Below are 140361 nucleotides of genomic sequence, written 5' to 3'. Positions count from 1 at the left end.
AGTCCCCTGTGCAAGCACCGGGTCATTACTGACCCATGGGGTGATGTCACATCCCAACATTTACTAGGCAGACCATGTTTACGGGGTGGTTTGCCATTGCCTTCCCCCATCATCTACACTTTACCCCCAGCAAGCTGGGTACTCATTTTACCGACCTCGGATGGAAGGCTGAGTCAACCATGAGCCGGCTACCTGAAACCAACTTCCGTCGGGATCAAACTCAGGTCAGGAGCAGAGCTTTTGACTGCAAGTACTGCAGCTTAGCACTCTGCACTCCCTCCCTGGAAAAATCCAAGGCAGTCTTGGGAGGGAAGGAGGGAGTCGTAAAGGACTCAGGGCTCTTCTCTTATTCTAGCCTTGCCATTAGGTGGGGAAAGCACCTGTCATTTTCACCAGACACAGTCCATTGCTCTTTGGTGGCAAGGGATCCCAGTATGTACGTGCTTGTGTGAGGGGGAGACTTGCAATGACAAAGTTGGAGATCTCAAAAGTCAATAAAAAACCTGACACATAACCTCCACTGGCAACCCAGGTTTTCCAAGCATCCATTGGAAGATCAAGAATACAGCAACCGTGCCTGGGGTCTCCCCCTGCACCCATTCCCTAAAAAGCAAGTCCTAACTCACCATCCTCAGGAGGTGCGGGAAAAGGCTTGTTCTTGCAGGGTGGAGTTCGAGCTGCAAAAGGCAAAAAGCCCAGCCTTGGACCTGGTTTCATTTGCAGAAGCCGCGCAAGAGATTAGACCACTCAGCACTGCTACGTTGGCAAGCCTGAGACTGAGTTTCCACTATGATTTATATATTTCTGCAGGGTAGACAGCGTGCCCACCGACAGGAGTGCCACCTCCCACTTGATGACACAAGTGATCCCTATAAAGGCCTTTCCCTACGCTGGAAGACTGCTGCAAGGGGTCGACAACGATTTCTACACTCGTGGAAAATGATCAGGTGCATCACAGCCCTTTCTTAGAATGCTGTAATGTTTACAACGCCTTCGCACACAACGTTCTGAAGCACATACGACCTGCAGGAGCAACTCAACTTCTGAAAAATGCAGCCTGGGATTACTGCAAACTAGAAGGTGGATAGCTGTGCTCATCCGCCGCAGCAAACCAACTGCAGAATCCCTGTGGCGCCTTAAAGGCAAGGAGAAGTTATGCCACTGGCTTTTGTGAGCCAGATGTCACCTCAACAGATGCAATGGTATGTACACCCATGGCAGTTACGGATTACGTGAGCACTGACTTACTAAAGATTATGCTGGAATAACTTCTGTTCGTCTTTAAATTGCCACGAGACTCCTGATCTATTTTATTTTACTCTAGTTCCAACATACTTTAACAGGCTCAAATGGGAATTTGCACGTGGGGATTGCTAGGCGTCTATCCACCAGGCAATAAAGCTCAGTTTGGCTTCCTTCGTTTTAAGATATCAATTACAAGATAGAATTAAAAGATACAATATCTAAAACTATGGGATATATAATTCTTAGATAAATTAAACAAATTACTACTAGCTAAAAACCTCAGATTAATATAACATTTTCCGTTTTAGGCTAGATTGCCAAACCCCCGCTTTGTCTGACGGATCTTGTATATCGCAGCACAGAATTTAGCTACTTGTTTCATTGTCTGGGCTGACCCTTCCCATAGATTTCTCAACCTCCCTTCCTCAGAGCTGTCCTTTGTTAGATTCAGGAGAGGTGAAATTAGCTTAAATCTTGCTTCCACATAGAAAGAGCATCTGAAGAAAACGTGCGCAATAGACTCGACTTCACAGGACACCCCCATTCAGATCTTGGTAACCTCTTGAATCTGGCAACTAGAATCGCCGAAGGTAGGGCAGAACTTCTAGCTAACGAAAAAATCCTTCTTTTTTCGTTGTAAGATATTGCACTATATAATCTCCAACTTTTTCAAATTTAAGGACCACCAATCGTTTCTTCTTGTCTCTGCCTTACTGGGAAGTTGCGTGTCAAGTCTACTGCATACACATTTTACCAACTGCTGCCTTATGCATTCAAAGAAAGAATCTGTTTTTTCTCTCCATCTCAGCAACCGGAAGACCTGTCTTGCACCCAACGCCATCTAAAATAATCCAGTTTAGTCTGCAGTACATCAAGTTTGCTGCCTAAGAACACAACCACAGGCCCTGGGCTTTGCCATCATGCCTTGAAGCAACGTATTTTGCTCTTCCCCCACCACACTTCTCTTTTTGTGCTGAACATCCACCCTGACAAAAAATTCTAAGGAGCTCAACAGCCTGCACACTGTTTTGTGATATTCTGGTGGGTCCTAATAAAAGGCACCATACAATTGTGCTTTTTTTGGCATTTACCCTGGTTCCAGATGAATGACTGCACTGCCATGCAATACTTTGGACAAGCCATACAACGCTAGCTGGCCTCGTGGAGGCTATGGAGTCAATAGCAAATCAAACCAGTGACGGTAAGGGAAAGAGGAAACACCGTAAAACATCTTACCGTCTCAAAGAGAACTCCTTGCACACTCCTACCCTAGCTGCTTATTTATTCATTTATAACCGTCACAAAAAGACTGAACTTTAAAAGGCAGTAGTGGATGGAAAAACCCTCCATGGTGTTTTCACCACGGATAAGACTCAGTTAATCCAGGAAATCCTGAACCCCAGCACCGGCTATTTTAGTGGCACTCACTGATGGCATTCTTTGGCTGGAAGATCTCCTTGTAGTCTTCCGGGTTCTGGATCTCTGCAGTGGATTCTTCCTCCCTGTCGTCTTCACTACTAGGACTGCGCCTCTCACTCTCTGAATTGTGTTTCAATCTGCCATTAATCCACAAAAACATTGGGTTGGATCCAGCAGGTACATAAGCAGAAAGGAAGATATACTTAGCACAGATCTGCTTGCGCAAGCAATAACACATGGGCTGAGCAACACACAACATTTCAAAATAATTTTTAAGTTAAGTAACTGTGCGCATATGGAGCAACGGAGGTTATAACAGACATCTGATGCTCCAGAAGGTTGGACCAGAACCAACGGGTTGAAATTAAATCAAATGAGTTTCTGTCTAGACATCAGGAAGAATTTTCTAACAGAGCAGTTCCTCAGTGGAACAGGCTTCCTCGGGAGGTGGTGAGCTCTCCTTCCCTGGAGGTTTTAAAGAAGAGGCTAGATGGCCATCTGCCAGCAATGCTGATTCTATGACCTTAGGCAGATCATGAGAGGGAGGGCAACTTGGCCATATTCTGGGCATGGAGTAGGGGTCACTGGGGATGTGGGGAGAGGCAGTTGTGAATTTCCTGCATTGTGCAGGGGGCTGGACTAGATGACCCTGGTGGTCCCTTCCAACTCTTTGATTCTATCTTGCATGATTTTATCTGATTTCCTTTTGAAATTGTACCAAAAGAGATTCATTTTGCTACATCTTGCTCACATAGCAAAGGCAGTGGAGATTCAATCACTTTCACCTATGCAAGCAGACACGAAGGAGTAACTTTAGCACTTCTGCAAAGGCTGTGACGCATACAAAAGTCTTTCCTGGGAGCCTACCTGCTGTGGATTAGAGAGATGCCCACATAGTTCTCACTTTAGCTGCCCAGACCTGTGGTGTAATCTCCCTCCCTCCAAGAGAAGCCTTCCTTGCCTTTGGGGCCTGCTGCATGTCGTTGACGGCCTGTCGTAGATGCGCCGCAGGGAGGAGCCCATGGGCACCGGCGGAACGAGAGGCTTGTCATCCTTCACCAGCCCATGGAGGCCAGACCCACACTTTGAGACTCTAGTGAGGTCCACAACAAACGAAGACACGGTGCTTTGTGTGAAAGAAACTCCGATCTGCAGAAGAACCAAGACAGCCTCAGCCGTTTTGGAATTCCAGAGCCCCTTTTCAAAGATCAGCCTGAAGAAACGACCACCTTCTTTGCACATTGGCTTTATATCAAATGCATGGCCAATCCACATATAGCTAATCACCAGGATCCTCCTGGAGTCAACACAAACCCACCATTCAGATTACTAAGAAGAAGAAGAGTTGGTTTTTATAAGCCGATTTTCTCTACCACTTAATGGAGAATCAAACCAGCTTACAATCACCTTCCCTTCCCCTCCCCATAACACCCTGCGAGGTAGGTGCGGCTGAGAGAGTTCTAGGAGAGCTGTGACTAGCCCAAGGTCACCCAGCTGGCTTCATGTGGAGGAGTGGGGAAACAAACCCAGTTCTCCAGATCAGAGTCCGCCGTTCCAAACCACCACTCGTAACCACTACACCATGCTGGGCCACAGCAACTGGGTGGGGGGAGAGGCAGTAATGGCCACGAACACAGATGGCTTTAAAAGGGGGTTCGATAGCTTCCCAGAGAACAGGCCATCACTGGCGACTAGCGACGGTGAATAAAGGGAACCTCCATATTCAGAGGCAGCAAACATCTGAATACCGGAGCTAGCAGACAACACCGGAAGAAAGCCGGCTCTGTGTGTTGTTTGTTGACCCTCTGGGGCAGCTGGTTGGCCACTGTGTGAAAAAGGATGCTGGACTAGATAGAGCACTGGACTGATCCAGCAGGGCTCTTCTGATGCTCTTACGGCAAATGGGAGCCAGTTTTTTCATCAAAGAACACATTTACAGGAACAGACAACAGGGTACAGTGTATAGTTTCCAAAGCGCCCACGTGTACACAACCCCCTGGACCTGTTTCCAACACAGCCCCACACAGGGGTATCAGCAATGCCACTGTCACATTGGTTTTGCTGCCAGAGGGACCCCTTGCAGCCTGTCCCATAAACCAGCACCATCTGGTTCAGAGTCCAGCAACCCACTAAGCTACAGGACTCAAACGACCCGCACCACCTCATTCACTCACCAATTGGTTGTTACAGACGGACAAATCAGCCACCTTGCCCCAATTCACCATGACCACATCGAAGCAGCGCTCCGGCTCCCAGCCATACACACGCAGAGAATCATGGCAGCCGGCGTACAAGCAGCAGCCGTCAGGGTTAAACAGCACACACCTGAAGGGAGGGGGAGGCGACAGATGAGTGTGCAAGCTGAGCAAAACAGGACCGCCAACAAGATGGACGACACAGCTTGGAAAGCAAGTACTAAAGCCAGTCAAACTAGGCCAACCTTTATGATCTCTGCTGGCCTTCAAGGGCAAGCACTGCTCACCCTCCTTAGCCAAAAGCTTTAACAAGGATCACCACAAGAGCTGTGCAGCTTCATTGGTGTGAGATTCCCCGAGCAAGGCAGCACAAACTTATGGATGCCCCTCTCCTTCCCCAAGCCAGACTGTCTGTTGTTTCCTTACATAGCTCAAGTAGCACACACCTGACAGGAATGGCCTCTTCTTCGATGCAGCTCACCACCTGGAACTTTTCCAAGTCCCAGAACCTGATGGTTCTGCAAGACAAATCAAGAAAAGAGTATTGGAATCTGCAACAAATGCAGACTTTCTTTTTTTTGAAGAAGCAAACTACTGAGAAGGAGGATCTGAGAACCGAACTTCCACATTCCAGAAAGTGGTGTGATTCCTCCCTAACCAGCCCCAGATCCTAAGCTATCACACTTTTAGCATCTTCCTCCACCACGATACTTCAAAGCCTAGAAGCTAAAGTATGAACATTTGAAACATGACACAACAAGATCCAGTTGAGGCTCCGGCCACTCTCCCCTCCAGCAGCATAGGCACCACCCCCATTTCCCCAGCAAGCACTTACCTGTCAGAGCTACCTGAGGCCAAAAGGTATTCATTCGGATGGAATTCTACGACATTTACTGGGCCGGTGTGTTCTGTGAACTCGCACATGATCTTCCCGGCTGCCAGGTCCCAGAGCTGGAGAGAAGGAGGAACACTCATGCTTCGAGTGGGACAAGGCTGCCCAGCCTCGTATCTGATCCTTCTGAACAAAAGCACCTTTCTTCACATAAGACATGAACAGCGGGGAGGACAGGCAAACAGGAGTGACCGAAACTGCCACCCAAGGAACAGGGCTGCCAGGGGATGAAAAGGTCCAAACCACTGCACTCCTACCTTCACGGTGTGATCGTCTGCAGAGGATGCCAGCCACTTCCCATCAGGGCTGAATCGGAGACACCTGACTGCTTGCGTGTGACCCTGTAAAAGCAAACGGATTTGGTACGTTCCCCGGAAACAGCATGGCACTTTCAGGGCGGGGGTCACGAGCAGGACCGTTCTTCCCTCCTTATCGTGGCACAACACGATAAGGCCTTGGCCGTATACGGTCTGGGCCCATCATACCTACGGGACCGCCTCTCCTGGCATATCCCCCAGAGAGCTTTGCACTCAGGGAACAACAATTTGCTGGAGGTCCCCGGCCCGCGGAGCATGCAGCTGTCCTCAACAAGGGCCAAGGCTTTTTCAGCCCTGGCCCCGGCCTGGTGGAACAGTCTCCCAAGTAACGTCAGGGCCCTGCGGGACCTAAATGAATTCCACAGGGCCTGCAAAACAGAACTGTTCCACCAGGCCTACACCTGGGGGCAGCCGCAAGCCTTTCCATTATTACAATTTGCTGGCCTCCCCGTCCTCCCCGCAACTGGTTTAGGGCTCACTGCTGGTCAGGACTGCCCAATAGCTGAAATCACGCCAGCTTGTTTTATTACAATATTTGGTATGAATTTTAAAGTATGTTTTAATATAGATTTTACTTGATGTTTTTATAATTGTGTTGTGAGCCGCCCTGAGCCCGGGTTGCCGGGAATGGGGGCGGGATATAAATGTAAATAATAAACAAACAAACACTCTGGTAAATAGTAGCTGCCATGATTCAAGAGGAAGCTGGCCTACACAGTGTGCCTCCTGATTCCTCCATCAGGTTATCTCCACCGAAGAGAATGAGACCCATGCAGACAGCACGTCTGTGCTTCTTCTGTACCAAACGTGAAAGTGAATTTATGCCTGTCGAGGCAACCCAGCTGGTGCACAATAAATCTGCTAATTGATACAGGTACCAGACTGTCTGCTGTTAGTGCTGCAACAGGGAGACATACAGCTACCCCTTCTCTTTGCCAGGTCTACATTCTGCATAAAGCAAGAGCTTGTTAATTGAACTGCTTTCAACAGTAACACCTTGGCATACTGCCCTTTCTCAAAGAGGGTGAGAGCAGTGGACAGAAGTTATCCATTATGTAAAAAAAAAACAAAAAAACTGAAATCAGGAGTCACCCAAAGTCAAATGGGAAATGTTTTGGACACTGAAGACCTTGTTTGAATGCTGTGCAGCAATTATGTATTGTGAACTAACTGTACTTAAACTAATTTATCACACAAGATTTGCCTGTTAAAGGTTACTCAAGAGGAAAGACTAATTCTAACTTCTGTACAATTAACTTTTTTCTTTGCCACTCTATGTTTTAGGAATGGGAGTCATCTTGAAACAAAGTATGTTTGATGTGCACTGTGCTTAATAACACTTTCCCTTGTAAAATATGTTTGTTACTCTTTGATTTTAGTTGTATCTTACTGGCTTTTTTTTTAAAGCTTGTGACTTAATTGGAGAGTCTCTCTGACTCCAATACTGCATTAACAATACCACATTCTTTCCTAGCGTAGCAGGATAGTTCATCTTGTTTCACTGTATTTAGTTACATGCACAAGACACCAGACATTTTGTAAGCTACCTGGAGGCTTTAAGTATCGTGACAAGTAAACACATATGAAAGTGGCAATTTGGCAGAATACTGCTCTGTACATGCTGACAAGAATAGTGCAGCTGTAAACTTTGGTGGCTGAATGGCTAGATACTCATGCAGAGCAATCACAGAGACTGCCAAAGCATGTCTATTTATCCTGGCTTCAAACACTTTTCTAGGTACATGTTTGTAACAACAGCAAATGGCACAGGAGATTTCACGGGTGTCATAGCAGAGCCCTGCATGAGAACGAGGCAGAACAAATTACCTTACCTTGTATCGAAAGACACAGCCTTTTCTCCTAACATCCCAAAGCTACGCAAGAGGGGGGGAAAAACAAAAAGTTACAAAATTGGAAATGCTTTGAAAAATCTCTCAAAAGACTTGATTAAAGCTAAGGCTTTTTTTAAAAAATAGTGTAATTTAATTAGATTTATTATTAGACGAAGTCCAGGGAACAGTGAGTTTCACAGGCTGTGCAATTTCATTTTTAGGTTCAATGATAAGCAGCTTCTGCTACCACCCACCAATAATGGGAAATATCATTTAACTGGGGGGGGGGGAATCTGAGACCTCTTTGTTAAATGCAGACATGGGGTTAAAAAGTGCCCATGGATAAATTGCCAGCTTGCTAAAGACGCTGCATTTAGCAACAGAATTTCAGAAGTGTCAAGCAAGGCCAGGAGCACATATCAATACAAGCCAGCATTCAGGTGTTGCAGAGGCAATACTGCACAGGGGGAACCAGCTGCTCCCAAACATACTCAGTGCAAGCTTACCTTAACATTAGTATCCATAGAGCCTGAAGCTACAAAGCCTCCATAAGGATGGAAATCTAGGCTGCAGATGTTTGCTTTGTGACCCATTAAAGTACGAAGAACTGGGCAGGAAGGAAAATATTGAGATGTGTACAGATAGTCCCCAAAAAACAGTTAGAAAGTTTCAACACAGGTTAGAGCAGGGGTGTCGAACTCATTTGTTACGAGGGCCAGATAAGACATAAATGTCACTTCATCAGGCCATGCGTACCATAAAATTTAATGCCAGGTACCGCAGATACAAACGTTATAAAAGACACAGGCAAAGCCAATTAATTGTATTATTTTTTACTTAAAATACAAGCATGCTTAACACAATAACACTCTTACAGTATTTTCTTTTATTTAACAGTCTTTGACCACTGACACCTTGGGAGTGGGGGAGGGAGCTGCCTTGGCTGGCTCGCGGGCTGGATAAGAGCTCTCAAAGGGCCGGATCCAGCCCACAGGCCGTATTTTTGACACCCCGGATTAGAGTTCAAGCCGAACAACAGCAACCATGGATCCCCCCCACCCAAAAAACCAGTTCTTAAAATTATGATCAGGTGGATATTTTAAAATCTCAGTTCAAAAAATAACCACATTTAAAATGAAATTTGAACGTAATACAAACTGGGTGAAGTCTACACACACACTGTTTCTTAGAACACAATCAGTGCTGTTTACAAAGCCAGGTAGCTGCGATGCAATTTAGAAACTGGAAGTCACAAAACTCTGAACTTACTTTTGGCAGCTTCCAGGTCCCAGATTCGAATGGAACCCGACTGAGACCCGGCAACAATCATCTCTTCATTGGTATTGATCTTCACGCTCTCCACTGGTGTTGTGTGACCAGTCAAACTCTGGGCAAGAGATAAAGAGCAGCAATGAACCAAATGAAGTTGCACCTCGAACAAGAGATCACAGCAGCAGCTTTAAGGATCTTAGACCGATGGCTATAGTTCTTTCTGTGGGACAGATTAGGAAGTGCATGGGGGATCCATGAAAACCATCACGCTTGCTCTCTAGCCTAACCTACCTTGAAGCATTGTTGTGAGGATAAAACTGAGGGAGGGTTAACTGTGTATACAGCTCTGAGCTCCTTTGAGCAAAATGTACTAAACAGACAGGTTCCAAACAATGCCCGTGGCAGTACTGGGGGGGAGAGAGACCCAAGTGATACTCAAGCAAGATTGTCCTCCAATGTACTTGAAACGCGGATTTGGCTACATATCTCTTTACATAACAAGAGAAGACACAAAAGGACAGATGACCTTGCTGCTAAAATTTATCACTAGCCTCCAACAAGGAAACAAATATTTAATTATCTGGAAATTATCAGTTTGTGACCTACAGTGTCAGCAGGCACTTAAAAGGACTGCTCTCTTTAAGTATTTGAAAGGGCAGGGAGCGGTTCCTGTTGGCAGCACAGGACTCGCAATAATGGGCTTAAATTACAGGCGGAAAGATACCTGCTGGATAATAGGATTTTTAAAAAAATATATAGTAAGAGTTGTTCAGCGGTGAAATCAGCTGCCTAGGGAGGTGGTGAGCCCCCCCCCCCCTCATTGGCAGTCTTCAAACAGCAGTTGGATGAACACTTGTCACGGATGCTTCCGGCTGATCCTGCATTGGGGTTGAACTAGATGGCCTGTATGGCCCCTTCCAGAGACAGGATCGGATTTTCCCCTTGTTGAACGCCAGTGCTTTAAAAAGCTTCAGTTTCTTCCCTGGCAAAGCTATTACTTCCTGGTCCATTCTTCTGCAAGCAAAAGGAGATATAGGCAATTCTTACCATAATACAGTTGGGCTTGTTAACTGACCAGATGTTAACCCGACAGTCATCTCCACCAGTTGCCAGCAGCCGGCCCGAATTTTTGCCCAGCACCAAAGCAGAAACATTGCTGCTGTGAGCTGTGATTTCTTCTGCAGGACAAAACAAATGTAAGGCCTGAGGACTTTGCATCAACAATCATATTACTATCACATACCCCACATATAAAAATATATTTGAACATACATTAAATGATAAAGCAACATAGGTTATTTTAGTTGCATGTTTTATGCCCAGGGTGGCATTTTATATAAGAGTTTTTCGGGGTGGGGGGGTTAAGAGAGAGCCAGAAAGCCCTATACCACCTTGCTACAGCTGTGTAAGCTAGAACCAGGTAGGCATTCAGGCCAGAAGCCCAATTGCTCAGCTCAGAATCCACAGGTTTTACCAACCAATCAAACCCGGTTCTCCAGATCAGAGTCCACCACTCCAAACCACCACTCTTAACCACTACACCATGCTGGCTCCCCCCTGGACCATGCTGGACCCCTGGCCTAAACATACTGGTGGCAAACTAGGGGCACCTTGCATGGGATGGCCTGGTTCAGCAGGGCTCATCTTATGTACTTAAATTAAATGACAGCATTTGTCTATCCAGGGTTCTCTCCTCCTCTTCTACTCTTAAAGAGATACTGGATACCTCTAAATGTAGTTGATGGAGAAGCTCAACCACACAGGCTCCCCGCTCAACATTTCCTGGTATGGGGCTGCACTGAGGCATCCATATGTATAGCACTGGCTCATTTCTTCTTCTCTAATGGCAATAACTTATTTTATTTGCAGGGTTTCTCCCCAAGGAATGGCAAATTTTGAACAAACTTCCTTTAATTGTCACCTATTGTATGTCTCCTCCCCTCGCCCCCCCCCCCATCCCCTGTGTAAAGAGGCATATTTTTGGAATTTCCCTTGATGATCAAGGATTGCACAGGGAGTAAAAATTCGCTTTAATACCCAAAGATAAACAATAATGAAAGCAAGTGCAAAAAATATAGCACCAATTGTAAAAATTATACACCAGAACTAGACAAATAAAGGACTTTCTTTAAGCAGCCTTAGCTAAACAGGAATTTGTTCACCACTTGTTAAGACAGCTGTTCACTTTAAGTCCGGAAACCTCTGGCTGACACTCCTCAAGATAGCTAGGAAATTTTCTGTATAAGCAGTGGCTCATCACGCCTCCCCCAAAAGCACATCAATACACTGAACTCATACTGGGCTCCAGCAAATTTGCCCTTGGCACTCCTCTCCACAAGCCTGAAAGCAAGAGCTGGTGTTGCCAGCAGCATTAAGTCCTATGCTCCACGAACAAGCCTCCTCAGAAAAAATGGCAGGCTGAGGGAAGGAAAGAAGGGAGAGAAAATACAGTTGCAGTTGCAAGGTACAGAGGAGGAACCAAGATGGAGTTCATATGCTCCAAAGTGGAGCTGCTGACATTGCAAAGGTCTAGCTAGTAAAGGCAGGAGAGAGCATTTCACTCACGCAGCTTCCAAGCTGTCTTGGTGGCAACTGCAGCTGCCATCACAGAGGGTCTCACCAGGCTACAGAGAACCAGTTTTTTCTGCCCAAAGGCTGAGTTTTCATCTGTGTGTGCGGGGTAAAACCCCACAGGTATCAAGCTCCAGTTTCTGAACTGTTCTGCAGCAATCGAGTCAACAAAACATTCCTTAGAACAATTTTTATTATTGCTATGCCATCTCCTCCTAGATCCAGCAGCCTATTTCTTCCATTAAGTGAGCCAGATCCTGGGAAGCAATTAACCTGAAAGACAGAAGATAGGATCACATCAATCACTCCAGCAAAGAGACAACAACAGCACGGTAAAAGCAAACAAACAACTTTAAATAGCTTAATGACATTACTCATATGTCTGCCATCTCTGAACAGCCATTTCCTGGAGCACAACACACACTGCCACCTACTTACAGGGGTGTGTGTGAATCTTCTTGAATACTGAAATATTATTTTTCTGAGAGCACTCTATTTAACACATTTCTCACTCAGACCAGAGAAATGGTCTTAGGATGATAGATAAGGATATTTGTGAATACATGCCTCATAGTCCAAGAATACTATCACCTACAAGTAGTGATGCACAGCTAGGCAATAGAGCACAGAATGATACTCCTTCCTAAATATCTCAGGACCAAACTAGTTTGCTCTGAAGACATGTATTATTGACTTGAACCTGATTAAAAATAATAGAATAATTGAACTCTGTGCCTGGTTTCTCAGTGTGGTTACCACACGGGCAACATCCTAATGAGAAATTTAAAAACATATTTTAAATAGACTATGTTGAAAAATAAAGTTGCTGCAGTCATTCCTATAGATGTTTTCTTCAGCGCATTTACACTGGCTAAATCAATGAACATTTCATTTTTTAAACATGTCTATTGATCAAATATATTTTTATCCTTTCTCTAAAGAGCTCAGGGAGGTATATAGCTCTCACTTCCCCAGGTTATCCTCATGACAACCCTGTGTAGTAGGTTAGGCTGGAACTAGAGCAGAGTCAACTAGCAAGCTTTATGCCAGAAAATAGATTTGAACCTGCATCTCCTGACACCTGGCATTCAGCCACAGCTGCACATCAATCTAAGCACAACATCACATACCAAAGAATACAGGTGCAACTTCTCAGCAGTGGGAGAAACTCTGTCAGGTAACATTCTCTCTCCTGAAAATCCTAGGATGAAAAAGGCATAGGAAGCCTGTTCTAGGACCACCTCTAGTAGCCCCAACACCATCAGCCAGGAAGTCCAAATCATACCCTGTTACTATGTGGCCTTAGGTAAGCCATCTTCTCAACTTTAGTCCTGGAATAACAATATTCACCAGCATAACAGAGCTGCTATAAAGTCTACCTCAAATTGATGCATGTAAAGCACTTTTAAACCTGAATTAGAACACCCGTATAAATAATATCACCAGTACAAATAATACACACTCAGTGCAATGCTATGCAAGTAAAGCATGAAGGTGCCTTCTACTAAGTCAGGGCCTTGGGTCTATCAAAGTCAGTGTTCTCTACACCGATTGCCAGAACTCTCCAGGGTCTCAGGTCACGATCTTTTCACATCACACACACTACCTGATCTTTTCAAAATGAAGGTGCCAGGGACTGAATATATCTACTTGCAAGCAAAGGAAATGCTCTGCCACTGAGGCATACTTCCTACTATAACACGGCAACAATAATAGATGGTGTTGTAGGCAGGCAACTCTATCTTTCAGCATACATCCTGTACTTCCAAATATTCCATCAGAAACGGCTGTTCTAATCAAGTTCTGTGGGTGACCTCACTAATTGAACAATAAATGAGATGACTCTAACAATATATTGTCGACGACTTTCACGGTCAGAGTTCATCGGTTCTTGTAGGTTATCCGGGCTGTGTGACCGTGGTCTTGGTATTTTCTTTCCTGACGTTTCGCCAGCAGCTGTGGCAGGCATCTTCAGAGGAGTAACACTGAAGAGACTGTCCTTCAGTGTTAATCCTCTGAAGATGCCGGCCACAGCTGCTGGCGAAACGTCAGGAAAGAAAATACCAAGACCACGGTCACACAGCCCGGATAACCTACAAGAACCAATGACTCTAATAATATGACTACGATTGGTATTGTTATGACTGCTATTAATGCTACAGGGGCGACCTAGCAAGCAACTCAACGGCACGCTTTGAAAGGGGTAGAGGCAAGGGGGAGTCGGCCCACAAGATCCCCGTCAGCACCCTTTCCCGGTGACTGAGTGGGCAGCAGAGCAAGGCCTCGCACAGGGACCTCCTGCGCTCCCGCCAGGCTGGGGGCCTCCCCCTCTGGCCTCGGCCGGGGCCCACTCACCCTCCAACGGCAGAACAGCCAACCTCTACCGGGAGGGCTGCCTGCCAGCCCGCCCGGCTCCACGGCCCTCCGCGTTGACTACTGCCGCCGCCAGGCTCCCACTTGATTGGCAGCGCGCGGCCGCTTGCCAACGGAACCCCTGACAACAAACCTCACGATTGGCTCCTGCGCTGCCCGCTCACAGCCGCTCGCCTCGGCTTCCGGTTCGCCTCCCTCCCAAGAAACGCTCCTTCCGGAGGCTGCCTCCCGCCGATCTAGCCCCGCCTCTTCTAGTCAGGAGGACCAATCGGCGGAAATGGCGGTGTCGCCTTAGTAACCGCGCCTCTCTGCGCGCCGTAGAGGCGTTTACGGTGCTATCTGATGCAGAGGTCAGGCTAAACCAGTGGTTCCCAACCTTTTTTTTGGCCATGCCCCCACCTGAGCATCTGATGCACCCCCCCCCTGTGACATTGTCCCCAGCTGACTGCCATGTACATTCTGATTTTATTGATTCTTGTAGGTTATCCGGGCTGTGTAACCGTGGTTTTGGTTACACAGCCCGGATAACCTACAAGAACCAATGAACTGTGACCGTGAAAGCCTTCGACAATATTCTGATTTTAATTTTAAAAATGTATATGTCACAATACGTATTTATATACTATATATGAGGCCCCTAGAACCATATGAAATGCAAAAAAAATCAGTTAATAACTCATTCTCAAATTGCCCCCCTTAAAAATCAAATTGCCCCCCACGTTGGGAACCACTTAGACTATCTTGGGAAGGGGGGGATTATATTCTGAACAATGGTAAAAGTGGGGAAATGGAGCAAAAAAGCTTGAGAACCACTGGGCTAAACCAATGGGTTTAGACCGGTGTTACATTGCATTGCTATGAACATGGGCAGCCGTGCCCTAATCTAAGCCCTAATCTCCAATTGTCAGCCCTTGCTTTCCGCAGTACGGTGATAGTAATTGTGTACTGTATTTATATCTCTAAAATTTCTTAACCTTTATATGTGCGACAGCCCTGTAAAGCAGGACAGTATTATCATCACCCCCATATTTCAGATGGGAGGCCTGAGGTCTGTGAACCAACCACAGTTTCACCTAGCCACCAGGCTGTAGGAACTCCATCGTAAATACTCTCCCCACCACATTTTCATAATAAATGTTGGGTTCTAGCTGAAGAGCTGCATAATCACAGCTACAGAAACATTCTCACCTTTTCTGTTCTTTGTTATAAGCACCTGTCACTTAACACAAGGGAAGGAGCTGTGGCTCAGTGGTAGAGCCTCTGCTTTGCATGCAGAAAGTCAAACCCCAACATCTCCAGTTGAAAGGACCAGGAGCAAAAGACTTCTGCCTAAGGCCCTGGAGAGCTGCTGCCAGTCTGAATGGATGATGCTGACCTTGATAGACCCATGGTCTGATTCAGGATAAAGCAGCTTCACGTGTGATACAAAAAGCATCAAACAGTGCCATCCTAAACAGAGTTTATAAAACCCTAGAATTGGAAGGGACCATGTGTGTGTGTGTGTGTGTTAAGTGCTGTCAAGTCGCTTCCGACTCATGGTGAACCTATGAATGAAAGTCCTCCAGGCCAGGGACATTATGATTTCCTTCTATGACATCAGGATGAAGGATTATATTATGCAAACTTTCTATGACAACCCTTTGTCCGTGAAAGGAAACCCACTTATAATCCTCAAGGACATTCCGCAACATTTGATGATGAAGAGAAACATCTACAAAGATTTTACTGGGACATTGAAGAAGAATGGAATAAGATTTTGTTGGTTCTTTCCACAGGGACTTATTTTTACCTATAAAAAGATCAAATTTACTATCATTTCAAGGAGGATGTAAAAAAGTTTTTGGAAAACCATGAAAAAGATCTAGTTGGCCTTCACCCTGACCAACAACAAGAACAAGAGGAGGGAAAGAAGTTGGCCTTGACACACGCCCTTTCCTCCTGCGTAATGCTATTGTGGTTTTCTTTGTTCCACCCATTTCCACCCACCTCCAGCTCACTTTTTTGATGATTGTACTGTTTTCAACATCAAACCACTCCCTTCCCACCTATACTCTGAAGGCAAGTGGTTTTGGTTTGTTTTTTTAAGGAATATCAATATAGCATTTCATAGAATATCAATATAACATTTTAATGATACGTTTAGCAGGTTGTCTAAATTCCCAGTGTTCATTTAAAAAAAAAAAAAAAACCCAACAGCAAGTCTCTAGCTTTTTCCCTTGCGGAGATATGCATTTTTCCTTATATCTTCATGAGGGTAGGAGGCAATTAATAACTTAAAAAAAAAAATGAAAGCTAGGAATTCAGAGAGCCTGCTAAACCTATCATTAGAACGTTCTATCAATATATGGGGGTTTGCTGTGATGCCACCAATAACAGCACGCTCCCTTGAAAATCCTGATTATTTAAGGCACATGTGGAAAAAATCAACTGACACAACTGTGAAAACGCAGAGGGAGGCAGACATGTGGAAGAACCGTGCCCAAACTGATTCCAGTGCTTTCAGATCAACTGTCAAGAAAATCAGGAGTCAGTCGAGTGTGTGGAAAAGCCCCTAGACAGGAGTTCCTGCATCTATTTGGAACCATACTTTATTGCCAAGAGGCAATAGTTCTATATGATATGGAAAACAATGAGCACACTTTTGTAAAATAAATAGATTTATTTAAGTAGTCTAGAGAAATCTACAGAAGATAAATTATATTTACAGAAGAGTCAGTGCAAGAGATTAATACATGCTTGTGGCATGAAATTTCCTCTCCCCTCTCCCTTGGTTCTTGGTGTAAATGGAATTCTCTGTCAGCCTACTCACCAAAGCTTAGCCCAGAGAAAATGGGGTAAGAAGGGCAGGCCTTTCACTTCCTTAGCACATCATTCTCACACACCACATTGGACATATATTGGTCAAACATGAAGGTTTATTAAGCTTACAGGCAAATATATAGAACACGAAGGAAGAAAAGTAATAATTTGGTAAATGCACAAGTCAGAAGGTAACAGACCCACATAAAACTGACACAATAACAACAGTTATCAGAGCGCTCTGAGGTCATTCCACAGGAAGATAGAGGTGATCTCTCTTTCCTAGGAAGGACAAGAAACTGGGCTTTTGGGTCAGCCTTTTATAGGTTAGACCATGAGAAAGGGTCTCGAAAAGGGCCCCCTCCCTCCAAATTCTTCAGGATATGAGTCTTCACAAATCATGGCTATAAGTTGTTTAGAAGATCTCGTGTTCCATAACAATTCTTTCAGTGTCCGGGTCTGATAACTGATTGTCCTGTCCATCAGTCAATGTACCAAAACAATCTCCTCCCTTAAGTGGACAGATAATTTGTTGTCTGTTTTAATAACCTTGGTGTTATAAACATAAATTTGGGGCATCTGGTGTGCTGTGGGTGATTAACTGTTGGCAATGCAATTTCATATGACCCTATAGGTTAGAGTCCTGGTTGGAGCTGGGGTCAACTAAAAGTCAGGTCTTCATATATGATTTTTATGCTATAGGTTAGTATAAGCTACAGATTAATAAAATTGTTTTTTCTTAACCCAAATTTAATATAAACTGATATATTTAATATAAACTAATATTCAATATAAAAAAATCTCGCAACAATGCTCTCACCTCTTCGGCTGCTATGAATCCCTGAAGTATAGCAGCAGATGGGCCTCACAATCCAAACAGAAACATGCAACAGGAAAAGAGGGCGTATATTTCCTTTTACACAGTATTCCTACTAGGAAGCATCTCCCCCCTCTCCCCAGCAGCCTTGCATGAGACATCTAGTTGTGTGTAGGCAGGCAAAATTGATTCCTGCAGCCAGGCACATCCCACTGCCAAAATAACATGTGGGCCTGAAGGAAAAGCGAGAGCACACCTTGACACAGGATAGCCCTGAGGCCCGTGGCTTCTTCTTGGCTTTAAGGCTATGACAGCAGCTCCCTTGACAGGGTGCTGAACCACAGGATAGCATGTGGTGGTTGCCCCTCCAGATTTGCAAGAATTATGACAAAAGAAGGAAGGGGAGGGCAGGCGCCCCCGCAACTTATTTCTAGGAAAGCCATCCCAGTGAGGTAAATGGCTGTTCAAAGTCACCCAATGGTTCCGCCCCTCTCTGGGCTTAGTCCAAACAGTCAGCAAAATGAAGCCTGCACCAATCCGCCTCACGGAAGCAAAAGCATCCATTCTCCCACTTAATTTTGCTGCCCGTGTACAGGCAGCCACAACTTGGGCCGAGCAAGGAGGAGAACACTGCCTCTCAAAGCAGACGTTGGCTTTTCCATTCAGCTGCAGATGCCCTCTGTGTACTCCTGAAGAGTAGCCTCTCCCCACTTCCCATCCACAAGCAGGCAGGAAGGCCTGTGCTCTAGAGGACTGGAGTCCTTGAAAGATCCTTTCTGGAAGACGACGCTTCCCTCCAGCGTCGTCAAACCCTGCGCTCGGCACAACGCTTCAGCCTCCTCGAGGCTGTCCACAGCCAGCAAGCGGGCCAGGCGATCCAAAGGGTAGCGGCAGTTCTTGCTGCTGAAGCCGTGGCTGAAGGTGAGCAGGGCTAGGCGGCGGGCCCCTGCCACGTACGGATGGAGGGCGCAGCTCTGCAGGTAGGGCAGCTCCCGGGCTAGGCTGAAGAAGCGGGCAAAGTTACGCTCCAAGTAAGCCAAGTTGATCGCCCGCGCTGTGGAAAGTTCAGGGGAGGCTCGGATGTGACTGGGGAGCTGTAAGATCTGCCAGAGGGCATCCGGTGAGCCTGCAAACAGGAGAGAAAAGCGGCACTAGATCACAGTGGCCTTATTTCCAGTCTCTACAGCCAGCATTACAGGGGAACATCCCTGGAGATTACCTGGAGGACTGGACTGGTTCCTAATGCCCAATTTTTTTAAGTTATTTATTTTATTATTTAGTTATTTAAAATATTTATTGGCTGCCTTTCTACTTTGTGGAACTCAAGGTGGCTTACAGTTTAAACAAAACAACTATAAAAATACCTAAAATAACACAATCTCTTCACGCATGTATCCACTGCTGCCAGGAAAGGATGCTCACACATAGCTCCACTGGCATGGTTCAGTGGTAGAGCATCTGTTTTGCATGCAGAAGGTCCCATGTCCAATCCCCAGCATCTCCAATTAAAAGGATCTGGTAGTAGGTGATGTGAAAGATCTCACCTTGAGACCCTGGAGAGCCACTGCCAGTCAATGTTCAAAGACCTTCTCACACATTCTCAAGCAGTCCTTACAACACCCCTGCAAGACAGACCAGTCTAATTTTTCCTGTATCGCAGAAGGGGAGGGAGAAGGAAGGGCCACCCAAAGAGTGTAACAGAGGGGACATGGACCCCCACCTCTCTAAACACAACTCTTTCCCACCATGCGACACAGATGAAGCTGCCTTCTACTGAATCAGACCCTGGGTCCATCAGAGTCAGTATTGTCTACTCAGACCAGCAGTAGGCTCTCCAGGGTCTCAGGCACAGAGGTCTTTCACATCACCTCCTTGCCTCATCCCTTTAACTGGATAACTCACAGTGGGTAGCCGTGTTAGTCTGTCTGCAGTAGTAGAAAAGGGCAAGAGTCCAGTAGCACCTTAAAGACTAACAAAAATATTTTCTGGTAGGGTATGAGCTTTTGTGAGCCACAGCTCACGAAAGCTCATACCCTACCAGAAAATATTTTTGTTAGTCTTTAAGGTGCTACTGGACTCTTGCCCTTTTCTACCCTTTAACTGGAAATGCCAGGGATTGAACCTGGGACCTTCTGCATGCCTTCTGCATGCCCTTCCATCCCAGCCCGGCCTTCCTCTGCCTACCCAGGTTGTACTAACTATAATAAATGGCAGCACGTGGCTTCCAAGATAATATAATGTGAAATATACCAACTGGAAAATAAAACAGTATTACAGAATATAATAATTCTATTTTTTTTGGAAAATCCAAAACACAACATATATTCTATAATATTGTTTTCTTTTCCAGTTGATATATTTCACCTTATATTATCTTTGAAGCCAAGTCCTGCCATTTATTATAGTGGCTACCATTTCCCGCCTAGGTATTTTCTTCTACCCAGGTTTATTTCCCATTATATTATCTTCGAAGCCACGTGCTGCCCTTTAGTATAGCGTCTACTATTTCCAGCACAGGTATTTTCTTCTACCCAAGTTTATTTCCCATTATCTTATCTTCGAAGCCACGTGCTGCCCTTTAGTATAGCGTCTACTATACCCAGGTTGTACAGCAAGAAGAGCGCTTGGAAGAGGGGCTGGGCGGCGGCGCGGCGGCCCTCCCGGTCCCGGTAGGCGCGGCGCAAGGAGGCGAAGCACTCCTGCACCTGGGCCCCATGCAGGTGGGCGTCGAAGCGGGCGGGCGGCTCCCCGCAGAGCCGGTGCCCGGCGCGCAGCAGGTAGACGAGCGAGCGCTCCAGCACGGCGGCGCAGGGCAGGCCGGAGACGCGCTGCACCGCCAGGTCGAGGCGCACGGCGCGCAGGCGGTCGCTCACGAAGGCGCACTGCTGGGCGGCGGGGACGTCGGGGCGCGCGCGGCCCGCTTCGCCCAGCAGGTGGCGCACCGTGGCCAGCAGCACCGCCGGCGGCCGCAGCTCCTCGGGCCGCAGGGGCTCCTTGCCGGCGGCCGGCCGCGTGTACTCCTTCACCGCCCGCTCGGGCGGCCCCAGCTCCAAGGCGTGCAGCCGCCGCTGGCGCCGGCGCCGCTCCAGCTCGCCGGCCGGACACATCCCCGGGCACGTCCCCGCCGGGGCCTGCTCCGAGCCGCCCATGCCGCCGAACGCAGGGCAAGGGGCCGGGAAGGAGGAGCCTGGTCCCAGGCGATGCCCGCACTGGGCGCGGAGGAGGGCTGCCAGCGGAGGGAGGTTTGGGGGGCGGAGCCTGAGGAGGGCGGGGTTTGGGGAGGGACTTCGGTGCCTTAGAGGCCAATGGGCAAAGCGGCCGTGTCCTCCAAGTGAAGTGATCTCTGTCGGCTGGAGATCCGTTGCAACAGCAGATAAGACCTTTTGTTTTGCTCCATCCATCTGCTTCTGAATAACAGGCCGATTCACCAGTTTGGAAACAGCCCCTTCAAGATGTTCTAGTCTGTCTTCCATTTTCCTTGGCTCTATGGCTATAATACTGGTAGGGCTTCCTGAGCCCATAATATGACATGAACTGCTAGATTTATAAAATGGTCTCCCTAACTGCTTACATCTCCTTTGCTTTTTCATTTCCTTTTCTTCTTCATATAATCTCACTTGATATAGTAGTTGTGAATAAGATCTTTTAGAAATGTTGGTAATATCCAAATAATCCCTAAAATGGAGTTGCATAATCAGGTACTCATCCCAGCATCCACGAATGAATTGATTTATTAGCTGCACTTCCTGATTTTCTAGCACATTGGCCTTCTTCTCAAGAACCTTCCTCCAGCAACTATTTAATCTTTTCAAATACTCTGAGGGTTTTTCTTCAGAATTTTGAAGTCTCCAGAAATTGGGCATAGAGTTCATCACTACTTGTAACTGAGATATATATATAGTTTCCAGCTGTGCCAGGCATTCTTCAGCCGTGGAATTCCACCCTGCATTTAAGGCTTCATTCAAGGCTGGAGGAGACAAACTTTCAATTATTTTCCTCTTTTTCCCTTTTGGAGATATCTCTGGATCATCAAGTAGCTGTTGTACCTGCAGCCTCCAAGTATCGAAATCTACTTCACCAGGGGGTCTTAACGAAAGACCAGAAAAGCATTTAAGTTTAAAGGGTGTGTGATAATAAGCAGCAGTACCCTCATTAGACTTTACTACATGCTCCACTACAACTTGATGAACCCCTTCAGGGATAGTGAAGATGGGTGTAGATTGTGCTTGATGAGCTGGAGTGGTAAATGAATTCTCCCTTGAAAACTGAGTAGGTAAAGTACTAGCTATTGGTTCAGTGGCCAGATTCCCTTCAGGTGATACAGTGTCATTAAAAGGTATTTTTCCTAAGCTGATAGGAAACACGTTCCATTTGCCATTTAATTTAAACTGTTTACATTCAGACCTTATCATTTTAGCTGCACACCTTTTACTGTTTTCACACAATGCAATACCTAGTCTTGCACCCTGAATTCTTTTAAATTTGCTTACAGCACCATCTTCATTCAAACCATCCATTAACTCTCCATCAGTAACTTCAGGGTGAATCTCATTCAGCCTAACTGAGTATTCTGGATCAAACAGATCCATTGCCATCATACAAATATATTTATACAATTTTTAAAGTAACTTCACTAATTTTATACTTGCAATATCAATATGCCACAAGATGGCGCTGTCCCTGTTCGGGCGCCATTTCCCCCCCCCCTTTTGTGTAACCCTGTTGATACAAATCCCCACTAGAGGATAAGGGAGGGGTTCTGAATTCAGTAAACTGACAGCGCTACTTGTGGACAAATGTGAAGTTACTTACAATAAAATAAAACATTTAATACAACAGCACAACATATAACTTCAAGTAACCAAACAATTACAAACACAAACACAATACACAAAATCTTCAGCGCCTTTCAGGAAAGACACGCTGTACATTGGTAAATAACACCAAGTGCAATAACAAGGAAAGAAAAGTCCACAACTTAAAGTTTAACTGTAGGGTTGTTGATTCACGAGTGCTGCTGCAGATGCTGAAGGCCTTCTTCTCTCTCCCCAGTCTGACCTGTAAAGGGAAACGATTCATCCCCTCAGTTTAACTCTGGCTTCCCTATTCCTAGCCAGCCCAACTGACTGCGGGTTGTCAATGTCTAAACTATCCCTTAAAACCATTTTATTAACATAACTCTTTCAGGGAATATTATAGTGTGCCCCTTTCTTTCTAACAGGACCCACACATACCTGTAAAGGGAAACGATTAATCCCCTCATTTTAACTCTGGCTTCCCTATTCCTAACCAGCCCAACTGACTGAGGGTTGTGGCAGTTGCAGTCAGTAACCTACCTAACTGCCCATGCTCAGTGAGCCCCCCTGAGTCCTAAAGCCCATAATATTGGCAGGGTTACATATATATAAGCTCATACCCTGCCAGAAAATATGTGTGTTAGTCTTTAAGGTGCTACTGGACTCCTGCCCTTTTCTACTGCTGCAGACAGACTAACACGGCTACCCGCTGTGAATCATACATATGTGTGTGTATGTATATATATATGTGTGTGTGTGTATAAGCTCATACCCTGCCAGAAAATATGTGTGTTAGTCTTTAAGGTGCTACTGGACTCTTGCCCTTTTCTACTACTGCAGACAGACTAACAGGGCTACCCACTGGGAACTTATATAATGGATAGGTAAAATCCCATAGCCATGGCAGAAAAATTAACACGCCAACTTAGAGTTATCAAAGGTAAGGCCAACATGCTGAATTTTCCTGAAACATGGCATGACTTCATCTCATATACAAACCAGAAGGAAATTCAACATATATCCAAACCATTTCAAAGATTATGGGAAATGAATTAAAGTTATAACAACCCTTCCTCTACTTTTATTATTATTATTTATTTTTTCTCTCTCACTCCTAACTATTAACCATCTAATTCGTAATTGTACTCCTCTTATATTTGTATATTTATCTATTTGTTTACAAGAATACTAAGCCACCGACCATAAGTGCGGCAAAGACAGCTTTGTTTTTTAAATTGTTTTTGTCTTGTCTGTTTGACAGTCTTATATTGTTTGTTTACATGTTTGTGAATTGTAATTGTATTTATATATGTTAATATATAGAGATAGATAGACAGACAGATAGATAGAGTTATCTATCTATATAGAGATAGATGGATGGATGGATGGATAGATGGATAGATGGATAATGGATAGATGGATAGATGGATAATGGATAGATGGATGGATAGATAGATGGATAGATGGATGGATGGATATAAAAGAATAGGTAAAATCCCATACAATAAATTGCAAAATATTTTGTAATGCCCGAGATACTGTAAAGTATACAGAAACCATGCTTTCTGTATACTTTACAGCAGGGGTCGGCAAACTCATTAGTCAAAAGAGCCAAATATCAACAGTACAACGATTGAGATTTCTTTTGAGAGCCAAATTTCTTAAACTTAAACTATATAGGTAGGTACACTGTTTATTAACTTAATAAACTTTAATAAAAGTTTTAAGTCTTAACACTTAATAAAACTTGATATCATACTTAATAATGATCTTATTTATTGATAAAAATTAAATTGTAAGTCCCTGCCATTTCCCCCTCCCCGTCCAGTCCTTGTCTGGAGGCCTGGCCTACCACCATAAAAGCCTATTGGTAGACCTGGCCTCCGGCTGAGTCCCATTGGGAGGCCAGGTCTACCCATTGGCTTTCTTGGCAGTAGACCTGGCCTCCGGAGGCCCATAGAAGCCAATTGATAGACCTGGCCTCTGAAAAGGGACTTTTTCCCCTCCTCGGAGTCCAGGTCTACTGCCAAGAAAGCCAGTGGGTAGACATGGCCTCCCAATGGGACTCAGCCGGAGGCCAGGTCTACCAAAGGAAGCCCGCCCCGCCCAACAGCTGATAGGCGGGGGGGCCAGGAACCGCCCGCCCAGCAATTGCGTGGCTAGAGGGGAGGGGAGGCTTTAGCCTCCCAACCATTGAGGGAAAGGGGGACCCGGCCATTTCCCCCGGTGGGTGGGGGGAGACAGCGCGCACGCTCGCCCGCTCTCTCTCTCTCTCTCAGGCGCGCCGGCTCCACAGCCCGGCTGCCGGCGTGAGCGGGTGCAAGAGCAGGGGCTCCGAACCAAGTTCGGAGAGCCGCACTCAACGGGCCAAAGAGCCGCATGCGGCTCTGGAGCCACAGTTTTGAGACCCCTGCTTTACAGTATCTCGGGCATTACAAAATATTTTGCAATTTATTGTATGAGATTTTACCTATTCATTATATAAGTTGTGTGCCATCAGTGCTTGTTGTTATTTATTTAAGTACCTGGAGGTTGGCAACCCGAGCGCCGAGGCGGAGCTCAGCCCATCTCCCGCCGCTCTGGAACTCGGGTCCCCGGGCTGCTGAGATGGGAGAGAGGAGGGGTCCAGGAGGCGAATCGGGGCCTGCAGAGCTTTCCTTGCAAGCCCTTCTAATCCGAGTGCGCGGGGACCGGGCGCTGTGCTGGCCCTGAGAAGCAAAAACAAGAATCAAACCTTGTTCACACGTGCGGGGTAGGGGGTAGGGTTGCCAACCTCCAGGTACTGGCTCCTGCTGTTACAACTGATCTCCAGCCGATTGAGATCAGTTCACTTGGAGAAAATGGCCACTTTGGCAAGTGGACTCTATGCAGTGGCGGACTGCATAGCTTGTGCTAGCTTGCCCGATGGCAAGTGGGCCCCTGATGAAGTGGGGCCCCTTAAACATTAGATAATACGTTAAAATTAAAGATTAATAAAAAGTAAAGTATAGCCTTGTAGTTGTGGTGGGCCTCCTTTGTCTCCTGGCAACCAATATTTTTAGACCCAGTCGGCCACTGACCCTATGGCATTGAAGTCCCTCCCCAAACCTCACCCTCCTCAGGCTCCGACCCAAAAACCTCCCACTGGTTGCAAAGAGGAAGGTTGAGGTGGTAAAAACAGGCGGGAGAATGGACTGGAGGATCACATGGAATGATTCCTTGTACTAAATCTCCCTGCAAATGGAGGGGGGTTTAGTTGGATTTTTTTTTTAAATATGAAGGAATTTTGAAAGCTGAAATCCACCCTTTGCAATCTTAAAACCTTCTGCTCTGGCAGGGTTTTGCCACTATATTTTGCATACTGCAAACAGGCTAGGCCAAAAGGTTTCATGCCTCGGGGTCGTGATTTTTTTATATGGAGTCAACATGCACCTACCATCAACTCATGCTTTACATCTTCATTTGAAAAAAAGGATAAAGTGCTTTTTATTTTGTCGAAGGCTTTCACGGTCAGAGTTCATTGGTTCTTGTAGGTTATCCGGGCTATGTGACCGTGGTCTTGGTATTTTCTTTCCTGACGTTTCGCCAGCAGCTGTGGCAGGCATCTTCAGAGGAGTAACACTGAGAGACACTGTCCTTCAGTGTTACTCCTCTGAAGATGCCTGCCGCAGCTGCTAGCGAAACGTCAGGAAAGAAAATACCAAGACCACGGTCACACAGCCCAGATAACCTACAAGAACCAATGCTTTTTATTTTGATTGATGGGATTTTGATCCTTCGTTTTTCTTCTTCTTTGCTAGGTACCTTTTATATACTGTTACACAAACTGCACCCTTTACTCAGGTACACCCTTTCTTAAGTGCACCTAAAGCAATCTGTGCTTCTTTTGAGACCTTTAAGCCTGCGTAACATGGGTCAGATTTGGCACCATATTCCCAGAAATGGCAGGAGGGGATGAGCGTTTAAATACTACACTTTTATTTAGAATGAAAAGAACGGCATAAAGAAAAACGGATGGAGCCAATTCCAAACTAATCAGATGATCCAGCAGAATATAATATACAGACACCCAGAGGAAATTAGTACACAATCCAGTCCTATGTAGAGATATTCTGGAGGTGGGGCTGCTGACTGAATCATGAATACGTTTTGCCTGTCCTGATGAAAAGGGGGTGTGTGGGTGGGGGTCATGGTGTAGGATTTCTTGAAGATCAGGGGTGGGGGATTGTCCTCGGGTGAGACAGATTCCTTGTGTGGCTCCAAGTTGATCTCTGAGTGCCAAGGGGTGTGAAGTGGCAGGCTTTTAGAAAATCAGTAGGCCTTTTGGGAAATTACTGGACTCCAAAGAAGGGTGCCAGGGAAATCATGAACAAACAAAGAAGGCAAGGAAAAGAAGTTGATATTCAAGTCAGCCCAAGGTTGAAAAACAGAGAAAAGTTACTCAAAGCAGACAAGATGTCTGGGAACTGTTAGGGCAGCTAGATAAAATACCCGGTGCACTAACAATAACTCTAAACAAGTATTATCTAGACCAATGAAAATATTGCTGTATTTCTGTAAACCTATGATTTTTCCTTATGTTGTAACCCAATAAGATTATTCTGATTTGTATTATAAACCAATGAAATCATCCCCTAGAACTCTGAGCCAATGACAAGTTATTATGTAATATGCGTAGTTAGAATATTATAATGAGCTAATTAAAAGGTTATAAAAGTCTAAACACACTTTTGTCCGGTGCTCCAAACTCCATTTTGAAAAGCCTCTGAGACCCAAACAGCTGTTTGAAATAAAAAAACTGTTCTTCCAGAAACTGGCTTTGGGTCTTTGTGTTTGAAATCCAACTCCTAAAATCTTGCTATATCAGGTGGTTGTATCCCAATTGCTGTGCCCTTTTAATACTTTCTGTCTGTTGGCCAACTGGGGTTTGAATTTGGGAGGGGAAATCCAGTTTTTGGTAGCACTGCAAGGGGCTGCTTGGAGGCTGGCAGGGCGTGAGGGGAACTTGATTGAATTAAAAAGGCAAAAGGGCTTGCTTTGGTGGTGGTAGAAATTGGCCTGCTTAATGCCCTGCCTCCCTGGGCAAGGCAGGATACTTGCTTTCATTCTGGGTGCAATTGATTAGTTTATCACTGAGGGGAGTGCATCATTCCCGGTGGAGTTAAAGTAATGACCAGGTAAACAGGCCCCAGAAACCCTGAAAGCTTACTAGGGGGCCCAAAAGCATCTGGGATCTTTGACATTTGAGGCTTACATTAGAACGACCCACTCATTTCCATTCCACATTGGACCTTTCTGGCAGACTTAATCCTTTGGATGCAAAGGAGAGTTATGGTTTGAGCCAGAGCACCAATTTGTTTGGGAGTTCAGAGCCATTACCAGTTGCTTGAGGTGAGTATATTTTAACTGTCTGACTGGTAGCAGTAGCCTCTGACATCAGAGATGGAGATTTGCCTGGGATTTATTAAATTAGGAGGCTAGCTTAGGTCCAATTGCATTAACCATAAATATCTGGACATTTTGGGTTTCCCCTTGTCTCCAGTCTTCAGCAGAAACTGGAGTCCACAAGAGGTTGGGTAGGGGTTAAGGATTCTTCCAACATCTTGTTAGTACAAGAAACTCTGCACATGCTCTAAGGAACCTGCTACAGCCTAGGTAACGTACTTAGCTGTGTTAGTCCAACTTTATTGCTTTTTATTCGAAAATCTGTCCTTTGTGTGCCTCTTCGCCGTATTTTGTTTCTTCCTTTTCCCACTTTTTAAGATCCAACCACCCTTTTCCTATTCTCTCTTTTATAATAAACCTTTTAATAACAACATGGTTTGGCTTTGCTTGGTACAATTTACTTCTCTGGGATATTTATCTTAATCTCTTCCCCAGGTGCTAGATCGCATGGGTGCTACATAGTTTGTTATACGGTATTTTCCAGGGTTCCTACTCACTTGCTTCGTTATTGATCTGGAACTGTATTAGGAGTATACTGTCTCAGCCTGTCAGTATAGATGTTCTCAAGAGGTATGCAAGTGGTGGCAGCCATTTACCAGGATGCTTTCCAGGAAACTCTTGGTATAATGGAGTTTCCCAGAAAGGAAAGACACCTCTCCCCCCCATCCTTCGGTAACAAGGTGCCTCGGAGTTCTCCTAAACTTGGTAGGCATTTTTTTTCCTGTATGCATGGCAAGTTTTAAAGTTCTCTTTAATGGCAGAGAATATGCTTTCCAAAATGGGGGACATTCCCTGGTCTAATAAGTCAGAGGTATAAAATCCCAATCTTAGTTAGTAATCTCATTCTGTGGAAACACAGAATAGATAAAATACAGAGATGCTTTTAGAAGGATATACACTTGTCATTAGAAAACCATTTGTCTCTGAGTATTTTGTCATTCACCTAGGGCAGTCTGTGATTCTGGGTCCCTGGACAAAAGTCCAGGATGGGGTTCCAGAACCCCCTAGCACCACTTACCACCACCTTGCTGGGGTAAGCAAGGAGTAGCCATCACCCTATGCGAAATGGGCAGGAGCCCATGCCTCAAGCCAGCTGCCCAAGGCCCAGATGGGCTGGGCATGAATGGTAGCAGGCGCTTGTCCGCACCCTCCCACCCACACCCACCCCATTTGTTTCAGCTTCTACTCCAAAGCCACCTATTATCAACATCAAAACTGCTTGGGAGCGTGTAAAAACCGAGAGATGTCCTTTGGAATACCCTGCAAGGTGACCCCCTCTTGCCCATATATGGTGTACTAACATAATGCAAGAGGTTACAAGGAGATACCAGGCAAAGGCAGAATCTCCACGTTAACCATGAAACCGGTTGCATTAAGGGGGGAATCACAGGCCCACAGAGACCTTCCCTGGAATTTGTTTTTAACAATAGCAGCTGAACGCTTCTCCATGCAGCCAGAAGCTACATGAGTCAGCTCCGCCTCTTAGAGCTGCCATACGGTCAGCCTGTCATATGATTCTACCCCCAAACAAAGAGCACTTTGATTCCATTCAGCATTGATGGAATGTAATTCAGCTTTTCTGGGGGATCTGCAAGTGGGAGCTAGTCAGGAGTGAGTTTTGGCGCTGGAAGCTCAGGCAAACAGCCGGCACCCGGGCTTTCTCAGCTGAGGCTGCAGTGGTCCTTTCCTGTAACATACATTCCTTTGACTAAATATTTTGTAAAGCTGCTGCAAGATTTCTCCTCTGGCTACAGTCCTGAGCACAATTTGCAGGGGAGTAATCGATGTTAAATTCAGTGGAACTCAGCTCTGAGTCAGCACGCATGAGACTGTGCTATCTGTCCTTATAGTACCCTTCTAGTGATCCCTGACAAAGCAGGGGAAACAAAATGGAGCACATCTGTTGATGAAGTTAGTGTCAGGTGGGTAGCTGTGTTGGTCTGCAGTAGAAGAGCAAGATCTGAGTCCAGTACCACCTTAAAGACCAACAAGATTTCCCAGCTATATATCTGGCAAAGAGAGCTTAGACTCTAAAAAGCTTATACCTTGGAAATCATGCCGGGCTTTAAGGTGCTACTGGACTTGAATCTTACTCTGTTGATGAAACAGCTCACAGGTACAATGCACAATGGTTGTGATGTGTCTTGCTCCTCTCTTGCAGTGGGTGGTTGAATAACAACATGTCCCACAGAAGGTAAGCTCTCTAACCCTGGTGCTTCTACCCCCATCCTGCCCAAGAAGAGGGGAGGGGAGAGGCTGTGGCTCAGTGGAAGAACCTCTGCTTTGCTTGCAGAAGGTCCCAAGTTCAATTTCTGGCACTTCCAGTTAAAGGGATGAGGCAATAGAAGAAGAGTTGGTTTTTACATGCCGACCTTCTCTACCACTTAAGGAAGAATCAAACCAGCTTACAATCACCTTCCCTTCCCCTCCCCACAACAGACACCCTGTGAGGTAGGTGGGGCTGAGAGAGCTCCAGTAGAGCTGTGACTAGCCCAAGGTCACCCAGCAGGCTTCATGTGGAGTGGAGAAACCAACCTGGTTCACCAGATTAGCGTTCACCAGATTGGGGCCTGCTGCTCATGTGGAGGAGTGGGGAATCAAACCTGATTCTCCAGATTAGTCCACCACTCCAAACCACTGCTCTTAACCACTACACCACGCTGGCTGTCACACCACACTGGTGATGTGAAAGACATTTGAGATACTGGAGAGCCACTACCAGTCTGAGTAGACTATACCAACCTTGATGGACCAATGGTCTGATTTAGTATAAGGCAGTTTCATGAGTAGAGGGGGATTCTGATTTGCATTCCCTCCAGATACAAACCTCAATCCAACAGCCCCATTCTTGCCAGAATGCAGCTCAGTTTTGAATTTGAGTTTTCCATTTTAAGCTGAGGGGGAGACTCCTCCTTGCTCTCCCACTATTCAGGATCTGGAAGCTACAGTGCTAGCTAGTATCATCTCCAAACTACATGAGGGACTCGCTCCACTTCCCCACCGCCCCACAGAGTGAACATCCAAAGCAAAAGTAGATGCAATGGCTATAAATTAAAACAGGGCATTGGAAAGGTTTACAAACATGTCTTTGGACAGTGTACATGAAATCCCCCACTGACAGTAGGGCAAGAGAAGGGGAAATCGAGTGGTCAAGTCTGCTCTGGCCAGTCAATGCCAGGATAAGGGCAGTGGCTGCTGAAGGAGCAGTTTGGTCTCTTCTCAAGGTGGCAGCAGGGGATGCCCAGCTGGCATGTGCCCACCGGGAGTGCCTAGGAAGCCACATCAAAGGTGCAGATGCCTCAGGTGTTGCTGACAGATCTCCTCAGCCCTCCGTAAGTATTCCGCCGTCTTCTTCTTCACAGCCTCCCTGCGGGCTGCATCTGGATCGCCTGAAAACAGGAAGGAGGGAGGGAGGAACCTTCAGTTTTTCCAGCTACATTTGATCCCTCTGCCCCTACAGTGTAGGGTTGGGCCCTGCAAGCTCACACAGCCTTTCATAGTAGCAGCCAAGAGATCACAATATCAAAACAGGTATGACCAGAACCTACTCCTGGTCAGGAAGAGGAGAGAGTGATAGGTGGAGTGAAGAGGCATATCCCAAATTAAGCTGGACTACAGATGTGCCTCAAAAGATGTACCTCCCCCCCCCCACTTGAGCCCAATCCCCAAACCCCCCACGTTTTGTTGTGGAAAAAAACAACAGCACAGGTACGTGCCACCAATTTAAGCGTTGCCTGTTCCATCCATGCAAAGAGCTCCCTTCAAAATGACGCAACGTGCACATGTATTAAATTAAAAACGTACGTTCATTCCCTATCCTTTTTAACAAAAACAGGTTTTTTTTTCTTGAAATGTTAAAATGTTCTTAGGGGAGCAGAGACGGTTTAGCAATGTTGCCAGCTGCATACAAACAACACTGAGCCCAGGTCGGTCTGGACTGCAAAAATTCAGAAGTAGTCCCCAACCCCCGCAAGCCAAGCTTCAAAAGAAGACAGTACATTTGAAACCAAATGCAGGGAGGATCCTTTTCCTGAAGGCTCAAAGCTCAAATGATGCAAGTCTGTTCACACCTTCGCTGCTCACCAAACAAGGGCCATTTCATTAAGTCAAGAGGGAGAACCAGGTGTCTGGCAAAGAGATTTACAGTCCAATCCTATGCAGAGTTATTCCAGTCTAAGCCCAATGAAACTAATGGGCTTAGACTGGAGTAACTCTCTTTAGGATTGCACTGTCACCTGCTTAGAAGTTAGTCCTAGAATTCAGCTAGACTTGCTTCCAAATAAGTGCACCGAGGACTGCAGTCTTTTGTGATCTGGACATCATGACTCCTAGGCAGATAGCAGAGGAAGAGTGGGTTTTTATACCCTGCTTTTTCTCTACCTTTAAGGAGTCTCAAAGTGGATTACAATCAGTTTCCCTTCCCCTCACCACAACAGACACCTTGTGAGGGAGGTGGGGCTGGGAGAGAACTCTGACGCCCAGCAGGTTTGTACAATCCTGTACAATCTCAGTAATTTTTAGAAGTTCTTTGTTGTACAAGTATCTGTGGGACCACCTCTCCTGGTACATTCTACAGAGAGCACTACACTCCTCAAATAACAACTTGTAGGCTTGTTGGTGGGCTGGGAGAGAACCCTGACATCCAGCAGGCTTCATGTGGAGGAGTGGGGAACTGGACCCGGTTTGCCAGATTAGAGTCCGCCGCTCATGTGGAGGAGTGGGGGAAACCAATCGGGTTCTCCAGATTAGAGTCGGCTGCTCTTAACCCCTATGCCACGCTGTCACAGCACTGCTGTCCAGGTTCCTCAGCCTCTCACACAGGAAGAAGTACAGGACCAGCTCTCCACAACAGTCAGAGATAAGCAACCCTCCTACCTTGCAGGCCCTGGAGCAGCAAGTCAACACCGCTGCGGTAGCCATGGAAAGCCCCCTCGTAGTCCTCAGCCGCTTCGCTCTCCAAGGCGTGCTTGATACGCTCGGTGGCCAAAGACAGGTACGCACCGGGGTCTGATGCGGCTGCTCCTTCCTGGGCTGGTTGCAGAATCCCTGCGCTCGGGGGAGAATGCGCTGGTGCATCTTCCAAGGAAGCACGAGCAGGGGAGGAGCTGGCTGCACCCAAGGCTGAGCAAGGAAAAGGCTGATAACACAAACTCCCTGTCTTCCCCCTCCTGGCCGGACAATTCTGTTCACACACATCTTGAGGTGAAGGCCATCGTCTAAAGACACACCATGGCCTTGCGAAAGACAAAGTCCAGCAGGGGATTCACGGAGGACAATCCCAATTGTGTGCCAAGGTTCATCCTCCCCTGAAATGGAGACTGACCCACACTCGGCCGAAACTACGCAGGGCCCACCTACCCACCAACAGCATCCATCAACCCACCTACCTTCCTCAGCGAACGGGTCAAACAGGGCCAGCTCCTGGACCGACAGGGGGCAGCGGGAAGGCGAGCTCATTTCCTTCTCTTCTTCTCCCTCCTCCTCCCCAGCATACGCAAAGAGAGCGTCCAGGGCTTCGTCTTCACAGTTTTGGGGTGAAGAGCGGTCCCCTGTGCCAGGAACACTGATTAGGCTAGGCAATGGGGGGGGGGGGGGAAACGAACGGCCCCTGAAGGAGGCGAGGCAGGGATGGAGAAAGCCTCGACTTTCTCCAGCTCAGCAACGTTCCCTCCCAGTCCAGTGAGAGTGGATCCTTCCCCACCAGCCCAACGCTGCATCAATTCTAGTCTTGCTGGATTTAAGGCTGAAGCTCTCCCTCCCCCTTCAGATTCCAGAGCTGCTGATAATATCTGGCCTTTATCAGCCCCACTGCAAATTGCCACAATCCACATCCAAGCCTCTGAAGTGGCAGATTAGGAACCCGAAGGCCTCAGTATCAACACTTGAAGTCCCAAGGAAACCCAAAGTCCTTCCTCCAGGCCTCGCAAGGCCCTGGACTTCCGGGTGTGGAAAAGGGATCGCCCTGGAGCCATCTCCACAGAAGTCTGAGTGGAGGTGGGAGAGGAGAAAGCTTCTATTTGTCCTGCAAAACCTACTTCATCCCAACTCACACCCACACACATGGGTGTTGTTTTTTGGGGGGACTGGGTTTTTTTTGGCAACTTGTGCAAAAAATAAATAAGACTGCATGCAAGGATACACAGTGTGCCTCTCCTCCACTAATATTAAGCAGCTCCCCACAGAAGGGGAGCAGATCAGAAAATTCTGCCCCACAACCTCACATGAAGCTACTGTATACGGAGTCAGATCATTGGTCAGTCAAGGTCAGTACCGCCTACTCTGACTGGCAGCGGCTCTCCAGGGTCTCAGGTGGAGGTCTTTCACATCACTTGCTACCAGATCCTTTTAACTGGAGATGCCTGGGATTGTACTTTGGACTGTCTGCATGCCAAGGAGATGCTCTTATCCCTGACCCACAGCTCCCCTTCTTTAGAAGGCGACGACCAGCAAGCCGTACCTCCCTCCTTCTTCTGAGGCTCCCGATCACAGTCTTTCCTTGCTGCCTCTGCAGCTCTGCTGTGATCCTGCTCAGAGTCCAGGCCCAGGAGTCCGTGGTCCACGTCAGACACCAGAGCATCCTCGCCAGGCTCCACTCCTTCTGACGGCACGGGGATCAGAGGGGGAGGCAGAGAAACCAAGGCACAGTTTTCCAAAGGCCTCTCCCCTTCCCCACCCTGCAAGACAGAAGCAGCAGCATGGGTACAGAGGCACAAGTGGATTCTTCCTCTTGGGGCATGGAGCAGGCCAAGAATCACACCTGGGACCCACAGGAGGACTAGGCGGAGAGGACCCAGCACCCCCCTTCCGCAACCAAGGAGGGGGTCCAGGAGTCACAGTACAACTCACAAAATCCCTAGAACTCCCACCACCCACTCCGCCACTCTAAGGACTCAAAACGGGACCTCCTTAGGAGGATCCAGTGCCCAGGGGACGTCTCCACCCTCCTCCACCTGCCCAGCCAAAATACCCGGAAGAACTCCTTGAGCTGAGGACTGTTGTTCAAAGCAGGGATATGCACTGTGAAATGCAGCATGACCTCCGCGGCCTTCCTCCGCTCCTCTATCACCTTGGGCTCAAATCGGCCTGCAGGAAGAAGAGCCCCACATCACAGTGGGGGGTCAGGGTCACCACGTGCCACTCTGTCCTGTGAGTACATGCATCTGTGGGAGGCCTCCCTATGCTAGCCTGGCAAAATTTTCCACAGAACCTCAGCCCCTAGCCTCAGAGCCTCACTACGTATTATATGGTTTACGCGTCCACTCTGGGAATTGTGGAACCAGACAATCTCTGAGCGTTCCATGCTGAAACTTAACGCTCAGGCAAACGGAGACAAAAATCGGATTGAGACTGCAGCACAGAGGGAGAGGAGGCTTAAGACTCCCCCCCACATACACCATTTCCCCCAATCTGAAAAAGACATCAGGAACCATTTTTCCCATTGGAAAAACATGCATGGAGTATGTGTGTACTCACAGTGTATACACAAGTTTTCCAAATGAGTCAAACAGTGGTTTGCCAGGGCCATTTCAGGTCGGAAAACCGGTGCGGGGAGTGGGGGGGGAGTCTTAAACTTACTCTCTGGTCTTGATCTGAATCAGATTGACATGCATCCGGGAATTAAGCTTCAACACAGAACACACCCACTGCACATCTGGTTTGGGATGTGCCTGTAAACACTGTAAGTAGTCAAGTCCTTAGACTCCCAAAAGCGACTTAATACCCTCTTCTTCCTGAGCAACCTAAAGAAAGTTTTAGTACAGAAGGAAGTCGCCCTGAAAAGAACTATTAAATCTAGCACATCCCCTATGCCCCATCCCAGACGATTGGAGAAGTAAAACTGATGCTCATTCCCATGTCTCAGTCCATCACAAGAACTGCTTTGCTGGATCAAAGCAGTAAGCCATCTTTTTTCTAGTAACACTCTACATTCTATTCCCAGCCTGATATCCCTTGACAATTTCCAGGAAAGTCCCTGGCCATCTCTCTTGTCAACAGCACCAGGTACTCAGAAGACCAAGAGCACAGTCCAAGCTCCTTTCAAAGGGAGAGAGTGTTGATGGACATTAGGGTCCCACCAAATGCAGTCACCAAAGAGTCCCTACTTGAGGACTGAGTGGTGGGCATCTCTCCCACCCAGCCCAGCCTCTCACCAAAGACTTGGGCTTTGGGAAAAGGAGGAAAGTCCTCCAGGCGTCGGAAGAGGTTACGGTGGGTGTACGCCAGGTCTCCGTGCAGCTTCTTAAAGTCGCTGTACCGTTTCCAGACCACAATCTGTAGGAGGAAATATGGGAGACACAGACAAGGCAGAGTGCTTTCCGGTGCCCACCACAACATGGGGCTACTGCCAAGAAATAACACCTCCACATGAAGAACTTAGGATGTACAATGGTATAGTATAGCCCGATCTTATCAGTCCTCGGAAGCCAGGCAGGATCAGTACTTGGATGGGAGACCACCAAGGAAGGTTCTGCAGAGGAAGGCAATGGCAAACCGCCTTTGCTTCTGACTTGCCTTGAAAGACATTTACCGGGGTTGCCATAACTTGGTTGTGACTTAATGACACACATATGTATGTATGAAGAACTCTTCTGGCAACCTCCCTGCCCCACCTATTTATCCAGCTTTGCTCAGCAGAAAAAAATCTGATGCCACACTTAAGAAGAGGATGTGTCCTGAAGGAACTGATTCATTACTCAAGGCACCAAGTTCACATCTGGCTGCCTGGGAACCTACAGATAACACTTTCTTGTCCCCGCAACCACTGGCAAGACCCACAGCCATGGGCAGCACTCTCTGTAAGTGGGCAAATCAAAGCCAAGTCCTTTCCTCCTTGCATCTAGCATAAACGTATAAAGACCGACATACCTCCTTGACATCTTCGGGGTTCACTTTTGAGACAAACTGGAGGAGGGGGGAAACAGAACAAGAAGTTGAGACTCGGCAATACTTATGGTCTAAAATTTTTATCAAATTTTTCTTTAATTGCGTCCCACAATTGCTCCTGATCAACATGACACAAAGTGTCATTAAAACCACCTAAAACCTTGTTTTTGTAAAAAATGCATACAATACAAACACTAAAAGAGCAAAGCCCCATCATGTCTTTCTCCCCCCCCCCACTTTCATTACTTTAGGAAGGGGGCAGCAGTGAAGGTACCTTTACTTAATTTCTTACAGGGTCCCCTGCAATGCTTCTGTCGGAGCTCTGCCTTCAATAGTTAGATTTGAGATGTTTTTAAGTATGCCACAACGGCAGCCAGAATGGTTCTGGCAAGAACTTGGAAGCAAACGCAAATACCCGAAATAGAAGATTGGAAAGAAAAATTGTTGGACTATGCCAGTATGGCCAAAATGACTTTTATGTTAAATCCAAACTTTAACGAACTTACAGAACAATTTGATGAAAAGTGGGAATCATTTTGCACTTACATGACCTCCAGTTAATCAAATGAATGACACATACTGACTAGTACGAAAACGAATAACAGGCAATGCTCTATTTAACATGTCTAATATGTTTCAGCTGCTTGCTAAGTAAATGCTGGGCTTTAATATGCGATATTTTTTATGTCTCAGAGTTAGATAGATTTAATGATTTTTATACTTTTATAATTACTTTTTCAGATATATCGCGCTTGATCAGTATTTAGGCTTGTTGTATGTTACTGTAATTGACCAAGTTTATCTCTCAATTGAAATTGCCATATTGTTTTTGTATATCAAACGGTTTACCCTTCCCTTTTTTCCTTTTTGTATCCCCTTAATGATAAAATAAAAATTAAAAAAAAAAAGTTAGATTTGAGTCCAGTAGCCCCTTAGACACCAACAAGAGTTTCGGGGTACGAGGTTTGACTCTCGAAAGCTCATACCCTGAAACTCTTGATGGTCTCTACGGTGCTACTGGACTCAATAACTGGTCTACGGCAGACCAACAGGGCTACCCTCTAAAATTGCCTTCAATGGCGATTTTAAAAAAACTGTTGTGTGTTGGTGGAAGGGGGGGAAATGCAACTTGCAGCTCCCAGCCCGCCTGGGAACTGCACCCGAGGAAGAAAGCCCTCTGCCCATGCACAGAGGGTCTTGCGCACTGCTGCCCCCGCGCAGGCTCCGCGCGTTGGAAGCAAGCCCTGCGACGGTGGGACGCGGCACAAGCCCCGCTGAACCACTTCGCCCCCTCCCCTCAATAGGGGGTTGGGGGGGGGGAATCCCAGCAACCCCTCCCTCACCTTGGCGGTCACTTTGTACTCAGTGTAGCCTTTGGGGTGGGTCCGAGTGTCGGTGACGGCGTAATGCCGCTGGTACTCATCCTTCGCCCGGCGAGACATCCCAACGCCCTTTGGGGCGTCGCGGCCCCTTTAAATCCAGGACTCCCCGCGGAGGCGGAGGCCTCCAAAAGCGAGAGAGCGCGTCGCGGCTGCGCGGCTGGCCTGCCACTCACGGCGCATGCGTAGCTGACCGCTTCAGGGCCTCGGTGCCAGGGCGAGGGAGAGTCTGCAAAGTGCGACGCTGCGGCTGCCTGGGAAAGCTTAGGGGCTCTGCAAAGGGCTCGATTTAGTATTGCACGGCAGAGATGCAAAAACGATGTAGGAAATCAGGATGTTGCGAGCGTTGCATGATTTGTGCTCTTGTTCATACACAATATCTACCTTCATTCACAGTGAACCCACATGAAGCTGCCTTCTACTGAATCAGACCCTTGGGTCCATCAAAGTCAGTATTGTCTAGTCAGACCAGCAGCGGCTCTCCAGGGTCTCAGGCGGAGGTCTTTCACATCACCTACTTGCCTAGTCCCTTTAAGTGGAGATGCCCAGGATTGAACCTGGGACCTTCTGCATGCCAGGCAGGTGCTCTACCACTGAGCCACGCTCCCTACCACCTACCAGTGGGTAGCCGTGTTAGTCTGTCTGCAGTAGTAGAAAAGAGCAAGAGTCCAGTAGCACCTTAAAGACTAACAAAAATATTTTCTGGCAGGGTATAAGCTTTTGTGAGCCACAGCTCACTTCTTCAGATACCTGAAAAAGTGAGCCGTGGCTCACGAAAGCTCATACCCTGCCAGAAAATATTTTTGTTAAGTCTTTAAGGTGCTACTGGACTCTTGCTCTTTTCTACTGAAGAAGTGAGCTGTGGCTCATGAAAGCTTATACCCTGCCAGAAAATATTTTTGTTAGTCTTTAAGGTGCTACTGGACTCTTGCTCTTTTCTAATATCTACCTTGTTTTTACAGTACCAGAGTCCAATCCTAGCACAGATCGGGACAGAATGCTAACGCCCAGTACCAGCTGGGGTTTCCAACTCCAGAGTTCAAAAATTCCTGGACAGTTGGGGGCGGAGTATGGGGAAAGCAAGGTTTGGAAAGGAGAGGGGCCTCAGCGAGGTATAAATGCTGTAGAGTCTACCCTCCAAAGCAGCCATTTTCTCAACGGGAACAGATCTCTATCGCCTGGAGAACAGTTGTAATTCCGGGAGATCTCCAGGCCCTACCTGGAGGTTGGCAAGCCTATACAGCTGGAGCATGATTACTCAGAAGGCGCATGAGCGCTTGCTCTTTTGTAAGTGTGTTTAGGATTACAACCCAGAAGATGAACATGCGCCGCCCCTGCCTGACATCCATGCTGTCAAGGTCTCTGCTCTTCTTTTTCCTTCTTTGCAGTTTCATACCTTTCCCTGTTCTCTGCTGCCCTGGAGGATAGGCTTGGCTCAGGTAGGGTTGCCAACTCCAGGTTGGTGAATTCCTGGAGTGTGGGGGTGGATCCTGGGGACGGCGGGGCTTGAGTTACCCCAAGTCAGAATTTAGCCTAATGCGCAGCTTAAGAAATTTTGTGCAATGGAAGAAAACAGTGCAGTGGGAATTAAGTTTTTGTGCAGCAGAGCATGTAGAATTTAATCAGGAACCAAGAAGTTCCTTAGAATTAAATAATGAGTGGGGAAAGAATTTTTTTAAAAGATTGAAAATATTGTCTTTCTTCTCTGGTCATTTCCCCCTCTCCCTCAGTTGTGGTTAGAAAAAATTCTGGTGCACACCATCACAGATAGGGAAGGGGCTGCTGTGGTGGGGAGAGCTTAGAGTATACCCTGCCACAGCCTTCCATGGATAGGGTCACATGAAAGCATTCCCAGTGCCCTGAGCAAGCTTAAGCCCCAGCCCTACTCCTATTAGAAATTCAGGCCTTTTGTTTGTCTGTGGCTTGCAAAAGAATGAAAGATTTATGTATACCTTTCTCCTCAATGGTGATCCAAAGCAGCTTACATTGTTCTCCTGTCCTCCATTTTATCCTCACAACAGCCCTGTGAGGTAGAGCAGCCTGAGAAAGATTGACGGGCCCAAAGTCTCTGAGCACACTCAGTCAAGGCGATGAGAAGACCAACCCCAGGAGAGGGGAGGTACTCTCACAATCTGTACCAAAAACTAGAAACCTATCAATGTAATACACCTTTGAATCACAGCAGCAGCTTTATTAGGATATACTCTGGATACAACTCCATACAGGGGACAGGGAGAAGGTAGCCCCTTCCCCCCACCCCAACATCCCGTCTCTGCTCCTTCACAGCCTGAGGACCACATGCAGTAGAAACACTCCCTGCCCCAGACTTTGGTCTGGCAGATTTGTCACCAAGGGCCAAACTTTATCCTGGATCAGAGGGCAAGCCCAGCCATCGAAGTGGCCCAGAAAGGCAGTCCGAGCCCCCAGCCACACAGGCTCATGGGGAGGCGGGGTATGCCTGTCCCCACCGCTGCTTAGTCCGCTGTGAATATCCGGTTCGAGATGTCATCCAGTAGCCAGTCGATGCCTGCCAGCAAATTCTCCCCCGTGAAGGCGCTGCAGCCTTGGATGCACCAGTGGTGGCTGTGGATGCTGTCAAGGTCCAAAGCCTAGAAGAGTTAGAAAGAGAAGGGTGAAGCTGCTGCAGGGTATGGAGAAGGCCCATCGAGCAGGCAGAGCCTTCCCTGAGGGCCCAGAGACCTGAAGCACCTTAACCCCATCAAAGTGCCAATCACCATTTTGGGGTCAAGAAGCCATTTTCCTCCTGGCCAGATTGGCCAGGGATGTTGGAGGTTTTTTGGGGTTTTTTGGCCATCTTCTGGGCATGGAGTAGGGGTAACTGAGGGTGTAGGGGGGAGGTAGTTGTGAATCTCCTGCATTGTGCAGGGGGTTGGACTAGATAACCCTGGAGGTCCCATCGAACTCTAGGTTTCTATGATTCTTTAATCCTGTTCAGGCAGCAGTGTCAGGATGTATCATGTATGTATTAAGCACCATCAAGCCGCTTCTAACGCATGGAGACCCTATGAATCAATGTCCTCCAAAGCGTCCTATCATTAACAGCCTTGCTCAGGTCCTGCAAACTGAGGGCTGTGGCTTCCTTGAGTGAGTAATCCATCTCATGTTGGGTCTTCCTCTTTTCTTGCTGCCTTCAACTTTTCCTAGCATGATTGTCTTTTCCAGTGACTTGTCTTTTCATAATATGACAGTACAGTAGCCTCAGTTTAGTCATTTTAGCTTCTAGAGAGAGTTCAGGCTTGTTTTGATCAAGAACTCGTTAATTTGTGTATTATCAGTATTGTGCAGACAAGCCTTTTTCTGACTTTCTTGTTAAATTGTGTTAATGTTTTTAGTAGATCAGGTTTCTGGTCAGCTGTCATTTGTTCGTTTTGTTGTGTTCACTAACAAGGAAAAGCAGTATAGGAAAGGAAAAGTACAAAAAAGGAAAGAAGAAAGCAGCTACCGATTTTCCTTCCTTCTAGCCTCCATCAAAATCCCTCCTTTACTTGAGCTGCCCAGCCCACCCCACCTGTGTATCGGTCTCTCCCCCTCCCCCGCCCATGACCACTGGCTCTCACCTCCTGGATGGCACTGGCACTCAGTGCCCCTGGCAGGTCCTGCTTGTTGGCAAAGATGAGCAAGGTGGCTCCAGCCAAGCGCTGTTGGGGAAAGATTCAGGGAGTGAAAAAATATTCTCCACCCACACACACCCCTCATTCCTTAGAGCCCCAATACGTTCCCACCCCAGTACAGATTTGCAGCAATGGGGCTGGCGCCACCCTTACTCTGTACCTGCAGGCCGCAGTGAGGGTAACCCACTACCTGCTGCCCCGCACCCCAACTCCTACCTCTTCCACCAGAAGGCTCTGCAGTTCCCGCTTGCAGTCATCCAGACGCTGGCGGTCGGCACTGTCCACCACCCAGATGAGGCCGTCCGTGCTCTCAAAGTAGTTCCTCCAGTAAGAGCGCAGGGACTTCTGGCCCCCCACATCCCAGATGTTCAACTTGAAGCTGCAAAGAGGTGCCATATTGGGCGTGAAGGGGTTAAAAACTGGCCTAGGCTGAATAAGAAGCTTGGATCACTGAAAAGCTAGATTCCAGTCCAGTAGCCCCTTACAGGCCAACAAGATTTTCACGATATAAGCCTTCAACAGTTGAAGTTCAAGAGTGACAAGGATAATCAGGGGCCTGGAGAACAAGCCCTAACAGGAAAGGCTGAGGGAGTTGGGAATGTTCGGTATGGAGAACAAGAGGTTGAGGGGGGACATGATTGCTCTCTTTAAGTATTTGAAGGGCTGTCACTTAGAGGAGGGCAGGGAGTGGTTCCTGTTGGCAGCAGAGGATAGGACTTGCAATAATGGGTTTAAATTGCAGGCAGAGAGGTACTGGATATTAGGGAAAAAAATTTACAGTAAGAGTTGTTCAACAGTGGAATTGGCTACCGGGGGGGGGGGTGAGCCCCCCTCACTGGCAGTATTTAAGCACAGGCTGGACAAGCACTTGTCAGGGATGCTCTAGGCTGATCCTGCATTAAGCAGGGGGTTGGACTAGATGGCCTGTATGGCCCCTTCCAACTCTATGATTCTATGTTCCCTTTATTAGGTATCCAATAAAGGGAGCCCTTATACCATGAAAATCATGTTAGTTTTTAAGGTATTACTGGACTCGAATTTAGCTGTTCTGCTAGAGACCAACACATCTACCCATTGAAACTAGCTAACTGAAAACAGAGAGGGCGGTGCCAGAGTATTGTTAAGAAGGGAAAACAGGAAGAGGAAGACCAAGCTAGACCCTTCTTTCCTGCACAAGGTAGGTTAGGAGAACTGGAGGACTCACCCACGATGCTCCAGCGTCTTGATGTTGAACCCTAACGTGGGCGAGATGGTATCAATCTCGTCCCCATTGAACTTCTTCAGGATGGTTGTTTTGCCAGCATTGTCTAGGCCCCTGCAGAGGAATGGGTTAAGGAGGATACAGCATAGGAAAGGAGTGTACAGAGAGCTTTTGCTTAACTTTTCTCAGAGTTCCCACAGAATGCTGAAAGCCTGTACCGTTAAAAAATAATAATAAACAGGCTGGCTGTGATTAGTCAGTAGGGAACCTCAAGGTCAGGCCTGGAGTTCTCACAAAATTACAAATGATTTCCAGACTACAGAGATCAACCACCCTACACAAAATAACAGTTTCAGTGAACAGACTGTATAATATCCTTGCAGCTTCCCCTTCTTTCCCAATACTGCACCCTCCTCAGTCACCACCCCAACATCTCTAGGAATTTACTGAGGCAGAGTTGGCTACTCTAGTACCCTACCTAAAATCCCCCATCTTATACAGCATCACCTCCAGATATCCACGCACCTCCCCAAACCAGAGTTGGCAGCCCTAACTGTGCGTGTGTGTTAAGTGCCGTCAAGTCGCTTCCGACTCATGGCGACCCTATGAATGAAAGTCCTCCAAAATGTCCTATCTTTGACAGCCCTGTTACTCCTCTTCAGTGTTACTCCTCTGAAGATGCCTGCCACAGCTGCTGGCGAAACGTCAGGAAAGAAAATACCAAGACCACGGTCACACAGCCCGGATAACCCACAAGAACCAATTTGACAGCCTTGTTCAGATCTTGCAAACTGAAGTCTGTGGCTTCCTTTATGGAGTCCATTCCTCTCTTGGATTTATTGAGTCAATCCATCCAGCCCTAACTAGGCACTCTGTATATGTACAGAGGTAGTCTACTCATCACACAATTAATCGGATCAAGCTGAAACGGTGCCTTCCTGGTGCAGCTCAGCAGGCACCATTTGAAAAGGATTACTGTGCTAATGACGCATCAGGTGGCCGCTTCTCCCTTAAATAAAGCAGATCGAGGCGAGTGCTGGAGAAGGTGCGCAGGCCACCGGCCCTCACTCTCCTCCTCGCAGAAGGATACAGCATAAGCAGTCGCAGCTCCCGCTCCTTCTGCCGCATCTTCTTCAGGATGCTGAGCAGCCCCATCGCCCGCCCGAGCTCGCGCCACCTCGCCCGCTGTCACGCCGGGCCTAGGCGCCTTTGGCCCCGCCCCTCAGGCCTCCGCCAATCCGGAACCCCGGCGACGCTCGCTCAAACAGATAATATAAACAAAGCGTTCCATGCAACTCTCACTTCCGGTCGCCGTTCTGGACATCAAACAGATAATATAAACAAAGCGTTCCATGCAACTCTCACTTCCGGTCGCCGTTCTGGACACCCTCCCAAAATGGGACCGGGCGAGTGGAGGAGGGGCCTGTGTTTATATCATCATCGTAAACCTTTAACGGCATAGAAATTATTACAATTGTTACAAAAAGGGATCATAAAACATAAAACCAGTGAAATAAAACAAAGAACAATATAATAATCAAATATCAGAGCTTGCAAGTTTTTGCACTTTCATCACATCCACTAGAAAATTGGCGACACCCTCAGTAATCTCCGGTACTGAATCAATCAATAAAAATTGACATTTTACTTTATTAGACAGGTGATGTTTTGAATATAACCAAGTTTTTAATCATTTCCCACGGGATGTTTTGTATAGAGAACAGTCAAACGGTATGTGTTCAATTGTATCCAGGGAGTTGGAACCACAGGGACAAATCCGTTCCTGTATTGGGGTGTTTATATAATTATGTAAATTTGGGGTAATGTTAGATTCCAGAAAATAATTAGGTCCTCTGTTTCAATTCTGCTGCAGCAGGAAGAAGAAAAAAAGGAGTCTCTCAGCACCTGACCGGGGAACAGATTTATTTTTAAACATTTAAAAAATGTATCATAACGTCTAAGCAACATTATACAAGGAACGCTTGTGTTACTTTTAACTGTGCTTTATTTTAAACAAACAGACTTAAAAAAAAAAGCGATCAGAACAGGCCAATGTTCATAGACAAATAAAATGAACTATTTAGGATATTGTCGAAGGCTTTCACGGTCAGAGTTCATTGGTTCTTGTAGGTTATCCAGGCTGTGTGACCGTGGTCTTGGTTAACATACCACACCCTCATTAGCACATTATCTTGATACTTACAGAACAATGATTAGCACATTACCTTTGATACTTTTTGCAGGACAATGATTCAGCTCAATCCAGCCCCTTTCTGACTATATATTACTCTTCCTACTCACTTGACACTGAGAGACACTGTCCTTCAGTGTTACTCCTCTGAAGATGCCTGACACAACTATGGGCGAAACGTCAGAAAAGAAAATACCAAGACCACGGTCACACAGCCCGGATAACCTACAAGAACCAATAAACTATTTAGAGTTCCATTTCATGGCAATTGTTTCATACAATTACGCCTCCCCCAAGTACTTTTGCATACGGGATAAGGATGCGCAATAGAATCTGGGTTTTTTGTTTTTAAAGGGGGGGGGGAAACACATTGGACTCTTTGTGTGGAAAGAAAGACTTCGAGAGCAGAGAAGTTAAAAACATTAAGTGTGCATTGATTTTTTTGTTTATTAACACGATAATAAAAATTGTGGAAACTCAGTCCTTCACCACTTCGGTCCAAGTAATACTACTTTCTATCTTTGTTGTGCCTTCATCTTAACTGTTTTATATCCCGCTTTTCAGCCAAAATTTAGCCCCCAGAGGGACTTACAGCAATCATAATGAAAACTGAATTTAAAAGGGGAGGGGGCGGTCAGAGTGGTCTGGATCCGACAGGCACGATGTCTCCCGCCTCCTCGATGCCAGCTGGTAAGGGATGTACTAAAACGAATGACAAGTCAGCCCATTGGAAGCAGGGCTGTGCAGCCTCTCCCACTGCTTCCAATGGGCTGACTTGTCATTCGTTTCAGTACATCCCGCTGGTAACTCAGTGGCAAGTCGGAAAAGATTATTTTCCTTATTAAGAGTTTTGTGGGGCTCGAAAACTTGTTCACCCGTTTGTGACATTTCGATTGCGCTACTAACAGCATCCCCGACCAACATGGCTGCTTAAAAGACTCCCTTGAGTTTCTGTATAATTGGTGTTTCCAACCTCTCTTTCAGCCATCAGGAACCCGAAGTTGCATAAAATACCATTAAAACTGTAACCCCTTGTTTTTAGCCGTCTTTCCCTACCAAGACCCGCCCCTTCCGGGAACAGGAAAGGGAGCGGCTAGACCAGTCGGCTAGAGTAACCCTGCTACTCTATGGTAGCATGGAGATGGCTGCCTTCTATCTCCATACGGGCTAAGGTCTCGATGGTGCTTTAACCGGATTTCCGGTTCCCGAATGGAGACCTTTCAGGAACTTCCATATATGGGGCGAGAAGGGCGGAAATAAACAGGAACGGAGCGATTCAAATGAAACCCTCCAAGGCTTAAAGCATCCTTTTCATGATGTGTTTTGAAATAATCGTGTCTTCTGCAAGATACAAAAGAAACTACACAGGGACGCCACTGAATTTCCAACTAAGCTCCTGTGTGTTTTAAAAGCCTCACAGCAAAATAGCATTTAAACAGATGGCGACACAGCATTCAGGCATCACCTGATGAATATCCATCTGTCTAGGTTTAAGAGCTTTGGAAGGGATGAGTACATTTATAACAGCCTTAACTCCTCTCTTAAACAGAAGGGTTCTTTTAAAAAACAATCTCCTTTTAGAAAAGGAAATATACCTCTTGTTACAATCACACCTTTTAATCTCTCGGTCCCAGTGATGTCTTTAAAAATTCATTTTGTATCAACCTGCATGTAATTTATAAATAGAGTTGCCAACCTCCAGATGGGGGCTGGAGATCTCCCGGAATGGAAGATGGACTGTATGGCATTATACCCTACCGAGGTCCCTCCTCTCCCCAACCCCACCCTCCCATGTTGCACCCTTAAATCTCCAGGTATTTCTGAATCCACAGTTGGCAACTTAGTGGCAATTTATAAACTCCAAATAGGATATTTGAACCTATCACAAGTAGAGTTGCCAACAAGCCTGGAGAAAAATATTTTGTTCTCTCTTATATAAAGAGAGGTCATTCCTGACCCATGGGGTGACATCACATCCCAAAGTTTACTAGGCAGACTTTGTTTACATGATGGTTTGCCATTGCCTTCCCCAGTCATCTACACTTTACCCCCAGCAAGCTGGGTACTCATTTTACCCGAACCTGGAAGGATGGAAGGCTGAGTCAACCTTGAGCCAGCTACCGGAAACCAACTTCTGTCAGGATTGAACTCAGGTTGTGAGCAGAGCTTTTGACTATAGTACTGCAGCTTGCCACTCTGCACCACAGGTCTCCTTCCCTCTAATATAGGCATAATTAATTAAATTCATTTGTACCCCGCCTTCCTCTCCAAAGCAGCTTACATCATTCTCTTCCCCTCTGTTTTTATCCTAACAACTTTGTGAGGTAGGTCAGGCTGACAGACTGTGACTGGCCAAAGGTCACCCTGCGAGCTTCCGTGGCATGTGTGTGGGATTCGAATCTGGGTTTCCCAGAAACTAGTCCTACACTCTTAAACCACTACACCAACATGAAAATGGGGCAGCTGAAGCTCTTCCTGGCATAGAGGTAAATCACATCACTTGATAAATAACTTTCCACTGAGCCTCTATTAAAAGTCAGGACATTTTTCTTTAGGCCTGTTGGCAACCCTGAGAGGAGCAGTTAAGCACATAGCCCCTGCAAACCCATTCTCCAATTCCTCCCTGCTATCAGCTGCTTTGATATTTCAGCAAAAGTGAAGGATGAAGATTTTGTCCAAGTATTGTGTATATTCAGACAGCACAGCTGTAACTCTGTCGATGTGCATGCCACCATGGGGTCTCTTTGGTCTAGATCCTGGGATGCCACTTCAGAAAGCAATTTCAGTCCAGGCATGGAAGGAATGGGACGTAGGGCTCCTTCCATACATGTGATTTACTCTTCCATGGCTCTCAAACTGGAACAAGGTGTGTGTGGTTTTTTCCAGAGCATCACAGGTTTCTTTTTCAGAGCATCCATATGACATTGTTCTCCAAACCTTCTCCTTCCATCTGCTATTGTGGTTTCCCCAGGTTTGCTGCAATTCTTCCCAAATCTGCTTTGTTCCAATCTTTCCAGGAAGATCGTTGTCAAAGTGGATTTGACCAGCATGTGGATGGGCAGGTGTGGATTTTCAAACTCCCTGCCCACATTGGTAATCTTCCCCCCCCACTCCATCTCCTCTTGTGTCCACCATCTCCCCTCAGCAGCATCCAAGGGCTTTTTGCGAGCTTTTTAAAAAAAAACTGGTTATTGCAATATCTATATAGCACCCTTACACTGACTATAGCAATACACCCACTACCAGGATTTTTTTAAGCCAGCAAAAAGCCCTTTGTAAAAAATCTGTTCAGTGTGTGTGTGCAGGGATAAGGAAATCACTGAGAATACCCCCCACACGAATGCTCTGTTGCAAATACCTTTGCACTTCCAATGACCATCAGTGCACAATGGGAAATGGTTACCATGTGGAAGCAGCCTAGGTCATCCTGACTGCTAAAAATGAACTCTGAGACAACTTCTGTTAGGCATGGGAATTGCTGGAGATGGAACTCCATCAACACATCCCTCCTAGACTGCTCCCAGTCCTAAAAGGAAACAGCTCTTAAGCCCACAATTTGAGAAGCACTTTATATACCAGGTCTCTTCCTCCCATGGTGCAAAGGCTTTGCAGAGAATCACATTTTCCCCATCAGCAGTCAAAATGGAAAGGAAAACAGCAACCACCCAGGATCACTGTTGCAAAGGTGGTTTAATTTGTTCTGCACTCACATGGCACTCTTGGGAGCTCTATGTGGTCCTTGGTTGGTCTTCTCACACCCTCACCCTCCCCATACTGCAAAGAGCACCAAAGACAACACTGGCCATGCCCCCCCGGGGGGGGATGCTTTTCCCTGGTTGCACCTCCCCCTTTACCTTGCTGGAGAGAAGGCAGACTGTACAAACCACCATACCAGTTCCTTCTGCCGTTATCCCAGTCCTCAACTTGACCACCCAACTTCTCAGAGCTCATACTTGGTCCTGGCACTCATCTGCCATCTCACCTGCCTCCTCTCACACACACCTGCTACCATTGGCTCTCACTAAACCCCACAGTATGCCTACCCGGGTTTCACCCTCTCCACTCTGCAGCCAATGGCCCCTGTTCCTTTCTCTAAGCAACTGGTTCACAGCATCCTGCAGGGATCACAGATGAAGGCTGCCCTGCCCTTCTTGGTCTTAAATGAGGAGTGATGCTGGCTGAGGCTAAAGCACTTTCCTGGGGTGGGGGATGTGCTTTTGTGCCACAGTGCAATTAAACAAGGCTGCTGCGTGTGCCACTTCCTGTGGGTGGCAGCTGAATTCAAACGCAAAGCCCGGCATGTACAAATCCCTGCAGGGAAGTGATTTTGCCTGGCCAGCATAAGGTTTTAAGTCAGAGAGAGAAGCACAAAATCCCTTTTCTCATGCTATTTCACACAGCCACAGAGGCAGCTGTTGTGGCGGCTATTTTGGTTTGAGCACACAATGACGATGACCAGAGAAGAATCTTGCATCTGTTACTCACATCTCCTTGCTTTGTTGCTTTAAGTGGAGGTAGCCCCGTTTCTGTTACACCCCAGAACACGCATTGCTAAAGCCACAGAAGGAAGGCAAAACTGGGCACAGCTGGAGACAATTTTTTTAAAAAAAATTATTTATTTAAAATATTTTTACCCCGCCTTATCTTTGCAAACGCAAGGCAGCTAATAAAACAGCAAAGGCTGCAAAGCCTTTCGCTGCAAGCTGTTGGCCTCGTTCTTCACTAGGGAGTGAACCTGTGCCCCAGAAATGGCATCTTCTCCTCCTGCAGAATCCTGAACAAAGCAACCTTCCCAGTGGAGACAAAAAGGTTCAGGGCTCTAAATCCCAAGAACCCTAGTCAATCAAAGGTGATTGTCAGTCACATGAACACACGAAGCTGCCTTATACTGAATCAGACCATCGGTCCATCCAAGTCAGTATTGTCTACTCAGACCAGCAACAGCTCTCCAGGGTCTCAGGCAGGGGTCTTTCCCATCACCTACTTGCCTAGTCCCTTGAACTGGAGATGCCAGGGATTGAACCTGGGACCTTCTGCATGCCAAGCAGAGGCTCTACCACTGAGCCACAGCATGGGAAGTGCAGAAAGGCCCAGAGAAGGAAGGAGAATAGGGGGCCCAATTGGATCAGCCTAGAGAAAAGTTACAGCTGCACATGCACCTTAAAGAACCTACTGAGCACTTTCCTTTTGCCACACGGGCAACTGCCTTATCCTGAGTCAGATCCTTGGTATATCAAGGTCAGTATTATTTACTCTGACTGGCAGTGGCTCTCCAGGGTCTTAAGACAGAGCTCTTGCATATCGCCTTCCACCTAATCTTTTTGGCTGGGATTGAACCTGGGACCTTCTGCATGCAGAGCAGATGGTCTACCACTGAGCCACAACCCCCGCCTTGCTCAAGTGTGCTGTTCAGCTCAGCTTAGGGTTGCCAGGTCCCTCTTCACCACCAGCAGGAGGTGTTTGGGGTGGAGCCTGAGGAGGGTGGGATTTGTGGAGGGGAGGGACTTCAATGCCATAGAGTCCAATTGCCAAAGTGGCCATTTTCTCCAGGCGAACTGATCTCTATTGGCTGGAGATCAGTTGTAATAGCAGGAGATCTCCAGCTAGTACCTGTAGGTTGGCAACCCTAGCTCAGCTTCCACTTGGTGTGATGAGGGGAGAGGGATTCTGGAATACACACAGCCAGGGACACTTCTGCTACAAGCAAGCTAGAAGAGGAAGTCGGAGCTCATGTGTGCGCCCTGGGGAAGACTGCTTTATACTGAGCCACCCAGCTCCCTCCATGCCGGTGCTACAATACCCAGGCCTGACTGTGCAGGAGGAAAAGGGTACTCACCCGACTGGCCTCACCCTGCTGGCTTCCCCATGCCTTGTGGGCCAGTGTTGAGATTTGACTCTGCTGCAAGGGAATCCATCAGCCAACTGCAACCACTGCTCAGTTCCCCGCAGCTCCTCGAGGTTGAGGCAGAGGGATCTAAAAGAAACCAGGGGGGTTCAGGAGGGGTCCGGCCTGCTTCCGCCTCATAACCTGTGTCCTTCTGCTTTATCCAAGCTCCCTCGGGAGACCACCAAGCTTGTGGGTCGACCAACACATAAGCACAGATGGGCTGTGGCCCCGTCAAGGGTGCAAGGCACATTCCATTCAAAAGTCAGGGGAGTAACAGGACAGCTAAGTAGTCGGCAGCCCAAAAGGCAACCCAGATAACTTACTGACCTACCCAAGTCACCTCCCTCGTCAACATCAACCGTTTCAGACCCAGGGCCCCCATTTGATGCCAGCCTGCAATAGGTGAATGGCTTTTGGAAGGTTATTACACCTGTGTCTCCCCTTCCAGCTCATGTCCCAAGTAACAGGGAGGGTAGGTTTCCTATCCTTTTCAACATTGCCAGAATGAGGCAATTTTGGCCCCGCAGCGTGGGAAAAGCTGGCCCTGATGAAATGCCCTCAACTAGTGCAAATACAGGAAAGCTGTTTTTTTTTAGAATCAAAAACTAGACAAGTAGTAAGTGAAATACGTCTGCTGCCACCCTTCCTCTAGAGCCCGGGAGCATGACTCACCTGTGGAACTTGACCCACTAGTTGAAGACTGGGTACACCTGTTAGCCTGTCTCCCGAAAGGGTCTGATTTGCTGTCATGCACGTACCATCTAAAGCATCTTCACGGGCTAATTCTAACACCCTTCCTACAAACACAGTGCCTGCGTTTCATGTGCTCTTAGAAGGGTGTTGGCCTCCCCCTGAGCAAAACCTGCCCTTCTTTTGTTCCCCTCATAGCAAGGAACATCTGAGTCACCCTCAGGTTGATGGTGGCAGCTGCTAACCACTTAGCTAACTGTGTGGGGGAGGAGCTGTGGCTCAGTGGTAGAGCATCTGCTTGGCATGCAGAAGGTCCCAGGTTCAATCCCCGGCATCTCCAGTTAAAGGGGCTAGGAAAGCAGGTGATGTGAAAGACCTCCGCCTGAGACCCTGGAGAGCCGCTGCCGGTCTGAGTAGACAATACTGACTTTGATAGACCAAGGGTCTGATTCAGTATAAGGCAGCTTCATGTGTTCAATGTTGTGTGGCAGACCACATGACACCCCCACCCCACCCCAGTAAAACAAACTAGGGACTTCTTCCCATAACCTTTCTATCCCAGGTAGTGGGGAAGGGAAATGCAGAGAAGTAAGACTCCTGTTGGGACAATCCATTCTGGCCAGGTCTCAGAAGTGGCATTCGCCCGCCAGCCCCCCACCTGTCATTCCAGAACCTACTCTAAAGAGAAGGAGAGGGGAGGGGAGAGGTCGGAGGCTGCCTCAGGGTGCTTGGAGAAGCTTCGTGCTGGTCAGCTGGCTGGTGGCAGAACAGAAGGCGCGGTGTTGCTTCAGGTCAGCTCTGCCCGAGATCCCTTCCCCTTGCGCCTTCCGGACATGGCTGTTCACAGAAAGAGAGTCAATGGGAAAAAGAGGGTTAAAACATGGGCGCCCGGCACAGGTGGTTTGTAAACCAACCCCAGGGTTTCAAGGCATAGCCAAAGAGCTGAGAATCCAGTATTCGCACACAAGGTTCACGGCATCGACATTTGGCAAAGAGTCCGGAACTCCCTGAGCTAGAAACTGGGGTTAGTGACAGCAGCGGAGCCGAGAGAGAGGAGCGGACGATGCTCTTTAGGGAAAGTAGAGGGAGGGAAGGACATTAACCGAGGCGGGGATGCGGTTCGAATGCCGGGAACGGGATGCCACAGTGGCCGGTTGCCCCCATGCAGAAGGCGGGATGGAGTTCGAAGGCAGGGCAAAGTCTGACAAAGGGGTATAATTAAAGCGACGCTGATTTTACGACGAGACGCGAGAGGTTCTGTAAAAGCCGTTTAATAATCAACACTTTTAAAAACGAAAAAAAAGAGAAACCAAACAAGTTGCGGCAACAAGAACAAATTCTGTTCACCAGTTATACAAAGAAAGGAGTACCCAGGTATACAGCAAAAGCAAAGGAAACTTCATCGGCTGTGGAGCTCGTGACTTTTTCTCAGCTCTGCTCCAGGAATCACAGCTCCATACGCAACACGCAGCAAGCAACGATTAGCTAGCGGAGTGTACTGAGGTTGCAAACGCCTGTCGCTTTTGGGCAGGAGTTCAAAAAAGGACACGTTTTCTACGAGCAAAATTATCTTCGGATTCATTCGCGAGGCGGGGTTGGCGAGGCGGCTCTTCGAAGCAGGCTTTACGATAACGACCGGATGAAAACAAGGGAGGAGGGGGGGAAATAAAACGAGGAAAGAGGGAAGGCAGAGAGGGGGAAGGAATAGCAGAACCAAAAGGCAGCATCACCAACCTTCGAAGGAAGCCGATGTAAAAAAATCAGCGCAGGTTAGAGCGTGATCAGCAAAGGGGCCTCAGAGCCACGGCTTCAGTGCTGCCTCACTCAAGCACGGAGGAGCCTGCAAAGAAATCTACACCACTTAGATGTACATATTACATATATACACATACACAGTTTGGACACAATATGCAGCCCGGTGCGCGCATGCACACACGACCAGCAGAGAGATGACCCATTCACTGCACTTCTGAATCAATCCCCGTCTCCCACATTTTTACCTACACAGGGTGAAGTCAGGGTGCACTGTACAGCTTGCTCCGGGCCCTGATTAGGGTCCCCACGTGTAATTCATTCTGCCCCCCCTCCCACCTTGGCCACCTGGCATGCAACCTATGATCTCTGAACACTTACTGCTGGGGCAGACCGCGGTCAGAACGTCTGCGCATACTGGGCAGCGTAGGCACTGGCGTACCTCTCGTAGTATTCCGCCACGTTGTAGGCGGTGCCTATGCTGTACTGGGAGTATGTGGCAGCGGCGGCGGCGGCAGCAGCTGCGTACCCAGGTTGGCTGTAGGCTTGGCTGTATGTTTGGTTGGCGGCGGCGGCAGCAGCTGCTGCCGCAGCAGCATAAGGATCAGTGTATTGGGCCACTACGGCGGTAGGAGTAGCTGTCCGCCTGCCCACGGGGCTTCTTTCCCTGTAGGCAGCGGGGGCAGCGGGTGTTGCGGGAGGCAAGGCCCTGTCGTAGGCTGCCCGGGCCCGGTCATAGAGCTCGTACGAGTAGCGGTCGCAATACTCTCTGTCGTACCAAGCCCTGGGACAATAGGGCGTGTATGTCGGGGCAGGAGTGGGAATGCGACCCCTAGAGAAGTAGTAACTTGGGGTCGGGGTCGCCGGGGTGGGCACAGTAGCCCCCTTAGTGGCCCGGAGGGAGCCGTTGCTCTTGGAGAGGGTGACGAAGATTTTCTGGTCCTCCAAGGGGGTATCGTTCAGGTTCAAGATGGCGTCCATGGCTTCCCGCTCCTTGGCCATGTGCACGAAGGCATAGTTCTTCACGATGTCGCACTCCACCACCTTGCCAAACCTCTCGAAGAGCTGCCGGATCTGGGCAGTGGTGGCCTTGGCCGACACGTTGCCCACGTAGATCTTGGTGGCGTTACGGATCTTGGAGGTGGCGTACTCCACGGTCAGGTGGGCCCCGAAGAACTCGCTTTTGTGCAGGGAGCTGATGGCCTGGTGGGCCTCGTCCTCCTTCTCCATGTGCACAAAGGCAAAGTTCTTCAGGATGTCGCACTCGTTCACCTGGCCGTACTGCTCAAAGAGCTTGCGCAGTTCCTCGGCCGTGACCACCGGAGACAGCCCCCCCACGAAGATCTTCACCATGGCAACTCTGGGGGCCCCTGCCCAGGAATCCCTTGCTGGAAAGCAGGGAGGGGAAGATTAGCTCTCAGGATACAATTCAGCCTCTGACCCCCCAACACCCCCCCCCCATTCTATTCCCGGCACCAAGATCCACCTTGGGTACAGTTGCCAGGTCCCTCTTCGCCACCGGCGGGAGGTTTTTAGGGCAGAGCCCGAGGAGGGCGGGGTTGGGGGAGGGGAGAAACTCCAACGCCATAAAGTCCAATTGCCAAAGGGGCCATTTTCTCCAGGGGTGAACTGATCTCTATGGGCTGGAGATCAGTTGTAACAGCGGGAGATCTCCAGCTAGTACCTGGAGGTTGGCAGCTGTGACAGCACCCCAGAGATCTCCCGGTAATAATCGGCTTCCAGACTGCCAGGGAAGGAATTTCTGCCTAGCTACAAGCCTGCTCTGCGCACTGGGCCACTGAGCTAAGAGTCGTGGAGCATCAGAGTGACCGACAAACGGGACGAAACTGCAACTGTCCTGAGTCGCCTTTCTGTCTGTAACACAACCAGAGATGGATGACTTGTTGATGTAGCGTCATCACTTGGATTGGGATCAATCTCCCTTCCCCAGCCTAATCGGGACTCCAGATATTTCGGCCCCTTAGGGCAGGGGTGGGGAACGTCAGGCCCGGGGGCCGTATAAGGCCCTCGAAATCATTTGGTCTGGCCCTTCATGGGTCCTGGTAGATCTCTAGCTCAGAAGGATGCTGCCCTGCCTGAATCTCTTGGGCCCAGCTGGGGACACCAGAGCTCAAAAGCGAGTCGCTCTATGTGGCAGACACTCGGAGCCGTCTCCGGTCGGGCCTCTTGGCTAAATGTCTGACCAAATATAGCAGGCTAATTTTTAAGTTGATAATTTTGTACGGCCCCCGAATGATGTTATAAATATCCAAATGGCCCTTGGCAGAAAAAAGGTTCCCCACCCCTGCCTTAGGGCCTCGGAGTCAGCAGCTGCAAGTCAACTGTTTTCTTGATCACGATCTTGGGTCTCCCTCTCCCCGGAGGAACCCCTGCTTTACTGCAACGCAACCCCTAGCCATGGGAATGCGCAGGAACCCCCCCCCACACACACACACACACACATACCCCCGGACGGCCGCAGCAGGCCAAGCCGGCCTCCGGGGGCGGGGGGGCGGGGAGGCAGCCTGGAGCCCAGGCCCGGCCCGGCGCATCCTCCCCACCGCAGGGCAACCGGGGGAAAGGCTCCCCGCAGCCCCGGCCGTGCAGCCGGCCGAGCCCGCCGCTCCTGCAGGCTCCTGCCCCTCCTGCCCCTGCACGGCGCCGAGCCAAAGGCGGCGGCGGCGGCGGCACCGGCTCGGGCTCCGCGCTCCCCTCCCGGCGGCTCACCTGCGCGTCTCGTGCTCCGTGCGCCGCGCCCCGGCCGCCTAGGCCTGCGCCACCATCTCCGGCTGCATCATGTGATGGGAGGGGGGCCCCCAAGCCCCCAAGCGGCGGGGTGGGCACGGGGGAGAGGCGCCTGGGGCTCCGGGCGGAGAGCCCAGCGCGCTGGGGCCGGCCGGTGGGTGGGTGGCTGGGTGGCTGGCTGGGTGGGTGGCCGAGAGCCGCTGCTGCTGCTGCTGCTGCTGCTGCTGCTGCTGCCTGGCGCGCACGAGGCGAGGCGATGGCGCAGCCGCTCCGAGGCTGGCCTCGGGGAGAGGGGAGGGGGGCTGCCCCGGTGGGGAGAAGCGAGGGGGCAGGAGGAGGCGGGCCGGCGCTTCCTCCCCGGCCCTCCTGGGAGCTGTGCGGACAAGCGAGGGTGGGTGAGCGCAGGAATAGGGTGGCCGACCTCCAGGTGCTCATACATTAAACAAATGAGAGCATCGCTACGCCTGTCCCTAGTAGGTTTGGAAATCAGCAAAGTACCAAATTACAAAATCGTTATGCGTGATTAGGACAAATTGCAACAAGTGCTATACAACAACCGATGCTATCCTACTAGGAGGTGTGTTAAGTGCCGTCAAGTCGCTGCCGACTCATGGCGACCCTATGAAGGAAAGTCCTCCAAGATGTCCTATCTTTGACAGCCCTGCTCAGATCCTGCAAATTGAAGGCCGTGGGTTCCTTTATTGAGTCCGTCCATCTCTTGTTGGGTCTTCCTCTTTTCCTGCTGCCCTACTATGATACATATATACAAAATTGTCTCGATGTCAACCACACAGGTGTACGCGTATTCTCAATGCTATAGATGCAAATATGCCATTTTTCTTTCTGGTGAGGTTGAAAAGTCCAATTCAAGTAGGATATCCAATGAATGGTATAATCCAAAACGAATGAGCTGGGGGACGGCCGTTTCAAGATGTTTTCTTCAGCCCATGTACTAGCTTAGGGTTGCCAACCTCCAGGTACTGGCTGGAGATCTCCCGCTGTTGCAGCTGATCTCCAGCCGATAAGAGATCAGTTCACCAGGAGGAAATGGCCACTTTGGCAATTGGGCTCTATGGCATTGAAGTCCCTCCCCAAACCCCGCCTTCCTCTGGCTCCACCTGAAAAGCCTCCCGCCGGTGGCGAAGAGGGACCTGGCAACCCTACACATGAAGTTGCCTTATACTGAATCAGACCCTTGGTCCATCAAAGTCATAGAATAGAATCATAGAGTTGGAAGGGACCACTAGGGTCATCTAGTCCGACCCCCTGCATAATGCAGGAATTTAACAACTACCTCCCCCACATGCCCCCAGTGATCCTACTCCATGCCCAGAAGATGGCCAAGATGCCCTCCCTCTCATGAACTGCCTCTCATGATCTGCCTAAGGTCATAGAATCAGCATTGCTGACAGATGGCTATCTACCCTCTGCTTAAAAACCTCCAGGGTCAGTATAGTCTACTCAGACCGGCAGCGGCTTTCTAGGGTCTCAAGCTGAGGGCTTTCACATCACCTGCTTGCAAAGTTGCCAACCTCCATGCACTAGCTGGAGATCTCCTGCTATTACAACTGATCTCCAGCTGATAGAGATCAGTTCCCCTGGAGAAAATGGCCGCTTTGGCAATTTGGACTCTATGGCATTGAAGTCCCTCCCTTCCCCAAATACCACCCTCCTGAGACTCCACCCCAAAAATCTTCAGGTATTTCCCAACCTGGAGCTGGCAACCTTACCTACTTGCTTAGTCCCTTTAACTGGAGATGCCCGGGATTGAACCTGGGACCTTCTGCATGCCAAGCAGATGCTCTACCTCTGAGCAACAGTCTCTCCCCATTCTGCCCAGTGGCTGTGATATGTGGTCAGCCTTCCTTCCCTGGACACACAGACCCAGCCCACAGGGTCCAGCTCCCTCCCTCACCCCAAATAACTAAGGGATACTCGGAAACACACACACACACACACCCATGGAGGGCTTTCCTCCTGGAGTGGGTGAAAGTAGAATCACTTATATCTAGATAAAACGCATTTATTCTGGCATCTGAAGCCCCCAATCTTTGCTAACCCCCAAGGGATACACGGACACTAGAAGTTGCCGTGTATTGAATCAGACCCTGGGTCCACCACAGTCAGTATTGTCTACTCAGACTGGCAGTGGCTGTCTCAGGTGCTTGGCATGCAAAAGGTCCCAGGTTCAGTCCCCAGCATCCCCACCTGGAACCTTCTTCATGCCGGGCATATGCGCTACCACTGAGCCAGGGCCAACATCAACCAACAAGTGAAATTGTAAGATCCTGCCCTTCTCCCGGGAGAGGAGCAGGCTGTCCTCAGACAGTAATTAATTTCATTTTTAATTTAAAAAAAGTTGTGTGTGATTACAGAAGGCAATGTTCTTCTTGTTTCAGAAAATGGGGCAGAAATTGCTTCTCCTGCAGCACTTTTGTCACTTTACTCATTCAGGTAATCTCTCCTCCTCCCCCCCCCCCCAACACAAACCAAAGTCTGGGCTCCTATCACCCAAACCAGAAATTCCAGACAGAGCAAGAGATTTCAGGGCATAGGGGTGGGTTACAATAAAGCAAAACACAGCCACTCTGAAAGCGCGGCTACCAGCCAGGGAGTCTGCTCCTTGCACACACATGCTGAAGTACCCTGCAGAGAGCTCGCCCCATGGAAACGGATGGGCAACCTGCCCAACGCATGGATTGCACCATCAAAATGGCCCTCCAGAAAGGACTGTATTCAGGACTGGTGAGGAACCCGTCTGACTCTTGTTATTGAAGGACTCTGCCTTATGCCACACTAAAGGGTCAGGCTGAGGCAAGGTAGGATTGCCAAGGCCTGGGCAATTTGGTGATGGGAGGAGAAGATTAGAGTGGGAGAAGAGCCCGTCTGTCTTTTGGTTCGTTCCCGTCTCCTGGGTCCTAGCTACCAGCTAACCTTCCTGATCTTCCTCATATTCTACCTAGTACATTTTAATCCCACTTTCCCTCAGGGACTTGAGCCCTGACCTGGGTGGCCCAGCCTAGCCTGGTCAGATCTCAGAAGCTAAGCAGGGTGGGCCCTGGTTAGTACTTGGATGGGAGACCACCAAGGAATACCACGGTCGCTATGTAGAGGAAGGCACTGGCAAACCACCTCTGTTAGTCTCTTGCCTCAAAAACCCCATAAGGGGTTGCCATTCGTCGACTGCGACTTAACGGCACTTTACACACACTGTACATGAACCCCCTCCCCCATGTTATCCTCACAACAACCCTGCTAAGCAGGCTAGATTGAGAAGGAATTACTGGTCCATGGAAGTTTCATGGCTTAATGGAGATTTCAAGCCAGGTCTCTTTCTGCCTTCATCGGGCATTCTCAACACTGCACTGACATGCCACATTTGTTAAAAATGTAGAAAAGGAAAGCAATTTTCCTCCCAATCGTTTCTTACATAGGGTCGATCATTGTCTCTCGGCCTGACCTACCCATTAGGGTTGTCGTGAAGATAAGAGGGAGGAAAGGAACAATGTACAGTGGCCCAAACTCACGGAAGGAAAGGCAAGATAAGAAAATAAAAACAGAGTGGGTGTCTTAAATCAAGGCAGATACTCTGTGAATGTGTAGCTGATCTCAGATCCCAAAGACTACCCACAGGCTTGCCTGTTTGGACACACATGCTCCTCCCGGGCCCGTCTCTCTCAGAACTGGGCAGGAGTTTGGAGCCCGTCGTGGCTCTTAGTTTTGGGACTTTCGGAAGGGGCTGCGTGGATTGAATTAGCATTGGGACAGAAGGGAATATAAAGAGATCTGCAGGTTTTTTTTGGGGGGGGGCTGACTAAGATGCTCCCTGACGTTGCCCCCCCTCCAGTAACCACACTGCTCTTTCATGTGCGCGCACAAACACACAGACACATCCTGGAGGAGGGAGCAGAGCACAAACGCTTTGCCCTTTTTTAGGCCCCTCAGCATCAGCGAGGAGAACAAAGAGCTGCTTTCCCCAGTGCTTCCCCCCCCCCCAGCAGGAAATGGGACAGGGCCTCCGGGACCTCGCAGGCAACGATTGTAAGTGGCCTCTGAGGAGCAGATAGGCTTCCGGTCTCCGATCTGCAGCGAGCCCTCGGCTGGACTATGGGCCTAGGCAATTGCCAGGGTTGCCAGGTCCCTCTTGGCCACCAGCGGGAGGTTTTGGGGGCGGAACTTGAAGAGAGCGGGGTTTGGGGAGGGACGTCAGTGCCATAGAATCCTGTGGCCAAAGTGGCTATTTTCTCCAGGTGGACGGATCTCTATCGGCTGGAGATCACTCGTCATAGCGGGAGATCGCCAGCTACCACCTGGAGGTTTGGTAAACCAAAGTCAGCGTGCTGTAAGATGATTAGCAAACCAAAAAGCAGCAACAAACTGCAAGCAATTCAAATTTATGCTCGATAAAGCATACAATGTCCAAAGGCACATACACGGCCCCAATAAGGATAATATACAGTCCTAGAATATTAACTAGGAAAGTGTCCTTCTCTTCAAGAGGTAAGGTAAGATGATATCACCTTACCTCTTGAAGAGAAGGACACTTTCCTAGTTAATATTCTAGGACTGTATATTATCCTTATTGGGGCCGTGTATGTGCCTTTGGACACTGTCCATTATCATACCAGATACAGGATGTATCTTTATATGCTTCATTGAGCATAAATTTGAATTGCTTGCAGTTTGTTGCTGTGTTTTGGTTTGCTAACCACCTGGAGGTTGGCAACCCTAGCAATTGCCTCCCCATGCTGACCCTTGACGCCGTCTGTGAGCAGCCTGGGAAGCCACCGCGCCTTCCCTTTCCGCCTCCTAGGAGGACACTTGGCCCATTTGGGTTAGGCTGATGCTAAAAAGGTCTTGGCTGGTTTTCTGCCAGGAAACCAGCAGGGAGCAGCCGAGAACTGATACAACTCCTAAGCTAAGCATTCCTCCTGCTTTGTGCTGAGCCCCTGCTTCTCCTTGCTGGCTTCAGAATTCTCCCCAGAGAGTCCCAGTGGCTGGCCAGAGAGAAAGGCTAAGCGGTAAATTTGCAACATGGCTAAGTTTGCAATATGGAAAAAATAATTTTGTTTAGAATATAGATATATAGTTTACTTGCCCCAACTCAAAAAACATGTATCTCACAGGTCCATAAGATGGCTTCTCTCTTGACCGGAATGTCTCATTGGAATCAGTGGGAATGACCCGCATACACATCTGTTGGCTATCAAACCACTTAAGGGTGGCCTGTTTGGCATTGACCAGGCCTTTTTTGTCGTGGCTCCAGCTCTGTGGAATGAGCTCCCTGAAGAGTGAGGGGGCCCCCTACTCGGAAATCTCCAGGATGTTCTTTTGAGGGGGTGGGTTTGAATGGCAGGCATCTTTTCAGGGGGAAGAGTTGAAATTATAGGCCAGTCAAGTTTATATGTTTCGTACAATCATAGAAGCTACAAATATTTGAGTCAAAAAATATCAGAAATTATTAACATAGTGGGATGGAAAGACTTAAATATAGAAGGAGAAATACAGAGTATTATATATTTAATAAACTGTCTCTTTCGAAAGGTAGAAGTAAAGTTGTAACTTGGATCTATTAAAGAATGCACAGATGGTAGTGGTTAGATATTTGGGGGCAAGTAAACTAGATTAACTGTATAGCCGCACATTTAGCATGCTAGATTAATGATATGTATAGCAGCAAGCTCAGTATGGTTTATTATATTTATTTGTCTTTCTGTTTACTGTATTCTTTGTAAAAAAAAATTGTATTTTTGTATGTTTTGTATTTTTACCGTATCTATTATTATATAATAAAATTTTAAAAGAGAGAAGCCATCTTAGAGGAGAATTCCAGCTAAAACTCTCATTTTCTGGCCCTCTGCTTGCAGGTCTCAGCCAATCCCACCCCCTCAGACTGAGGTCATCTGGAGAGCCTGTTAAACAGCTCACACAGGGCGAAAATGCATGGTCGCTTTAGCCTTCTTAATTCCGTTTTAACCAGGATCGAATGCACGTTCGGCGAAACGCATGCGTTCAATCCTGGCTGAATCCTGGCTGAAACAGGGAATAAAGGAGGCTAAAGCTACCATGCGTTTTCGCCCACAGTTCAGCTGTGAATTGGGTATGGGAGGGGGACTCACTCTCACACACCCCTCCTTCCATGGAGACATCCTTGTGATCAATTGGGAAAAGTCAGGAGGTTATGGCCAGCAGTAAATAAATAAATTTTAAAATAAAATTTATTTGCAGCTAATACGCCAGATAAAACAGAAACTGACCATACCGAGTAGATGTTTACAACCAAGGCCAACAAAATTAGGACTCACCCAATTTTACACTTCCACAGATTAGGGAACATTGAGGCGACGTAGCTTCATTGCTACGGCACAGTATTTTGCAACCTGGGTGGTGATTGGTGAGCTGTCTCCCAGCATCACCTTCATCAACAAAGCCCATTTTCCTAATCAAAGGTTCAATAATATTGAAGCTAGAGGGGACATCTAAAAAATACATGTTCGGTGGTTTCCAGCTCCCCTGTGTTACACGGGCAAAGTCTCTCCACCCTGGGGATCTTCTTAAAGCTCGCTTCTAATATGGCAGATGGTAGGGCTGCACATCTGGCCAGTGTATAGGCCCTCCTATGTGTGTTCCTTTCCAGGGAGTATAAATATGCAGCTGGTGCTAGAATACACCTGGAATGTTGAGGTGCTATATATGCAGGGGATCTCAAGAGATCCGTTTGACGCTCAGTATTATGGCCAGCAGTATCTCTATTATAGAATATAGCAGTGAAAGAACATTCCCTTAGCCCCTTTCCTCCACCTGCCACCCTTGTTACCTGAAGATACTCTGTGTATGCTCTGGAACATCCTGCTTCAGCTATAACGACCAGCATTGCTGCCGTTAGAATAAGTAAGTAGCATAGGCAGTTAGCCTTTTGTTATTTTGTATGCATTCTGATGAAAATGAAATTGTTGAAGACTTTCTATTCTTTGGCTAAATCATCAACCCAAAGGGAGAGTGCAGCCAAGAAATCGGAAGGAGACTGAGACTGAGAAGGGCAGCCATGAAGGAGCTAGAAAAGATTCTGAAGTGTCAGGATGTGTCACTGGCCACCAAGATCAAGTTAATTCATGCCATCGTATTCCCTATTATTTTGTATGGGTGTGAAAGCTGGACATTGAAGAAAGCGGATAGGAAGTAGATTCCTTTGAAATGTGGTGTTGGAGGAGAGTGTTACGGATACCCTGGACTGCCAAAAAGACAAATCAGTGGGTTATAGATCAAATCAAGCCTGAACTGACCCTAGAAGCTAAAATGACTAAACTGAAGCTATTGTATCTTGGTCACATTATGAGAAGGCAGGAATCACTAGAAAAGAGTCGTGCTAGGAAAAGTTGAGGGCAGCAGGAAAAGAGGAAGACCCAACAAGAGATGGATTGACTCAATAAAGGAAGCCACAGCCCTCAATTTGCAAGATCTGAGCAAGGCTGTCAAAGATAGGACATTTTGGAGGACACTGATTCATAGGGTCGCCATGAGTCGGAAGCGATTTGACAGCACTTAACACACACACATGCATTCTGACGCCACTGAATTATGTGCCTTGTTTTTAATAACTTTTCTTTAATTTCTTCAATAAAGCTTTTTTGCGTCATTTTCGTGTGAATTACTGGGAGTGACCTGAACCTACCCAGCCAGAATTTGGTTGTTACCGCATGGCACCAAGGCAGGGTTAACCTTGACAATTCCAACAATGATAAATTATACTATAGTCCAATATAAATATAAGATTAAAATATATAATTTAAAACTATTAGTTCGACTTTAACTCAGCGAGATGGCGTCCTGACTATGTAACCACTTCATATAAATGAAAAATAATATTTTAGATGGTGAGAATGGTCTAAGGTGATAATCTGGAGACCAGCAACTACCTAGAAGTTCCCAGCCCCCCCCCCCCCGAGGGATATAGACAACAGGAAAAAACAAGGAGAAGGGAGGGAAAGGACGGAGAAAGGGCGGGAAAAAGAAAATGGAAAAGAAAAGGAAGGGAAGAAAGGAAGAAAAAGAGAAGGGAAGGAAAAGGGGAAGGGAACGGAGGCCAACTCATCTACTTAGGTCACTGCCCTCAACCATATGCCTAGTAGCACATCTCCATCTTACAGGCCCTACAAAAGGGAACTAATTCCCTCAGGGCATGGATATGACTAACCAAGAATCCATTTATGTTTGCAACACAAATTTTCCTGCATTGTAGCATATCATGTTGTAGGCAAGGGTGACGTGTTTGAATGGCTCCAGTGGACAGCCCTGCTTCTCTCTTCTTGACAAGGATCAGTTTTCTTGATTCTGGTTTGAATGCTTCCTTATTAAAAGTCTCCTGTATGAAACAAAACAGAACCCTAGCATGCTGAGGATAAGAGATCAGCCTAAGCTCCCTGACATGATATTTCTCTACTTGCAGGGATTGTTTTATCTCCCCTCAAAGAGAGAGAATTCCAGACATGCAGCACAACGTGGGAGAAACTTTACCACTTGGTACTTCTGAATAGCTAGCTTGAAGAGAGGATGCCTAGCCACTAAACCATACTGTGAAGCTGGCATGGTAGAAACCTCCAAGAACCCACAGGATCAGAGCAGAAAAAGATCCCCACCATGAGATCCACTTCAGCAGAAGAAGAAGAGTTGGTTTTTATATGCCGACTTTCTCTGCCACTTAAGGAAGAATCAAACCGGCTTACAATCACATTCGCTTCCCCACAACAGACACCCTGTGAGGTAGGTGGGGCTGAGAGAGAGTGACTTGCCCAAGGTCACCCAGCTGGCTTCATGTGGAGGAGTGGGGAATCAAACCCGGTTCTCCAGATCAGAGTCCACAGCGCCAAACCACTGCTCTTAACCACCACGCCACGCTGGCTCTGTTTTCTCAAGAGATGAAGCAGGACAGTTCTTAGCTGAGGAGAGAATTCTTGGATTTTAGCTGGAATAAGGAACGGGCAGCCAGGAGGGCAGCGATCTGGCAAGCCGATGGAATTCACTGCCTGTGTCACCAGGACCCCACAAGGCAGTGGCCAATGGGTCTGGCTCATCTGTGATGTCACAGATGTGCGCCATGGTCCACTTTGCCCACAAGACTTTGCCACTCTCTGCCTTTGCCATGCTTACTCTGCTGTGGGTTTTCTACTTCTGCCAGGGATGCTTTGCTGGAGACAAGGCGGCGGTGGATGAACGGAAGGAACCTACTGCCTGGGAGGTCTGGGTGTTTATCTCTTCTGTGGTTTTGGTGCTGCTGGCAATTGGGACAAAACATCTCTATGGGGTGCCCAATGAGGAAAAGGCAGAGGAAAGACAGGTGAAGGGATAACCCTCTTTGTTTTGCTTCATTCAGATGCAGGTTTTTTTTTCAACCCGCTCCTCTCCGGCAGAGTCTGAGCAGCAGTGTTGGATCTGGAGACAGCATTGGTCTCCCTGTACATAAACGTGGTTGTACGGTGTGTGGCCTTTTGCATCTCAGCAGCTTCCCCCAAAGCCTCCATCAATTAACATGCCCCCAAACCCTGCCCTTCTCAGGGTCTGCCCCCCAAAACCTCCCGTTGGTGGTGAAGAGGGACCTGGCAACCCTATAAACCACACTGGCTCTCATAAATTGACTCTCCCCTGCTGCCAAAATGCTGATGGACTTCAGGATTGTTGCAAGCATTTCCTGGGTCAAAAACCCACACTTGCACTTTTTAGGGTTGCCAACTTTAACTGGGAAAATTCCTGGAGATGTGGAGTGGTGCCTGTGGAGGGAAGAATTTGGGGAGGGATTTCACCTAGAATCTATGGTATACAATAGAGTTTCTCCTCTGAGGTTGCCACTTTCTTCAGGGCATCTGATTTATGTAGTCTAGAGATCAGTTGTAATTCCAGGAGAAACTCCAGATACGACCTGGGGACCGGCAACCTAATCACAATGCTCACCCTCATGGTCATCCCTATCCTATATAGCTAGGGTTGCCAGGTCCCTCTTCATCACCGGGAGATTTTGGGGGCGGAGCCTGAGGAGGGCGGGGTTTGGGGAGGGGAGGGACTTCAATGCCATAGAGTCCAACTGCCAAAGCGGCCATTTTCTCCAGGTGAACTGATCTCTTTTGGCTGGAGATCAGCTGTAATAGCAGGAGATCTCCAACTATTACCTGGAGGTTACAGTAAAAAAAGGGAGTGGAACTTCAGCTGCTTAATGTGCAATACTATCAAAAACAAAGCAACCCAGGCAAATTCAACAATGTGTAGAGTTTCATTAGAATTAAACCACCATAATATAACATAATGTAATATAATACAATACAATACCAAGGACCTAAATTTAACAACAAAGTCACATGTGACACATGTGACACAATAGTACAATTGTTGTCCTTGGTAGTATAATAGTATTATGGTTGTTTAATTGTAATGAAACTCTACACATTGTTGAATTTGCCTGGGTTGCTTTGTTTTTGATAGCATTACCTGGAGGTTGGCAACCCTATATACAGCCAAGCTCCTTCCTTTCCCTTTCCTCAGCAGGAAGCGGTCCTCTCAAGTCCAGAGGAGTTGGAAAACCGCCTTCTTCAAGCCTTCACGGAGATGGAGGAGGAGCTGGTGAAGCTCATGACATTAGTGCGCAGGCACAAGGCCAGCCTCGCCTTGCACCACCGAGGCTGCAAGACATCAGACTGCCGGCAGGCCAGAGAAAGTGGAAAGGCATTTAACCTGGCTGTGTATAATATTTTGGAGGACTGAGCCTGAAGCCTGTCATAGGATCTGCAGCCTAGAAGGGCCTCGGAAAGAATAAACTACAGATAATGCAGCAGAACACATTTATGGGGCTGGGGTGGTGGGGGCAAGCTGGAAGCTGTCTGGCAAAGCATAGGCAAAACAAGGGGAACGCCAGGCAAAAAAGGCACAGAGCCTGGAGCAAGGGGAGGGAGGAGAAGAATGGGATGAGGGGGAATCATGAAGGACCTAGAAAAGGAAGGAAGTAGGGTTGCCAACTCCAGGTGGTAGCTGGAGATCTCCCACTATTACAACTGATCTCCAAGCTGCAGAGATCCGTTCCCCTGGAGAAAATGGCAGCTTTGGAAGCTGAACTCGATGGCAATATACCCCACTGAAGTCCCTCCTTTCCCCAAACCCCGCCCTCCTCAGGCTCCAACACCAAACATCTCCAGGTGTTTTCCAACCCGGAGCTGGCAACCCTACCTGGGGAAATTCCTGGGGATTCAGGAGGTGTGCATAGGAAGGGCAGAATCTGGGGAGGAGAGGGAGCTCAGCAGGGATGTGAAACCAGAGTCCTGTCCACCCACCGAAGCTGCCATTTCCGGCAAAGGGACTGCCTTCTGGAGTCCGGAGATCAACTGTAATTCTAGGTGGACTCCAGGCCACATCTGGGTGTTGGCAAGCCTAGAAGAGATAGATGTTTGTTTGGTCTTGTTTGTTTGTTTGCTTTGTTTGTACCCTGCGTTTCTCTCCAATAGGGACCCAAAGTGGCTTACTTTGTTCTCCTCTCATCCATTTGATCCTCACAACAACCCTGTGAGGAGACATGTAACTGACCCAAGGTCACCCAGCAAGTTTCTATGGCAGAGTAGGGATTTAAAACAGAGACTCCCAGGTCATAGCCTAACACTCTAACCACCACACCATGCTGGCTGTACTGAAATACTGGAGCAACAGCTGATAGAGTGATCCAGATGACATTAGAATAGCCTTGGGCTCTCACTAAGGTTGCCAGCTCTGGGTTGGGATATTCCTGGAGATATGGAGGGGAAGCTGTGGAGGGCAGGGTTTGGGGAGAAAAGTTGGGTTCTGTACCCTGCTTTCCCCTGCTGTAAGGATTCTCAAAGTGGCTTACAATCGCCTTCCCTTCCCCTCCGCCTAAGAGGCACCTTGTGAGGAAGGCTGAGCTAAGAGAGTTCTGAGAGAACTGTGACTAGCTCAAGGTCATCCAGAAGGCTTCAGGTAGAAGAGTGGGGAATCAAACCCAATTCTCCAAATTAGAGCCTGCCACTCTTAACCACTACACCACGGTGGTTGTGGTGGTTGAACACCTTAGCTGTCACAGAACCTAGACTGACCACCTTAGCTGTCACAGAACCTACCCAATTGCGCCCTGCACTTGGACCAGGATCTGAGAGTAATGTTGCCAACCTCCAGGTGGTGCCATGAGATCTCCCAGTATTACAACTGACCTCCAGGCTGCAGAGATCAGTTCACCTGGAGAAACTGGCTGCTCGGGAAGGTGGACTCTATGGCATTATACCCTGCTGGGGCCTCTCCCCCTCCCCAAACCATGCCCTCCCCAGGCTCTGGTCTCAAAATCTCCAGGAATTTCCCCACCTAGAGCTGGGAACCCTATCTGAGGTGCAGGATGGGAAGGGTCTGGTTCTCACTCAGGCGAATGAGACCCAGGGCTTCGTTTCAGCAGGGATTCGACTCCAGAGTATGTTTTTAACGTCAGGGTTCAGCCCCAAGAAAACATGCAGGGGGGTTTAAGAGACCAGGCTGCCTTTGTGAAGCGTGGTCATCCGGCTCGCCTTCATGGCTAAGCTTCGCTCGCAGACCAACACTCAGTCTGTGGGAACCAAGGAGGTCAAGGCCCCAAGCTGCTTTCCCTTCCCAAGGGTTTGTGATGTCACTGCTGGCCACTGCCATGGCAAGGCCCAAGACAAGCAGGCAAGGGAGGCAGCAGGCCATGATCCTGGGCAGCAGGTTCCTCGTGCTCTCCCTCTGCTTCACGGCAGGCTGGGCTGCCCCCATCTTGTATAAGCAAGACAGGATCTCCTCCTCTGAGACCCAGAGTGACCAAGGCCTGCAGTATATGCTGAGTCTGCCTGAGGGGCTGGAGCGAAGGATCGTGCTGTGGCTGCTGAGCCTCATGGGTTTTTACGGCCTGGCCTGGCTCTTGGATGACTTCCCCATGGAGCCGTGCCCCATGTGGAAAGGAGCAGAGGTGAGTACCTCAGTGAGGTATGCATTTGGTTGTACAGTGCTGGACGTCTGTAGGGTTGCCAGATTTGGGGGGCGAAGCCTGAGGAGGGTGGGGTTTGGGGAGGGGAGGGAATTCAATGCCACCGAGTCCAATGGCCAGGTGTGAACTGATCTCTATCGGCTGGAGTTCAGTTGTAGTAGCGGGAGATCTCCAGCTAGTACCTGGAGGTTGGCAACCCTAGATGTCTGGACAATGTCCAGCATTTTTCCTTGCTGGAACAGCGGCAGTACTGTCTGAAATGAGGGGCTCCTTGTCCCAGGCATGGAATCCTATGCCTACACACCCTAATACATAAATAAATATGGGCTCCATGCTGATCGGATCATCCAGTCTTAGAATTTCCTGTCGAACACTGCTCTAAAATTCAATTCCCTCTCAGGCCTACCAAACATGTCTTACAGCATTAGGTAGGGTTGAGAAATTTCTGGAATTTGGGGGTGGAGCCTGGGGAGGGGAGGGTATGGGGAGGGGGTTGACCTCAGCTGGGTCTAACACCATAGAGGCTACCCTCAAAGCTGCCATTTCCTCCAGAGGAACTGATCTCTGAAAATGAGTTGTAATTCTGGGAGATCTCCATGTAACTGGAAACCCTAAGATTAGGGTCACCAGCTAGGGTTGCGAGCTCTGGGTTGGGAAATACCTGGAGATTTTCGGGGCAGAGCCTGGGGAAGGTGGGGTTTGGGGAGGGACTTCAATGCCATAGAGTCCAATTGTCAAAGCAGCCATTTTCTCCAGGTGAACTGATCTCTATTAGCTACAGATCAGTTGTAATAGCAGGAGATCTCCAGCTAGTACGTTGAGGTTGGCAACCCTAGTTTGGGGAGAGGAGGGGCTTCAACAGTATAATGCCATAGAGTCCACCCTCCAAAGTAGCCATTTTCTCCAGGGGAACTGGTCTCTGTCTCCTGGAGATCAGTTGTAATCCCAGATCTCCAGCCACCACTTGGAGGTTGGCAACCCTACCCCCAACAGCCAACGCTGATGGGAAGAGATTCTGTAAAGCTGCAGCTGACCATGCCGCAATTCCAACCTGCTTGCTAGGAGCTGATGTCTCTGTTGACCACAACTATGATTAGGGTTGCCAGGTCCTTCTTCGTAAACGGCAGGAGGCTTTTGGGGTGGAGCCTGAGGAGGGCGGGGTTTGGGGAGTGACTTCAAAGCCATAGAGTCCAGTTGCCAAAGCGGCCATTTTCTCCAGGTGAACTAATCTCTTATCAGCTGGAGACCAATTGTAATAGCAGGAGATCTCCAGCTAGTACCTGGAGGTTGGCAACCCTAACCATGATCCAAAAGGTTATGAAAGTAGGAAGTCTGGATTAGGTAATGCAACTGCAGAATATGTCGGCTGGGGACAGGAGGGTGTGGTGATCTCTGGGATAAATTTGCATGGTCATCATATAAGAGTTGGTGCAGGAGATATGGATTATTAAAAGAGATGGGAAGAACCCATCGCCCGACCTTTCCATTCCCCAGAAGCTATGGACAGATGCTAATAGTGCAAGTCATTGAACCAAGTCCATGCTTGCGTGCACAGGAAGAGTCCAGAGACCTGATGCACCCCTCGCCCGTTGAGGGTATTGCGGCTTGCCCAAATGACTTCTCAGTGCTGCCTTCTTCTGCACAGGTCATGAATGGCAAGACGGCCCCAGCACAAAAGCCTAGGAATGGCTGCTCTGTCCGAGCCACCCTGAAGGCCCTGGGGCAGGTGGAGCGGAACTTGGTGGCCCTCCTGTACCAGCTACGCAAGCACAAAGAGGCCCTGAGTTCTGGCTGGCTCTCTGACGACCAAGAGGACGGCCTGCCTAAAGACTTGGTGATCTACACTATCCAGGACGAGGACTAAATAGCGGTTGCTAAAGCAGAAATCTATGAGAAGGATGCAGCAGAAGAAATAAAGTGTTCCAGGGTTGAATTCTCCATAATAATCATTGCACAACACTGCAGGCTTAAGTGACTTTCCATATAAACTTTTTATATTTTCTTGAGCAGCTCCTAGGCCTCTTACAACCTGTGTTCTGTTTTAAGTAGACAGTCTCCACTTTAGTTGGAGGAATTTGCTGGAGACAGAGAGCGAGAGGGGGTAACTGCGATCGATAACCTATGTATACCAGGATAGTCCTGGGTGAACACTCTCAAATGAGCAGGCGGTTGTACAGGTGAAAGGGTTTTTTTAATTAAAGAATTAAGTAATAAAAACAATAAATATATCTCAAGCAATGAGCATACACACACGAAGCATACAAAAGGTGGCTGGCCTATTATGCATGGGTACTTGGACTCACGTTGGCTCCCTGTCGGATATTCCTTGGAATTCTGCACGTGTTTTCCTTCCATGAGACATGAACTCGCTGCCAGCTTTAACAATGTCCGGCTCTTCCCATTCCTCTGCTAATCCGACTTTTCCCTCTAACGTGAGCTCAGCCGGGCTCAAATCTCAGCGCAGAAAGGAGAGTAGGGGAAATGGCCAATCACGAAGTAGCATATAAAGAGGCGGGGATTCGGGTGCTTCCTGCTACCTTGGAGCTCTTTCTGAGCAAAAAAAAAGGCTTTTTAAAAAACGAGGCTTGGATTCCCCACCCCCTTTCAGGTTGCTCCCTTTTTTGTTTTTCGTTCTTAAAATGCTTTTTTATGCGGCAGTTGGTTTTTTTGGGGGGTGATTATCTTTTACTGCGAGCCCTGCAAAGTGAGCCAATTACAGCGGCCTGGGAGGCTGCCGGTGCAGAAATTCCCAATAGGAAAGTGTGAGTCCAGCGAGCAACGAACCCCAGGTAAAAAGCCCGTGCAGAAATGACCTAAGAGAAAAGGGAAGAAGTTGGATAGGGTTTCAGGGATGGGTGATAGTTACCAGTCTTGAAGGGACGTCCAATGACAGCAGCGCGGAAGAGGAAAATGGCCAGCATTTCCAAAAGCAAAAGGAAGAGACCGCACGCAAGTAGGGGTGTGCGTACAGATCCAGAACAAACACGCACTATGAATGGCCAAAAGACCAATATTTATATCCCAGAATGGGTCCTGAGCCAATATGACGTAAGATGGCAGGAAAGCCAGAGACAAAAAATTGATTGCTTTTCTGGGGTTTGAACCAAAAGGAGAGGTTTAATTAGGGTTGCCAGGTCCCTCTTCACCATCAGTGGGAGGTTTTGGGGGCGAATCCTGTGGAGGGCAGGGTTTTGGGAGGGGATGGACTTCAATGCCATAGACTCCAATTGCCAAAGTGGCCATTTTCTCCAGGTGAACTGATCTCTTATCAGCTGGAGATCAATTGTAATAGCAACAGATCTCCAGCTAGTACCTGGAGGTTGGCAACCCTAGGTTTAATGAGTCATCAGGACCCAAGAGAATGCCTGGACTATTCTCTTGAATACTGACTGATTACTGGAATAGGTGCAGATAGAGTAAGTAATGGTCTGCTTGGAGCACTGATTAAATCACCTTGGTGACACAATGGGGATTAGGTAGCCCCGTTGTCCAGCCAGACACACCTTAGGACCAGGGGAAAAGTTCAGCTGCCAACCTCTTTCCTGCCCAGGCTTGACACACAAGATGGATCCCAAAACTCTCTGAGGGGCATCCATTTTGGGGCAGAGCAGTGCCTTGCTCTGATGCCGGTCTTTGGCCCCTGTGCCTTCATGGTACCCCTTAGTGGGAAGAGGGGTCTGACTGCTTACAGGTCAGCCGGCCTCTGTCTACAAGCTATTAACCAATAAGGATGTTTCTGTATCTGGTGCAACGTCCCTTCCCACCAAAGGGTGAGTCTAGGGTTGCCAGCTCTGGTTGGGAAATTCCTGGAGATTTTGGGGGGTGTAGGGCAGGGTTTAGGGAAGGGAGGGACTGCAGCAGGCTACACGGCCAGACAGTCCACTTTCGAAAGCAGCCATTTTCTCTAGGGGAACTGATCTCTGTCACCTGGAGATGTGTAGACAGCACATAACACAGATATAAAATAGAAGCTAATTGCATAGGAAAAGCACTCCTTCAACAAGAGTGGAACTGTAACAAGAAAATCTTGGTACATTGCATTTGACCAGGGCCCTCCAAATTCTCTAGTCAGCGAATCCAAGGGGGTCCCTAATATGCAAGTGCCTGAAACAGAAGACTCAGCTATTAAAGGGAATGTTTGCAGTAATGTTGATTTGTGCTTTGTGTGTTTGGGGAATATCCGGACTGTGTAATTGTGGAGTAAAACATCAACAAGGAAGGGAGGTCTCCAAGTTAATGAAGTGTGCATTCTGCATAGATGGATCTTCCACCGGTTGCTTTTTATTCAGCTGGGTTAAGCAGGCCTGTTCCATTGCGCTTTGCCAACAGAAACAAACTGACATTTCTATAATCAATATAGATTTTGTGCCACAGCAAAGAAAGCTCATGCCATACAGCTAGGGTTGCCAACCTCCAGACAGTAGCTGGAGATCTCCCGCTATTACATCTGATTATTATATCTATTACATCTCCAGCTGATAGAGATCAGTTCACCTGGAGAAAATGGCCGCTTTGACAATTGGACTCTATGGCATTGAAGTCCCTCCCCTTCCCATACCCCACCCTCCTCAGGCTCCACCCCCAAAATCTCCAGGTATTTCCCAACTCGGAGCTGGCAACCCTACACACAACTAGGCAAAGACTGAACAGTGCTATGGCACAAGTAACACAAAATGAATAAGTATCAGGGCAAGATAGGGTTGCCAGCTCCAGTTTGGGAAATACTTGGAGATTTTTGGGGCAGAGCCTGAGAACGGGGTTTGGGGAGGGGAGGGACTTCAATGCCATAGAGTCCAGTTGCCAAAGCAGCCATTTTCTCCAGGTGAAGTGATCTCTATTGGATGGAGATCAGTTGTAATAGCAGGAGATCTTCAGCTAGTACCTGGAGGTTGGCAAGCCTAGGGCAAGAGCAGAGTTGGCACGTAACCCTTGCCAAAAATCACCCCATAAGAGCATAAGAAAGGCCCTACTGGATCAGACCAAGGCCCATCAAGTCCAGCAGTCTGTTCACACAGTGGCCAACCAGGTGCCTCTAGGAAGCCACAAACAAAGAGGACTGCAGCAGCACCATCCTGCCTGTGTTCCACAGCACCTAATAGGCATGCTCCTCTGATACTAGAGAGAATAGGTATGCAGCATGACTAGTATCCATTTTAACGAATAGCCATGAATACCCCTTTCCTCCATGAACATGTCCACTCCCCTCTTAAAGCCTTCCATGTTGGCAGCCATCACCACATGGCCAGGGAGTTCCACAATTTAACTATGCGTTGTGTGAAAAAATACTTCCTTTTATCTGTTTTGAATCTGTCACCCTCCAGCTTCAACAGATGCTCACTTTACCAGGTAAGAAATTGATTCTGTACATGTGTTTTCACATTACCCATCATCCACGGGCAAGGCTTCGGGAGACCTGCATTCAAATCCCTGCCTAGTTGACAATGCTCACACGAACGCATACAAAGCTGCCCTATACTGAATCAGGCCATCAGGGTCAGTATTGTCTACTCTGGCTGGCAGCAACTCTCCAGGGTCTCAGGAAGAAGTCTTTCCCATCGCCTACTGCATGGTCCTTTTTACTGGAGAGGCTGGGAATTGAACCTGGCCCTTCTGCATTCAAAGAAGAGGCTCTTCCGCTGAACCACAGGCCCTCCTCTAAAGGGTAGTAGAATAGACTCCACCACTGCATAACCTAACAGGATAACCCCATGTAGGCCACTTTGAGCTCCTTGAGGAAGATGGGATACCAAGATGGCTGACGAAAAGGGGTTTTATAGGAGTGGGGAGTGGGCTGTTGGTTCTATACTCTGTCCCAAGATCTGGGAGAGGAGGAAGTCTGAGCCGCTGGCAGCTTTTGTACTATCTCATTCTTTCTGAACTCAGGTCAACAGGTACCAGCAACACCCTTTTAAGAACTTCCGGTTGAATGGAAAGATTATTCCAAGGGGGTTTCCAGCTCAGTCTCCAAGCTCACCTCTCTGTCACCATGGCTACTAGTAGAAAACACACAGTAAAAACCACCCTGGCCCCAAACAATTGTTCTTCGTTTTGAGTCCCCACCTAGTCTCTAAATTAGCTCATTTTCCCCTCTGCAAAGTACATGGAAAGGTAATTTCGCGAACAAGCTTAAACAGGAAAGCTTGTCTATCAACAGCCAACCTGAGGATTTCCAGACTCCATTCGGATTCTCATCCTTTGCGGGTGGGTGTGTCTGCATCACCCCCAACCCCAATTAGCTCTCCTGGGTTTTGGCTATCTTTCCACCTGTTTTTGGCCAGGCTAGAGAAATGCCTTTGTGTGGGACTTTCCAGGCTGGATTATAACACACAGAGGTGCCACACTATCTTAGCATCACTGTTAGGAGCAACATTTCCCATTGGTCCAGAGAAACCACTGTAGAAAACCTGCTTGGCTTCCAGAAAACACTAGGTTCCTTCTAGATGGCATAGTGGTAAGAGTCTAGGACCATGGAGAACAAGGGTTAAATCCTTGCTTGCTACCAAAAAAAAAAAAATTACTGGATGAACTTGGGGCAGTCGTTTTCTCTGTCTAACCCAGAGATCCCCAACTTGGCACCCACCAACACTTTTCCTGTTTTTAGATTGTAGGTAAGGCCAGGTGGGGCTTTTGCCCAGCAGGGCTTCTGGTTGCCCATGCAGATTTTTAAAAACACGGTTTCTGTGGCAGCTGCCCCCACAGTGCTGGTTGTATTCTCCTTCACTCTTCTTCCCCAGTATATTTTTAAAAATTACTCCTCCCCTGCATGCCATACAAACCGAGTCATATATCAAGGACACACGCCATCTAGTCACATCAATATAACACGTTAAAATTCCCATCAATTGTGTCTTGGGAACCTTGGATGTCAATGCACTATACACAAACGTGCCGACAGATCGGGTACATAACATCATTAAAGATCTGCTTGACTCCCGTTCCAACCCACATCCACCCACACACTTCCTCCTGGACTTATTGGACAACATTATGGAGCATAACTTTTTCATGTTCCAGGAGGAATACTATTTGCAAAAATGTGGGGTTGCGATGGGAAGCGCCTGCACGCCTTCCATCGCGAATATTTATATGATTTATTTTGAACAACAATTCATCATGTCTAATAACCCCTTCAAACATAAAATCTTGATATTCAAAAGATATATAGATGACATTCTAGTGGTGATGGATGATATGAGTAGCTTTAAAGCATTCAACAATTGGATTAATATACAAGATCCCAATATTAAGTTGACAGGTGAGGCTAACACAAGGCAAATTCCCTTTCTGGATACAATAATATACAAAAAACATGACGGATCTCTCAGTGTCTGTCCATATAAGAAAACAATGGATCGGAACTCCCTGCTACATTATGAATCTTTTCACTCTCCCCACTTTAAACATAACCTACCATATAGTCAGCTTTTAAGGTTAAAAAGAAACTCTACAGAAACCATAGAATATAAAAGAGCGGCAAATCAGTTAAAAAAGGATTTGAATCAAAGACAATACCCAGACAAAATAATTCAAAAAGCAGGTCATAGAGCTGAACTCAAACCCCATTCAGAACTATTACAAGATAAAACTGAAACACAGGAAATGAAATTAACATGTGCCTTGCAATACACGGCAGCCACTCCAATGGTTAGAAGCATTCTCTTGAAGCACTGGCATTTACTGCAGTACTTGCTGAGCTTCACCCAACAGCCAAGGATCGCATATAAACGGACACGATCCATTCGAAACATATTGATCAATAAAAATAGACGATCCACACGAGCTACTACCCTCCCGGTAGGAAATTTTAAATGTGGAAAATGTTCCTATTGCAAGTTCCTGTTACCTGTTCGAGAATTCACTAACCTGGCAATGGGCTTTAAATTTAAAGTTACCACCTTTAATAATTGTGATTCAAAAAATTTAATTTATGCAATTAAATGTTCTTGCCAACTCTGGTATATAGGCAAGACCAATAGACCAATAAAATATAGAATGGGTGAGCACCCTTCTAGAATTAGGAACTGAGTTTTGTAAGCTCCGCTAACACAGCACTATTTGGAAAAGAACCATAGTGATGAAGATCTTTCCTTTTTTATAATTTGGCAATATAAGAAATACAACAATTATAAAATAGATATTGATTTATTGTTAAGTCAGCAAGAAACAAAGTATATAAATCTCTTCCAGACTTTACAGCCCCATGGACATAACACTGCCCTAGACCTAACTGTTATTTGTAAGATCTCCAATAGTTAGGATCGCTACAACTTTAAGAATATACAAGCAATATGCAAGCAATATGCAAGCAATCAGTAGGAAAGGTTTAACAGAAACTACTCAATTTCAAGTAAGGACCTCATTGCCTATCCAACATAAAAGCTCGTTACATAACAGCCAAAGTGTAATAACCATGATGAGCTTTAATATGAGTAATCTTATGGTTAGATAAAACAATATAAAGTGATATGTAATGTAAATGTTGTATCAAACTATTTAAGAATTTTTTTTAAATGCCATAAATATTAAGAGAGTAAAGCTAAAAAAAGATTAAAAATCAGATTTATATGTCATAATGACAGGTGTTTATAAAAATATTAACTGTATAATATATGCATTATAGTGGCTTCTGATGAAGACCCTTGTGGTCGAAACAGGGCAATAACCGGACCCCTGTACATAAATCTTTGGCCACGTCATATGTATGACATCACAAGCTACTTAATTGCATGTAGCTGAAGCTGAAGAAAGTGACAACCTTGTGAATCACCACACAAGACGCTTCGCGACTGAGCCTCAATTCGCCTGTGAAGTTAACAGAGCAACAAAACCACAAGAACTTTCTTGTTAATTACCTAGTTATATACACGCACCTTTATGCATGTTGTTTTGTTACTATAAGACAATGTAAATGCTTTGATGTATATATTTTGTACTGCATGTATGTTGTTTATTGTAGAACACAGCAACTGAATATCATTCACTTTAATCTCTTATTGTACTGCTGTCTTTGTTTACTAACCTCCAGGTACTAGCTGGAGATCTTCTGCTATTACAACTAATCTCCAGAGCCAACAGAGATCAGTTCACCTGGAGAAAATGGCTGCTTTGGCAATTGGACTCTATGGCTTTGAAGTCCCTCCCCAAACCCCGCCCCCCTCAAGCCCCACCCCAAAAACCTCCCACCGATAGCAAAGAGGGACCTGGCCACCCTAACAAAATACTGACAGGTTTTAGGATGGGGTTCAGTTCACAAGCCCATCTCTGGGTTTAAGCTTCCACTTTCAAATGAATATTTCCCCTTGTTTGTTCATGAATGTTTGTTCTGTCACCAGCATTGATTTATTCAAAACATTTATATGCTGCTTTCCCATCCAAATAGGGTCCCCAGTGCTGTGATTCTAGGGAGAACCCAAAGGCATGATGCAGGCCCTACCCAGTGCTAACTTCATTAACCTGGGAGTAAAAGTTTCATTTTCCTGACCTGGATGGTCCAGGCTAGCCTGAACTTATCACATCTTGGAGACTACAAAGGAAGTCTAGGGCTGCTATGCAGAGTCAGGCAATGGCAATCCACCTCTGTTCATCTCTTGCCTTGAAAAGTCAGCTGCTTTTTGAGGGTACTTTCCACTACCAAAAGTTTCATTGGAACTTAATCTCAGATTTGCATGCTTGGGGTTGCAGGTAAGCATAGTCAGAACAAAGCTTGAAGGGTGGGTATACAGCTTTTGCTAAAGAAAACAAAAAGGGTGAGAGGGTTAGAAAATGGAAAGAAAGCTCAAATTAGTTCAAAGATGACAGATGAGATGGAAAGATTTAAGAGGCCTGAAGGATAGTATCTCTAGGTCTCCTGAGAAAGATACCAAGCAGGATCACACCAGAAGTCCATCTAATACAAAATTTTGATAGGAGCCCTCCAGATGCCTCTGGAAATTCACAAGCTGGGCACAAGCTATGATGGCCATCACAAGCCTTTGTTCCCAGTTGCTAATATTCAGAGATATACTGCCCCTAACTATAGAAGCTTTATTTCTTAGCTGTCAGGACTAAAAAGCCCTCAACAGGCATTATCCCAATGAATGAAGCTTGGCTCCATATTGTGGAGCTGGCTAGAAGCAAACTGGAAAAGGAAGACGAAAGTGAGAAAGCCAAGAGTGCAGGAATGGACTCTGCCGAAGGAGCTTGCTTGGGGCAAGAGGGGTCGAAGAGCAAGGGCATGGTGCCTGGGAATATGCTGAGAACCTAGCAGACTTGTCAAGCAGAAGGTTTTGACCGTCTTTTCATGCCATCTCTGAGAGCCAGTTTGGTGTAGTGGTTAGAGCAGGGGTTGGGAACGTCAGGCCCGGGGGCCGTTTAAGGCCCGCGAAATCATTTGTTCTGGCCCTTTGTGGGTCCTGGCAGATCTCTGGCTCAGAAGGATCTAAGACTGGCGATCCGTCCCCTCCCGCAGACAGGAATAGCCTCTGTTCAAGGCAAATGTGAGTTTGTTTTGATGAAAAGGAATCTTTTTTTCCCCTTGCAGAAGAGTCGTTAGCTATGGAGCTAACCAGGTGGGTGAGTGCGCCACTGGTTGGATGCCTGCCTGCTTGCCCGTGCCGGGGGGGGGGGTCATCTGGGGCAGCTGCCTGCTTGGGGCTTGGTCGGCTAGTTTTTAAGTTGATAATTTTGTATGGCCCGCAAATGATGTTATAAATATCCAAATGGCCCTTGGCGGAAAAAAGGTTCTCCACCCCTGGTTAGAAAGTCACACTGAGATGAGAGACTCCAGTTCCAATCCCCACTCTGCCATGGCAGCTTTCTGGGTGATCTTGGGTAAGTTACACACACTCAGCCAAACGTACCTCACAGGGATAAAATGGAAGAGGGGAGAATGATGCCATAATGATTTACTGGATTCTGCTTGCCATAGCTGAATGGTTCAGTGAAAAGCCCCAGCCCGGGAGAAGCTGTTATCAATTTAGTGCCTCTGCCAGGATATGGCTGACATTTCTGGCCCTGTGTCCTAGAACCCGGGTACCCAGTGGGATGAGGTATTATTTCAAAGAAATCATTGCCTCTTTCAAAAGCAACATAATTACCTACTTAATGCACTCAGAGCCAGATGCATTTCAGGGCACTTGGCGAGAAAATGGACCTCCTGGATGCTTTCCTGGTCAGAGGAGAAAGTACAGGGTGCCCAGCCAGGCTGGAGCTAACTTCCCATCCTTGGTGCTCTGAACACCTCTGTAGGAGAGTTCCTTGCAAACCCTGCCATGAGCAGTTCTCACCGAGACCCCAAAAGCAAGCCCTCTGCAGCTGCTCCAGCGTCCCCAGCTGAACGACGACGACGACGCTGAACAGTCTGCAACTGGATCTTCCCAGTGTTTTAAAAATGGAAAGAGCAGCTGATTGGGACAGGCCGGTTAACCCTTCTCTTCCCAGGTGATTTCACTGATCAAAACCACCCCCTCCCCTTACAGGGTGTTTGGCCCTGGAAGGAGGATTCTTAAAAAGGGGTTCAGTATAGGGAGGAAGAGTTAAACCAGGGATGTCAAACTTATTTGTTACAAGGGCCCGATATGACACAAAAGTCACTTGGTCAGGCCAGGCCATGTGTACCATAAAACTTAATGCCAGGTACTGGAGACACAAACTTTATAGAAGACCCAGGCGTTTTTAGAAAATGTTGGGAAGAGCTAATCACAGATCTTCCAGCATCTCCTTTGGTTTGACCCTTAGAATTAATTTGCTCTTCGGTCTCAAGAGGGTGAGACCGTCCCAGATCCAAGACAAGAGTAAATGTAGGGTAAATCAGTCGTTAAAATGGAACTTGGAGAAGATGCCAGAGATTCTGTATGTGCCTGAGAATAGTTGGTAGGGCTATCTTTGAATTTGAAAAATCTATCAAAGATAATCAATGCTACTGTTAATAATACATAAGTATACAGTGAAAGTGCGTTCTGCATCTAGGACACAGTTTTCACCTAAGCTTACCTCCTGCCTTTCCAGCACCACAAGGATCTCTTCCCCCCCAAAAAAGATGGGTATCTTCTCTTTGATCTTTTGTGCATGGCTGTTTTACTTGCTGTCACCCCTCCGACATAATCCAAACAAAGATCCCTCAGGTCTTTGTTTGGATTATGCATGCCATTTCTGACCGTCACAGGTCGTCTCACTCTCCTCTTGCATTTGTCCGCGTTTTCAGGGACTTGTTTTATCTCAAGTTTGAAAACACGGGCAAAACGCAGGGAAATGCAGGAGGAGAGCAAGGTGAACTCTGACAGTCGGAAATGGCATGCATAATCCAAAGACCCGAAGTCGTCAGAGGGGTGACCGTGAGGGAAACAGCCATTCATAAAAGGCCCATGTATTGTAAAAAAAACTTGCATCTTTTTTAAAGTTTAGCTTTTCTTCTATGGGGGTGAATAAAGAGAAATATGGGGGGCAGTTTCAAGAAAGAGAAAGAATGAAGGAAAAAAGAACCACTGGGCCTCTTTGGATTTGTGTTAATCAGGAAAGATTTAAAGGGTTCTTTGATGCGTTTGCTGTTGTTTTTTCAAGGTCACTGTGTGAGTTTCCCCTTTTCTCATGCAAGGTGGGTGTCTGATAGGGAAGGCAGATCCTAGGCCAGTTCTGGCTGTGTGTGTGTTTAATTCTGGGGATGTAACTGCCTTCCAAAAACACCGCTTCTGCAATCCCCGTGATGGAATTACTCCTGGGACAGTGAGCGCACACACTGCTAGTAAGTGATAATTTTTCTCTATGGGGAGTGCTGGTTGATGACTTAATCACTCTAGGTCTGAAAAAGGGAGCAGAGCTGTGCTCCTAGAAGGGTTGCCAATCTGATCTGATCTCCAGGTTCAATTCCGGGCATCTGCAGTTAATCAAGGATCGGGTTGCAGGTGATCTGAAAGTAGGGTTGCCAACTGCCAGGTAGTAGCAGGAGATCTCCTGGTATTACAACTGATCTCCAGCCGACAGAGATCAGATCACCTGGAGAAAATGGCTGCTTTGGTAACTGGATTCTATGGCATTGAAGACCCTCCCCTCCCCAAACCCCACCCTCCTCAGGCTCCGCCCCAAAAACCTCCCGCTGGTGGCAAAGAGGGACCTGGCAACCCTAGCTCCTAGGCTTCTCTGCTCTGTTCACAAGAGTGTGGATTGGATAGCCACCCTGTCTGTCACCAGTCCAATCCAGGCACGGGGCAGTATGAATTCTGACACCGACATGTGTAAAGTAGGGCTGGAGGATGTTGAGGTTGAACACGGGCTGAGGCCCAAAAGGGTTTGCTGCCTGAACAATGACACTTGTGGGTGCTTTGTGCAGACAACCCAAGAGTGTCAGCAGGACACGCCGTGAGATAATGTGGTTCTCCGGCTCTGCCCCTGCTCTGCCCCTGCTAGGTGAAAGGGCCCAAAGAGACTTGCCCAAGAGAACCATATCCACTAAATTCACTATGAATTGAGGCAGATCGTGAGAGGGAGGGCAGAAAGGGATGGGCCAGTGCTTGGCTGTTGTGATACTTTCGTATACGTCCAGTTGCCACTTTGGAGTCAGGAAGGCATTTTCCTCCAGGCCAGATTGGCCCAGGGATCCTGGAGGTTGTTTGCTTTCCTTTGGGCACAGAGCAGGGGTCACTGGGGGAGTGGTAGCAGTGAATTTCCTGCATTGTGCACAGGGTTGGACTAGATGACCCTTGAGCATCCTGTCCAGCTCTATGTTTCTAACCCTAGAGCAAGCACAATGTGAGAGCATGTAGGTGCTTCTTGTGCAAAGATCATTTCTACGTATGACACATGTTTAGAATTAGCAGCCTGAACGCTCAGCCACTCTATGAATCTGGCCCGACTTGTACACACATGAACACACCTGAAAATACCTTATACTGAATCAGACCATCATTCCATCAAGGTCAGTGTTGTCTATTCAGACTGGCAGGGGCTTTCTAGGGTCTTGTGTAGAGGGCTTTCACATCCCCTATTACCTGATCTTTTCAACTGGAGATGCTGGGGATTGAACCTGGAACCTTCTGCACGCAAAGCAGTGCCTTTCCCACTGAGCCACAGTCCCTCCCCGTGGAATTGCTAGCGTGATGTTTCCACATAGGGGCGGCTTGTGGAGACTGGTCTTTTCTGAGACCTTTGTAGGAAGGGCTTCTGCCTGGAGAGACAGACAAGCTTTCTCCTAATCTGGAAGTGGGTGGGGAGATGGGGAGGGTAGAAGCGGTGGTGGGCTGGGCGCAGGTGAGAGGAGAGGCAGCCACCTGGACTAGAAATACCCCTGTGAGTAGAGCAGAGGCAAGTCCCAGAAATTGACTGGAGGCTCCGTTGTTAGGGACCCATGAAAATTCCCAAAAGCCGTGCAGGTGAGTGCCCGGGGGCAGAAGCCAGGTGAAAGGGGCCGAATTAGAAGCAGGGGACTGAGACAGTGGGTTGGTTAGGATGCGGGAGGTCCTTGTTAAAGCTGACCCACAGTCACCAAGCAAGGAAGTGAGTCACTCTGAGCAGGAACGTTGAAAGGATCAAATCAGGTTTTTAAAAATCTGTCAAACGCTTGACAGTCTCCCTGAAAGGTAAGATGCAAATGTAAATAATGACTGACAAATCTGTGGGAAGGGGAAAGGACAAAGCTGTCTATCAAAGCAAAGTAAAAAAAAGAAGAAATACAGTGGAGAGAAACAGCGAAGGGTGTGTGTGTGTGTGTGTGTGTGTGTGTGTGTGTGTGTGTGTGTGTGTGTGTAAGAGTGAGGGAGAGAGATGGGTGTTGCAGTGATTTGTGTGCTGGGCTAGAACCTGGGTTCCAATCCCTACTCAGCCACGAAGCTTCCTGGGTGCCCTTAGGCCAGTCACACTCTTTCAGCCTAACCTACCTTACAGGGTTGTTGTGAAGATTAAACAGAAGGCAGGAGAGCCATGTGTACTGTATTGAACTACTTGGGGGAAGGCTAGGATAGCCTTTTGGCCACCACGGCTGAGAGATGTGCTCTTTGTCATGTACCAGCCTCCCAAGCTATAAATAGATTCCAAATCAATATCAACACTTTTAAAAATGTTTTACTTTTTATCAGAGACAGCAGAGAATTCTGTCGACTGGTTTTGAAGACTATGGGTTTGTTTCTTTTTAAAGTTTTTTTGGCTGCTCTGCCAGATATGATGGTGATTTGCAAATATGTCTCCCGTACTGGAGCCCAGCCACTCTGAACAGGCACCTCTCTCATTCGTAGTTTCCAAAGGTAGGCAGGTGCCCTCCCTCTCCAAGGGGCATCAACAACTGCTGCCAGAAGAGGGAAGAATCCCCCCCACCTTGTGCAACCCAATCTGGCTGCTCCCTATGGAGGGGATGCAGGTAGGGTTGTCAACCTCCAGGTAGTAGCTGGAGACCTCCCTCTATTACAACTGATTTCTGGCCGAGAGAGATCAGTTCACCTGGAGAAAATGGCTGTTTTGGCAATTGGACTCTATGGCATTGAAGTCCCTCGCCTTGCCTCCCCAAACCCCGTCCTCCTCCACCCCAAAACCTCCCGCCAGTGGTGAAGAGGGGCCTGGCAACCCTAGATATGTTGTGCCAAGATCGGGGGAGCACATCAGATACAGGGCTGACTTTGTCTCTTCCTTCCCCTTCTGCTGTCTTTCTCTTGTGGCTACGGCAAACACAAGGTCTCCAGCTCCACTCTAGGAATCTCCTTTGCTTGACCATTTGCAACAGCAGCCTAGCTCGGCTGCCTACTTTGCTCACAAGCTTGTGTGGTAGCTGTGCCATCTTTCCAGCCTGAAATAGTCCCGGGGGGGGGGGCTACTTGAGCCTCTTGGGGAAGCCCATGTGTACCCCAGGGGACATGCGAGTTTCCCCCCCGGACTGCTTCAGGTTGGGGAAATGGCACAGGAGGGGAGGCAGATGCTCCTCCATGCTTGTTGTGGCCCTAATCCTAATTGGGCACTGCACACTGAGAAATTGAAGAGATGCTACAACTCACATGTGATTGTGTTAAATGTCTGGCTCAGGGTGGGGACCCCAGACCCAACCTTCATACTCTGTAATGTGTCATGGTATCTCCAAACACTCGTGTCTGTTCCAGAGGGATAGCCTGGCTAAAACAAGAAAAAAGCATTCTGATTGTGCTCCTTTTTCAGTCTTCCTTTCTTCTGCACCTACATGTTCATGCCTGTGCCACCTGACAGCACGGGGGCTCATGTCTACGAAATCTTGTGCCACCATAAACTTCTTCAGATGCACCTGCAGAAGCAGGCTTAAGTCCACGAAAGCTTATGCTAGAATAAATGTGTTTCCCTCCTACCCCCCACCTTTTAAGGTGGCACAAGATTCCAGTTGGTTTTTTGTGTGTGACCGATTTAGCATGCCTCCTGCCATCAGTTAATAAAATGGTTAATCTTCAAGGTTCCACTTGGTTCTGCTAGGCCAAGTATTGCGTTCACACATGAAGGCTGCACCATACCTTTGCAAATGCAGAGCCTGTGTTTTCCAGAGAGCCGCGGCGTGATGCAAATCTTCTGTTCGGCTGTCCTCTATGTTTTGTTGGCCACAGGATGCTGGAGAGGCGAAGCTGCCAGACGGGGCTGTCACCTGCACTGTAAGCACCATGGGCTGGGGGGTAAAGGGAGACCCTACAGGGCCTTTGCTGAGAAATGGGGTGTGATTGGCCAGCTGGGACCTACTTCCTAGGTATTATGCCCATTGCAGGAGGCAGGACTCAGGCGTCTTAGAGGGCACACTAAATATTAGCATTCTGGGATCTTAATCCATACGAACATTTAATCATAGAATCATAGAGTTGGAAAGGACCACCAGGGTCATGTAGTCCAACCCCCTGCACAATGCAGGAAATTCACAACTACCTCCCCCACACACCCTGTGACCCCTACTCCATGCCCAGAAGATGGCCCTCTCATCACCTCTTAAGGTCATAGAATCAGCATTGCTGACAAATGGCCATTTTTTTTTTAAAGAAGGCTTATTAAAAAAAATAGAAGTTTATCTTCTGGATAGCCTAGCGCCATTGGTCAAGACAACAGCTGACCTCGGCCTGCAAGTAAAACTGCCCTACCGCTCTGGCACTCTGCCCGGGCAATCCAGCAATTGTGGGAGAAGAGGACAGTTTAAAGCAAGAAGAGACTATTCCAAAGCCTGCTGTGGTCGATTCTACATCAACATGCAACCCCCCGCCCCCCCAATGTTGTATTGGAGAACATTTGTTGTTTTAAAAAATATCTCTTAGTAATTATAGCCGTGTTAAGAAGACAGGCCAGTCTCTGCTCATCCTTCCCCTTTAAAATAAAATCACAGATTTCAGCTTTTGGCATGCCTGCTTAGCACAAAGACCCAAGCAACTGTTTGCCACATGAGTCATTGAGGATGTAGCAGAAGTGAGTTGGCTGATGAAATATACATGTGCTCTTGAAGAATAATTGGATGCAATTTGAAATTGGGGGAGGGGGAAGGCTCCTGTTCTTTAAATAGCTGCGCAGTCTACCTTCTCATGAGCCAGTCTTCACTAGGCACTCTGACCTTGTGTAGTGTAGGTAGTTAGCATGTCGGACTGGGATCTGAGAAACCCAGGTTCGAATCCCCTTTTTACCATGGAAGCTTGCTGGATTCACCTTGGGCCAGTCACTAGGGTTGCCAACCTCCAGGTACTAACTGGAGATCTGCTATTACATCTGATCTCCAGCCGATAGAGATCCGTTCACCTGAAGAAAATGGCCTCTTTGGCAATTGGACTCTATGGCATTGAAGTCCCTCCCCTCTGCCCTCCTCAGGCTCCACCCCAAAACCTTCCCGCCGGTGGCGAAGAGGGACCTGACAACCCTACCAGTCACAGACTTAGCCTAGTAGCCTACCTCACAGGGTTGCTGTGATGATAAAATGGAGGAGAGGCAAACAATTTAAGCTGCTTTAGCTGCCCTTTGGGGAGAAAGGAGGGGTATAAAGTAAGTCTATAATAAACGAGAAGGCCCAGAGGCCTAACTTTCAGTTTTGGGACCAGCACTCTTACCTGATACAAGTTGAACAGATCTTGGGTAGTCTTTCGCTGCTCTCGTAGATGACTCTCCTTCCTTTCCTCTGCTCCAGCTTTCAATGTGACCATCAAGAGTGACCACCGAGGAAGCTGCCGTGGCAGTCACGTGGTCCAGGCCTGCGTGGGCTACTGCGAGTCAAGCGCCTTCCCCTCCAAATACTCGGTCCTCCTGGCCAGCAACTTCAAGCACATCACCTCCGTGTCCCAGTGCTGCACCATCACCAAGATGCAAAAGGTGAGAGGCGTTGTGCAGTTAGAGTTGCTATCCTCTTGGGGGGGGGAGAGGCTGGGATTATCCAGCATCACAAGTGATTTACTGACCACAGAGATCAGTTCCCCTGGAGAATCATAGAATCATCAAGTTGGAAGGGACCACAAGGGTCATCTAGTCCAACCCCTGCCCAATGCAGGAAATTCACAACCACCTCCCCCAAACACACACCCAGTGACCCCTACTCCATGCCCAGAAGATGCCCAAGATGCCCTCCCTCTTATGATCTGCCTAAGGTCATAGAATCAGCGTTGCTGACAGATGGCCATTTAGCCTCTGCTTAAAATCCTCCAGGGAAGGAGTGCTTACCACCTCCTGAGGAAGCCTGTTTCACTGAGGAACCGCTCTGTTAGAAAATTCTTCCTAATGTCTGGATAGAAACTCTTTTGATTTAATTTCAACCCATTGGTTCTAGTCCAACCTTCTGGGGCAACAGAAAACAACTCAGCACCATCCTCTATATGACAGCCCTTCAAGTACTTGAAGATGGTTATCATATCCCCTCAGTCTTCTCCTCTTCAGGCTTTCAAGGGTGGCCCCTTCAGCATTCGGTCCCTCCCCAAACCTTATCTTCCCAAGGCGCCACTCCCCAATCTTCCAGCCCAGAATTGGCAACCCTGTGAACAGTTCTCAGAGTCCCTTATAGGGCCTAAGATCTAGGTTCAGTCCGCCCCCCACCCCCAGCCATGAAATACATTGGATGACCTTGGACAAATAGCTCTTTCATTTTCAGACCTACGTACCTCACAGGGTTGTTATGAGGATAAAAGGAGGAGAGAATGTGGTACCCCTGAGCTGCTTGGACAAAGGGTGGGGGGGAATGAAATCTTTGAGGGAGTCAGCTCTTTCTCCATCACAGAGGAAAATGCCTTTCCACCACAACCAAGAATGCTGTGGCAGAAAACTCATCTTCCACTTTCCCCACTCCCAAAAAGACATCAGCAGCAGCTGAGTTTGGGGAGTCCATCTTCCATAGCTGTGGTGGAGCCACAAGAGTTTTGATATTTTGGTACAGCCCTTACAGTAGTTTTATTTGTGCATTTTTACTCTGTCACCATGTACCAAACCCATCTTCTAAAGAGTACAGGCATCCTTTCACCAACCTGGAGTTTTTTCTACCCAAATTGCTCATAGCTTTTCTGTCAGAACATCACAGACTATGTTACAGATACCATGGATGTGCACACTCCCATCACATTATGCCAGCCATTTCTCCCCGCCCCCAACTCCTTTCCCCTCAGAATAAAACAATATTTAAGGTTGAATGGTACCAGCTTGGTCTGAGGCTAGAGCAACGGCCCCATGGCCTGTGAATCCTGCCCCACTGGCCCACCGGTCATGCCTAGTAATCTAAGTAATAATATTATGAAAAATTCCCTCCGATTCTACATGCCCCCGCAAGGTACTTCCACATGTGCTTTGCTCTGCCTTGGCTGCGGAGAGCCAGCATGAGAGCCAGCGTGGTGTAGTGGTTAAGAGCAGTGGATAGGAGCGGTAGACTCTAATCTGGTGAACTGGGTTGGTTTCCCCACTCCTACACATGAAGCCAGCTGGGTGACCTTGGGCTAGTCACAGCTCTCTCAGAGCTCTCTCAGCCCCACCCACCTCACAATGAGTCTGTTGTTGGGAGGGGAAGAGAAGGTGATTGTAAGTCAGTTTGATTCTTCCTTAAGTGGTAGAGAAAGGTGGCATATAAAAACCAACTCTTCTTCCTTACAGAAGCACCATTTTCAGAAGCATCCACACAATGTTCCCTGGGATCTTTCCAAAAAAAAAAAAAAAAAAAAAGATTGTGGTTAAAACACATTTGGACACCACATGGATGTTATGGTGCCTGTTTTTGCACAGCTCCAGCCGATAAAGATCAGTTCACCTGGAGAAAATGGCCTCTATAGCATTGAAGTCCCTCCCCAAATCCCATCCTCCGCAGGCTCCACCCCAAAAACCTCCCGCCAGTGGCGAAGAGGGACCTGGCAACCCTACACGAGGGGCATGTATAGAGAAAACCTCTTGCACGTAGATCAGAAAAACTGAGGAAAGCAGAGGATTGAACAGCTAGCTTGCTAGTGAACACCTAGAGCAGAGACTATATTAAGGCCTTGCGCATCCAGCGCCCATGAATATTCCCTGGTTTTGGAATTCCTCCATCTAATTCTCAATATCCTCATATCGAATAAAGGTTTCTTGCTTCCCACTAGATTGGGAGCCAAAACCATGATCCCAGTTTATGGACAAGAGATTCCAATCTGCCCAGGTATTTAGACACCACCACAAATGGGAGATTTAAAGAAGTTAGAGCAGCTTACAATTGCCTTCCCCTCCCCACAACAGACCCCGTTAGGGTTGCTAGGTCCCTCTTTGCCTCTGGTGGGAGGTTTTTGGGTGGAGCTTGAGGAGGGCAGGCTTTGTAGAGGGGAGGGACTTCAATGCCATAGAGTCCAATGGCCAAAGCGGCCATTTTCTCCAGGTGAACTGATCTCTTATCGGCTGGAGATAAGTTGTAATAGCAGGGGATCTCCAGCTAGTACCTGGAGGCTGGCAACCCTAGACCCCGTGTGAGGTAGGTGAGGCTGAGAGAGCTCAGAGAGTACCATGACTAGCCCAAGGTCACCCAGCAGGCTGCATGTGGAAGAGTGGGGGATCTAACCCAGCTCTCCAGATTACAATCTGCCGCTCTTAACTACTGTGCCGCGCTGGCTGACTTCCTAGTTTCCTAAATCCTCAGTCAGTTGTGCTGAATGCACCAGGGAAGGAAGAAACGCGCAAGCCAAAACCAGCAATTATCTTCTTTTGTACAGAAGCCATCTTCGTTGCACTAATTCCACCTTTTAAATAAACAAGTTAATGACACATTAATTACGTGTATGTAAAATACAGGAATTTGGGGAATAGTAACAGAAGGATGTTTTGCCTCAGTATAAACTAATTCACATTTAGGTTAACTCCCATTCTTTGATATTTGTGGGGAATGGTCATAGGGAAAACGGCTTCCCATCCCTACTTGCAGAAATATATCAAGAAATGGTTCAAGTGTAGGAGCCACCTACAGTGTGAAATAGTAGTTAAAGCATCAAGGCTAGGATCTGGGAGATCTAGGTGCAGATCTTCAACCTGCCATGGAAACTTGCTGGGTGACCTTGGGCCAGCCACACAAACACAGCCTAAACTACAAGGTTGATGTATAAGAATAAAACTGGAGAGAACAATGTAGCCTGTTTGTCTTTATTGGGGGAAAAGGCAGGGTATGAATGGCCTGGGGGAATGCTCTGCTGAGTAACATCAGGGCCCTGCGGGACCTGAAAGAGTTCCACAGGGTCTGTAAGACAAAGCTTTTCCACCAGACCTACGACTGAGGACACCTGCAGGTGTAGGGTTGCCAGGTCCCTCTTCGCCACCAGCGGGAGGTTTTTGGGGCAGAACCTGAGGAGGGCAGGGTTTGGGGAGGGGAGGGACTTCAATGCCATAGAGCCCAATTGCCAAAGCAGCCATTTTCTCCAGGTGAACTGATCTCTATCGGCTGGAGATCAGTTGTCATAGCAGGAGATCTCCAGCTAGTACCTGGAGGCTGGCAACCCTAAGCTAGTACCTGAAGCTTGGCAACCCTACGCAGGTGACACTAATACTGGCCTCCCTCCCCCCCTTTTTCTTGTATACAACTGACATTATGGGGGGTGGATAGCTGACTAGCTTGTTTTGTTTGGCAGTTCTTGCTACTGTCGGCACTATGGTACAGCGACCATCAGTTAATACTTGGGAATGATATAACGGTTTAAAATGTTTTAACAGTTTTATCATTATACTTTGTTTTTAATTGTTGTTATCTGCTCTGAGCCCAGCCTTGGTCAGGAAGGGCGGTTTAAAAAGATGATAAATAAGTAAAGTAAATAAAGGATTTGCCAGTGCTAATAGAAACATGAAGGAAAAGAGGATACATTTAAGGAAGAGAAACACGGGCACATGCACACCCAGGCATTGTGAGGAACTGTGAGCATCTAGTGCTATCGGCTGTTTGAGATGGGGACACGCCAGGAAGGCAAGGCTTTGCAATGCAGCTCTTTAGGGGTTTAGTCCTGGGGGGGTGGGGGGCACAAGTTGTCATTCTTGGACAGAAAGGGTAGGGAGGAGAAGAGGCTTCCAGGAAGAGAAGCATGTTTTGATCTCTACTTCTCCCCCCACCCTTTTTTTCCTACAGATTAAGGTGCGACTGCATTGTGGAGCCAGTAGGCGTGAGAATATGGATCTCTTCACGGCTAAGACCTGTCAGTGTGACATGTGTCGTCTCTCCAGATACTAGGGGTGGGGGGGAAGGAAGACACACGCAAACTGCTTCCCTTTTCCCTACTAGCAAACGTTTCTACCACACCAAGGCCAGCCGTCATGTCTCTTCCCCACAGACACCCCCTTCCCACAAGGCTTTAAGAGGGGAGTGGACATATTCATGGAGGAAAGGGGTATTCATGGCTATTAGTTAAAATGGATACTAGTCATGCTGCATACCTATTCTCTCTAGTATCAGAGGATCATGCCTATTATAGTAGGTGCTGTGAAACACAGGCAGGATAATGCTGCAGTCATTGTATTTGTGGGCTTCCTAGAGGCCCGTTTGGCCTCTGTCTGAACAGACTGCTGGACTTGATGGGCCTTGCTCTGATCCAGCAGGGCCTTTCTTATGTTCTTAAGGCATGAGATAGCTGCCAAATTCAAGCACCTTAGAACAGACCCACTGATTCTTAAAGTTATTTTGATTACTCTCGCGCCTAAACTGTTTAGTCTTCTCACTCATGAACTAAGTCTGCCAGGAATGATACCGTTAGCCAAATCCACCAGATGATGAAACCATGTACATAAGATGTCAAATCGGTGGTGGTGGGGGTAGGTTCAGTGTGTCCACCATTCCTTATCCATGATGAGGGAAAGAGTTCAAAAACTGCTTAGAGACTAGGCTGAAGGAAGCACTTTAAAATGGCCAAGAATGTCAGCCTAGCTCACTTTACAGCCCAAAACACTTGCCAGACGAACTGGATTCTTAGGTAGTTCATTAGCATAAGAAGCTGCTAAAAAATTTTCCCTATAGAAGTACAAAGCAGGCCAAGCTTTCAAGAACTGAGGCTTTGAAGAGCCGTGACCCATTTTACTCATGCGTGTACACGGCATGCAGGAAAAGGCTACAGATACTGACTGCAATCAGCTCAGAGAAGCACACCACAAACCCAGGAAGTACCTCTCAGTTTTGAACTCAGATTGCTTTTCCACAGATGTAATTTACACAGCTGTTTCCATAAATGATTTCTCCCCCTTAAGATGCTCCTCTCCGGTGACAGCTCTGTGGGGACAGCTGCCTCAAGAAGTGGGGGGGGGAGACCAAGTGGGACCCCAGGGCATGACTAAGGCTAGGAAATCAGATTAAGGCAAGTAATTAATAGCGAAGAACAACTCACCCCACAAAAAGAGTTTTCAGCAACCCAAGCAGTGTTTTCTGGATATATTATGAATGCAGGTGGGACTCAGGTTTGCTACTTGGAATGCTTGTAGCAAGGAAGCCTTCTGCAGAAGTTCTAAAAATAGTACAATGTTACCAACCCAAAATTAAGCCTACCATTACTTAAAAAACAACTATCATGCCCAGTAAGTTATGTGAAACGACCCTTGGAGTCAGCCTCCTGAGACTCCCCTCCAAGGGTCGTTTCACATAACCTACCCTAAAACAGGTATGGAAATTCCTTCAGAATCAACCTCCCACAAGTCCTCCGCTCTTATCTGCGCACAAAATTTAACCGGGTTTGACGGTCATTCCCCAAAGCTACTTGACGAGACAGAAGAATCAGTTGTGACATGAAACTTTTATCTTTATTGAATACAGACTCGTCCAGCAAAAGGAAAATGAGGGCGAGGGGAGGGCTCATGGTAGCGAAACTTGTAATAAATAGACTTCCCCCCCACCCCCCACCAAAATAGCTCTCTTCTGCAGCCCCACCCCCCCACCCCTGGACCTCAAGGCCTACTCCTGTGGAAACTACGCCCCTGCGAGGCATCAGCTAAAAAGACTACAGAAAAGGTGCACCTGGTCTCTAGGGTTGCCGACTGGCTTCAGTGTTTTACTAAAAAATAAACTGTAATACACGCAACCCACCCACCCCGCCCTTCCCCAAAAGAACCCCCCGTGACTATTCCTTGATACAGAGAACGTTTGAAAATCATCATGCCTAGTGAGGAGGGGGGGGATGCATTCATCCTGCCCCCTGCCAAAACTTTGTGGGGAGGGGGAAGGAGGGCAAAGAAATAATGTCGTAACCAAAGGTGTAAAACTGTGGTCCTGCAATCCTTCAGTTGTAGATGCTGCAGTCCATTTCGACACGAAGCTGTGTTTCCCGAGAGTCTCTTAGGGTTCCCCTTTCCCTTCAAGATGGGCAGAGAGTATTTCTAACACCTGAGAGAATCGTGCGCAACCATGGCCCCCCCTTTCCCGCTCCCCAAGATGGTAAATCCAGTGCTTCTTCCCCCTCCTTTAGTCAGACACCGGAGGACCAGCAGAGTAATCCCACTTTCTACCTGTGCAACAACCAGCTCTTCTAAAGTGCAGGAATTTGAGCACCCTCTCCCTTTTCTCTGCACCCCCCCCTCCAATTTCTATCCCTGGCTGAAAGACAAGCCCAGCGGAAGCAGGAGGAAGGGTGTGTGTGAAGAGAATAAATGCTACACTCCATGTAAGGGCTGTGAGTGTCTAAGCAAAAGTGCAGCTAAGTTCAGAGTCACAAACACACACGCACGCAACCGCACACCCGACCACAGGATGCCAAAAAAAAAGTGTGTGGGAGGGGATCCAACGAAATGATTTGGGAGGGGGCAGAATCTCATTCCCAAATGCCAAAGAGGAGAGAGAGGTGGCTGCCAATCCCCCCAGCTCTAAATACCGGAGGGCAAAGCCCCCCACACCTCCCCTCCCCATAATAGCATGCAGAGGCCCAGGTTTACACACACACAAACACACACTCAGCCATACACTTCTCTCATCCCTACTGTGGTGGGAAATCCCCCCCACTGTCATGCCAAAGGGTATTAACATGGTTCCTCATCTCCCCTTCTTCTGGGGGAAGATGGAAGAAAGGCCGCATCTTCCGCTCACAGGGGAGCAACCATCAAGGGGTATCACCCTGCCAATGCCACTGCGGAAGAGGAGTGAGGCCTCCCCTCATAAAGGAGAGAGGCAACGCCTAGGGCAAGAAAGCCCGCAGAGTTCCCCCCAACAGGGTATCAGAAAATTATTCTCCCCACTGCGTTAAGCGCCTCTGGCCACCGGAAACCCACTCGGGGGTGAACTTTGGATCAGGAGGTCTATTGCTTTCTATTGCCATGGGAACCGTGCTCCCCTCCCCACCTTGGCCTACACACTGGTTCCAAGCCTGTGTAGTGGGCCTCTCACCCTAGTATGGCTCCCATCACTTGATAACATTCTTCTCTAAATGCAACCCCCCCTCCAGCCCGTCTTAGGGGACACCAAGGACAGCAACAGAGACCCTCCAATTCTTCTCCCCCTCCCAATAGAGCTGTGCACTTGCCCAAATGTCACAGACTCTAGTGTTAAATGGGGGCCTCGACAATTCCCTGTGGGGCAATGGGGAAGGGGGGGCACGCCCACCAACAAGAAGGGCAGAGGGCACGAGCTCTGGTTTGGCACAGGCCTGGTGAGTGGGGGTCAGCTGTACAGGATGGGGACTGCACCAGTGTGTGTCGCTCCCACGCCACAGCAGGGGGGATCCCAGGGGAGAGGGGCCTCCTAGCTCGCCTCTCCCCTCTGCACAGCCAGGCTGTGCTGCAGGTTCAGGCGGTTCATCTTGGCCTCCTCCAGTCCTTGCAGCTTCCGCAGCTGGAGCTCGTCCAGCTGCCGCCACAGCTCCTGCCGCTCCTTCTCCTTCTTCAGTTCCCTTTGGGAAAAAGAGGGCAGGGGGGAGGGCAGGGTGAGCGGGGGAAAAGAAGCAGCCTCCTTCCTCCTTCAGCCCCAGGACCAGCGTCTGCAGTACAACAAGATGGCTGACAGGAGGAGCTCTAGAAAAATCCCATCACAAAGGCACAAAGACTTCAGTAGCTTCCGCATTAGGAACAATTCTCCATTCCGCCCTGATTGCAGTGATGCTTCTCCATGGGGGGTGGAGGTGGCAGGTTTCCCCAAGCTTTCTCCTATCTTCCATTCCCATCGGATCTGTCTCCAGTAGGCTTTGTGCCTTTTTTGTAACTGGTAGTAGATGTGGTGGAAAGTGCCATCATCATAGCCAACTCATGGTGACCGTGTAGGTTTTTCAAGGCAAGAGACAAACAGAGGTGGTTTGACATTGCCTGCCTCTGAGTACCAATCTGATCTTCTTTGGTGGTCTCCCATCCAAGCACTCACCAGGGCCAACCCTGCTTAGCTTCCAAGAGTGGACGAGATCAGGCTAGACTGCCATCCAGATCAGAGTGGTAGTAGATATGTCACTATAGTATTCACACTATAGTGTTATACCCACTACTGATACTGTTTTGAAAGTCCACAATCTTGCCAGAAATGGGGGAGGAAGGGAGCAGTACTGGATATGGGCAAGACGGTGGAGAAATCCGGAACTTTCCTGTCCACTCTGTCCCCAAACCCACTTTCAGTACAGTCTTGCAGGACAGATCACACCAAAGTAGGTTTGGGGAAACCTGCAGCAGACCCATGTGGTCAGCAGACTCATAGAATCAGAGTTGGAAGGGACCACCAGGGTCATCTAGTCCAAACCCCTGCACAATGCAGGAAATTCGCAACTACCTTCCCCCCCCACACACCCCCAGTGACCCCTACTCCATGCCCAGAAGATGGCCAAGATGCCCTCCCTCTCATCATCTGCTTAAAGTTATAGAATCAGCATTGCTGACAGATGGCTATCCAACCTCTTCTTAAAAACTTCCAGGGAAGGAGAGCCCACCACCTCCCGAGGAAGCCTGTTCCACTGAGGAACTGCTCTAACGGTTAGAAAATTCTCCCTAATGTCTAGACGGAAGCTCTTTTGGTTTAATTTCAGCCCGTTGTTTCTGGTCCGACCTTCTGACACCACCATGCTGAAACCAAAATAAAAACCACAGCATTTGGGGCAGTGGTGGAGAAAGACACAGAACAAGAGCTCTTTATAGCAGCAGCTTTAGTGTAAGATGTATCATGGCAGAAGCTGTTTTCTTATGAAGCCAAGGGATGCTAATGACCCCCTTTCTCTGCCTTGGCTACATTTCTCCTCCACGCTGGGGAGGAATTCAATAACACATTCGAGCCTGTATGGCTTTTGTTTAGGAGGTAAGACACCAAATAGCCAGAAAGCCCTTTTGGTTTGGCCAAGGCCACCAATGCAGACACCAAAACAAGAGGAGAGGTCCAGGTTCTCCCCCCACCCCCCGCCCAGCCCCACACACTTACTGCTGCTTCTCCACCTTGTAAGAGGCTGTGAGTTCATCAAAGAGTTTCCCATTCATCTCCATAAAGGTCTTGAGGACATTGTAGACCAAAGAAACAATGGTCCTAGGGGAAGGAGGGGGAAAACCACAGAGTGACACACCAACTCACTATGTTGCCTCCACCCCTAAAAGCAACAGACACCCAACCTCTTACAGGAGGTCAAAAGGACTCTGTTCCCATTTCATGCAAGGGAATATGGCAGGAGTTCCCAACATAGTGCCTGCCAACACCTTTTCTGGCACCCACCAAGTGTTTTTAGAAAGAAGAAAAAGAAGAAGAGTTGGTTTTTATATGCCAACTTTCTCTACCACTTAAGAATCAAACCGGCTTACAATTACCTTCCCTTCCCCTCCCCACAACGGACACCCTGTGAGGTAGTTAGGGCTGAGAGAACTGTGACTAGCCCAAGGTCATCCAGCTGGCTTTGTGTGGAGGAGTGGGGAAACAAACCCAGTTCACCAGATTAGCGTCCGCAGCTCATGTGGAAGAGTGGGGAATCAAACCCGGTTCTCCATAATCCATCACTCCAAGTGGGCCGGGTCAGATGGGGCTTTTGATCACATAGCTGATTGGCTGTGCAGATCTTTAAATCTTTGGTAGCAGCTGCCACCACAGCACATTTACACCACAGCACAATTACACCTCACTGTGTAATTGAAGGTAAGCTGCTGCAGCCATTTTGTTGCTGGCTCTGCCTCCTGCGGCAGCCATTTTGTGGCTGTGCCCACCACACTATCAGAAATCCAAAGCTGCCTGCAGACTCAAAAAGTTGGGGGGCCTGTAGAGTATGGTCTCTCCTTCCCGGGAGGGGGTGTTCTGAGTATCTCAATAGAGCCCACCACCAGGTGCCTGCCTGCCACATGCGTCTCCCAACCCATGCGCGTGCTCACGGGTTCCAGTGCTCCTTGGAGACACGATAGAGTGTGGCAAAGATGGTGGGCAGCACTGTGTTGCAGTTATCCTCCACCAGGCTCAAGATGTATTCGTTGTTCCAGAAATACAGAGCCCGCTCTGCAACCTGCAGGGGACAAAGCAGGGGTCACAGTGCACAAGAACTGGGGGGAAAGCAGGAGGAAAGGTCTCCCCCCCCCCAGCACATCAGGAGGCCAATTGACCCACAACTGACTCCTCACGCAGACAGCCCTGCTACTGAACTAACTCAGCTCATTCCCCTTCCCTGCCACGGTCACCTGGAAGTGAGGGCTGGCGATACAGCGAGCCACCTGCTTGAAAAGCGGCTCCTGAATCTTCACAAATTGTGAGGGTTCAATGACATCTAGGATCTCTTCTATCTCTCCCAGGAACATCACCTGGTGGGAGGAGGAAAAATATGTATTCATTGCTAGCCTGACTTTTCTCGAATGTGGATTTACAAAACTTTAAAAAGCAATCCAATAAAACAGCATTAATACGTATGGCAATGAAGTAGAGCTAGATTACAAAGATGAGAAACAGTGCAGCAGAAAAGAGTAATACATATAATAATGTGGCAAAACTGGATTACAAAGAGTAGGAAAGAACGCAATGAGGATACGGTGGTACATATAATGAACAAAGCGCTATGGAAGGGGTGTGGGAGGGAACTGCCTTCAGATTTTCCATGTACAATTAAAACTGCAGCCCTCTTATTATCAAAATGGCCTCTTTAACAATTCCATTTTATTATAGTCCTGTTCTGTATATAAAAATGCTCCCCTGACCAGGGTTTTTTTCCGGGAGGAGTTATTACAATTATCAAAGTTTACATACTACCCATAATCATAAATGTCTATATCCAGCTCTAACAACAACAACAAAAAAAACCCTGAAAGAAGTTCTATCCATGGCACTTATTATACCTTCAGAAAAGAGTAATATTAAATCATCCTAACATGTTTCATATGTAACTCAGAATTGCTATGTGGGTCATCTCTTTTGGTTTGACTTATGAATGAGGACCACCTTTGAACAAAGAGAACCTGTGGAAATGTTTTCCCTCTTTTCAACTGCTTGCAGGCTGGTATTTTATCAAAAATTATACCTAGCCTGTACTTTCTAAGCTGTGTATCAGTAGGTAACATATTAGTTTGCCTCCACTGTTTCGCAATTAGAAGTCTTGCAGCTTATCATATTTCTCAAAATGTATGCCAAAATGTATTAAAGATAGGTCCACGCTTTTTCCCCCTAATGATTTTTCCAATCAAATCGTGGGAAAACGCTCCTGATCCGTTTTTTACCCCAATGACCCTATTCCTTATACAAAAATGACCTCTTGAATGCAGAAGAATGAGGGATGGGGAAATTAGGAAAGGACTGGGAGTATGGTACTGCCTCACGAAGATCCATCCATCTGTTTTTACCCTACTGTTCCTTCAAAGAACTCAAGGCCAAAAACGGCTCTAGGAGTAAACTGGGAAGCCAAAATGGCTTGGAAAAGCCCCCTCTCCCCTGAAGAAGGAAACAAAGAAGAAAAGGCATATTGTGTCTCTGCCCGCCACACGTGGCATAGGGGCTCAGCTCACTTCTGTCTCCTAGTGGCAGCGGCTGCAGCTCTCTCGCCAGCTCGTGTCAGCTCCTGCACACCTCATCCAGGGCTGCCCTAAGAGACTTTTCCTAGGGGCCTTGATGGCCAAACCAACCTGGCACGTTTCTCTCAATTTTATCCCCACAACAATTTTAACGATCAGGCTGGTCCCAGGTCACCCACTAAACTTCCATGTCAAGTGGGGATTTGAACACCAATTTCCTGGATCCTAGTACAACACTCTAACCGCTACAGCACACTGGGACAGCTACGCTGATGCTTCCCCTCACTCCACAATGCCCATCTCTACCTCCTTCTGCGTGCAGGTCTTTGGCCAGTACTTCAAGAGCCCACGGATCACCTGGTGCAACAGGGGAAGAGAAACAGAAAACAGAAGGCAAGAAGTTAGAAAGGTATGCTGGCATTGCCCAGGGCCTCCATCTTTAAAAGCTGTCTACAGCTAGACCTTTTCCTGGAAGCTGAGCCCCTTTCTCCTTAAAATAGGGGGACTCTCAAGCTGTCATGCTCTGGAATTAGGGTTGCCAGCTCCGGGTTGGGAAATACCTGGAGATTTGGGGGGCAGAGGCTGAGAAGGGTGGGGTTTGGATAGGGGAAGGGCTTCAATGCCATAGAGTCCAGTTGCCAAAGTGGCCATTTTCTCCAGGTGAACTGATCTCTATCAGCTGGAGATCAGTTGTAATAGCAGGAGAGCTGGAGGTTGGCAACCCTATCTGAAATGCTCTGCTGAGGGCCTACCCTCAGGGTTTCTGTATCTATGCATTCATCCATTTACCTCTGTTAACCCAGGCCTGCCCTGACTTGGATAGCCCAGGCTAGCCCAATCTTGCCAGATATTGGAAACTAATATCAGGGTCGGCCCTGGTTAGTACTTGCATGGGAGACCACTGAAGAAGTCCAGAGTTGCTAAGCAGAGGCAGGCAACAGCAAACCATCTCTGTTCGTCTTGTCGTCAAAACTCTATGGGGTTGGTTGTAACTCGGCTGTGACTTTACTGTACTTTCCGCCCCCCACCTTGTCCCACTATTTCCCAACAAATCTTGCACAACCCACTTGGGACAACAAACTCACATGCTCTGTCAACATGGCATCCTTTTCCAGGAACTGGACCACGCAATAAGCCAGCTGCAAGAGACAGAAGAGTGAGGGTACAGAGATCAGAGTCAGTTACAACCAAGCGCCACCTTTCTCCATTGTCATAAGAACATAAGAAAAGCCATGCTGGATCAGACCAAGGCCCATCGAGTCCAGCAGTCTGTTCACACAGTGGCCATCAGGGTGCCTCCAGGAAGTCCACAAACAAGACGGCTGCAGCAGCATTCTGCCTGTGTTCCAAAGCACCTAATATAATGGGCATGCTCCTCTGAGACTGGAGATAATATGAATGCATCATGACTAGTATTCATTTTGACTAGTAGCCATGGATAGCTCTATCCTCCGTGAACATGTCCACTCCCCTCTTAGAGCCTTCCAAGTTGGCAGCCATCACCACATCTTGGGCCAGGGAGTTCCACAATTTAACTATGCATTGTGTGAAGAAATACTTCCTTTTGTCTGTTTTGAATCGCTCACCCTTCAGCTTCAGCTGATGACCCCGCGTTCTGGTATCATGAGAGAGGGAGAAGCTGTCCACTCTCTTCATACAATGCATAACAAAGTTCCACCACCATCCTGGAATTCAATATAATACATTTCTATCCTGCTTTCCCCCCACCAGGGGATCTAAAGCAGCTTACAGCATCATTTGTGTCTTTTTAAATATCCTAATAAACAATCCTGTTAGTTTAGGCTGACATAGAGACAGCACGCGCAACTGGGCCAAGGTCACCCAGCAAGCTTTCATGGCCAAATCGGGATTTGAACCTGGGTCTCCCAGATCCTAGTCTGACACTCTAACCCTTACACCACACTGCCAATCAACTCCCTTTTGTGGCTCTCACCTGGGCATGGAATATGGAGAGGGATTTCACTGAATGAAGTGGGATGAGGACTCGTACCAGGAACTGCTTGTGTTCTGTCTTCAAGGGCAGGGCAAAGCCATTGATGATACTGAACAGAAAGGGAAGCAAACATGGGTTACTGCTGAAAAGAGGAGAGGCTGAGAGCCATTTGCCCCTGCCTGGTAAGCAAATACCATCCTGTGGCTCTTGATGCATGGAAGGAAGACACTAAGAATTCCACCTCCAGCAATTGCTAGGAGACATGAAGATACTAAAGAATCCCCCCCTCCGACAGTCACACAACCTTGGACTTGAAGGGCAGCATATTGTTTCTCATGTGTCTGCCACCTTCACTTAGGATGCCTTACCATTCTGCCCTTTTTATTCCACCTCAGCTAGGAAGAAGCACAGGATTCACAGACTGAGGAAAAAGTGAGGGTGGGAAGAGACAGGAGTTGCAACACACAGCTTTGTGAGGAAATAACGGAAAGGCAGCTCTGAACCACAGGTGTTAAAGGCACAGCTCGGCGGTTACCTCCCCAGGATCTCCAGCAGTTCCGCCACACCATTGAAATGCTCTGTCTCGTAGATAAACCTGGCAGGGAAGAAGAAGAGAATGGGGCATCTCATCACAGTCTTCTCCACACTAGAGATCACAGGTAGGGTTGCCAGATCCCTCTTCGCCATCGGTGGGAGGTTTCTGGGGCAGAGCCTGAGGAGGGCGGGGTTTGGGAGGGGAAGGACTTCAATGCCATAGAGTCCGATTGCCCAAGCGGGTCATTTTCTCTGATCTCTATCAGCTGGAGATCAGTTGTAATAGCAGGAGATCTTCTGCTATTAACTGGAGGTTAGGGAAAAATTAGACACCACTGTACATATATCAAGAGATTTGGAAATTAGTACAGGAGCGAAAATACTATTAAACAAGGTGCAAATCTTTATAACTAGCTACGTGCAATAACATACACTGTAGGACAATATATACAAAAGGACCTACAACAATTGTTTACAAATATTCCTATTCTCAATTGTCCCAAAGCTGAGTACAAAGCTTTGGGAAAATTGAGAATATGAATATTTGTAAACAATTGTTGTAGGTCCTTTTGTATATATTGTCCTACATTGTATGTTATTGCACGTAGCTAGTTATAAAGATTTGCACCTTGTTTAATAGTATTTTCGCTCCTGTACGAATTAACTGGAGGTTGGCAACCCTAATCACAGGTCTGACTTCATTACATCCAGGTTCACTGTCCAGCCATGCCCTCCCACATCCTAGCTGACTTTGGTAGCTTGGCTATTTCACACCATTGGATATTTTCTTTTTAATATACCAAGCTGGAGGGAGGGAAGAGGAAGAGAGTCAGTCGGAGTGGTTCTTTCCCTCCATTCTTCCTGTCCGCTAAAAAGAAGGCATGGAAAAAGATGGACGCTGAGAGGTCTCAGAACCTCCTAGACAAGTCACTCAAATGATTTTCTTACAAGGGGCAATAGAGGAGCAGATATGGACTCCTAGCTAGGAAATGAGGGAACAGGGGGAGTTTATCCTGCCCTCTAGTGGGCACCAAGTGGCATTACAGTTAAACAGCATCATTCCCACCAGCGGTGCTCTCAGAGCCTGGACCACTCAAATTCAGGCAGGCAGATTCAGAACAGGCAAAAGGAAGTTCTCCTTCACTCAAAGGGTAGTCGGCTTGTGGAATCTGCTGTTACAGAATGAGATCATGGCCACTAATTTAGCTGACTTTAATAGGGATTAGACAAGTTCATGAAAGAGAGGCCAGTCTATAGTTCTCGCCAGGATGATTATATGGAGCCTCCAAGTTCAGAGGCAAGAACCTTCTAAAGTCCATGATTGGGGGGGGGAGGAGGAGGGGGAGGAGGAGGGGGAGGAGAAGGAGGAGAAGAGTTGGTTTTTATATGCCAACTTTCTCTACCACTTAAGGAAGAATCAAACAGGCTTACAATTACCTTCCCTTCCCCTCCCCGCAACAGACCCCCTGTGAGGTAGGTGGAGCTGAGAGAGTGTGACTAGCCCAAGTTCACCCAGCTGGCTTCATGTGGAGGAGTGGGGAAACAAATCCAGTTCACCAGATTAGCCTCCGCCACTCATGTGGAGGAGTGGGGAATCAAACCTGGTTCTCCAGATCAGAGTCCACTGCTCCAAACCACCCCTCTTAACCACAACACCACGCTGGCTGGAGGCAGTTTTGGCCTCTGTGCCCAGCATGTTGGTCATCCTGGGGGTAGGTGGCTAGGCCACTATGTGAAAAACAGGAGGCTGGACTATATGGACCATTGGCGTGATGCGGGATGGCTGCTCTTATGTTTTAAAGGCAGTGGGATGGCTTTTGGACCAGAAGTAGCACAAAGCGGAGCTGAAAGCTGAGCCACTGATTGACTCCCTTGTTCTCCAGACCAGTGGGATCAGGGTGGGGTGGAAGAAGAAGAGCTCACCGCAAGAAAATGTTGTTGCATTGCTTGCGGATGTAGGCGCGCAGGCCCAGGAACTTGCCGTAGACACGGTGGAGGATGGTCTTGAGGTATTCACGTTCCCGGGGGTCCTCGCTGTCAAAGAGCTCTAGTAGCTGGAGGGAAACAGAGACAGTAAGAAGACAGGGGAGGGGGCTATGGCTCAGTGGCAAAGCTTTCCATGCAAAAAGTCCCAGGTTCAATCCCTGGCATCTTCAGTTAAGGATCAAGTCATAGGAGGTGCAAAAGACCTCTGCCTGAGACCCTGGAGAGATGCTGCCCCTTAAGACTAGACAAGACTGACCTTGAAAGACCAAAGGTCTGACAGTATAAGACAGCTTAATGTGTTCCAAGTGCTCTGCTTGATATTAGGTTTTATGATTATTTTGTAATAACTGTAATAATAATTATGCCATTAAAGGTTTCATTGTCATTGTCAAGTGCTCTGCTTGTGGTCTTCAATGCATGGCAGCATCTCTCTAGGGGCTCAAGCAGAGGTCTCTCTTACTACCTGACCCTTTTAACTCAAGATATTGGGGGATTAAACCAGGGGCTCTTCTGCAGGCTAAGTAGACATTCTACCACTGAGCCACAGTCCATTCCCCTGAACCACCCTCAAGTTAATCTTAGTGAGAACAAGGACAATCAAATATTTCAGCTATGCCCACCTCATACTATTGTAAGAGAAATGTGATTCATTAATTTTTCCCACCTTCTAACCCAGACGCTTTCAAGGCAATGTATGGCAAGTTTGAAAAGCATTCAACAATGAAATACAAAGAATAAACAAAACAGTTTTATCTGTTGTGCTGACTTTCCATTAAAGCATTCTACACCCTTAAGTGGATGGCCCAGGATGGCTCAATGTCATCAGATCACAAGACCTAAGCAGGGTTGGCCCTGGTTAGTACTTGGATGGGAGACCACCAAACCACCCCTGTTTGTCTCTTGCCTTGAAAACCCTACGGGGTTGACACAAGTTGGCTGCAACCTGACGGCACTTTCCCTAAAGCAATCTATGGCAACATAACAGGTATCAGATGTCTTTCCTTTCGCCATGATTTCACCGACCATTCACAGGCTTCTACCTAAAGGCTCTGCAGAACCGTTATTGGCAGGCCAGAAATCTTAACAAAACCAGAGGGATCCTTCCTTGGGGACCAAGTGCCAGGAGCAAAAAAGGGGTAACTGCTGAGAAAACTCCATTCCATGGGGCCACCCACCCCGCTTCAGAAACCAGGGGGCCCTTGAAGAAGGCCCATTAACAAATTGGCTGCCACATTCTGGACCCACTGGGATTTCTAGACCCTTTTCAAAGGCAAACCCGCCTGGAAGGCATTACAGCAATGCAGGTGAAAAACTTCCAGAGCATGAATCATGATATTCCATTGCCTAGGTGAGGACGCAGCTGGTGAATCAGCCACAGCTAATTAAAGGTGCCCCTGGCACAGATGGTAACCGATGATCAAACGGCAGCGCAAGGAGGCCCAAAAGAACCAACGAAAACCCCATCTTTCAGAAGTGGCGTGAGTCTGGCAAGAACAGTTTCAACCAATCCCCTCAGTTTAAGCCTATCACTGATGTCAAGCACTGCTTTAAGGCATCCACGGACCTCACCTGTGTCCAAACCAAAGGACAAACACAGTTGTGGTCATCAATATATCAGTGACACCAAATCCTCCCACACATAGAATCATAGAGTTGGAAGGGACCACCAGGGCCATCAAGTCCAACCCCCTGCATAATGCAGGAAATTCACAACTACCTCTCCCCTCCACACCCCTAGTGACCAGAAGATGGCCAAGATGCCCTCCCTCTCATCATCTGCCTAAGGTCACAGAATCAGCATTGCTGACAGATGGCCATCTAACCTCTTCTTAAAAACCTCCAGGGAAGGAGAGCTTACCACCTCCCGAGGAAGCCTGTTCCACTAAGGAACCGCTCTGTTAGAACATTCTTCCTAATGTCTAGACGGAAACTCATGATTTAATCTTAACCCGTTGGTTCTGGTCCGACCTTCTGGAGCAACAGAAAACAACTCGGCACCCTCCTCTATATGACAGTCCTTCAAGTACTTGAACACCTGGGCTCTCAATGAATTGAGAAGAGTTGGTTTTTATATGCCGACTTTCTCTACCACTTAAGGGCGACTCAAACCGACTTACAATCACCTTCCCTTCCCCACAACAGACACCCTGTGAGGTAGGTGGGGCTGAGACAGTGTGACTAGCCCAAGGTCACCCAGCTGGCTTCATTTGTAGGACTGGGGAAACCAACCCAGTTCACCAGAATAGCCTCTGCAGCTCATGTGGAGGAGTGGAGAATCAAACCCGGTTCTCCAGATCAGAGTCCACCGCTCCAAACCACCGCTCTTAACCACTACACCATGCTGGTTCTCTTAAGGGTCACAAGGCCTGACCCTTGTAAGAAGAAATGGACTTTGTCCATGTGGCCCTGATAAGCCAGAGCCTTGCCCCACTCAGAAACAGAAAGCTGGGTCCCCAGGTCAAGGGGGAAGGCTTGCAGGCACACTTGATCCCCAGCACTTCTAGGTCCAAATTCCACTCTCCTTGGTTTGCAACTCAACCAATCAGGCTTGCCCTACTGCCAATGCTGGCTGGGTGCTCTTGCTGCCAGTTATCTCTCAGGGTCCTGATTGATGGCAGCCAGCCTAGCACCCGTCCAAGGCATGACTGGCCCAACTGGCACTGACCGCAGTAACCTGGATGGCCCAGGCTAGCCTGATCCTATTAGATTTTGGAAACTAAGCAGATTAAATTATTGGATGGGAGACTGCCAAGAAGTCTAGGGTTGCTACAAGGAGGCAGGCAATGGCGCACCACCTCTGTTTGCCTCTTGCCTTGAAAACCCCACAACAGGGTCCCCATTAAGTCAGCTGCGACTTGACAGCACTTTACACACATTAGGCTTCCTCTTCTTCAAATAACAATCTGCTGGTGGTCCCCAGGCCAAACAGTGTCCAGCTGGCCTCAGCCAGGGCTTTTTCTGCCCTGGCCCCTGCCTGGTGGAACAACCTCTCAAATGAGACCAGGGCCCTGCGGGACCTCAAGGATTTCTGCAGGGCCTGCAAGACGGAGCTATCCCACCAGGTTTATGGTTGAGGACAGCGATGGTTTTACATCAGTGCTGGACTCCCTATCTCCCCCCCCCCTTCTCTAACATCTCTAATTAGTCTGCCTACTAGTTGGGGGGGAGACTTACTGCTCATAGGCCCTGCAAGGCGGATATACCACCAAACAGTGCCATTTCATGCACTTATTTATTGCTGATTTTATCGACTGCTGATATTTATGGGGCTGGATTTATTATATGAATTGTTTTAATGCATTTTATGTCAATCTAGTACGTTTGGGTTTTGTTGAAAGCCACTCTGAGCCTGGCTTTGCCAGGGAGAGCAGGATGTAAGATGAGAATAATATAAACCATCTTCATAGTATGCTTCAGAGTTCACCATCCTTAATAATTTAGTATCATCAACAACTTCTGCTACCTTATTGTTCACTAGGTGTAAAGTTAAAAATCCCAGCAATTACTTGTGGGACTGTTTTGGGGTTGTTGTTGTTTTGAAAAACAACAACAAAGGGGGGGAACCAAATGGAACTCAACCAGAGCACTGATTCCAGACTGAATAGGTTGAGCTGAAAAATGCTAAAATTACAAATATATAAATTTTAATAAGGTGCACATTCAAGTTAAAAACATAAGGCCTCTAGCATAGGCTAGACTTTCACATTCAATGTATACAAACATGAACACCTGCGATGTAGAATCTTACATTGACCAAAGTAGGATCCCAAAAAGGACCAGACGCGTTTCAGCCTAAGAAGGCCTTCCTCAGTGGTCAGTAATATAGCTATAGTTTAGCACACATCCTGATAATATAATTATATCATAAAGAACTAAAAAAATGTATAAAAGCCCTTCTAGTCTAGTGAAGCTCCCTGTATGTTTATTTATTTCTTATATACTAGAACGTGGCTTCCATGTCTCACCTTCTGTTGCATGTCGGGCTCTTAAGGATGTGCACACATCAAGCAGAGTAATAGGTCAAGTGTTGTTTTTTTGCCATCAAAACACAGCTGACCTAAGTTAACCCCATAGGGTTTTCAAGGCAAGAGTTGTTCAGAGGTGGGTTGCCATTGCTTAACTCTGTGTAGTAAGCCTGGTATTCCTTGGTGATCTCCCATCCAAATACTAACCAAGGCTGACCCTGTTTAGCTTCCAAGATCTGATGAGATTGGGATAGCCTGGGTCATCCAGGTCAGGGCACTATACTGTGGAACAGTACTGCTTCCTTATCTCCGGTTCCTGGATTCCTTTTTTTTTTTTTTTAAGTTGCTGATTCATAAGCAGACCATGTTCTTAACCAGTGTCTGCTAAGTTTCCTTAGTAGGCTTTGACAATGGACTGTGTCAAACACATTGTGAAAGACTCTATGTATTTGCAAACAGCTTCAAAGATTGCTAAAAAAAATGGTGAGGCACAACATGCCTTTGCTTGACCTTCTTCAGCGAGGTTTGCTCTTCAATAAATTCTAGCCTTACTCCCAGATCCTAATCAACGTTTTAACCACTACACTACACTGGTGTAGTGTTTTAATCAACCCACAGAATGTGTGACTTGCAGCAACAAAGCCAGTTACTGGTCATCACTACCTTTCTGTCTTCCAATTCTGTGGATTATTACCAGGTTTATTTTCTTATTTTTATACCAGATGGCTCCAGGAGCCACTTACAATAATTGTTTTCATATTTAAAGAACCCCCATTTCTATTTTTTTGGGGGGGGGGAGGGAGACCCCTAATATCTCTTCTTCCTTACCAGTGCCCACCGTGTGCCATTTCAAAGTTCTTGTATACTGGGCATGCCCTACAGAGTTTTTCAACCTCTCACAACCTCAAAACAATATAGCAAGAACCATATCAAAAAGCAAGTTTGTGCTGTCTGCACATGGCTCACAAAGTCAGCTCCCAGAGGGTAGCTGATTCTATAGGGCCACCACCAAAAAGGTCCAAGTTCTAATAGATCTCACCCCTTGATAGGAAGGGACTTTGCACCAGAGACAGCAAAGGAACTTCCTTTTTAATTACTTGTACCCAGAGGCCAGCTGAACAGGAAGGGGAAGGGGGCTGGAAATACTTTCATCTTTGCACATGGAAACAGAAAAAAGACCAGCATCATACAAAACCTGAACTTCCATTGATGGCGGCGGAAAGTATTGTTAAGTCACAGCTGACTTATGGCGACCACATACAGTTTTCAAGGCAAAAGAAATTCAGAGGTGGTTTGCAATTGTTGGCCTCTGCAAGCAACCATGGACTTCCTTAGTAGTCTCCCATCTGAGAACTCACCAAGGTTGACCCTGCTTAACTTTCCAGATCTGATAAGATCAAGTTAGCCTGGGCCATCCGGTCAGAGTGAGCTTCAGTTGTCTATGGATGCTAAATGTCTTCTTCCTATTTCTACAGTGAATCCTTTGCATGAGAAAGTGGCGTGAAAACCAGTCCCACTTTATACCTAAAGTAACTATCACCACTGTAATAGGTAATCTTCTTAGTGGCACTCAGCAAAGTAAGAATTCTACGGGCTGAGCTATTGAAACCTGGCAAGCTGACAGTTCCATTTTCTGGCTAATACTCTGCAGTGATCTGGAAGATGGGTGGAGGCAGCAGATTTATGAGCTCCTGCCCTTAGAACGAAAGGGAAGCCAATTCCATTCCCTTCTCTTGAGGGTAAGAGTTGCTGCTCCCATTCCTAGAAAACTGAGAGGGCTCAGTTTCCACATTAGCTGGGTGGGCATGAGAGGTGTTTGCCCCATCCTTGTGTCTTGCAGACCATCTGAAAGAACCACACACTCACTCACACACACACACACAAAGTTCCCAGACTCCAGCTTGAGAAATCTTGATCTACAACAATTAAAGTCCATCACACAGAAACATGGGAAGGGATGCTTGCTGCTCCCAGATCTTGCTTCATTTCTTGCTTTTCATGTTGACATTGCAATAGTTTGCTTGAATAATTTATTCCTTCTTGGGCATTGGATGGCACACTAGGAATCCCTTTCTCCAAGCTGCATTGGTCACGTCAGAGCAAAATGAGGCTAACTGAAGACTGAGCAAGACACTTTAAAGCACTTTAAAGACCATCAAGATTTCTAGAACTGGATACCCCGATCTTGTCACATTTTGGAAGCTAAGCAGGGTCACCCATGGTTAGCATTTGGATGGGAGACCACCAAGGAATACCAGGGTCGCTATGCAGAGGCAGACAATGCCAAACCACCTCTGAACATCTCTTCCTTGAAAATCCTGCAGGGTCGCCATAAATCAGTTGTGATGGGGGGGGGGAAATATTTCTAGGATATAAGCTTTCGAGAGTCAAAGCTCCCTTTGTCAAAGAGCTTTGACCCTCAAAAGCTTATTCCCTAGATTAAATCTAGTTGGTCTTTAAGATGTTTCTGGAATCTTGCTCTTCTACTGCGTATCAAGACGGCTACTCATCTAAAACTAATGAAAGTCTGGTCACCAAAGTTGCTCTCCACCCACAACCAAAATGGATGTCTTAAGAAACACAGCCAATGTCCAGCACTGAGGCACTCATGTGGAAAAAAGGGGACACACACCCACAATGACCAACAACATGCATCCTATCTATTAACTATATCAATATCTCCTTTGCCCAGCCTTCCCCACTCCCCTAACACCCCCAACTCACCAGCAATACAAATTTCTGGTCTATGTAGCGCTTGGCAACTGAGGGTTGGAAGTCTGGGCTCTCGAGGAACCGGAGGAAAAACTCATAAACAAGCTGAGAAGAGACAGGCAGAGTTGAGAACCATGAGCACAAAACCCTTGCCCCACATTCTTCTTTCCTGACCACTGCATTGCAACTACAGGCACACCAACTTTAAAATGGGAGGAACTGGAAAGAGAGATCACCATCCCTTCCTGCCTCTCAGACAAGCCCAAATCATCCAGGTTACTGCCACCCTCCTATCAGATTCCCCAATACCTGAGAATTCAGAGAGGTCTCACCTGTAGATGTGGCCAAGAGGGCTCCAAGTTGGGTTCATCTTCTTCAGGGTCAAACTCAGGGTTCTCACTGGGTGGAAGTGTCCGGAAGATATTGACAGAGATCTAGAGGTTGTGGAAAAACCAGCTACGTTAAGAGGTCCCCGTGTTTTTACTTCATTCATGGGGCTTCTGAGCCTTAATAAGGCAACACATCCCTCTGCAGTCCAAGGACCCAGGAATGGGCACTTGGGGTTAGACTAGCAACCAGCCAGATGCTTTAAGGATGCTCAGAAACAGGTCTCCAGCACCAAGTTACCCCATAGTATCTGTGTGTATTGCCCCTAGAAACAGAAGCTTTCTCTTCCCAACTATCATGGACAATTACTTCAACACTTCTACTGCAGACCAAGACGGCTGCCCACCTAAAACTAACGGAAGACTAGTCACTGCACCAAAGTCACTCTCCACCCACAACCAAAATGTTCTTTCTCAGTATCAGTGGGCGAATACAAATGCTGGGTTCTAGGAACCATATCTCCTGCCCAATACCATTTTGCATCAGTTGTCCTGCTCAGCAGTCAAAGCCTTTGCTGAGACCTTCCGGCTCCCAGCCCTTCTCCTTCCTGCAGAACTCAGGGTTACCCAATACAATTGCCAGGCAATACATTCAGGACAGAAAGAAAACAAAAGAAGTACTTCTTTACTCAATGAGTAATTAAATTGCAGAACTCACTGCTAGTGGACGTAGTGGTGGACAAAAGGATGGCTGGCTTTAAAAGAGACAGATTTGGGGATAGGGCCATCAATAGCCATGGTGACTAAAGGGCGCCCTCCACAGTCAGAGGCAGCAAACCTCTGAATACTAGTGCGATGAAGCAAGGAGAAGACCTTGAACTTTTTGCTGGTTCTTGAGCGGCTGCAGTGAAACAAGACACTGGACTAGATGGACCCCCGGTCTGATCCAGCAAGAGCTCTTCATGCGTTGTGTTAACTCAGCATCCTTTTGTGCTTATGGGACACTGCCCCCCAACCCCAGGGTCCTCCTGCCCTCCCTCACCATCTTGATGATCTCGGGGTAGAGTGGCTCTATGAGAATGCCACGGTTCGTGGCCACGCACTCCACCAGTTCGTTGAGGGCTGCCCGCTTGATCTCCTTGCCCTTCAGGTCGGCGACGCAATCCAGGAAGTCGAAGAGGATGGAGCATTGCTGGAGCTTCTTGCACAGAAGGTCATGCAGCTCTGAAACGGCAGCATCTGCGGGGAAGGAGGAAGGGTTCACAAGGACCAGTTCTGACACTATATTAGGTGCTATATATTAGGTGCTGTGGAACACAGGCAGGGCAATACTGCTGCAGTCGTCTTGCTTGTGGGCTTCCTAGAGGCCCCTGGTTGGCCACTGTGTGAACAGACTGCTGGACTTGATGGGCCTTGGTCTGATCCAGCACGGCCTTTCTTATGTTCTTATGTTCACTAGAGACAGCAAAATCCTTCTCCGAGACCCAGGTACGAAGCCAGCATGTACCCTCTGCTTTATTTACCTGACATGAGTCAATGCTGAGCTATGTCATGTGAAAACAACCCCAGAGCTGAACAGCAGCACATCCCAACTCAAAAATGAACCCACAGAGGCAAGAGACGGGCAGATTCCAGACCCTCACTGTATTCTTCACGAACACGTGAAGCTGCCTTATACTGAATCAGTCCCTTGGCCCATCAAAGTATGCTCTACTCATACTGGCAGTGGCTCTCCAGGGTCTCAAGCTGAGGTCTTTCACATCAACTACTGCTTCATCCTTTAAACTGGAGAGGCCAAGGATTGAACCTGGGACCTCCTGCATGCCAAGCAGATGCTCTGCCACTGAGCCATGCCCCCTCCCCCACAGGAGGTCCTTGTCCTACAAAAGTTTCTCAAGGTGAGAGATCCTGGCAAGGTTTCCTTTTCCTCGGTTTGGAATGCAACCTTTATCCTTCTGACTTCTTGGAAGACTCCTTGGGAGTACGGGTGCAATATACACTCCTGGACCAGAGTGAACACGCCAGGCAGCCCGAGTTAATCCCTCGGAGCACTCACCTGTGTAGTGCAGGAGTGTCAAACATATGACCCACAGACTGGATCCAGCCCCTTGACAGATCTTATCCGGCCCGCGAGCCAGCCACACACCCCATCCCAGCTGGCGAGGCATGGCCCGGCCTGACCAAGTGTCATATCCGGCTCTCGTAACAAATGAGTTCGACACCCCTGGTCTAGAAGAAGAGTTGGTTTTCATATGCTCACTTTCTCTGCCACTTAAGGAAGAAGCAAACCAGCTTACAATCACCTTCCTTTCCCCTCCCCACAAAAGACACCCTGTGAAGTAGGTGGGGCTGAGAGAGTGTGACTAGCCCAAGGTCACCCAGCTGCTTTCATGTGTAGGAGTGGGGAAACAAATCCAGTTCACCAGATTAGCCTCCACCGCTCATGTGGAAGAGTGGGGAATCAAACCCAGTTCTCCAGATCAGAATCCACCACTCCAAACCACCGCTCTTAACCACTACACCATGCTGGCTCTCTAGCAGCCTGCTTAATGCCTTTACCCTGTAATGGCTGTGGTTGTCACAGACAGGGCTATGGCAGTTCACAGCCTGGCACAACACAACTCTGGGATCAGTGAGACGTGGGCCCTGAATGCATGGGAGAAAGCAGGACGGGGTTCTCTGGCCTAGAACTGGAAGACGATCCCAGCATTAAAAAGGGTGCGGTGGCAGCATCACCTCCAGGAGGCTCGGAAGAGGCTGCTTGCTCCAAATGCATGTGGCTAATTGTGGCAGGGCACACCATGCCAATGAGATGCCCAGGTGATGGGAGTGCCCCACTAAGCTACTTGTATCCACTCTGCAGTGAGCCTGCAGCCTTTGCAGATTACGGCACCAGCTGGGGGATCTATCGTTAGCAGCTGTCAAGAAGGTCAAAGGGCTCTGGCAGAACAGGCAAGCGTCCCTCTATCAACATTAAGGTTGGCTCTGACCATCACAGATGGTTGTGGAAGGGCGTGGCTCAGTGGCAGAATGCAGAAGGTCCCAGGTTAAAGCCCAAGCATCCCTATCGAAAAGGCTCAAGCGGCAGGTGATGTGAAATTGTTTTTTTACTGGAGACCCTGAAAAGAGGCTGCCGGTCTGAGTTGACAATGCTGATCTTGTGAGACCAAAGGTCTGACTCAGTACAGGTTGCGTGTCCCTTATCCAGACTGCTTGGGACCAGAGGTGGTCTGTATTTTGGATCTTTCAGTATTTTGGAATAACTGGACCCCAATCTGAGGCAGACAGAGTGAAGCAGCTTCTAGCAGGCGTGCTAATAGTAGTCTCCCCCTCCCTGGAAGGAAAGCTGGCTTCCCTTTTTTCCTCCCCACCCTTTCCCATCCTCCTTCCTGTCTCCTCTGTACCCTGTCCCGAGCAGCGCAGATCTTCCTGCGCGCGAGCTGAAACAGTCTGGTTATGGGGTCAGTCTGGATGTCCGGATAAGGGATACTCAACCTGTATAAGACAGGTTCATGACTTATGCACCCCTTACCCCAACACGTACCAATGAAAGATCACTGGGGGGGGGAGTCAAGAGTGGTGTAGTGGTTATTTATTTAATTGCATTTCTACTCCGCTCTCCCCGACCCAAAGGTTGAGCTCAGAGCGGATTACACAATCTAAAACATAATAAAAACAATAACAGATTTAAAAATATAATTTAAAATAGCCCAATAATAGTGGTGGTTTGGAGCGGTGGACTCTAATCTGGAGAACAGGGTTTGATCCCCCACTCCTCCACATGAGCGGCGGACTCTAATCTGGTGAACTGGGTTGGTTTCCCCACTCCTACACACGAAGCCAGCTGGGTGACCTTGGGCTAGTCACAGCTCTCTTAGAGCTTTCTCAGCCCCACCTACCTCCCAGGGTGTCTGTCGTGGGGAGGGGAAGGTGACTGTAAGCCGGACTGATTCTTCCTTAAGTGACAGAGAAAGTCAGCATATAAAACCCAACTCTTCTTCAAGACCTTTCCTGACAGAAAGGTATGCATCCAGCACAAGATAAGCCTGACAGGGCTGTTTCTGATGGGTGAAACCTAAAGCCGGTGTGGTTTAGCGATCAGTGTCTGGTTCATCTCTCATCAAACTCCCAGGATGGCTGTGGGTCAATCTCTCTCAACTTCGCCTACCTCCCCAGGGTGTCTGTGAGAATGAAATGGAGGAGGAGAGAACTGTGTATGCCGGCCTGAGCTCCTAGGAGAAAGACCAGGCTCCAAGCGTGGTAGATAAAGCAGCCATGGGTTCAGGGTAATGGGAACGGGAGGAGCTGACAGCTACCAGAAGGGCAGGGAATGGGGAACAGACGGCTGCAGCCACTAAAAAGCTGTGGCTTGAGAACAGCAGCACCGATTACAGCCCTGCAGGCCATGTTGCCGTCTCCTCCTTCGTGCCCCTTGGGGTAGGAAGCAGCGCTGGGAATCCCCCCGGGGGGAGCCGTAGCCATGGCAGCGCTGGGGCCAGACAGCCACATCCAGAGGCAGAGATGAGCAGCCCACAGTTCTGGGAACAGCAGAGGTGTGGTAGCTGCACCCCCAGGTTCCAAATATGGCACCCTGTTCCCGATTCTTTCCTCTCCGTCCCTCCTGGTTTTTAAGCCTGGAAAGACTGGGGGGGGGGGGAAACCTCCCAGAGTCTGAAAGGCATTTTCAAAGTGAACAGGAGTCTCCAAGAGAGAGTCATTCCTCCCATCCTGACAGGAAGCCAGGCACATGGATAGCCATACTTCTCTCCTCACCTATTTTTAAACCTCTGGGGTTTAAATAGCTTCTTATTGCACTCAGTCATCAGGCCCTGGCTATGCCCCTGCAACTAGGGTGTGGGTGGCTACCAACAGACAGACCCCCTTTGCCCGCTGCGGAGAGCACCGATAGTGAAACCCACAGAATGTCCCCGTGTGGACTTTAGAAAACAGCTCAAGGTGCTGAAACTGCACTTTGTGCAACTGTGAGAGGACCTAGAAATAGGGCTCAGCCCCCGGGATCAGGATGCTGCCGCCCCATAGAAAGACTTCCAAGAGGGCAATCCTCTGGGTGGGCAGCAACTCTGCCCCAGCTGTCCTCCCACTACAAAGTGCAGCCAAAGGATTATCACTCAACTTTGTGGGGTTTAAGAAACTACTGGTATCTAGAAAGTGCAGTCAAGTCACAGCTGACTTATGGCAAACCCACAGGGGTTTCAAGGCAAGAGATGAACCAAGGTGATTTCCCATTGCAAGCCACTGCTTAGAGACCCTGGTATTCCCTGGAGGTCTCCCATCGAAATACTAACCAGGGCTGACCAAGCTTAGCTTTTGAGATCCGACGAGATCAGGCTAGCCTGAGCCATCCAGGCCAGGTCAAGGAACTGCTACTCAGGGCTTTTCCTCACCAGGTTTTTGTTCCAGCTTGGCTTCTGAACTGCACCAGTTTTCCTACTCCCTTAACACACAGTATGCTTTGGTAGCTCTCAACTTTTTCTGGTGTTTTCTTCATACCACTTTTGCGATGGACTGAAAAAACATGGGGAAAATTAAAAAAACACACACACACCAAACAAACGGGAGAGGAAGGACCAAGCAAATGATACTGTGTGAAAGGGGGAGGGGGGGGAACAGTGCAGTTAAGCCACGCTGGAGCAAAAACTCAGAGCCAGAAAAGCCCTCGGTGGCCAATACTCCCAAACGTACTTCTGGAAAAGCACAGCAATAGAACCAAGGCTCACACATGAACACACATGAAGCTGCCTTGTACTGAATCAGACCTTTGGTCCATCAAAGTCAGTATTGTCTACTCAGACCTGACAGCGGCTCTCCAGGGTCTCAGGCAGAGGTCTTTCACATCACCTACTCGCCTAGTCCCTTTAAATGGAGATGCCGGGGACTGAACCTGGGACCTTCTGCATGCCAAGCAGATGTTATACCACTGAGCCATGGCTACTGGGTCACCTCCTAAAAGCAGAGGCCAGGCACCAGTATGAAAAGGTGACATGTCCAGCAAAGGGCCCAACAGCCCAACTAAGTATCCCAAGTCCAGCACCGCAGAAGTGAGGGTTAACAGGTCAACTCCAAGCAGCCACCCTTCCCGTCTCAAAGCAATACCCAAGCAGTATCACGGAGCTTGGTGAGGAAGCAACCTGGCTGGTGCTACAACTGCAACAGAGACTAGTGCCTGCATCGGGCAGGAGCTTTGACAGGCAAAAGCTTGCCTCTGCATCTAGCCTACGGACATTCATGACTCAATGCATGTCTTGCGTTTTATGTACTGCTTTTCCGTGAAGTTCCAAGCTACAGCATTTGGGTGAGGCAGGTTAGGCTGACAGTGACTAGCCAAAGAAAGCTGGATAGCTCAGCTCTGAACCTGGGTTTTCCATGTTCAAGACCAACCTTTTGAGTCCAGAGTGTAAATCACCCTGGTGGTTAAGAGCGGTGGACTCTAATCTGGAGAACCGGGTTTGACTCCCCCCTCCTCCACATGAGCAGCGCAGGCTAATCTGGTGAAGTGGATTTGTTTCCCCGCTCCTCCACATGAAGCCAGCTGGGTGACCTTGGGCTAGTCACAGCTCTGTTAGAACTCTCTCAGCCCCACCTACCTCACAGGGTGTCTGTTGTGGGAAGGGAAGGTGATTGTAAGCCGGTGTGATTCTTCCTTAAGAGGTAGAGAAAGTCGGCATATAAAAACCAACTCTTCTTCTTCCATGGGCTCTCTTTTCAAGGTACTGCAGGCTGGCAGTTTTGAACCATAATTAATTTCAGTGGGAAAGAGCTGGGCATGTGCTTGACCCTCCCTTTGAAATCTACGGAAATTAAAAGTACCCATCAATCCCTCAGTAGTATGAGTGCAAGTTTAAGGGAACCTGATTCAGTCACCATCATCTCCGGTTAAAAGGATTCCAAAGTAGCCGAGCTGAGGAAGACTCGTTCGCAGCTCCAGCGGCTGGAAAGCTTCTGAGGGTCAGTACTCCACTAGATGGACCAGTAATCTCACTCTGTATGAAAGATCTTTTCTGAATGCATCTGCCCAGGAATCTGAGACATAGTGGAAACTAAAGCCCATTTAGTGGTCAAAACCCAGACTCTTTTAATCACAGGTGGAAATGATGGCCTTGGAGGTGACCTTGCCTGGCTCCAAGCTCTGCCCCTTCTGGAATGGTGGCCCCAAAACCTGCTTATTCCCACCTTGCATCACTGCCCAAATTCACTATACTACCAGGGAAGGGGGGGGGAGACAACCCACAATCGCTCCCAATTCTGTCACAGTGACACAAGCAAAGGATGATGCACCTGTAGAAGGGTATTTGGTAAGAAGAGGGAGGGAAAGTATGATGATTACTGGCATACCGGCAAGGGGAGGGGCTGTGGCTCGGTGGCAGAGCATCTGCCTGGTTGGCCACTGTGTGAACAGACTGCTGGACTTGATGGGTCTTGGTCTGATCCAGCAGGGCCTTTCTTATGTTCAAATGCAGAAGGTCCCAGGTTCAGTCTGAGCTAGAGCTTAACGTGGGGGGCCATTAGTCCCAAGGAAAGAGACTGTGGCTCCGTGGGGGAGAGCATCTGTTTGGCATGCAGAAGGTCCCAGCATTTTAAGTTAAAGAGGACCAGGCAGTAGGTGATGTGAAAGACGTCTGCAGTCACTCTTAGACGATACTGACCTTGATGGGCCAACAGTCTGATTCGGTATAAGGCAGCTTCATATGCTCCTGTGAAAATCGCCCTAGTACCTATTAGCCTTCAGAACATCCAGACTCCTGAGCAACCCTAGCAAAAGTTCTGGAAAGTACTTTCTGTAACTGCCCCAGTCTTCATGTGTGGGGCTGGAGAGACTGCACCTACTACAGCTCGCCTATGCCTATTAGTCTACTCCCAGTCAGTCAGCAGCAGGGCTAAAAAGCAACTCAGAGCCCAGGCTCAGGTACCGGAGCCCTTGGCTCTCCCAAGGCCTCCCAGAAGCACAGGACTCCTGCATCACAGAATCATGGAGTTGGAAGGGACCACCAGGGTCATCTAGTCCAACCCCCGGACCAAATCAGGCTATTCACAGCTACCTCCCCCCCACACACCCCCAGTGACCCCTACTCCATGCCCACAAGATGGCCAAGATGCCCTCCCTCTCATGATCTGCCTGAGGTCATCGAATCAGCATTGCTGACAGATGGCCGCCTAGCCTCTGTTCCTCTTCTTGGGGGTGGGGGTGGAGCAGCTACAGGTGCTGATGGCACCCAGTCCTTCTACAGTCCTACCTGGGCCTTACCTTTCAACAAAGGGAGAGGCGTGAGCTCCTGCTGGTTGCTCTGGTACCGGAACTGGGAGGAACTGTGCGACCTCCTCTGGCGGGAGCGGCGCAGCGAGCGCCGGGAGAAGCCGTCCACTTTATCCGGCGGCGGGACCGGGGACATCCCCGGGGAGGAGGGGCTGGTGGGGGTGACGGCCGGCGGGATCTTGGTCTCCATCCTGGCAGCCTGCAAGAGTCTGCGCGGCCGGCGGAGCCCGAAGGACGTTGGGCACAGAGAGTCCCCTTAGCACCCCGGCGTGGCGTCCGGCCTCTCCTCCATCTGCCCCGGGGCAGGGGCCGCTCCCTCCGGCGCAAGGCGGAACCCCTCCGCCGACGCGTTCGAGCCCAGGCGGCACCACGATCACATCCAGCCCAGTCCTCGGCCTGCTGGGGCCCCCATGCAGGCTACTCCTGGCCCAAGGAGCCCGATCCCGGCAGCGGCAGCAGCAGCTTCTCCAGGGAAGACCCCCCGGAGAAGGGCATGGAGGGCAGGGCCGCCAGCCTCCGGGAAGCCCGGCGCGTCCAGTCCCGCTTGTCCCAGTCAAAGGTCACCCGCAGGCTGGGCTGGGGGCAGGAGAGGGAGCCGGCCGCGCCCGCCGCCTCTCCCCGCGGCCCCTCCCAAGCCGGGTCCGCCCCGCTCCAGCTGCCGCCCGCCGGGTGGCCCCTCCACCATCGGCCTCCGCCACGGGGCGGCCCCCCACCCGCGACGCCTTTGCAAAGCGCGCCTCCTTTGCAAAGCCCGCGCGAGGCTGGCACCGGGCTTTAAGGGCGCTCCGGGCGGCCGCTTCCTGGCGGCGGCTCACGCTCGGCCGCAGGGGCCGGGGGCTGGCTGCGCAGGAGCCACGCCGGGGGCAAGCGGGCGGCCGGGGCCTGGCGCCGCCGCCATGGGGCACGAAGGGCAACGCCGCGCGGAGCCGTCGCCTTGCAGCCCAGCAGGCCGGCTCAGGGCAACGCCGCCGCAGGTGCTAGCAGGTGCATCCCCTCCTCCTCCTCCTCCTCCTGCTGCTCCGCTCCCCTCTGCCTTCTCCCTTCCTTAAGCTCACTGCTGCTGCTGCTGCTGCTCCCGCCGCCGCCCGTGCACCGCAGCGCATGCAGGGCAAAGCGCCTGTGCAGCCCCGTCCTCCCCACCCCTCCTCCCTGCGCGCGCTCACACACAGACCCGCGCGCGCCCCTCCGGCCGCGCAAGACCCAGCCCCGGCAGCGCGCGCGCCTCCCTTTGATACGCCTGTCATTAGGCTGACACTAAGTAACCTTCCCGGCCCACGTGACCGCCGCACGGGCCCTCCCATTGGCCCCTTAAAAATAGAACCTGCGTCATTCGCCATAGGATGATGTCATCCGCGCTGCCCATCGGAGCCGCGGAAGGGGGGGGTGTTTGGCGGCGGCCCCTTTCTCTCGAGCCGTGCGCTTGCCCTCTGCACGCCGCTTGCTCTTTTCCCCCTGCCGTTTTGCGAAGCTGGTCGCGACGCCGCTTCCAGCCCAACCCGTCCAGCCTTAGTAGTCATTGTGCTCTTTACCTGAATCGGATGTTTCAGTACTCAGGTGCTTCTGCTGGGGGAAAGCCCCTTGGAGTACCTGCCCGGGCTCCTGGTCGTCTGAATGGACGCGAGGCGTATATTTTCATAAGTTAATTCATGCCATCGTATTCCCTGTTACTATGTATGGGTGTGAAAGCTGGACAGTGAAGAAATCTGATCGGAAGAAAGTAGATTCCTTTGAAATGTGGTGTTGGAGGAGAGTGTTACGGATACCCTGGACTGCCAAAAAAACAAATCAGTGGGTTATAGATCAAATCAAGCTTGAACTGACCCTAGAAGCTAAAATGACTAAACTGAGGCTATCGTATTTTCGTCACATTATGAGAAGGCAAGAGTCACTGGAAAAGACAGTCATGCTAGGAAAAGTTGAGGACAGCAGGAAAAGAGGAAGACTCAACAAGAGATGCATTGATTCAATAAAGGAAGCCATAGTCCTCAGTCTGCAAGATCTGAGCAAGGCTGTCAAAGATAGGACATTTTGGAGGACATTGATTCATAGGGTCGCCATGAGTCGGAAGCGAGTTAAGGGCACTTAACACACACACACACGTTTAACACAAGTGACATTGAAGCTGACCTTAAGGACCATGCATAAAGTGACCGTCCTCTCAGTCGTTTGTACCCAGATCCTATTCCCATTCCACCCCTCTCTCTGGAAAACAGGGCAAGTGGCATTGAAACTGAATGCAACCAAAGGTACTTAAGTAGTAGCAGCATGGCGTGTGTCAGAATAAGAAACTGGCCATTCATCACATATACATTAGTCTTGGTTCGATCCTCCTCTTTCATGTGGGGCCGGAGGAAATCGTAGTTTTCACAGCAGCCCTGTGTGGTAGGACACTGTTCTTAGTGTTCTCCGCATGACCTGGGCTTCGTAGCACCATAACATGAGGTTCATTTGCCCAAAGGCATCCAGTGATAAAGGTGGGGTTTGAACTTGCATAAAGGATTATGCTTGGTACTTGGTGAACTTGGCTGAGTAGGAAATGGGGCAAAGTCTGTGAAACAGCGACTGTGTCCCTCTAAACTCTGCTAAACATAACAGAACTGTAGAGCGTCAGATGGACCACAAAGCCTAGAAAGTCATCTTGCGGGGGGGGGGGGCTGTAGCCCACAGTGTAGTGATGTGGAAGGGTCAGTGTCAGGGTTTCTTACTTAGCTAAGCAGCTCCTTTGCTGTGGTTTAATAAACACTAACCCTTGACGCACATCCTGCTGATTGTTGGAGTAGAACTAGTCGATACACGCCGAGGGCGGAAAAGGGTTAAAATAGCGGCATGTCCAGTTGCATCATGGGAGTTGTAGGCCAATCATGGGACCACGTGCCTTTCCCCCCCCCCCCCCGCCGCCTCAACAGCGGCTGCCGCTACGCTGATGTAATGCTGTATAAGAAGCAGGCGAGAAATGCTGCTGCCTTGATGTCGCGGTACTACTTGCGCGCATGCGTCTCATTCACTCGGAAGCCGCCGCATACAGAATATTGCCAGTCCAACCTAGCTGCTTATTGGTGATTCACAATGGGTAGCCGTGTTAGTCTGTCTGCAGTAGTAGAAAAGGGCAGGAGTCCAGTAGCACCTTAAAGACTAACAAAAATATTTTCTGGTAGGGTATGAGCTTTTTTATATATATATATATATATATATATATATATATATATATATATATATATATATATATATATATACACACACACACACACACACACACACACACACACATATATATATATATATATATATATATATATACACACACACACACACACACACACACACATATATGTATAATTCACAGAGGGTAGCCGTGTTAGTCTGTCTGCAGTAGTAGAAAAGGGCAGGAGTCCAGCAGCACCTTAAAGACTAACAAAAATATTTTCTGGTAGGGCTCCTACCCTGCCAGAAAATATTTTGTTCGTCTTTAAAGTGCTACTGGACTCTTGCCCTTTTCTACTACTGCTTGTTGGTGGGCATTTATTAGTCAACTTGCTGGTTGCTGACAATTCTGAAAGCACATAGGGAAAAGTCTGCGATTCTTCTGAGAGCCTAGAGTACTCTATTGGGCAGGGAGAGATGGCAGATTTGAGAGGTCAAGTACTCAATGGCTGGGGTTCATAGGTCTTTGCCACCTGATACATAGGGTTGCTGACCTCCAGGTACTAGCTGGAGATCTATTACAACTGATCTCCAGCCGATAGAGATCAATTCTGGAGAAAATGGCTGCTTTGGCAATTGGACTCTATGGCATTGAAGTTCCTCCCTTCCCCAAACCCCACCCTCCCCAGGCTCCGCCCCAGAAACCTCCCGCCGGTGGCAAAGAGGGACCCGGCAACAGTATACATAAGTAGTGCAATAGTTCTTCGGCTTTTACTGGCCTTTGACCTTGGTGCATCCCAGGTCATGATTTGTTCTAGGGTCTTGATACTCTATGACTCTCTTTGACATGCCACCTGCGGCTCTTCTGAGCACCATTCCCTGCCCCCCATTCCAGGAAAGAGGGCAATTTCAGACCATGGCCCCAAGATAAAACTAGAAAAAGAAAATACGGCATCTGTATTAAGGGGCAGTGATGCTTGAGATGGTTTCCTGTGGAGGATAGACCCCAGGAGACTGAGGGCATTTTTGTAATTTGTAATACATAAGTACAGCACGGGTGGAGGCAGAGAGGCACTCCTCCAGGATAGCAGATCCACTAACTGCAGGTCAGATCCCTGGAGAGAGATCCCGCAGTCTCATGGTACTGCAGCCAACTCACAACTCTCTTCCTTTCTGTCTCTTCCAAACCTCAGACAGCTGTTTCTTCTCTGTCCCTCTCACATACACACAAAAGGGACGGTCTCCTTCACCAGGCTCTCACAGATCCTTGAGCAGAGCCGTAAGATCCAGGTTCTTTTGTCACAGGTGAAACAGTTGTAGGTGTCAAGTGAAAACATTTTTTAATTTTTCCAGGCATAAGGCGACAATTTCACATTGGGATAGTGGTTGACTGGTATTGTTGCTGCCTTTTGCATCTCATTGCTGCTTTTGGTATCTGAATAACTATGGGTTGCTACTGGGTTTTTACTGAATTGCTGTTGAGTTTTTGCTTTTGATGTTTCTTCTGTCTTTCTTGCTGTGAACAACCTTGGTACCTTTGGCTGTGAAACAGTCTAGAAATGTTTGAAGTAAACAAATAACAAGATGCAGAGGGTCGTCAGGTACAAAAGGGCTCTTTAGACCAAGACCCGTGGTGTGCTCATTCGATGTTTGTCCACCCAAATTGCTCCACAGTTGTGTTACAAACATCGAGTGACCACACCACAGGTCTATGCTGCCAGCCAATCAAATCTCTCCAGTTAACCCCTGTAAGTGAGCCAACAACAGGCAAATATCCACAGGAGAGCTGCCTGTCAGTCTGAACGGGAGGAAAACTCCCTTCTGTAAATTGATCGGCCAGAGCAGATTGTGAGTGGAATCAAGTCATTCCAGCAGAAATGTTGTTAACCACACTTCTACTACATCAAACGTGTTATCCCCAGTTGAGATTATTCCTTGATTATTCCTTACACCATAAGACATGTCTGCCCGGTCAGCACAACTACTCTACTTAAAACTCACACTTTTCTTTACATCATGTAATCAAGGGGAGGTCCATGATGTGGCTGTAGACAAGCCACTTATGTGGAATGTGGAGGTCTTCTGGGCAAACCCTCCTCCTCAGAAAGTACATGTTGCCAGTAGTTTTCATCCTTGTGAGGGAAGAAGACGTTTGAAAGTGAATGTCTCAGACAGATATTTATTTATAGCATTTATACCCTGCCTTTCTTTTATCCTCACGGCAGCACCCTGTGAGGTAGGTTAAGCTGAGAAGGTTTGACTGAGCCAAGGTCACCCGGCAACCTTTCATGGCAGGATGGGGATTAAAATCTGGGTCTCCTAGATCACTGTAAAAGAAGAGGAAGAGGTAGAAGAAGAGCTGGTGTTTATATGCTGACTTTCTCTACCACTTCAGGAAGAATCAAACTGGCTTACAGTCCCCTTCCCTTCCCTTGTTTGAGAAAATCTCGGGCTATTCTGAAAAACTTCCCATGGGTCAGGAATGACCTGGTGCTTGCACAGGGGACCTTTACCTTTACCTAGGAAGCTCCTCTCGGATGAAATTCCCCAACAAATTAGTGAGGTCGCCAAATTCTGCGCAGCAATTTATAAACTTCGTCAAAGTTTAGTAAATTAAAGTTCAAAGAAAAGATGAAAAACAGTTTAAAAAATTTCTAAATTGATGGCAAAATGTTTATTTCTTGTCTAATCTGTAAAATATTTTAACTATATATATCCTTTTTAAATTAACATGACACAACTTTTAAACAATATCAATGTACCTGCGATAACATTGCTGTTATGTTCTAAATTTTTATTGGCGTAATGCCACAATAAATATTTCTGTTCTATTCTGTTCTGTTCTGGCTGCAGCTACAATTTAGTGTGACATCTGCATCCCTCAGATGCAAAGAGAGAGGTCTGAGCCAGGGCTGCAGAGTCTTGTTGTGTGATGTGTGTGTGGGAAAGCTGGTTGTTGCTGGATGGGCCGGCAGTTGCTGGGGAGGAGCATCTCCCTCCTGCACAGATGCTGTGTGAGTGGCTCCACAACAGTGTCTTCCCCCTCCCTTCCACGAATGCCATTAAGCAGAACTCATTAGGCAGGCTTCTCAGGAAGACAAGATCCCCTTGCTGTGTCTTTGGGGCAAGGCAAGGGAACAGCTGAAGGTCTCTGAGCACTGACCCGTGCCCAGCAATGACGGAAGTTCACGACTGGCACCTAAACAAAAAAAGACCTTGCTCACCCCAGCTTCGGCTCTGCAGGCTCTAAGCACATTCCTATGAAGTCCAAAAGTTACACTCATCAGTCCCCCCATCCCCGTGTGAGCCTGGCCCTCCCCAGGAGAGAAAAACCTAGAAGCACAGGCAAAACAAAGTCTTGGAATGTCTGTGTCTTTTAACGGCAGGAGAGCGCCAGGGACAGTGAAGTGAAAGCAAAAGAGTGACCCCGGGCATGTGCGGAGTGCTTTAGCTTCAGTACCAACAGTGCAATCCTAACCAGGTCTACTCAGAATCCTACTCACGTCTATTCAGTGGGGCTTGCTCCCAGGAAAGTGTTCTTAGGATGGCACTGTAACCACAGCCAACTCCCGCACAGGAAGGGATTCCAAATCAGAGGATGTGACTTTTAAACAGATTTGTTTTATTTATTTTAAATGCTTATAAACCTACCTTTCCCATGACAGATCAGGTAACAAACATGTAGTAAGATACAGTAAATATCAAATACATTATACGCACATTAAAACACCCAGACCTCTTTCTTATGACTGTTTGACAAGTATAGGGCAGGCACCAAAAGGGCTAGGGCTGGGAAATTCCTGGAGATTTGAGGGTGAGGTTTAGGGAGGGAAGGGAAGGGACCTTAACGGGGTATAGTGCCATAGAGTCCACCCTCTGAAGGAGCCATTTTCTCCAGAGGAACTGTAGTCTGGAGATCAGTTGTAATCCCAGAAGATCTCCAGGCCCCACCTGGAGGCTCACAATCCTAGGACCAGCCTTGTACAAACTGGAACAAGAGGCCCAGTGGGAAGTAGTTCTTCACCCAACACATTGTGGAACTCCCTGCCCCAGGATGTGGTGATGGCTGCCAACCTGAAAGGCTTTAAGAGGGGAGTGGACATGTTCATGGAGGGTCGGGCTATCCATGGCTACTAGTCAAAATGAATGCTAGTTATGATGCATACCTATTCTCTATCGTCTCAGAGAAGCATGCCTATAATATTAGGTGCTGTGAAACACACGCAAGATGCCGCTGCAGTCGTCTTGTTTGTGGGCTTCCTAGAGGCATCTGGTTGGCCACTGTGTGAACAGACTGCTGGACTTGATGGGCCTTGGTCTGATCCAGCAGGGCTTTTCTTATGTTCTTAAATGTCTGGTCTGGCCCTTGCAATTTCCACTTGCAGCAAACCTGGCCCAGCTTCCACTGCTGTTCCGGCAACTGGAGTGCTAACCTCTCCTGGCACCTTTCAACAGGGTGCCTCCCTCCTGCTCCCCTGCCCTCTCCCCAACTAGGAAATAGGGACCTTGCTGAACGGCTGGTCTTCACTGGGATATTTGTGGAGCTCCAACCTGTCTCTGAGCACCAGCTTAGAAGTGTTGTTGCAGTGGCACTTTGCATGCACTCAGGGGCACTCTTCTTTATTAGTGTTAGGCTTTGGGGTGGAACCCGAGCAATACAGCCTCAAATCAAAAAGCCCTGGTAGCCCAAACATAGGGGGGGGGGTTACCGCACTTGTATTCCCAGTGATGTATTAAGAGTTTGAAAATGTTATAAAAAAACTGTTCGCACTTTCTATGTATTCCCACCGATGTATTAAGAGTTTGAAAACGTTATAAAAAATACTGTTTGCACTTTGTTTGGCACCTTTAGCTGTGAAGAAGTCTTCCAACCATTTTTTAGCCGTAGTATCAAAAAAACCCTTTAAAGCGACTTTTTTTATAACATTTCCAAACTCTTGATACATGGCTGGGAATACAAAGTGCGAAACCATGTTTGTTGTTGTGTTTTTTTGCTACTTCCCAAACTGTCTCCCCACCCCAGTCAAGCAGTGTGTCTCCTGATACAAGGGTGGGGTGGATGCCTAGGGGAGAAACCTGGAAGTAACAATGCCCATTGGACAAGGAATGGTGGAGGAGGAGGATAATCCAGCAAATGTAAACTCTCAGTGCCTTGGAGGTTCCTTTTGGGGCAAGGGGAAAGAAGGAGTCAGAGGCTGCCAGGCCTGGCAGGAAGCAGGTGGTCAAAGTCACGAATTATTAACTCTTAATGTTCTGTGTCCTTAGATGTAAGAAGGACGGTGCTGGAGCGGAGGGGGTGGGAATGCGTCATGTGGGCATACCAGTCAGTGCGTGTCTTTACACTGATTAACTAGAGCAGCTTGTCTGGTGGGAGAATTATTGCTGAGTAGCCCCCTTCCTATCACTCTGGCTAGAAGAAGAGACAAGATTAGTTGGGGGCGGGGAGGGGAGAAGATGAATGCTTCTTTCTCCTCTGGCATCTATAGAGAAAGACAAAATGGAAAGAGTCCTGGGTTTCACGCTGGATCCTGCCATATCCCCACTCCCAGATTTCCTTACAACGTGGCTGACCCACAGCCTCCATCTACCCCACCCTGAATCAGAGGAATGGGGTGAAGCAACCTCCAGTCGCTCCGTAGGGTTTCCAGTGGGTAGCCGTGTTAGTCTGTCTGCAGTAGTAGAAAAGAGCAAGAGTATCTGAAGAAGTGAGCTGTGGCTCACGAAAGCTCATACCCTGCCAGAAAATATTTTTGTTAGTCTTTAAGGTGCTACTGGACTCTTGCTCTTTTCTACTACTTCCTTAGGGTTTGGCAACACGTGCTGGGAAAGAGCCAGGAACAACATGCCATGCCCCCTCACCCCTATTTCCATAGTTCCAGTCTCTTTCCCCACCCCCTTTCCTGGACGGAGTATGCCAGTCCTGGGTACGGTCAGTGATTAACCCCTTTCCCCTCCTATGCCACCTTCCTCTTCCCCCCCCTGGGCATAAAAGCACATTCTGCATGTGAGGCAAAGCAAAGCCCAGCCTGGTCCCCCGCAGGTGGTGACGATGACCCCTGCAGGTGGTAAGAGTCGCCCATCCCTGGTCCCCAAGATCCCTTCGTCCCCCACAGTCTCCTTTGGGGACCTGCTGGAGGAAGTGGGCAGCATGGGGCCCTTCCAGCTCTTCTCCGTGCTCCTGCTTTCCCTGCCGGTCCTGCTCCTGGCCAGCCACAACCTGGTGCAGAACTTCAGTGCCGCCTCTCCCGAGCACGAGTGCCGTCTCTCGCCTTCCGCCAACGCTTCAGGCAGGCACCCCCTGCCCGTCGACCAGAGCCAGCTGCCAGACAGGTGCCGGCGCTTCGTCCGCGAGGCGGCCCTCGACCCCAACGGCTCCCTGGACAAGGGCCAAGGGGCAGAGACGGAGCCGTGTCACGACGGGTGGCTGTACGACAACAGCACCTTTGCCTCCACCATAGTAACAGAGGTAACGGACCGGAGACCACCACAGCCCCATTTGCCCAGGCCAAACCATTCGTAGCTAGGCCATCTTCTACTGCTTGAAATCCTCTAGCGACAGCCTGGTACTCGGCCTCACAGAATGGCAAGGAAGCCTCATTTCTTAAAGGTTGACATTCATGCCCCCAGGCCATTGCAGTGTGGATCTGAGGTAGACACAGAGATGGGGAGGAACAGGAGGGGCCCTTATCCCTCAGCAAGGTTCAAGGAGGGGACGATGGAGAAGGCGACCACCGCAGCTCCCTAGACTAAAATGTTGCCTGCTGTAAGGCAGCCCCTCTCACACCTATGCCTAGTTGTTGTCTAGACAATGGGAAGGCATCCTATTTAATGGGAATCTCTCCTTCTCCCACTTCCGTCCCATATCCCTTCAAGAACCAGTTGACTGCTAATGCCTCAGTATCTTTCCCTTGTGGCCATCCTCCCAACACTGTCCTGTCTTTACCGTCTGCAGTGGGATCTGGTATGTAACCTGCAACCCCTCAAGAACCTGGCACAGTCTCTTTTCATGGCAGGCGTACTGGTCGGCGCCTTCATCTTTGGAGACCTCTCGGACAGGTACGTAGCTACCCAAGGAAAGGACTCTTGCTTAGTGGGAGACCATCTGCTTTGCAGGCAGGGAGTCCCAGGTTCAATCTCTGGCACCTCCAATTAAAAAGAGCAGGTGTAAGACCTCTTCCTGGGACCTGGAGAGCTACTGACAAGAGTAGGCTATATTGACCTTGATAGAGCAGTGGTCTGACTTGGTTTTTCCCTCTCCTTTCTGTTTGGGTTTTGCTGACTTGGTATAAGGGAGCTACATACTTTCACCTGCTTTTTCTTGTGTCCTTAACTGGGTGGTTCATATGCCCCAAAGCTCACCTTCTTGTCTAGGTCACTCCTACCACCATGAGCCATCATATTCTGAAAGGGTGGGCCCAGATTGCAGGATTACCTCATCCCCAACTCGAGACTCAGCAGCCCTCAGAGGAGTCCAAAGGGCTCAGTCAACTTACTTTCCCTTCTGGATCTAGCTCCCTCCTTCCCCCAGGTCAGCTTGAAAGGGATGGTTTACATAATGCCACCAACTAGGGTTGCCAATCTCCAGGTGGGGCCTGGAGATCTCCTGGTATTACAACTGATCTCCAGACAACAGAGATCAGTTCCCCTGGAGAAAAAAAAAGGCAGCTTTGGCGAGTGGACTCTGTGGCATTATACCCCACTGAGGTCCCCAAACTCCATCCTCCCCAGGTTCCACCCCCCAAAATCTCCCGGTATTTCCGAACCCCGAGTTGGCAACCCTATGCACCAACCCATTGTCAGGGTTCCTGTCTCAACAGCATAGAAATTGGGGTTCTAGAAGCAATATGGTGTGAGCTGCTGATTATCTTGTGATTAGCAAGGTTATTTGGTTGGCAATTATTGATCATACCAGCCAACCCTTGAAGCTGCAGTCAACTGAGGATCAGCAGCCACTGTTCATTTTGTGAGAGACCCCCCCCACACACACACCTCTTACTGTAAACGGGCCCTTGAGGTTTCCCCCCCATACAGCCTGTGGGCTGCTTGAGGGACAATCCCCATGAGACATCCTCATTTTGTTCTTTCTACCCTCTGCCTGGGGCAGGTTTGGACGGCGGCTGATCCTCATCTGGTCCCTGCTGCTGATCGCTGTCATGGGAAGTGGAGCTGCCTTATCTGCCAATTTTGCCGCCTACTGTGCCTGTCGCTTCCTGAGCGGTGTGGGCATCTCTGGGTTCCTGCTCAACTACATCTGCCTCAGTGAGTGTCCCCTGGGCTGAGCTGGGCTAAATCAGGATGGCTGTGCCCCAAAACATGGAGAGGTGGGGAAAGGGTGTGGCAGTAAGATTGGTTTAAGAAGGGAGATAATGCAATGTTATAGCCGCACAACAACCCCGGTGGGGCAGGCTAGGCTATAAGATGGGCACGACCACACAGCAGCCGTGTTTCCTGCATCCAAGCCCCACACTTTAGCCCCCACACTTCCTCCCCCCCACACACCCAAGATCCAGCTCTGTTCTAGAATAGTTAAGAGGGACCAAGTTGAAGTGAATACTAGAAAATGGAAACTAGTCATGATGCGTACCTATTCTCTCCAGGATCAGAGGAGCAGGCCTATTATATTAGGTGCTGTGGAACACGGGCAGGATGGTGCTGCTGCAGTTGTTTGTGGGCTTCCTGGTTGGCCACTGCATGAACAGACTGCTTTACTTGATGGGCCTTGGTCTGATCCAGCATGGCTTCTCTTATGCTTAAGTGGGAAGTTAAAAAACACGGCAAGGGGTGTTTGCTCCCACATTCCCAGCAGCCTCTGAAAATTATTTATTTAGAATATATTTATTTATTTAGAATATCTGTCTATCTACATCTATACACACAGAGACACCCACATATACACACTGCCTCCTCCAGAAACCTGCTCGAGGCAGCTCAAGCATGATAAAATTATAAAAAGAATTGAAATGAACCATTAGAAAAACCAACCATGAGGGGAGAGAGAAAACAAACAAACTCAGTCAGAGCATACAAACAGCGAAAAACATTTAGCAGGCTTAAATATTCCTCACAGAAGTCCTCAGGCTAGAAGCAGGATGTAAAGACAGTTTAAAAATGTATAAAACCCTTAGTTTAAAGGCCTGGGTGAAAATAATTGTTTTCACCTGGCCCCTAAAAGACAGGAGGACAAGCATCTGGAGAACCCCGGGGAGGGTCATTCCATAGCTGAGGTGCCACCACTGAAAAATCCCTGTCTATGGTGACGACTCAGGAAAGTCAATCTCCAGAGAGACTTGGGGGCAAAACACGGTTCCTGGGACATGACCAAAGGTGATCTAGGAGAGTCTTTCTCTCTTCTTCCCTCAGACTTCAAACCCTGTGGGCATTATTGGATCACTTACAGTCATACTAGACTTCCCAAGTGTGCCAGGGCCCGCTTCAGATCAGGACTGCAGTGCGATGGGATAAGGGGCTGCAGCCTCTCCCCCGTGCTGTTTTCCTAACCAAAAATGGCCCAGGGGTTGTTATTTGCCTTACAGGGAGGCTGCATGTGTAGCTAGGGTTGCCAGCCTCCAGGTACTAGCTGGAGATCTCCTGCTATTACAACCGATCTCGAGTCGATAGAGTTCACCTGGAGAAAATGGCTGCTTTGGCAATTGGACTCTATGGCATTGAAGTCGGTCCCCTTCCCAAACCCCGCCTTCCTCAGGCTCCGCCCCCAAAATCTCCTGCTGGTGGCAAAGTGGAACCTGGCAACCTAGGGTTCTCTAGAGATCTCCTGCCACTACCTGGAGGTTGGCAACCCTATGTGTAGCCCATCAGTATATGTGCAGTCCTGGTCCAAATTGGGCCCAGGTGTGCTCCTAGCCGCTACCATCTGTGAGGGGATCTGACTTCTGGCAAAATGTATAACCTAGTTTGGTCCTAATTAAAAAAGGGCAAAAGTAAGTAAATTGAGACTGAGAGAGTCCAAAATGGGAGAGAAAGCATTGCTGGTCAAGCAAAGTAATTGCCCATATAATTCCTTAAATATCACAGAGGCACAGCCAGCAGTATTGTAAGAGAAGGGTTCTCTTCACCATTAATGATTCCCATGTAGTTGCATCTAAAAATAAAAAACCATGTAATACTTTTCATTGAGACCAACCAAGATAACAGAAATCAGTGTGAAAACTTTTGAGTTCTCTAGAGCTCTTCATCACAATGGGTGATAAATAAAGAATGATAAAATATCCCCCCCCCTTTTTAATGCTGTCTGATGAAGAGTTCTAGAGAGCTCAAAAGCTTTCATGCTGAGTTGTTATTTTGGTTGCTCTTAATAAATGTCTTTTTTTTTGGATTTTCCTTTAGACCAGACTGACTACTTACAACCAAAGGTGGAGTATAAATGAAATTTAAAAAATAAATAGCCATGGCCCTCTGTTTGCAAGATCTGAGCAAGGCTTTTAAAGATAGGATGTTTTGGAAGACACTGATTCATAGGGTCGCTATGAGTCAGAAGCGACTTGACGGCACTTAACACACAAACATTTGAAGATATCTGGTTGACCCTAATAAAATAATATATGGCTCCTCCTGCCTTGAGGGGTGGGTTCAATCTACTGAAAAGAGTCCAGCCAACTGTTTGTCTAGTGTACTCTGAAAGACTTCAACTGATCAAGATTCTCCATACCCTAAGTCAGACCCCTCTCCTTCCCTGCCCTCACAAGTTTGTCAGTTTGACAGATATAAATCAAGATCTCTTTCTGTTCCTCCTCCCTCAGGTCTGGAGTGGGTGCCCACCCGATACCGGGCCATAGTGATCGCCACACAGAGTTACTGCAGCACGGCAGGACAGGTGCTGCTGGCCGGCCTGGCCTACGGCATTCGTGACTGGCGCTGGCTGCAGCTAGCCATCTCCGCTCCCTTCTTCTGCTTCTTTGCCTACTCTTGGTGAGTCTCCATCCTTGCAAAAACAGAGGCGGAGGATCTTCTTGTTCAAGATCCCTCCCCCTTTTCCTGCCTAAGCTTAATGCTACAGGCCACATAATGCTGTCTGGAAAATCCTTCTGAGCGTTCATCCTGTGGGACCCTTTCCAGTGGTTCTTTTGAGGCCAGCAGGGACTTCCTCCTAGCCAAACAGCGTACTTGGCCAGTTTCAAACGGAGTCTTCGTCCTCCTCAGGTGGCTCCCAGAATCAGCACGGTGGCTCCTCGCCAACAATAAGCACGAGGCTGCCTTGCGTAACCTGAAACACGTCGCCAGGATCAATGGGAAGGCGGCTGGTGGAAAGACGGTGTTCCTGGAGGTGAGTGGAGCTCCCAGTGGCCTGTGCCTGCTCCGTGTCTCAGCTCCCACAGTTGGACTGGCAAGGTAGGCAAAGATGGTCTTCTGAGTGCAGACAGAGGGTTGGCAGATCCAGGTGGCAAGATTGTGTGTCTCCTCCTCCCCAGTGTGTTTCTGGGGAACTCAGTCACAGTTCCACTGTCTACAACAGGCATTTAGACTCCCTCCCATGTCTTCCCTCGTAGATGCTGGAGACTCAGGTGGGAAGCAGCACCCCGGGGAGAGGTACCCACTCCTGCTTGGACCTCTTTCGAACGCCTGGCCTGAGACGTATCAGTTGCTGCCTCATGTTCATCAGGTACCCCCTCTATGCTGTCATCAACTTACATTCGAGGGTCCTGACTGATTCTCCAGGCCCACTGTGGCCCTATTTTCTTGTGAGGAGCGCCACTCGTTTTAATTATTCAGTTGGTTAGAAATTGGGAACTGGTTTTACATTTTTTAAGTTTGTTGTTATGGGTTTATTACATTGTATGTTGTTTGATGATGTTAGCCGCCCTGAACCCAGTCTTGGTTGGGGATAGCGGGCAGGACACAAATCGGAAAATAACTAAATAAATAAGTACCATGTACAACTAGGAAACTCTGAAGATGGCTGTAGGTTTCCCTCCAGATGTGAAGAAAAAATGGGTTGCAGAAGGACAGGGATGAGCCTTCCTTTTTCTTGTCGTTAATTTACAAAAATCACATTTTCTTATGTGCCTGGGAGATTCCAGGAACACATAAAAGTGACCCCTACCTCATGTGTGAGTGGCTTTGTCTTGCTGCTTTACAAAGGACGTGGAGGCAGCCACTTTCCTATTAGATATAATGATAGATTTTCACACCTTCCCTCCACTTTAGTTTTATATGTCCTACCTCTACCTCCCATTTACCTCCCCTCTCAGTCTTAAAAGAAATGCTTGAGGTTGTAGTAAAGGCCATAGGCATGGATAGCTTTCAAAGGGGATGAGACAGATTGGTGGAGGATAGGTCTATCAGTGGCTGCTAACCATGGGCCCCTAAAGGGAACCTTCACATTCAGAGGCAGTATATCTATCATATTGTATGCCTATTATACTAGGTGCTGTGGAACACAAGTGGGATAATGCTGCTGCAATTGTCTTGTTTGTGGGCTTCCTAGAGGCACCTGGTTGGCTGCTGTGTGAACAGACTGCTGGACTTGATGGGCCTTGGTGGGCCTTGGTCTGATCCAGCATGGCTTTTCTTATGTTCTTAAACCTCTGAAAGCACTGACCTGGATGGCCCAGGCTAGCCTGATCTCATCAGAAGCTCAACGGGGTCGGCCCTTGTTAGTACGTGGATGGCAGACCACCAAGGAAGTTCAGGGTTCCTACAAAGACACAGGCAATGGCAAATCACATCTGTTTGTCTCTTGCTTTAAAAACCCAGTGCCAGGAGGCAATATCAACAGAAGGCCTCTGCCTCAATGACCTGTTGTTGCCATCCAGAGTAATTGACTGGCCACTGTGTGAGACAGGATGCTGGACTAGATGGACCACTGGTCTGATCCAGCAGGCCTCTTCTTGGGCACCACTGATCTAGAAGATGGGTTGAAGATGGACATCCTTCATGAATGTGTCCAGTCCTCTTTTAAAGCCATCTGTGAAAAAGACCACTACATCCACTGCCCGTAAATTCTACGATTTAATTTCTTGTTGAATAAGCTTCCTTTTGTCCATTCTGAATCTATCATCCATTAACTTAATTGGATGCCCCTGAGTTCCACTTTGAGGGGCCATGGCTTAATAGAAGAGCATCTTCTTGGCATGCAGAAGGTCTCATGTTCAGTCTCCAGGACCAGGTAACAGGTGATACGAAAGACCTCTGGAGATCTGCTGCCAGTCTAAATAGCTGACCTTGATGGACCAAGAGTCTGATTCAGTATAAGGCAGTTTGATTTGTGTACTATTATGGGAGAGTGAGAAAAAGTTCTCTCTATCCGCTTTCTGCAACCCAGGCATGAGTACATAAACATTTATTCTGCCCCCCCAGGGCAGCCTTTTTTCTGAACTGAAAAGCTCCAGACACACTTTGCCTTTTCTCATCTTCTGCATAGATTTCTTGGTAAATCTTCCAGGTGCTATGAAATTTGACAGGGTAGTTTCACTTATGGAAGACCACTTGTGCTTCTCTCTCACCTGACCAATTCACTCCCCCCTCAGCTTCTCCATGAACATGACATTCTTTGGCCTCTCTATGGATCTCTCATCGTTTGGCTTGAACATCTTCCTGATGCAGCTGTTCTTTGGGGCAATAGACCTCCTGGCCAAGATGGGGTGTGCCCTAATGCTGACTTTCTTTGGCCGTCGCACCATTCAAGCTGCCTCCCTTGTCCTAGCTGGGACTTTCCTGTTGGTCACACTCCCTGTGCCTGCTGGTAAGAAGCAACCCACAGAAGCAGTAATGGAGGAGCCCTCTCTTGATGAGCATCTTGTGACAGCTATCAGATCTTGATATCTGCTGCAACGGAGCCCTCTGGAAAGAGCTGGAAATCCCCAGCTCTGCCTGAACCTGGGGACGGAGCTTTTACAGAAGAGCTGGGGGCATTCCTTGGGTCCCCAATCATACTGTGCAAAAGACCACATACATCTGCCTGAGAAGCAGTTGTTGAAAGCAAGCTTCCGGCCCTTGTGGCTGCAGAAATGGGCCAGGTAATATGCTGGTACAGGCATGGTGGAACCCGAAAAGGTTCTGATCAAGGGTTAGGGCTTCAGAGTCCTTTACAGGTCCTTGGCCAGCAGCCGAGGAAATTATGCAAATACCAGCATCAACATACCCTGCGGTGGTGCAGCTGCTGATGCCCAGGGTTTCTGGCAGGGCCCGCTGCTGCTGCTGCACACTCCTTTGCTAGCATTCTACTACCCATGCTCTCTGCTGTACTCACTGCCTAGTGCCACTGGGGAAAGGGCCACAGGCAGCTGTGAGCAAGGGTGGTGGAAGGACTCTTGAGCAGACAAGGGAAGAACACACAAGCAGGTGGGAGGCATGTCGGTGGGTGGGAGGCAGAGGATGTGGGGGCCTTGGAACTCTCTGCCTGTCCCCACACCCCAAAAAAACCTGGGACGATCACTGAAAATACATGCACATTTGCATGACTTATTCAGCTTGAAAAAAAGTGCTTTTATTGGTGCCCAGTGAGAGTAAATGCTGCGCTGGTTCCAGAAAGTTTGTTCTGCCCATCCAGGGCATGGAGTTTCCCCATCCCAGACAGCATGGTGTAGTGGTTAAGAGCAGCAGACTCTAATCTGGAGAACCGAGTTCGATTCCCCACTCCTACACATGAACAGCGGACTCTAATCTGGTGAACCGGGTTTGTTTCCCTGCTCCTCTACATGCAGCCAGCTGGGTGACCTTGGGCTAGTCACAGCTCTCTCCGCCCAACCTACCTCACAAGGTGCCTGTTGTGTGTGTGGGGGAAGGGACGGCGTATGTAAGCTGCTTTTAGACTCCTTACTAGGGTTGTCAACCTCCAGGTGGTGGCTGGAGACCTCCTGCTATTACAACTGATCTCCATGTGATAGAGATCAGTTCCCCTGGAGAAAATGGCTGCTTTGCCCATCGGACTCTATAGCATTGAAGTCCCTCCCCCAAAATATCCAGGTAATTCCTAACCCAGAGCTGGCAACCCTACTCCTTACGGTAGAGAAAAGCGGGATATAAAGAACAACTCTTCTTCATTTGTGGGTCAGGGAGGAGGCTGAAGGTATTTCCATCTTGAGCAGTTTTTCTGTTTATTTCTAGAGATGCCCTTCGTGCGGATGGCCTTGGTGGTGCTGGGGAAGGGGTGCCTGGCAGCCTCCTCTATGTGCTTGTACCTCTATGGGGGGGAACTCTTCCCAACAGTCATCAGGTAAGCTCAGGCCTGGGGAAGGATGTCCTGCGAGTACACAACCCACGCCATGTAGAGCTGCAGGGACCCCTTCAAAGCTGTGCTTCCTCTCCCTTCCGAAGCTGACATGCTTCCATGCTTTGCCTTGGCATGCACCCAATGTCATCCTCCCTTCTTCTACTTCCCAAGGATTCCCAAGCCTGCTTTGGCACGATCTTTCCTGAACTATCAGAGTCCAAGGAGGTTTCGTCCTCTTTGGATGGGAAGATGAGCATTTTCAGACCTCCTGCCCACATTGGTGCCATTTTGCTGCTGTCATCCCCTTCCTGCTCCCCGCAGCTGCTAATATAGCAACCACCAATTTTAAGAAGCAGGGGGAAAGCCAGCATGGGGGAGGGGGGGAAATGGTGGCCACAGGGGGGGGGTGTGACCAAGGAAAGTAGACAGAATCCCTTTTGCGTGGCTGCTTCATTGCAAAGATGTCACAAAGGGGCAAACGTAGAAGCAAACGTGATCTCTAGTATACTGTTTCACTGGTCTAATCTCCGCCAGTTTTCTCCAAATCAGTCATGGTTTTTCTAGTTTGTAAAAGCATTTTGAGAGAGAACATGAAAGATTCTGGGCGCTTTCACACATGCCAAATAACGCACTTCCAATCCACTTTCAATGCACTTTAACGATGGTTTGCAAACGAATCGTGCCCATTTCACACAATAAAATCCAGCTGTAAAGTGCATTGAAAGTGGATTGAAAGTGCATTATTTGGCATGTGTGAAAGTGTAGTCTGTGTCATGTTCAGAAGGATCTTGGAGTAACTTGGGTATGCTGAAAGGAGTAAACTCCAGTCAAGTTCTGGGAAAGAATTGAGTGTCTCAAAGCATCCAAGTCCAGTTGTTCTCCAACCTGGCAGGAGTGAGCTTCCACTTGCTCCCTTCTGGCCATCAAGTGTCTCTGACTGCAGCTGCCTCAAGGCTTAAGAGAGGATCACTCAGGCTTTTCAAAGCCTTGTCTGTGATCCATGGAGAGTCACAACAGCAACCACCTCAAACTAAGAGCTATTCAGGGGGCATGAGGGAAAGAAATTAGAGGTGCTACCTCCATAATGTGGTCTATCCCAAAAGATAATCAATTCACCTCAGTCCTCAGTTCAACACAATACTTCAAGCCATTGGTAGAGAGAGAATCAAAGGAACTACAATGAGAGGTGCCCTCCTGCATCCTATGAGAGGATCTGTGCTAAACAGTTTCAAGGCTTTGCCTCTACAGAACCGATTAGCAGCTCCACATGAGCGGCGGACACTAATCTGGTGAATCGGGTTGGTTTCCCTACTCTTCCACATGAAGCCAGCTGGGTGACCTTGGGCTAGTCACAGTTCTCTTAGAGCTCTCTCAGCCCTACCTACCTCACAGGGTGTCTGTTGTGGGGAGGGGAACGGAAGGTGATTGTAAGCCAGTTTGATTCTTCCTTAAGTGGCAGAGAAAATTGGCATATAAAAACCAACTCTTCTTCTATGTTCAGAGGAACCCCAGAAGGTTGTGAAAGTGTTAGTGCGGTAGTGGTAAAAGTAACCTACTATGACCTTGGAGGCCTGGCTTCAAATCCCCTCAGACCATGAAACTCAGTAGCTGACCTGGGCCAGTCATTCTCTCTCACACAGCTGTTGAGAGGACAAAAACTGTTACCCTGAACTTCTTGGATGAAGGGCAGGATAAAAATGTAACACAGACATACAGTAAGGCCCAGGGGTAAGTGGGTGCTCTGCGAGGATTTTAACCGAGAGTTTTCTCGGCAGGCAAACGGGCACCAGCTTCATTACGGCGATGGCGCGTCTGGGAGGCATTGTGGCCCCGGTGGTGCTGATGGCTGGTGGTTACCAGCCTTTCCTGCCTCTGGTGATCTTTGGCATTGCTCCCATCATCTCTGGCATTTCTGCTGGCTTCCTTCCAGAAATGTTCCAGGTCCCCCTAATGGACACCATCGAACAAGTTGAGGAAAGGTAGGTCTGTTTTCTCCAGAATGTGGGGGGCAAATCTATTGCTTCCCAGGCAGACTTAAAACTGAGCCGTTCAAGAAGACGTTTGCTGTTTCTTATCCGTCCCTTGAGGCTGAAATCCATGTCCTTCCCCTGACCAGAACAGCAAGGGCGAATGGAAAACTCAACGGTATGGTTTTATTTGTCAAACACCGCTGAGCAGCTAAGACGACGTCTTTTATCTGGATCAAGTAGCATCTTAAATGGAGGATAGGAAACTTCAGCTTACACAGATCTCTTCCTCAGGAGGAAAACAAGAAAAAAAGTGAAAAGTAATGCATACTGGGAGAAAATTGCCTAACTGTTAAGTCTGCCATCTGCCTGGAGAAAGAAATGTTCTGTCACTTTAACAAAGGCTTACTGGGATGTTATTTATCCATGTTACTTACCTTCATGCCATGAAAAGCTTCAGCTGTCCATTTCCATGCATTAACCCACTATTAAAGAGACGGAACATTTTTCTTCAGGACCGCTGGCAACCCTAATTCCCAGAGGAGGACAAGTGTATCAATAGCTACCATCCATGAGAGCTAAATGGAAACTCCATGTTCAGAGGCAGTATAGATTTGAATGGGGACAAACTGGGGGGCTGTTACCTTCATTTTCTGCTTAAAGGTTTCCCAGTCACCATTGCAAATAAGATGCTAAAGTAAACACGATGCCTTATCTAACCCTGCAAGGCTTTTCTTACATTCTTATAACAACAGCAATGTTAAATGGCTTTGTTACACTTGGTGCTTCAGATGTTAC

General features: G+C 48.2%; 8 protein-coding genes across 8 annotated transcripts in view; 2 read left to right on the top strand and 6 right to left on the bottom strand.

Annotated features, from left to right (window-relative positions):
- The window catches only part of KATNB1 (katanin regulatory subunit B1), a 19874-nt gene extending 8071 nt beyond the window's left edge, over positions 1 to 11803 (bottom strand). Inside the window, exons 1-12 of the mRNA XM_056852643.1 lie at positions 11738 to 11803; positions 10220 to 10350; positions 9170 to 9287; positions 8407 to 8507; positions 7901 to 7942; positions 6009 to 6092; positions 5695 to 5810; positions 5306 to 5377; positions 4839 to 4989; positions 3626 to 3813; positions 2674 to 2801; positions 627 to 677 (exon numbers count right to left, since the gene is read on the bottom strand). Of these exons, the coding sequence (XP_056708621.1) occupies positions 627 to 677; positions 2674 to 2801; positions 3626 to 3813; positions 4839 to 4989; positions 5306 to 5377; positions 5695 to 5810; positions 6009 to 6092; positions 7901 to 7942; positions 8407 to 8507; positions 9170 to 9287; positions 10220 to 10350; positions 11738 to 11777 (1222 nt within the window). The 5' untranslated portion in view covers positions 11778 to 11803. The remainder of the gene's footprint in view (positions 1 to 626; positions 678 to 2673; positions 2802 to 3625; positions 3814 to 4838; positions 4990 to 5305; positions 5378 to 5694; positions 5811 to 6008; positions 6093 to 7900; positions 7943 to 8406; positions 8508 to 9169; positions 9288 to 10219; positions 10351 to 11737) is intronic.
- Positions 11804 to 18394: 6591 nt separating this feature from the next.
- Positions 18395 to 20881, bottom strand: SAC3D1 (SAC3 domain containing 1). Its single transcript, XM_056853704.1, has 2 exons — positions 20332 to 20881; positions 18395 to 18858 (listed from the first exon to the last, which is right to left on the bottom strand). Exons 1-2 carry the CDS (start codon positions 20879 to 20881, stop codon positions 18395 to 18397), a joined length of 1014 nt encoding a protein of 337 aa, XP_056709682.1.
- Positions 20882 to 31020: 10139 nt separating this feature from the next.
- Positions 31021 to 38319, bottom strand: SNX15 (sorting nexin 15). Its single transcript, XM_056852821.1, has 8 exons — positions 38179 to 38319; positions 36818 to 36853; positions 36103 to 36223; positions 34920 to 35035; positions 34410 to 34626; positions 33340 to 33501; positions 32828 to 33073; positions 31021 to 31341 (listed from the first exon to the last, which is right to left on the bottom strand). The coding sequence occupies exons 1-8, from the start codon at positions 38275 to 38277 to the stop codon at positions 31235 to 31237; spliced, it is 1104 nt and encodes a 367-aa protein (XP_056708799.1). The 5' UTR covers positions 38278 to 38319; the 3' UTR covers positions 31021 to 31234.
- A 2308-nt stretch (positions 38320 to 40627) lies between these two features.
- On the bottom strand, positions 40628 to 44247 carry ARL2 (ADP ribosylation factor like GTPase 2). Its single transcript, XM_056852843.1, has 5 exons — positions 44138 to 44247; positions 43051 to 43161; positions 42063 to 42225; positions 41793 to 41873; positions 40628 to 40823 (listed from the first exon to the last, which is right to left on the bottom strand). The coding sequence occupies exons 1-5, from the start codon at positions 44200 to 44202 to the stop codon at positions 40689 to 40691; spliced, it is 555 nt and encodes a 184-aa protein (XP_056708821.1). The 5' UTR covers positions 44203 to 44247; the 3' UTR covers positions 40628 to 40688.
- Positions 44248 to 53887: 9640 nt separating this feature from the next.
- Positions 53888 to 54972, bottom strand: LOC130480312 (RNA-binding protein 4-like). The gene has a single exon (XM_056852791.1). It carries the CDS (start codon positions 54918 to 54920, stop codon positions 53967 to 53969), a length of 954 nt encoding a protein of 317 aa, XP_056708769.1. The 5' UTR covers positions 54921 to 54972; the 3' UTR covers positions 53888 to 53966.
- A 24388-nt stretch (positions 54973 to 79360) lies between these two features.
- On the top strand, positions 79361 to 91864 carry GPHA2 (glycoprotein hormone subunit alpha 2). Its single transcript, XM_056853438.1, has 4 exons — positions 79361 to 79424; positions 85749 to 85853; positions 87353 to 87534; positions 91763 to 91864. The coding sequence occupies exons 1-4, from the start codon at positions 79361 to 79363 to the stop codon at positions 91862 to 91864; spliced, it is 453 nt and encodes a 150-aa protein (XP_056709416.1).
- A 3302-nt stretch (positions 91865 to 95166) lies between these two features.
- On the bottom strand, positions 95167 to 119486 carry PPP2R5B (protein phosphatase 2 regulatory subunit B'beta). The gene is made up of 13 exons (XM_056852635.1): positions 119278 to 119486; positions 112057 to 112253; positions 111021 to 111122; positions 110701 to 110793; positions 103949 to 104079; positions 102027 to 102086; positions 101492 to 101600; positions 100623 to 100676; positions 99844 to 99894; positions 98221 to 98340; positions 97921 to 98048; positions 96992 to 97093; positions 95167 to 95492 (listed from the first exon to the last, which is right to left on the bottom strand). The coding sequence occupies exons 1-13, from the start codon at positions 119474 to 119476 to the stop codon at positions 95345 to 95347; spliced, it is 1494 nt and encodes a 497-aa protein (XP_056708613.1). The 5' UTR covers positions 119477 to 119486; the 3' UTR covers positions 95167 to 95344.
- An 8990-nt stretch (positions 119487 to 128476) lies between these two features.
- LOC130480246 (solute carrier family 22 member 6-B-like) lies at positions 128477 to 139579 on the top strand. Its single transcript, XM_056852704.1, has 9 exons — positions 128477 to 128893; positions 129380 to 129483; positions 130532 to 130686; positions 133185 to 133353; positions 133585 to 133708; positions 133932 to 134044; positions 135912 to 136126; positions 137491 to 137599; positions 139372 to 139579. Exons 1-9 carry the CDS (start codon positions 128477 to 128479, stop codon positions 139577 to 139579), a joined length of 1614 nt encoding a protein of 537 aa, XP_056708682.1.
- Positions 139580 to 140361: the final 782 nt, after the last annotated feature.

Source organism: Euleptes europaea, chromosome 7 (genome assembly GCF_029931775.1).
Source record: "Euleptes europaea isolate rEulEur1 chromosome 7, rEulEur1.hap1, whole genome shotgun sequence".
NCBI classification, from domain to species: Eukaryota; Metazoa; Chordata; class Lepidosauria; order Squamata; family Sphaerodactylidae; genus Euleptes; species Euleptes europaea.
Note: the sequence above shows the minus strand (reverse complement) of the source record. Positions and strands in the feature narration are given on the sequence as shown.

What these genes read in the sequence shown, in the direction of transcription:
- SAC3D1 (XM_056853704.1), bottom strand. Translation starts at nt 20,881, where the DNA reads ATGGGCGGCTCGGAGCAGGCCCCGGCGGGGACGTGCCCGGGGATGTGT. An exon ending in CTTCTTGCTGTACAACCTGG is followed by an intron (nt 18,859 to 20,331) that starts GTATAGTAGACG and finishes TCCTGTTTGCAG; the next exon opens with GCTCACCGGATGCCCTCTGG.
- SNX15 (XM_056852821.1), bottom strand. Translation starts at nt 38,277, where the DNA reads ATGTCTCGCCGGGCGAAGGATGAGTACCAGCGGCATTACGCCGTCACC. An exon ending in TCCCAAAGCCCAAGTCTTTG is followed by an intron (nt 35,036 to 36,102) that starts GTGAGAGGCTGG and finishes TTCTTCCTGCAG; the next exon opens with GCCGATTTGAGCCCAAGGTG. An exon ending in GCTGCTCCAGGGCCTGCAAG is followed by an intron (nt 31,342 to 32,827) that starts GTAGGAGGGTTG and finishes TCCTGTTTTCAG; the next exon opens with GCGATCCAGATGCAGCCCGC.
- ARL2 (XM_056852843.1), bottom strand. Translation starts at nt 44,202, where the DNA reads ATGGGGCTGCTCAGCATCCTGAAGAAGATGCGGCAGAAGGAGCGGGAG. An exon ending in GAGCTGCGACTGCTTATGCT is followed by an intron (nt 43,162 to 44,137) that starts GTATCCTTCTGC and finishes ATTCCTCTGCAG; the next exon opens with GGGCCTAGACAATGCTGGCA. An exon ending in AGAGCCTTCTGGTGGAAGAG is followed by an intron (nt 41,874 to 42,062) that starts GTAGGAGTTGGG and finishes TTTCCCCAACAG; the next exon opens with CGCTTGGCTGGAGCCACCTT.
- LOC130480312 (XM_056852791.1), bottom strand. Translation starts at nt 54,920, where the DNA reads ATGGTGAAGATCTTCGTGGGGGGGCTGTCTCCGGTGGTCACGGCCGAG.
- GPHA2 (XM_056853438.1), top strand. Translation starts at nt 79,361, where the DNA reads ATGAATGAAGCTTGGCTCCATATTGTGGAGCTGGCTAGAAGCAAACTG. An exon ending in ACGGGGCTGTCACCTGCACT is followed by an intron (nt 85,854 to 87,352) that starts GTAAGCACCATG and finishes CCTCTGCTCCAG; the next exon opens with CTTTCAATGTGACCATCAAG. An exon ending in CCATCACCAAGATGCAAAAG is followed by an intron (nt 87,535 to 91,762) that starts GTGAGAGGCGTT and finishes TTTTTCCTACAG; the next exon opens with ATTAAGGTGCGACTGCATTG.
- PPP2R5B (XM_056852635.1), bottom strand. Translation starts at nt 119,476, where the DNA reads ATGGAGACCAAGATCCCGCCGGCCGTCACCCCCACCAGCCCCTCCTCC. An exon ending in TGCAACAACATTTTCTTGCG is followed by an intron (nt 102,087 to 103,948) that starts GTGAGCTCTTCT and finishes CTTCCCTGCCAG; the next exon opens with GTTTATCTACGAGACAGAGC. An exon ending in TCGCCAGCCCTCACTTCCAG is followed by an intron (nt 98,049 to 98,220) that starts GTGACCGTGGCA and finishes TGTCCCCTGCAG; the next exon opens with GTTGCAGAGCGGGCTCTGTA.
- LOC130480246 (XM_056852704.1), top strand. Translation starts at nt 128,477, where the DNA reads ATGACCCCTGCAGGTGGTAAGAGTCGCCCATCCCTGGTCCCCAAGATC. An exon ending in CCTCCACCATAGTAACAGAG is followed by an intron (nt 128,894 to 129,379) that starts GTAACGGACCGG and finishes TACCGTCTGCAG; the next exon opens with TGGGATCTGGTATGTAACCT. An exon ending in CTCTTCCCAACAGTCATCAG is followed by an intron (nt 137,600 to 139,371) that starts GTAAGCTCAGGC and finishes TTTTCTCGGCAG; the next exon opens with GCAAACGGGCACCAGCTTCA.